General features: G+C 44.4%; 1 protein-coding gene across 2 annotated transcripts; it reads right to left on the bottom strand.

Annotated features, from left to right (window-relative positions):
- Positions 1–46,715: 46,715 nt before the first annotated feature.
- Positions 46,716–93,896, bottom strand: Ndfip1 (Nedd4 family interacting protein 1). Of its 2 annotated transcripts, none has more exons than XM_042264478.2 (8): positions 93,595–93,896; positions 70,869–70,956; positions 64,960–65,090; positions 61,627–61,714; positions 60,622–60,746; positions 55,519–55,585; positions 52,211–52,316; positions 46,716–47,655 (listed from the first exon to the last, which is right to left on the bottom strand). In XM_042264478.2, the coding sequence occupies exons 1-7, from the start codon at positions 93,655–93,657 to the stop codon at positions 52,213–52,215; spliced, it is 666 nt and encodes a 221-aa protein (XP_042120412.1). In that variant the 5' UTR covers positions 93,658–93,896; the 3' UTR covers positions 46,716–47,655; positions 52,211–52,212. The 2 variants fall into 2 exon arrangements, with proteins under 2 accessions (XP_042120412.1, XP_042120413.1); XM_042264479.2 differs by having other exon boundaries at positions 46,716–47,671; positions 93,595–93,887.
- Positions 93,897–144,179: the final 50,283 nt, after the last annotated feature.

The raw sequence follows: 144,179 nt of genomic DNA, 5'->3' as shown, positions 1-144,179 counted from the left end.
CCTCTCAGCGGGAAGGAGCTGGGCGCTGTTTTTACCCTTATAGGCGGAAGTGTGGAAGCCACACTCCCTCTGCTCATCTGAGAAATTCTGAACAAAATCCCGTGGCCCTGTTACCAACTTGCGGGATATTGCTTTCTATGAAATCATGATGCTCAGGACAGAACACAGTGAGGTAGCCTAGCTACAGAATGAAACAGAGCAGCCCAGGAATAAACCATTACATCTATAAATAGTGAATTGCTTATTTTAATAGGATGTTTTTATTCTGGAACACATTGTCAGGGGATGGGTCAGTGGCTTCCCAGTGCCAGGTGGATGGGGTATCCTAAGAAGAAACACCAGGATCAAAAGCAAGCTGAGGAGGAGAGGGTTTATTCGGCTTACTCTGCCACACTGTAGTCCATCCCTGAAGGAAGTTGGGACAGGCACCTGGAAGCAGGAGCTGATGCAGAGGCCATGGAGAGGTGCTGCTCACTAGCTTGTTCCTTGAGGCTTGCTCAGCCTGCTTTCCCAGGACCACCAGCCCAGGGACGGTACCACCCACCATGAGCTGGGCCCTATCCCATCAATCACTAATTGAGAAAACGCGTTATAGCTGGATCTTCTGGAGACATTTTCTCAATTGAGGTTCCCTCCTTTCAGGTAACTCTAGCTTGTGTCAAGTTGGCATAAAACTGGCTGCCACAGTGGCGTTGGTTTTCCTTAGACACGACTGTCAGGGCATTGAAACCAGGAAGTCCTGGGTAGGATTTTTTTTTCTGCTACACCCCAACTTGTGAACTTGCTATCTCTGAAGCCAAGTGCTGTACCTTACACTAGGGCTTGGGTGTTACTGACAGGGCTCTTGGGAGAGCAGAGCTTAGGAAGCCACCACTACAAGCCCTGGCTTTGGCTTCCGGACACAACAGTGACCAGCTTGCTTGTCAGTATGTCCAGACTGCTACCACTACCTCCCCCGCTCCCTTCTTTCTGCTGCACTGTGAGACACGTGACTGCAGAGTGAATTTTATTAAAAAAAACAAAAAAGTAACCAAGTAGAACTTCTGTGTCTAAGGTCACCTTCACAGTGCCAGCCCCACACTGTTCCGAGTGACAGGCGGCCCCAGGGCAGTCCTGTGCTCCTTGGGGAGCTGCGCTCTTGCTTTGCCAGCCTGGATCCCTAGAGCCCAGCTCGAGGCCTGGAACACAAGGCTGTTCCGTGAGCTCCTCCCCTGAGCTCTGCGAGTCTTCCCCGTGGCACCTCATTTTTGTTCTTGGGGCTTCAGATTCAGAGCCACCAGCTCTGGCACAGCTTTGGTGGGTGATGAGTCTTCAACTTTATTTTTGGAAACAGGCATTTGGAACCTAGATAGCAAAAAAAAAAAAAAAAAAAAAAAAAAAAAAAAAAAAAAAAAAACAGAGCCAAAGAGAACATGTCAAATAATGCTGAGACCATTTTTGGTCAAAACTACTAGGAGCAGATCAGGCTCTGTGAATGGAGGAGTCTGGCGAGTGTGAACACCAAGTGTATATAATCCCTTTGAACTTGTGACTACACCAGCTGACAGAGATGCTTCCCTAACACCAGGGGCCTTTTAGTCACTATAGTAAAAAGAGAGTAATCATTTTCTTTTTAAAAATATTTTTCTGTGTGGGGGTGTTTTGCTTGTAAGCCTAGTGCCCTCAGGAACATTGAATCCCCTAGGACTGGAGTTACAGACAGTTGTGTGCTAGGAATTGAACCCTGGTCCTCTGGAAGAACAGCCAATGACCTTACCCACAGAGTCATCTCTCCAGCCCCTTAATAATTTTCTTTTAAATAACAAAAGAAGAAACAATGATTAAATGCTGTGTACGTTGTGCAGGGTTTTGTGTGAATAGCTGTGGGCTTTCAGATGCAGGAAAGGGCCTCTTCAGGCGAAACTGGGGTATGGATTTATAGCATTTTGTGTCTTTCACATTGCTGTGGGATGTTCTGTATGCTGTGAATGTACTGCTCTGACTGGGTGATAAATAAAATGCTGATTGGCTAGTAGCCAGGCAGGAAGTATAGGCGGGATAAACAGACAAGGAGAATTCTGGGAAGAGGAAGGCTGAGTCAGGAGACACCAGAGACTGTCCAGAGAGAAGCATGTAATGGCACACAGGTAAAGCCACAGAACATGTGGCAACATATAGATGGACAGAAATGGGCTGAGTGTAAATGTAAGAGCTGGTCAGTGGTAGGCCTGAGCTAATGACCTAGCAGTTTTAATTAATATAAGTCTCTGTTGTGTTTACTTGGGTCCAGGTGGCTGCAGCACTGGCGGGTGAGAGAGATTTGTCCTGACTGCAGGTCGGGTGGGACACAAAAAAACTTCAGCTACATCACATTTTGACTTACTTTGGTACTATAACCTATTAAATTATTAACAGCAACAACACGGGAAAAGCAGGAGGAAGCAGCAGCATTCCTTTCCTGTATAATAAATATTTAACCTGAGTTTTCACTTAAAAAAAAAAAAAAGGAGTAAGCCATAAAAGGATTAGCAGCAGGTTAATGATCCCATTGAGCCTATTAGCACATTCAGGGCTGTTCCCCAGCCTGGCAAGAAGGCACATTTTGTATCCCCCAAATTATATAGGTTTGAGGTTGATGAAAATATGTACCCTCATGGATCATTTGCCATACTTTGGGTTTTTTGTTTGTTTGTTTGTTTGTTTGTTTGTTTTGTTTTTTAAAGATTTTTATTTACTTATTATGTATACAGGGTTCTGCCTGCATGCCGGAAGAGGGCACAAGATCTCATTACAGATGAGCCAGCATGTGGTTGCTGGGAATTGAACTCGGGACCTCTGGAAGAGCATCTCTCCAGTCCCCCACCCCACCCCTGCAATACTTTGTTTTACAAATATTATAATAATTCTGGAAATTGAATTTCTGAAGGAATCCCTCCGTGTTAGCTGGTGCCAGTCTCCTCCCCTCCTCGATTGCCTGGCCGCCATTCAGACACCCCCCCTTAATGCCAGCAGAGATGAAGAGGCATGTTCACCAAGGAGGAGCCAGGGGCAGCCATTTTGTCTGTGGCGTCCCTCCCTAGAGTCCATCCTCTGCCTTTAGGAAAGGGCTCCCAGGTCCTTTCTGCTTCCTCTCAAGTGAAGCTCCAAAACGGAGTTTCGGGATGTGATGGGGCGCGCGCGCGCAGGGGTGGGTGGGGGTGGCGGGGTGGGGGTGGCAGGAGGCGCATCCTGTTTAAGCCTGTCGTGTGTCAGATTCCCAGGCTATTCAGCTTGAACAGGGAAGGAAAAGGGAACCAGCGGGTCACGGAGACATGTTCCAGCAAACAGATCTAGAACCAGGCATTCTCCTTAGTCAGACTCAAGCCAGAGAAGAAGGGATTGGGGTGCCACAGGGCGCTGGGTGAGGGGACTGAAGAGGGGAGTCCTGTGCTGACCAGGGGTTCCTGAAGGTCCCGAGTCCACTCACTCCCTTCTCCACTCCAGACAACCTGACATGTGAGACAATGATGTCACCTTAAGCCGGAGTGTGTAATGGCTTTACTCTATCTTATAACCAGAGTAGTCCCTGTTTAAGGTAGGTGTGATTTCAAACACTTGTAGTCCCAGCACTTGGGAGGCTGAGGCAGGGGGATTGCAAGTTTGAGCCAGTCTGATCTAGATTATATAATGAGACATCGTGTGTGTGTGTGTGTGTGTGTGTGTGTGTGTGTGTGTGTGTGTGACACACACACACACACACACACACACACACACACCCCGTCCCAACCCCCGTCCCCAGAAGATCTTGACTGATGTGTTCGTGTGGGAGGTCTAGGATGCTGAGGCTTGGACTCTGCTTTCAGAGGGACCTGACCTCAGCCAGTGAGCATCTGAATTAAGCCCTAGGCAGTTCCACCTCACTAGGGCCTGCATCTTCTCACTGCCCTTCTCTTGGGGAAGCAGGATTAGGAGATGGGAAAACCTGACATGGGTAGGAAATAGCAGCTTGTCTCCCCAGTCTTCCTACCATGTGCCTGTACCTTCCTTACAAGGCTTTCCTAGTCCAGCCCTGGCCTCACAGGGCCAAGCTGCCTCACAATTCCAAGAAAGCACAGAATCTTCTCTGGTTGGGAATTTCAGGGCACCGGGGACAAACATGCCTGTGTAAGTGAGTAAGGAGCCAGGGACAGAGGTGGCTCAATGATTTGCTCATCATACTCGGAAACTGAGGCAGGTCACGATAGCCGAACTGTCTGCAGAGGCCCTGAATTGAGGGATATTTTCATCCTCTCTAACTAAGCCCCACCCCTACACACACACACACACACACACACACACACACACACACACACACACACACACTCATCTTGTTCCTTGGATGGCACAGGAAATGTATGGACTAACTAACCCACAGATTGAATTCTCCATGTGAAGAATAATAAATCATATAAAAAAGACGCTCCAACACTACCATAGTGACAGGGTATAACTATTCATCTATCAGATTGACAAAGATGGAAACACCTGGAAATGTCCAACCCTGGTAACAGCGCGGAAGAAGGAACACACTTGGATCTGTCCTATGTAAGCAGCACATGTGACCATAGCTTTGTAGAAGGCAGTTGGGCAGTGGCTGGCTGGTTCTCAACATGCATACCTTAGTGCCAATGAGTTGCTTTGAGGAATTCGCCTACAAAGCCATTCCCATCTAGTTACAGGGGTATATGAAGAACAGGGCCAGCCACCATACACATACATTTATGGATTTGTGGCATCTAGCCTCACAGCCAGCCCCCAGGCATTCACCCCTCCCCGCTCCCACACATGCTGCCCCTCATCTCAAGAGACAGAGCTGGAATCCCAGTCCCTGAGTCTGGTCTGGACTTGCAACTGGCTTTGATCACAGGCTATGGCAGGGCTTACATTCTGGAACCTAGTCCCTTTCCATGAGAAATCCAAGCCACACGGAGAGATGTGAGTGGTCTCTCTCGGTGACAGAGCCACCCAGCTACCAACCACCAGCTATGTGAGTAAGGACATTTTGGAGCTATATAAGGACACTCTCATCAACATCACAGGACAGAGGAACCACTCAGGCAATCCATGGAAATACAAGAACTAAGAAGTTGCTGCTTGGGGTTGGGGATTTAGCTCAGTGGTTAAGCACTTGCCTAGGAAAGGACAAGGCTCTGGGTTTGGTTTCAGCACTCTCTCTCTCTCTTTTTTTTTTTTCTTTTGTTTTTTGAGACAGGGTTTCTCTGTGTAACAGCCCTAACTGTCCTGGAACTTGCTTTGTAGACCAGGCTGGCCTGGAACTCACAGATATCCCCTGCCTCTACCTCCACACTGTTGGAATTAAAGATGTGCATCAACACTGCCTGGTGAGAAAACGATTTCTTAGATTTGTTTATATTATATGTACGAAGATTCTGTCTGCATGTATGTACATGCACCACATGTGTGCTTTTGGTTCTCTCTCTCTCTCTCTCTCTCTCTCTCTCACACACACACACACACACACACACACACACACACACACACACACACACAGAGTATTGATGTTGAGCCCAGACCCTTGTGTATGCTGGACAGATGCTTTATTACTGGTCCACACTCAAACTTTACATTTCAATTTCTTTTTTTAAAGATTTATTTATTTGTTTGTTTATTTATTTATATGTATGAGTGTTCTGTCTTCCTGTACATCTTCATGACAGAAGAGGGCATCAGATCCCCTTGTAAATGGTTCTAAGCCACCACGTGGTTGCTGGGAATTGAACTCAGGACCATCTGGAAGAGCAACCAGTGCTCTTAACCACTGAGCCATCTTTCCAGCCCCACCCCACCCACTCCTTTTTTTTTTTGTTTCTTGAGACAGGGTTTCTCTGTGTAGCTTTGTGCCTTTCCTGGATCTTGCTCTGTAGACCAGGCTGGCCTTGATCTCACAAAGATCTGCCTGCCTCTACCTCCTGAGTGCTGGGATTAAAGGTGTGTGCCACCACTGCCCAGCTTCAATTTCTTTTTATTTATTTACTTATTGAGACAGGATCTTGCCATGTAGCCCTGGCTGGGCTGGAATTTATTATGTAGACCAAGCTAGCTTCAAAATTACATCTATCCTCATGTCTCTGCCTCCTGAGTTGCTGGGCTTATGTCTGCCACCATGCCTGGTTTATATGTGGTGATATTGTGTTCCCCAAAATATTGTGCACCCTAATAAACTTATCTGGGGTCAGAAAACAGAACAGCCACTAGATACAGAGGCCAGAAAGTGGTGGCATACACACCTTTAATCCTAGCATTCCGAAGGCAGAGATCCATCTGGATCTGAGTTCAAAGCCACACTGGAAACAGCCAGGCATGATGACTCACGCCTTTAATCCCAGGAAGTGATGGCAGGAAGCAGAAAGGTATATAAGGCGTGAGGACCAGGAACTAGGCTGGTTAAGCTTTCAGGCTTTAGAGAAGCAGTTCAGCTGAGACCCATTCTGGATGAGAACTCAGAGGCTTCCAGTCTGAGGAAACAGGATCAGCTGAGGAATTGGCAAGGTGAAGTGGCTGTGGCTTGTTCTGCTTCTCTGATCTTCCAGAGTTCACTCCAATACCTGGCTCTGAGTTTGTTTTTATTAATAAGACCCTTCAAGATTCATGCTACACTTGTACTGATTTTTCCTTTTTTAGACAGAATCTCACTGTTTAGGCCAGACTGACCTTGAACTCACAGAGAGCTATGCCTCTGCTTCCCAAGTGCTAAGATTAAAGGTGTGTGCCACAACATTCCACCTTGCACTGGTTTGTAAAAAAATGTTACAGATAGCTTCTAGGTACTTCTGTGTCAACTTGTCTATGAGCTATGGTCTCATTACGTATCCCTTGAATGGCTCAAAACTCTGTATGTAAGCTGGCCTCCTGTCTTTGCCTCTAGAGTGCTGGAATTACACTTACACACACACACACACACACACACACACACACACACACACACACACACACACACACACACACAAACCTGGCCTACATTTTGACATCAGCCCCACTCTGTTTCTGAACTTTTTAATCTAATGAAAGATGGAGGATGGATCCTAAGCCTTTTCATTCTGGGCCCTGACTTCCTGAGAGCACAGAACAGGTAGGTTTAAGCAAGCCTTCCACCAATGGACCCTTGGATAAACTGCGCGCTCCATGGACTGTTTCTAATCCTCACAACAACCTAGCCAAGTGGGCATTATTTTTTCCTATTTTAGAAATGTGACCATTTAGGTTCAGAGTGGATTAATAACTTTCCAAGTATCACACATCTGAGCAGTGGAAGCAGTGTTTGAATGCGGTCGGCCATCCTCAATAACCCCACCTGGTCCCCCACCCCCCATCCCCCATGGGGAAGGAATTAGCACACAGACAAGGAAGTGCTGAGTGCAGCATCTGCTGACCAGGTGTGCTGCCCCAGAAAAAAGACAGCATCCTGTCTCATTCGGCCACTGAACAAGCCTAAGGACCAGGTGTTGTCAGTGCTGCGTCTCCAGTCCCTTGAGAAGAAAATCCCTGCTTCCTTGGAGTTCATGCTATAAAGCCAGGGGCCAAATATGAAACAACTAATGACCACATGATGTGAGTGCAGAGATGAAGGCTAAGGAAAAGGAACACAGGAGGCCGGGGTGTGGCTGGGTTGGGTGCACAATGACGACCAGTAACTGGGGATGATGTGCTAACCCAGTCTGCACAAGCTGAAATAACAGATTTGTAAAGGGTGCCCAACAAACATCAGCTACAAAATGTAGCTAAGAGACCACCAGTTGGGCCAGAACAATCAATCAAGAAGACTTCCTTGGGGACATATCCGGAGCCTCACTGGAAGCTGGAACAAGTCCTCACCCTGCCCTGAAGGCTCCGCAGTGTCCCCACACCAGACAGAGGTACTGCCAAGCTCTTACTAATGTGGTTAGCTGGGCCTTATCTCAGAGAGGAGTTGGGCCTTGATGCATGGCGGAGTTGGGCTGACCACAGAGAAAGCAGTCCAGCAAGCTGGCTGCTGCCCCCAGCAGGAGGGTGGATGGTGGCCCGGGTTTCATAGGAAAGCCACAGAGTGGGTTATTTGTTACGGGGTGAGGAGGAAGCTGTAAGCGGTCCTCTGTCCTCCATTAACAGCAGGCTGGAGTCAGGCTGGAGCCGCAGGCTTCCCAGTCAGCCTGGTTTTTAAACACACATGGCCAGCCCAGGCCTTTTAACCCGAAACACCCTAGGGTTCCCACAGGAAGAAAACAGTAGTCTTTGGTCTACAAACCTCACAGCATCTCTTTTCAGCTCAGAAACAAAAAGAAGATAAGAATATTGTGATTAAAAGGAAGTATACTTTTTTAAATGGATTATTCCAAGTCAGGGACTCTGGCTACGTATAATTCAGTTTCCTCTGTACTCCTTGTACATACACAAAGCTAAGAGCATATAAAAATAGATTAGTCGCCTCTGCAGAGAAATACAAATTATTTATTTCTGCCCCATACCCCTTTGTATCATTTTCCCCCTCCTCCCCATGCCCTCCTCATCACCCAAAGGTTCTTGAAGGTTAGAGCCTGTGACCTGTGTACAAGACCACAGAACCTGTTCTTTGAACGATGTGTACCCCACAACACAGGTTCTTCTTGAAAAACCCACTGATCTGTGGGTTTTTAAGCAATTCTCAGTCTATGATTGGTTTGATCCCATCTAGAACAAGAGAAAAATTCCCAGGGGAGTGCCAGGCTGGAAATCAGCACACTAAGACCAGTCTCCTGCCACTGGGGGATGAAGAGTTTTGAGCATCTGGAGCAGCGCTCTGACTCTCCTCTCTGACAGGGATATACAGTGGGGTCTCTATGGCCCAGCAAGAGCCATTATCTTAAATGTACCCACAGACAGGTGAAGGCCGCTAACATGCTCTTTAGGGAACATAGTCCAAGGCTAGTCAACTTCCAGACTCCCCCGGGGGTCTGCAGGGCCTGTCAATTAGCAGCGGCAGCAGGGCTGAGAGGCTAGTTCAGCTGGGTCAGTGGCCCTCAAATCTTAGAGAAAGGAAATACATGTTTCTGAGGGGGGTTTAGTTCCCAGAGTCTTTAGTGCCTTACCAAAGGGGAGTTCTGTGCTACCATCTCCCAGCCTTCCTCATGCTATAAAAACCCTCTCAAACCCTGCAGAGAGGTTGAGGCAGGAGGATAAGAACCCACAGCGGTCAGTCAGGCTCAGTGGGACTGGCCAACTTCTAAATGTAAGCCCGACTGCAAACAGACAGTCCCAACCCTACACACAGTCCACGTGCATAAACTGGAAGGAAAAAAAAAAGTCAATTTACGTATGAAACAGGAAAGAGTGCTAGACACACACTGTACACAAACTCACACACTCTTCTGGTTAGCATGAGGAAGTGTGAGAGCCAAATTTACATTTTAAGTTTTAATTACTGTGCCTAAGGAATCCATAAAACGAAATGCCTCTGATCTGCAAGCCTCTTGCCCAAAGACAGACAGTTCCTGAAATGCTGGAGACTATTGTTTATGGGAGATAACCAGCCACATGTTTTCATTCCCCTGAACAAGTTTGTTTGACCCACCTGCACCGGATGGGCTTGATCACATGGGTGAGAGGATCACAGGCAGGAAATACGTCAGTATATATGCTTGCCCCTGATTGGATGTAGACTGGTGGTACATCAGGATGTAAGCTTGTCCTTGATTGGACCTGATGGAAAATGCAATGAATTATGGGTTTTCCTTCTCAAGCTGCTGCAAACCATGACTCTGGGCCATTTCCTGGGAATCTGAGTCTGGACCTGGCCAGAGTCCATCCACTTGGCCAGTATTTAATTAAAGCTTGTTTCAGATTTGGCTTTAAACTGTGGTAGTGATCTTATTCTTGATTGGTGGGATTAACTTTCTGGAGGCCCCAGTGAGATTCAGACCACCCACTCAGATTTTAAAGCTGGACCTTCACTCTGGAACTCTGGGGCTGAGGAACGGCTTCAGGAGACACATGCCTTGAGATGTTCCAAGGCTCTGAGGCTACCTTCAGTTTGTGGCCTATCAGAGTGAACTGCCATGCTGAAAAAAGCAGCCAGCATCTGCGGAGGCCTCCTGGTGAGTCATAGCCTGGCTCTGTTTTGTGGGATCCCTATCTGGAACATGGAGGTGATTCAACAGGACCCCAATATTCTCCTTTCCAGGGAATATAGTAAAACATTGCCTGCCTGTCTGGTTCTGGTGGGAAAGTTTTGTTTCTCAGGGAAAGTTTTGCTTGTCTTGTTGGAAAGTTTTGTCTCTCTGTGTTTTCTGGTGTGTCTGTAAGTTTTGTTGCAAGCATGGAGCTGAGACAGAAAATGGGTGGGATATTTTTGCTGTCTCTGATGCTGACAGCAGCCAGTCACCACCACTGCCCATGGCTGCATTTATGGTTGGGGCTCAGAGTTTATTTATGAGCTCTCTGGTCACTGGATTTAGGTTAGTAGGAGTTCAGATGTCTTTTTGGTGTGGATATATTAAAGTTGTTTTGTTTTGTTTTTCGAGACAGGGTTTCTCTGTGTAGCTTTGCGCCTTTCCTGGATCTCGCTCTGTAGACCAGGCTGGCCTCGAACTCACAGAGATCCGCCTGCCTCTGCCTCCCAAGTGCTGTATTAAAGTTGTTTTATACTATTCTATTTTATTTGAAAGCTGGCTCTAGAGTTGGTTTATGGCTCCCCCTTTGATAGATCCAAACATATTTAGAAGTCTCCTGTTTGGTTGGATATGGTTAAAAATCTGTAAAATCTGAAAAATAAAAGTTAAAACTAGTGACTTAATTAAAAATTAAAAATCTGTGCATGTGTGATTTTAAAGGAATAATGGGCATGATTCCATTTTGGATTGCCACCGTCTTTAGGCAGCCACATGGCTAGCAGCCACCTTTGGCTAGGGTTAGAGAAGATGGATGTCATGTGATTTCACTGCCATATTGATTAAAGGTGACCACGGGGAGTGGGCCTACCAAGGAGGCAATAACAGGTCTCCAAGGTATTTTGAATTAGGATGGATTTTTGTGTGATAATTTCTGTCCTGTCTAGAAAACAAGGTTTATGAAAGGTAGCATTTAAAAACAATGTTTATTTAATAAGGTATTAAAGCTGCCCCTCAATGCTTTTATAGGCAAGACTGTACCTTGCTCTGGGAGCTAAACGTTGTAATTTAATGTCACCCAGGTGAAAATGGTTTTAAAGACATGAAGGGATTGTCGGGAACAGCTGAGGTTTGCAGACGTGTAGCAGGGCTAGAGTTCCTAAAGAGAGTCCAGTCGCAATGGTGGACCTTAGCAGTTTTGGAAATGCTGGTGCCATGTGGTAGTCACCAGAAGCACCAGCCACAATGAAATGGAGCAGGCTGAGATCTAGAAGGTAGGCTATGAATGTGCTGCCGAGGGTGAGGCCAGAGAGGTGATCCAAGCCTCCTGAGAATACCAAAAGGATTGTGAATGAATCCCAAATATTGAGCTTTGGATAGTTTGCACTATTGGAGTTTGGTTTTGCTGTATAGATTGTGGTTATGCCCTGTTTTCTCCCTCTTGAAGTAAAGAGAGGGTACTTTATTTTTGATATTGCAGAAACATGCAGTTGAGAGATTTTAAACTTTTTTTAAGAGGACATTTTAGAATTTTACAGAAAATTTAAAAATTGGATTTTTTTTTTTTTTTTTTTTTTTTTTTTTTTTTTGGTTTTTCGAGACAGGGTTTCTCTGTGTAGCTTTGCACCTTTCCTGGAACTCACTTGGTAGCCCAGGCTGGTGGCCTCGAACTCACAGAGATCCACCTGACTCTGCCTCCCGAGTGCTGGGATTAAAGGCGTGCGCCACCACTGCCCGGCGGGTTTTTTTTTTTTTTTTTTTTTTTTTTTTTTTTTTTTTTTTTTTTTTGGTTTTTTGAGACAGGGTTTCTCTGCGTAGCTTTGTGCCTTTCCTGGAGCTCACTTGGTAGCCCAGGCTGGCCTCGAACTTACAGAGATCCGCCTGGCTCCGCCTCCCGAGTGCTGGGATTAAAGGCGTGCGCCACCAACGCCCGGCATGTTTTTTTTTTTTTAAGTAACAGTTTTTAAAATATTTAAATGTATAAAGCTATGGAACATTTTAAGTTTCTAAAATGTTTTACATTATTAATATTTGAACTTAAAAGTAAATAAAAGGCTAAAAATTAAGGCCACAGCTATGAGCACCAAATACTAAACACCAGAAATTGGGATGTTGCTGTCTTATGATGCAGCAAGACAATGACCTAAGCAGTCTGGCAAAGACTTGGAGCAGCTTCTCAACCTGTAAGTCTAGACTCTTTGGGGGCTGAAAGACATTTTTGCAGGGGTAGCCTAGGACCACCTGCATGTCGAGTGTTTGCACTGAGATTCATAACAGCAACAAAATTGCAGTTGCGAAATAGCAATCAAAATGATTTGGGGGCAGGGGAGTCACCCAACATGGGGAACTGTATTGAAGGGCTGAAGCATTGGGAAAGTTGAGAACCACTGGCTCTGCTGTGGGATGTTCTGTATGGCAAATGTGTTATAAATAAAACACTGATTGGCCAATAGCCAGACAGGAAGTATAGGCAGGACTAACAGAAAAGAGAATTGAGGGAACAGGAAGGGAAGGGGGAGATTGCCTGCAGCCGCCGCCAGGACAAAAAAGATGTAAGGTACCAGTAAGCCATGAGCCACATGGCAAAGCATAGATTAATAGAAATGGGCTAAATACAAGAGTAAGAGCTAGACAATGATAGGCCTCAGCTAATGGCCAAGCAGTTTAAATAATATAAGCATCTGTGTGTTTATTTTATAAGTGGCTAAGGGACTGCCAGGGTTTGGTGGGACCCAGAGAGAAAACTCTCTAGCTACAGGCTCAGAGAATGTATCTCCTTACCCAAGGTCCATTCAAGCTTAAGAATGTATGTCTAGCCTCCTTGTCCTTTCTAACTTTGTTAAGCTTAAGCTATTTTGATAAACTGAGTCATATAAGACACTGTTATATTCTGTAATGGTGTACTATAAAAGGATCAGGAAATTTTCCAATCTCTCTGTGGACTGTGTTTATGAGTTAAAAGGTTTGTTTTGATACTAAAGGAGCTTCAATTCAGAAATTGTTTTTTAAGGCTCGAACTTAACAGAGATAAAGCTATAAAGTCCTTTCCCGAGGTCGGGCATTTAGACAAAAGCCCCCATTTCCTCAGGGGATGGAAGAAAGTTCCAGCTTGCTAAGAAGGGAGTCAAAAGGAACTTGTGGCCCTTCTGTTAACATAGAGCTGTGGTACCTATTAACTTGTCAAGGGCATTGCTAGCCTCTAGGTTCCCCTAATCCCTGCTCACAAGCCCTATCCCAGCAAGCCCTAGTCTTATGAAGGCTAATAAGTTATTGTAAACCGTAAAGGATAATTAAGAACAATCTGACTATATTTGGTGTCTAACATGTGGCACAACTACATGGATGGAGAAGTCATGCCTCTCGGGACTGCTGCAGTCAACATCTGGGCCTCGCTGCCACAGCAGGCTGCCATTCTCAGGGACTCTGGAAAGTGGGCTCAACAACTTTTCAGAGCTGGGGTGGTAAATGCGGCTCCTGCCAGTACCCACCAGCATGAGGCAAGATTCTCAGGGTACCAAGGGGGTCAGATCCAGCCACCAGAGCCATGCAGCAGAGAGTCTGGCCACTGCCTTTACAGTCAGAGAACACTACAGACTTGGGGGGAGAGGGAAGCCAGGTTCAGGTTGAGAAAACCTGAACAGGTTACTCCGTGTTTAAAAATGTGTTTAGGTACTAAAGAAAGAGAGAAAAAAATGGGTGTAGACAGTCATAAAAATAAATAAATGGTTTAAAAATAATAAGTAAAGTCTTTAAAGAAAGACAAAAGTAATATAAAAAAATTAAGCCTCGTAAGGATGGGAAAGACACAGGGCACCTGGATCATGTGTGTTGCTTTGCTGACTTTGAATTTTTTAAATGACAGCTGCTACAAGACATGATTGTAGAAGGAACTGCTGAATTAAACCAGCCTATATACTTTAGGGATGTGGTGGCTTCAGAATGGAAGCTGGGAAATGTGTTGTGTATTAATAAAGATCAGATTTGACCAGGGAAGACCTCCTGTGGACCTTGACACAGATGTGAGGGAGGAATCCAAGAAGGGCTACAGGACAATTGATGTGTATGCTGATCCCTGAGATGGGAACAGCTCTGACACTGGATGAGACATAATAAATCTTGTTGGCTACAGGGTCCTCATAACAGTTTGGTTATACAGTCCAGATAGACTTATAAAGTTGACAGATGTCTTTTACCTGCTCAAATATAAAACAAATCATCTTTAGCTGACTAGTGCACATTGCACATTTCATACTTGCATTAATACAGATATGTATGTTATCTTTAAAAGTTTGTATGTTTTCACAACAAAAGAATCAGACATGAATAAAGACAAGTAGCCCAAATGATCCTGCCTCTCAGAATGCCTCGGTTACACTTTCCTCAAAGCTGCTAGCTAAAATGGTCCAGCCTCACAGACTGCTCCATCCAAGACTTCAGATAAACGCTATACTTTTCTATCACACAGAGTCTAAACAAAAAATAATACAGCTAGCTCTCCCAGGACTTGACCATTATCCCAATTTTCTAAGGGTCCCCTAAAGATGCCATTGCCCCCAGACAACAGGAAGCAGTCTAGAGATCACACACCCACATTCTCAAGACATGGGGTGGTTTGTTTTTGGTCATTTGGTGGTTGTTCGTTATTGTTTGCGGGGTATTGGTTGCAAGTTATTGGTCATGGACAGGGAGGAAACTATACAAATGAGATTAGATTCAGGCATCTTTTTTCAAAAAAGGGGGTGGATTATTGAATCTACTTTTAAAATAAAAAAAACTACTAATCTCAAATATTTCACATTGGTATGGATTTTTGTATATTGATACAATTTTAAAGTTATTTTTGTTATACTGTATATATGTTTCTACTCTTTTTTACAGTATTGTACCTATGCATCCCATTTAAAAATATAATGTATAATTAAGAAATACAGGTGAGTAGTTAGTCATCTATAATCAAACTTGTAGTCATGTTAGGTATGTTTTTGAGGTTAAGAGTCTAGGTTTGTTTAGCTCAGATATACTTAATAGATAATGGTCCTCAAACTTGTCAGAGATCTGATGAATACGGCATTTAAAATGTTTAATGGAAAAAGTTTACTATGACAGACAGAGACTCCATGCTCCTAGCAGTGACCCCCAATAAGATGATGGGTCACTACAATGACTTCGCCTGGACTGTGGTAACGCTAATCTCTGGATAAGACTGCCCCAATGCCACATCTGCTGCCAGGACCCTGCCCAAACTGTGGACAAGCAGGATACTGGAGAATTGATTGTCCCACTTTGCCTAGACAAAGTAAGATCAGTCTCTTCTATGTTCCTCCTCCACAAAAAAAAAAAAAAAAACCCTCTCATCTTATGGGCCTGGAAGTTGAAGACTGATACTGTCCTGATACCTCTGCCCCCAACACCATGGAGACCACAGGAGCCTGGGATGACTGTCTAGGTAATGGACTAGCCTCTGTCATTTTAACTGATACACAGGCCATTTGTTACATTTTCTGCTATACTTTATCCTTCTCAGATCTCCGGTGTTATTGGTGGGTAGGCTAACTACAGCTTTGTCAGTTTAGCAGCAGCAGGCAGTCAGATGTTCCTCAAGGCAGCAGCCAGCTTGTTAGCTTATTTCATATGTACAAATTAGGCCTTGCTTTTTCTAGAGCTACTAGATATCTTGTAAAGAAAAGGTAGACAGGTTTGCCTGGCTAACAGGCTTCATATTAAAAGATAAACAGGTTTCAGATGTAACTTTCCACTAACGGAACATGATTTGAAATGACTTTTCTCAGTAATAACTGTTATCTCTGGTAACATGATTAGATGGAAAGAAAAAATGTTAGAGTATATGTAAGTTTTGAGGGTCTAAGAAAATGTCTAAGGTATATAAAGGTCTAGGGACATGAGAATCTATGTGAGTTCTGAGGGTTTAAGATATATAAAGATCAGAGGATAGAAAAGATTAAGGAAGTTCTGAGGGTCTCAGAAAATGAATTAAGATATATAAATGCAAGTTGTGAAGGTATAAGTGACTTAAAGTATATGAGAATGGTGATGTTTCAGACTTCTTTCCCCTTCTATGTTGTTGTTACACTAAGATTTTAAAAATTCAGAGTTTAACAATGATCAATGGAGTTTTGATAAGCTGATAGAGCATTGACTACTTACTATTTAGTCACAAGCTCAAGATTTTAAGTTTCCTTTGGTTGTCTTCTAAATATAGACATAAAGGAGCGTCTCATCAGACCAAAGACATCTCTATCCAATCTATATCTAGTTCCCTGGGCAGAGGAAATGTGTTCATGCTTTTTAACCCAGATCTATAGCTTCTGCTACAACTCAAAGGTGTGAGTCTATGGTAATGCTAATAATATCTAAAACGTTTATGTCTTTTTGTAAACTAAAAATTCATGTAAGCTTCAGAGAATTGAGGAAGTCATAAGACTTAGATCCATCTTTCACAGGTCAAAAGGATTCCAGATAACTACAGTGTTAAGTTCCCCCACCTGTCTATTCTTGAGGCTGGGATCTCTCTTTTTCTCTCCTGGTCTTGTGGCTCCTCCCTTCCCCCAACTACTCAGACTAATGGGTCTGAAAGTTCCAAATGTAAGGTTTTCCTTTAAGTTGATAAATTTTAACTTCTGTCCCTAGTATCTATCTGTCTCAGCAGGTTTCCACTTGGCTGACAGACACATCTAAGCATCAGCTGCTGAGTACAACCTGCTCCAGACTTGCTGAAAGCTGACGTAGACCAGTCCAGCTGATGTGAATGCTCCCTGTCTCTTCTGCTGGGCCAGTGAACCAGATGCTTCTGATGAATGCTCCATTGTCTGAATTCCTTCCTTGCCTTTGGCTAGCATTCCAGCCTTCCTAAGCCCTGACAACAATGTCCTAGTCTTCAACAGGAAGTAGTTACAGAAGAGAGTACGTCACCCCTTGTCCCCCAACAGGCTGTAATGTTATATCAAAAGGAAACTCTCTGCCAATGGGGACAAAATAGCTCCCTATAGTGCCTGTTGGCATACCAGGAAAGGTTCTTGCTAAAACCAAATAGACCCAGATCTATCAACAGGTAGATTCATTAGCTGAAATAGTTCTACAATATGATAGGGCCCCCAACCTCTTCTATGTAAAACAGAGAGAGGTTATTGTATAGCCTTAAGAGGAAATTGTTATTTTTATAGAAACCACTCAGGAATCATTAGAAATAATCTAGTTGTATTTGAAAAAAAATTATTACAAAAAAAAAGGGGACTTGAGATGAAGTAAGTACCTGGTCCCCGTTCTCATTTCCAGGTTCCTTCTAGATAGGAACTCTGATGTCAGTCATTACAGGGCCTTTAGCCCTTCTGCTTCTGCTGATTGCAGTTGGCTCTTGTATCACTGATGCCTTAACTAAATGTTAATTCCTGTCTGGGTACCATTAAGCTGATGTTTATTAGATCCTAATATAAACAGGTACCCAAAGTCAAGGATTTGACTCAGGATACAATTCAAGGGGGGAATGTGAGAGTCATAGTTACATTTTATGTTTTAATTACTATGCCTAAGAGATCCATAAAACAAAATTGTCTCTGATCTGCAAGCCTCTTGCCCAAGGACAGACAGCTCCTAAAATGTTGGAGGCTATTGTCTATGGGAGATAACAAGCCACATGTTTTTTGGTCCCCTAAATAAGTTAGTTTGACCCACCTGCACCAGATAGGCTTGATCACATGTGGGTGGGAGGTTCACAGGCAGGAAATATGTCAGGATATGTGTTTGTTCCTGACTGGACGTAGGCTGGAGGTACATCAGGATGTATGCTTGCCCTGATTGGACTTGATGGGAAATGCAATGAATTATGGGTTTTCCTTCTTAAGCTGCCGTGACTCTGGGCCATTTCCCATGAACCTGAGTCTGGACCTGGCCAGAGCCCATCCACCTGGCCAGTATTTAATTAAAACTTGCTTCAGATTTGACTTTAACTGTGGAAGTGGTTTTATTGTCAATCCATGGGCAAAGCACTGAGTGGCTTAATTCCTGCCACTCCAGGGCTGGGCCTTTATGGTAATGGCCTTGCTGGTAGAGAAAACACAGAAGGGAGGTATTTATTTAATTCCACTTAATTTTAGAAGTTGTGCATGTGGCATTTATATATGAGCAGGTGGGAGTCCGAAGAGTACATGTCTACCTCGACTCTTCTTCACTTTAATTGCTGAGAGTGAAGTGCAGCCTTTTGGGCCACACTGTCATCTTTCTAACAAGCTCCCAGCATGTGCCAGTCTCTGCCTTCCAGATTAGGGTGACAGGCACACGTGACAGCAGCCATGCTATGGATTTGTACTCAAGTCTCTTCCTTTTTTTTTTCTTTTCTTTTTTTTTTTTTTTTTTTTTTTGAGACAGGGTTTCTCTGCGTAGTTTTGGTGCCTGTCCTGGATCTTGCTCTGTAGACCAGGCTGGCCTCAGACTCACAGAGATCCACTTGGCTCTGCCTCCATAGTGCTGGGACTAAAGGCGTGCACCACCACCGCCAGGCAAATCTCTTGCTTTCACACAAGGTTCCTCCCCCAAGCCATCTCCTCAGCTCCACATGGAGGGAGTTTTTAAGCCTTACTAACTGAAATAATCTTTAAAGGGATGGGAAGAAGACTGGAGACAAGGGAAGAGGAAAATGGGGAGGGGAGGGAAGGGGAAGGGCATGACTTTCAAAGCCTGACAGAGATGGGTTCCACTCCCAGCCCTCTGGATTAACTGTCCTGTTACTGTGTACTCACACTCTGATCTCATTTTCCTAGTCTGTGGAAGGAGATGGTGTGGCCTGGACAAGGTTGTTGTCAAGATTAAGAGAGAAAAGAGATAATACATGAAAGGGGATGATTCGCCCCTGCCCACAAGCTTCCAGAAGTGGTGGCCACTCCCTGCCACTGTTAAATTAGCTTCCTTCTTACCTAGTTTCCTCTTTAACATGTGTGAGGTAGTCATTTCCTCTAGGGAAACATAAGGCAATGAGCTTTCTCCTGATCATACTGATTTCAGAGTATGGGGCGGAGAGGAAGTAGTCACTGCCCTTCCCACCTGACCCACCCTACCATGTTAGCTGAGAGTGAAATGTGGCACCTTAGATGGGAGAGTTCAGCCACGGCCCTCCAGGGAAATAAGGACCTCCCACGACTCCTGTCCCCACGTTCTCCCTGCCCAATACTCCTGAACGGCATTTGACGCTATCTTAACTGGCTGCTAAGACAGTCAGTGACACAGGTCCGGGTAGCCACTTGGCCAAGTCTGTGTGAGGGCAAGTGGGAAAAACAAACAAACAAAACAAAACAAAAAAAAACAAACCAGGACTAATTTTTTCTAAGGCAAAAATAAGCCATTTTAGAGATTGCTGTTATGACCCTGAAAGTGCTCTTCAAATCTCATTTAAACAGCTAGTGCATAGCACCGTGGGAGAACATAGTAGGTACGCAATAGATATCTGTTTAGTGCCTGAAGGGACAGACATGAGCAAGCCCACCCAATGGGTACTCTCAGCACTTACACGGAGAAGAAAGAGACTCAAATGAATCTTTCTCCCTGCTACAAAGTTCCCAGCCATGGGATCCAAAACAAGTAGTTTAATGGTGTATAGTAGAACAGGCCCATAGGGTCAAGGAAATTGGCTCAGACCAGTTGCCAAGGCATGCACATCACATACTCCTTAAGAGCCAACCTGGAGTCTGCCTGAGGGCCTAGCAAGAGGAGCTGTCAGAGTTCCTGGTCATGCCCAGCCAATGAGGGGCGACCACGCAATGCCACCAGATTGTGACACAGACTGGGTGCTGGGAGGAGGGAATATAAGGCCTTCCCCATTATTAAATAGACAAGTTCGTTGTTTGCCTCCAACCGACTCCCGGTGTCTATGCAGTTGACGCCTCGCCCCCTCGCCCCCTCGCCCCCTCGCCCTTTCCCAACAACAATGGCGACCTCCAGAAACATTTCTATCTTACACAATTCATTTAGAAAAGACGTCTTTTGTTTGGTCCTCTTCACCTCTTCATCTATCTACACATTCTTCCTAAGTCAGTGGCCTCAGTGCCGGACACACTGCAGGCTGTAATAAATGAGTGTGGAATAAAAGGTGATCAATAATCGCATTTACTGATGCCATTGTCTAAAGGTGACTGTGCGGCCCGAGCCAGGCAGCTGTGTGTGTTTCCTTCCACCCGCTGCCTGCCCCGGATAGCAATCTTCCTAAATGGGACCATGAGAACAGACCTGGCCTGAGATCATGGTGTACTGGTCACTCCAGGGACTTGAAGGAGTTCAGCAGTATAATGATAGGTCCAATAATGGACGCTCAGCATTTATATGGCCGACACCAAGCTGGCTGACTTAACATCTGCTACAGCTTTTTAAGGGGACCAAGGTTTTGCTGTGTCACCCGAACTGGACTCAAGCCCCAGGCTCAAGCACTTCTTCCGTCTCTGCCTCTGGAGTAGTTTGAAGGACAGTGTGGACAGTCTTTAACGTTCACAGTTCTATAGTGTGGGTTATATTACTCACATTGTACAAAAAACACGGCTGGCCGGGCGGCGGCGGCGCACGCCTTTAGCCAGGCAGATCTCTGTGAGTTCGAGGCCAGCCTGGGTTACCAAGTGAGCTCCAGGAAAGGTGCAAAGCTACACAGAGAAACCCTGTCTCAAAAAACCAAAACCAAAACCAAACAAACAACAAACAAACAAAAAACACAGCTGAGAGACACGAGACGACATGCTTGAGGTCACATGGCCTCTCCACTCCAGAGGGCTTGTCCCCTCTGTGCTGCCAACCCAGCCCCTGTCCCACCCTCAGGCATCCGCTGGGTGCTTTCCTTGGGCCCCCTTGTAAAGGCCCCCTTGGCCTTCAAAGCTTTGTCCAAGGGCTGCCCCTTTCTGGAGTCTCCCACCGTCCTCACGGCCAAGGGTAGAATCATCTCCAGTTCAGGACACCAGGCCACAAGCCTACCACACTCCTGGGCAGGAATCAGGACTTGTCACCGGATCTTCAGCAGCTCGCCGAGTGACCAGCCTGACACCTGACGGGACCTGTGATTAGGGCTCCCGGCAAAACAGGAAGGAGGAAGCCCCCTGTCCCAGCATATAGCCATGCGGGCCCTGTCTGCTCGCTGGGAAGCAGCTGATGGGCAGGATGGGATGGAAACCCAAGGAAGAGAATCAGGGAGACTTCAGACAGCCCTGGGCAGGAAGGCACCCGAGCAATTCAAAGCCACCAGTCCTGGGTGGGCTGGGCCCTCACTCCACAGACAGGCCAGGCAGCACCATCTCTACCTAACATTCCTTTGTTGGTCCCTCACGCTCACTGGCTTCTTTGCCTGTGTATCTGAGAGGCCACCACAGATAGTAGAATTTTTCTCTCAAGGGAGGCAGGAGAAGGTGCTTGCCTTCCAGCCCCACGGGCCTCCTGGCAGTGGGAACAGGAACTCGTTTCTCCATCAAGCCAGCTAGCTGCTCCTGTCTTCCCATCTCTCATCAGAGGCTTTGAGCAAAGTGGGGAGGCAGATAGATGAAGGGTAAATCTTACCACTGAAATGGCACACAACTGCCCTGGCTTGGACTAAAGCAGGTGCCAGTGTCCCGTCCCTCCCCCCCCCCAGCAGAGCGGGGCGGGGGGGGGGGGCTGCTTATTCAGAGACAAAACAGAAAAAAGCTTCTAGAAGGCCCCCTGAGCCCCCCAGGTTCCAAGATATTTCTGGAGACAGATCACAGGTGCCTACAGGCAGGGGTGGCTGTCATTTACTGTTCAGACAGGGATCCTTGTCAAATGAAAGCAGATCCTGGGCCTGCCCCAGGCCAACTGGGAAGTCGGATCCTTGCACCTGTGGAGTTGAGGCCAGAGGACCCTCCCTAAAAGCCGGGATTACATAGAGCTGAGATTCCTAGCCAGGGCTGCTGTTCAAACTTTCCCAGAAGAAACGGTCGCTTCCCTCAGAGTTTGGCAGCCTGCTTCCCTGAGTCACAGCAAGAGATACGTGATGTCATAACAGTGGGTGAGTTTTGCCTGACGCGCTCTGCTGTCTGCTTCGGGCGGTCTGCACAGGGCACATGCCACGGGACGCTTTCTGGGTAAGGCAGCTGCTAAGTGGAGAAGCAGGGGATGGCACAAAACCCTGAGTCTGCAGACTGGCTCTAAGGGCGCTGCTCCCGAGACACCTTTAACTGTCTCTTCCCAGGTGGGACTGGGCAGGTGTCTTACCACTGGCCCCTGACCTCTGGAGTAGAGTCCCTCTGTGTAGCATCCTCTAGGGAGACAGGGGTAAAGAATGCGTCCTCAGGCTAGAGAGTAGGTTCAGGGCAGCAGGACTCAGGAACAGCCCACCTCCACCCGGCACGGAGTCAACTGAGTAGACTGCTCCCCTGTGTAGACTGAGAAACTGTACTGGAGTGATGGTTCAGAAATCTTCTACTGTATCATTTCTGCAACTCCCTGCAACCTGCAATACCAGGGGTAAGGGGTCACTGGTGACCAAAACCCTTTACCTGACAGGTTATTGCAGAGGACAGAGAGAAAAAGGGGGAGATAGATGAGAGAGAAAGAGAGAGAGAGATCAGAGGACTGCATGAGTCTCCGGGGAGAATGGCTTCCTCCATTTTTCAGCTTCACCAGGCCTGGGTACCACACTGTCTGTCAACCCAAGTCCTTTTAAAAAGAACTATTGGAGGAGCACACGTGCATGAGACCTGAAGCCAATGCCTCTCTTGAACCCCCTCTATGTTATTTTCTGAAACAGGGTCTTTCCCTGAACTAGAAGCTCACTTCACTGACTGTCCAGATGGCCTGACCACCACGTCCCCTGGATCCACACGTCTTCCCTAGCGCCGAGATTACAGATGCATGCTGCATCAGCATTTCCACAGGTGCTGGGGATCCGAACTCGGATCCTCACGCCTGCATCACAGGCACGTTACCCACCATGCCATAGTTCCAGTACCTAAGTCCTTTTTAAACATAAGGACATGGTTTTAATCTTAAACCAAAAGGAAACAATCTGGGAAATAATTGATTTTTATGACACAGGAAAGAGACACATTTAATAGATGTGCATGTGGGGACTTTAAGCATGACAAAAAAAAAGCCCTTCACTTTCTGGGGAACCAGGTGTGAGGGTACAGTGGCACAGTTGGGCGCCTCGGGAGAGAGGAGAGGGAGCAGGATGAGGCTGGGGTGTCTCCTGCTCTTTCCTTCACAATCCCCTTAGGCTGCCCCTCCAGTCAGAGCCACGGGGCCTGCCAGACACCATCCCCACACAGCACCCTAATGGACCTGCTCTCACTCCCTCCTTGGGTGGGCTCTGGGTCCCCCCAGGAGCTGCCATGTCCCTGTTCTTTATTCGACTCCTTTACAAACTACTGTTTACAAAGTGCACATCTCAGAACGCACAGTGACAGCCAAGGCCCCACACAAGCAAAGGCCAAGGCTCAGGAAAGGCAATCCAAGCTGTAAACAAACGGAGCCAAACCCAAGCTCCTTGATAATCAACGATCATCCATGAAGCCCGGTCAGGGCCACACTCCGCCTAGTCAGGAGCAGAGGGCAGCACTCAAGCCCAGAGGACACCCAGCACTGACGAGACCTTGGTCTCCTCCTGACGGTCTAGTCCTTCCAGAGAGAAACTCAGCAACACATGTCCAAGCTCGGGTCTGGAATTTTCATCAGGAACTCGCAAGAGGTTCAGAAGAAAATTCCATACAGAATCTCATTTTCTCCTTTTTTTTTTTTTTTTGTTTTGTTTTTGGATTTTTTTGCTGTTGTTTTGCAAGACAGGGTTTCTCTGTGTAGCCCTGGCTGTCCTGGAACTCACTCTGTAGACCAGGCTGACCGCGAACTCGGAGACCTGACTGCCTCTGCCTCCTGAGTGCCGGAATTAAAGGTGTGCGCCATGTCCACCCAACTCACTTTAAAAAAAAAAAAATAACAAAAATATAAACCTATCTAGATGAGAACTAGGAGAGTTACACTGGCTAAGTAAATAGTACTTTATCCACTGGGTGGAGTAGCATCCAGTCCGTAACACTGAAAATATAAAGGCTTCATAAAATATTTATAATGCATATAAAGTCAAACAAGAAAGCATGAAACATCCTCTGTGCTGATCAGTACTACACAGGAATACCAACGCCTAGGGGCAAAGATCTGAGGGAGATATTTAAAAATAAAAGCACTTATTAAATTAAGGTGTTGTGGTTATAAGGCATATTTTTTCCTACAAAGATTTTCTTTACTATGCAATATATTTAATACATAGTTAACACAATATTGTTTCAATAGTTACATGCAAAATGGGGGAGGGGAATCCCAAAGTAACAAATGCCTTGTGTATAGTAACCATGGCAGCCTCATTTCCCTCCTGTTTCATAGAACACATGGTAATAGAACAGTATGGTATGCTAGATGGAACACAGGTGTGGTTCAGACAGAGCCTGGATTTAAGATCTAGCTGGCTCTGGGAAAGCTGTACTTTCTGCATCTAAAATATAGGATGATTCTATCCATTTCCCAGACGCCTTTAGGATAAGGGATCAATATTTGCCAGGAGACGGATAAGTGATTAGGGTTTGTTTCCACACATCCAGTTGGGCTGACGTCTTCCACTCCATTACCAACATGCACATAGCAGTTATCCCAAACTGAACAGTAGGCTCCTTCAGGTCGCTTCCTCTGTGGTTAGCTGGGTAATAAACTGAACCCACAGACGATGCTTTGTTACCATGAGGTGAATGTTGGACAGATAACCCTTTGGCCTGTTGTTATTCAAGGCAAAGCAAAGATGGAAAACACGCGGCCGTTTGGAAAGAATCTGATGAGAGCTTGTCCTTTCATAGACAAGGCCAGGGTGAAGAACCCTGGCATGAGAGTTCTACTCCAAAGATCCTCTCCATCCATTCCAGAAGAACGAAGACCCCTAGTGTTTGGGGAGGGAGGGAACCATGTTTAACATAGGTCCTTTCTGCGTGGGCGGAAACTCCAGGGGCCTGCTGCTGCCGCCAGTCACAGATGGGTGCACTCACGAACTTGCAAGGACTTGAGGGCACGGACACATGTGTGGGCCTCTGGCTGGTTTCCAAAAAGTTAGGTATCTCAGGGGAAAGAGGAGGAATGAAGTTTCCTTCAGAGAACCTCAACCTCTCAGTCACATCCAGTCTTCAACCTCCTAAAGACCTGAGTTTCCCTGGCTTCTTCCTTGGAAAATCAGAACTCAGCCTTTATCCCAACTTGCTCGGAGGAACTTTCAGGGTAGTGGGAGGGGGCCAGTCTTCTTTACAGATTCAAGATTACAGCATAGAAGAGCCAACAATTAGGAGGTCACCTTTGTGACGCCCCCAGTGAAATAGATGATTCCCGGAGGGATAAGAAAGGACTCCAACGCTATTGGCCAAATCTTGTCTTTGGTGAACCGGTGAACCGGATAGTCACGTCGCCCCCTGCACTGTATGCTGATTGCGAGTCCAACAAATGACAAAGGTAATTTAACACTGATTGGATCTCCTTATCTAGACCAGTTTCTGTCCCGGACACAGTCTGAATCACAGGGACAAACAAGATAGTCCTCTTGATGGGAGGCTAGAGGAAGGGTGGGTGTGACGTGCCAGAATGTAATCAAGCCTGCAACCCTAACTTCCGGCCTCCCAGCACGTAGGTGACAGATGAGGAGGAGTCAACCCTGCTCCCAGGAGACAATCAGACCCACCCCACAGGAGCAGGCAATTTGCCCAGCTTCTTAACAAGGCAGCGTCTGATACCATATAGAAGGAGGGAAAGGGGCCAGGAATGTTCTAGAATAAAAGTATCTTAAAAGCCATAACCACCAGGCATGATATTTGGTCCTGATGTGAATTAAGTAGGATATATTCTGGGGACAACTAAAGAATGCAGATGTAGATTTGTTTCTAATGGTATTAAAGGCATTTATACATTGTGATACAGCACTGAGTCATTGAGAAACATGTACACATGTAGACAAAATGTTCAGGGAAACTGCACATCACATCGCTTGTAACATACTTGGCTTTAAAAAAAAAAAAGATCCCGCCGGTTGGCAAAGGCACACACCTTTAATCCCAGCACTCAGGAGGCAGAGCCAGGCAGATCTCTCTGAGTTCCGAGGCCAGCCTGGTCTACAGAGAGAGAGAGATCCAGGACAGGGACCAAGACAGAGAAACCTTGTCTCAGGAAATAAAAAGGTTCCAGCAAACATGACCAAGTATAACTGATTCCAGCGGTGAATGTGAAAATGTGGTACCTAAGGTATCCCAGGCAAAGTACTAGGAACAGAAAACTGAATAGAGGCTGGCCATGGTGGCACTGGTCAGTCACCCTAACAGGAGGTAGAATTGGGAGAATCAGATCCCTGGAAATCACATAAAGGAGACAGGAGAGAACAGGCTTCCAAAAGTCGCCCTGTGAACTCCACACTCAGGCTTTCGCACACGTTCACACCGTGTTTCGCAAGGCTTCCCAGTGTTCGTTCAGAGGGCTGCAGGGATGGCTCCGGGGTTGCGAGCACTCGCTGCACAACCATGAGGACCTGAGTTCAGGTCCCAGCACCCATGTGACAAGCTGGAAGTGGTCTTGCATGGGCCTGTAACTCCAGGTCTGTGGGGAGTGGAGACAGGAGGATTGCTGTGAATATCTAGCTGTCGGCCTAGCTGGGAAAATGCAAGCTTCAGGTTCAGGGAGAGACTTCTGTGACACCCAATGCCCTCCTCTGGCCTCTGGGTCTCTACAGACAACACTATAATACGGCAAAAATAAAATAAGGTGGAGGGCAACTGAGAGAGATACCCATCATTTACTTCTGCCTTACGAGCGCATGTACATGTGCATGTACACAGACACACACACACACACCCCTTACCTTGTGTATTATATTTTGAGGACTGATCCCTTTCCTGGATTTCTCTTTATTTTAGTTTATGTGTACGTATGTATGTCTGTGTGAGTGTCTGTCACATGTATGTAGTGCCTGGGGAGGCCAGAAGAGGGTGGTGGATCTTAGATGCCCTGGAGCTTGAGTTACAGGCAGTTGTGAACTGTGAAGTGAGCTCCGGGAACTGAGCTCAGGTCCTCTGGGAGAGCAGTAAATGCTCTTAATACTGAGCCATCTCTCTAGCCTCCCTTTCCTGGATGTCTATAGTATCTTGCAGAATGGAGAAGGGGGTTCTGGGAAGAGCCAGACTGGAGAGAAGAAGTCTGACCTCTCTGGCCCTGAGTAGGCAGGCGCATACTGTGAGCACATTATAAAGTAGAAGCTCTTCAGCTCTTTGGAGGTCGGCACTGTTACCCACCCTTAAGATTAGAGAAGCAGACCAGAGAGGGCAAGTTACTGTCCACGGGTGGCTCAGCCGATGGGTGGTTGCTTTCGGACAACTCTCCGTGAAGACAGAACTTCAGTTAACCAGTCCTTGAAAATGAAGTTTTTCTGCGCTGTCTTTAAAGGTCTTTGAGGCTATAATCTTCAAAATATATTGTCCCCCCCCCTCCCCAATCTGGCCACGGGATTCAAGGCTAGCTTGAAAGTCAGTTTAAAAGCACCAGTTGCCATTGACCATAGATTCTGAATCCTGTAAGACTTGTTGGGAGACAGAGACCAAAACCACATTTCTGGCTTCAAAGTGCTCACCACCCCTTGTGAAAAACCTAACAGAGTCACTCACTAGAGGCGCCACCCTAGCTGCAGGCTGTGGTCACTAAGGCTTCTAGAACTTCAGCTGCTACACTCACCCGGGGGCCAATGGGGTTCTTTTCCTCTCAGGAACACACAACCCACAGCTCAGCTTAGGAGCTCCTCCATTGTGTTGGGAGATACTGAATTTGTGGTATACAGATTCCCCCCAACACACACCCCTTCTCTGAGTGGGACTTGAAGACCCATCATGTAGTGGTCCCGTTCCCCTCGCCGTCCTTCGCACACTCCAATCACACTTGAGTGGTGTGCACTAAATGAATTGTGTCCCCTAAAATTCCTACGTGAAAGCTGTAGCCACCTAGGGTGACTGCATTTGGAGACAGCGCCAGAGAGGAGGGAATGGGTTTAATGGTGTACACACTGAGTGCCACCTTTCTAAAGAGAAGAAGCTCTCTCACTGCCAGGCGAGGACCCGCCATTGACAAGCAAGAAGGGAAGTCCTCACCAGGGACCAGCCGAACACCCAGAATTTCCCAGCTTCCTGAGCTGTGAGAAAATGACTCGTATTGCTTAAGCCACGCTGGCCAGGTATGTTGCAACCGCCCGAACGGGTAATAAAACAGCGCAGCGCGGTCTCAGAGTTTGAAGAAACACTTTCCCACGCGAGTGTGCTTGTGCTTCTGGCTATCTGCACATGCAAGCACTGAGAAGACTGGAGGCAGGTTCCCCCGGCCCCGGGGCAGTCTGCAGGGGGTCCTCGCTGCGGAAGGAGGGGTGGATCTGCCGTCCCAGGTCAGCCCTGGAAGGCTGGTTTCACCTCTACCTTTGCCCCCTTGCCTAGTCTAGTCGGGTTAGACGGTAAAGCGCCGGCTGGGGGGAGGGAGGGGGGCAGGCAGAGGCAGAGGCGGGAATGCTGCTCCCCTTGTCGCTGTCCCAGAGCTAGCACGGGCCGGGCGGGAGTCGCCTTCCAACACGTCCCAACATGTGTTTCCAGTAACGCGGTTTGTGGCCGCTTTCTTGTTCTTATCGCTCCTCCCGTGACCTTTGCTGGTTACAGACTTACTGACTGGAGCCAGGTGGATTTGTTTGATTTCTGTTGATGGTTATTAGGAAGAGGAAGTGCCAGAAGGGATTACCTCAAGTTTAAACCTATTTCCAGCAGAGTCCCGGGGCCTTTAATTACACATCTTGGGTCTGTTTGGTAAAGAAGTGGTCAAAGATGTGCTTTTTATCTCCCTCGGGATCTCCTGCGACTGGCAGCATTCCACGTGTGCCTGGCGCGCCTGCGGACTCCAGCCGGGCTGGCAGGGAGGAGGGGAAGCGGGCGGGCGCTGTTCAGAGCTGCCGCGGAAGGAGCCTTCTGAAAACCAGGGCTGGGGAGTCCTTGGCCAGACCACGACATCGAGAGGTGGAGACAGTCGAGGAAGACTAGAAAGTGCACCCGAAGAGACCTGGGAAATTTTGTTCGGAGGAGTTGGGGGTAGATGATGAATGGAGGGGGGTGGGGGTAAGCATACTGGTCAGTTACTGCTGAACCACAAGTATAAATGCGAGCCAGGTCCAGCACCCCCCCTTTAATCGTTTAATATGTAAAATGCAGCTTTATTTGGGGGTTGGGGGGGGTGGCTCATAATCACCGTTATCATTTTGATGAGGAATGTGGCCCACAGACTCATGTGTTTGACATTAGGGCCCCAGCTGGTGGCCTCTTCCGGGAGGTTGTACACCCTCTAGGACTGTAGCCTAGCTGAATGGGTTGCTGGGAGTGGGTCTGGAGGGTGACATCATCTTCAGGTTCAGGTCGGAGATCTTGATCCCCAACCCCTGGCTGCCTACGGCAATGCAATGCGTGCTCTGCCCTGGACTGTCGCTGTGCGCGGAAACCGTTTCTCCTTTGGTTATTCTGTCACGGTGAGGAGAAAGTCATGCAGGGCCTTTGCACATTTTGGAACAGTGAAGGCAGGGAATTAGGAATTGTTCTCTCCCTGTTTGTATTAAAGACAGCTGGGCAGGTAAAATGTGCCTACAGTTTCAGATAACAGGGCTCTAAATTTCCCTTTAGTTTTTGCCTAAGTGAGGATAGGGTTTAGTTAGGAAGGAGTACAGGGTAAGAATGGGAACGGAACAGGGGAATTTAGCCAGAGGTTCCTTTCATCCTAGGCGGGACCCCTTTTCGCTTTTTGTCTGCATTCCACCCCGGGCAAGACTACTCTCCCTTACCCACCACCCGACCCAAGAATCCAGCGATGTCCCTAGGCTGGAACACACAGCTAAAGCACCAAGAGTCTTGCTGGTTTCTGGAATTAAGTTTTTCTCTTTTGTCCCATTGCCTCATTAGAGTAATTTAAGCAGGTCCTGAAAGACAGAGGCATCGTCTCCCTCAGAAGAGGTACATCTGTGGGGTCAACCCAGTCACTGGTGAGGCTCTGGGTATCACCACCACACCCCTAGCTACTTCTGATGAGAGATACTGCCTGGGGTAGGTGGTGTGAAGGTGATTTTAATTTGCCCTTATCGATATAGACACAGCCTTTTTCTTTCCTTTTTTCTTTCTCTCTTTTTGTTTGTTTGTTTGAGACAGAGTTTCTCTGTGTAGCCCTGGCTGTCCTGGATCTCACTCTGTAGACCAGGCTGGCCTTGAACTCACAGAAATCCACCTGCCTCTGCCTCCCAAGAGCTGGAATTAAAGTTGTGTGCCACCACCACCACCACCACTCTGCTAGACATAGTCTTTAAATCTTGTACCGTGTTTCTCCAAGGCTAATACCAACACAGTGCTAGAGTGCTGGGCTGTCCTCACAGGGTAATACCAACACAGTGCTGGATTGCTGGGGGTGTCCTCACAGGTAATACTAACTCGGTGATGGCATGCTAAAAGATGTTTTCATGGTATTACAGTAACATAGTGTTTGTGTGCTAAAGGATGTTCTCATTTTAAAGTTTAAGCACATCAGTGGCTAGCTCATGGATATTATTTAGGATGAGGCTGACCTAAATAGGATTAAATTAATTAGGATGAGGCTAATGATATTATTTAGGATGACCAATTGAATTAGATAATTTAAGTAATAAGCTAACGGTACAATGATATACAAGTACCACAAAATTCAGGAAACAGGAATGTTCCCTCCCCACTGTGTGCCAGCTAGGTAGTTTAACCAGTGTGCATGAAAACACAAGGGTCTAGAGATGGCCTCCCCCACCCCCCCACCTCACCCCACCCCCCACCCCTCCACCCCCGCCCCCGCCAGCTGTGAGTTTAGAACATCCAGGTTCAGGGCTGGCTATTGTAGCTCATGTCTGTAATCTCAGCACCAAGAATGCTTTGGCAAATGATCAAGAGTTTGAGGCTAGACCGGCAAGACTCTGTCTCAAACCAAAGCAAACCAAACCAAATGAAATGTACCAGAAAAGATGCAGACCCTAGAGGTATTGTTTACCTTGCTCTATGACCCAGGGCAAATCATCTCTCTGTGTCTCTCTGTGCAAGCTCTCATGTACCCCAGGCTAGCCACAAACCCTCTCTAGCTGAAGCTGACCTTGAACTCTGATCCTCCCGTCTCTATCTCCCAAGTGCTGGGATTTCAGCTAAGTCACAACTCTTTAGGATTCAGCTTCTTTATCTGTAAGACAGAATTGACAAATTCCACCCCAGAAGATAGAGAATTAAGTAATACTTATGAGGCTATTAGCAGCAACTGGCATATATTAAGGGCTTGGAAAGCAGGGGGACTTAAAAGTGTAAAAACTAATACTGCCTTTGGTTTTAGTCAAAAGGCTGAGGCCAGGGGCCTGGGAGACGGCTCAGTGGTTAAGAGCGCTTGTTCTTTCAGAGGACTGGGGTTCAGTTCCCAGCACCAACATAGTACTTCACAATCATCTGTAACCCCAGTTCTAGAGGATCTGATGCCCTCTTCTGACCTCTGCAGACACTGGGCATGCACAAGATGCACTTACATGAAGGCAGGCAAACATTTACACACGTAAAAATAAAATAAATAAATCTAAAAGACGTTCAAACAAATGCAAAGAACACTTGTCTGTTTTAAGAACTTTTTATTTTAAAAATTGACTATGTGTTTGTGTGCGTGTGTGTGTGTGTGTGCACGTGCACACGTGTGGTATATGTGTCTCAGTGGGCAGGGTGGACAGACATGGATGTCAGAAGACAATTCCTGTGAGTCACTTCTTTCCTTCCATCAGCGGAGCCCAGGTATTGAACTCAGGTCCTCAGGCTTGGCAGCATGCTGAGTCATGTCACTAGTGTGGCTTTTTCTTTTGTTTTGTTGTTTGTTTTGATTTTTCAAGACAGGCTCTCACTATGTAGCCCAAGCTGGCCCCCAGACTCACAGAGAACCTTTTGCTTCTGCTTCTTGAGGGGTGGGGCTACAGGCCTCTGACACCAGGTCTGCCCTCACAGGACTCATTTCTAAAATGGGCTAATATCCCCTCTCTCTACCCGGAGATAAGTGTCCAGGAAGATATAACCCATACTGTCCAGGACCATCTTTGCCAAAGAACTGTTCCTGAGAAATAAGCACAGAGATATCTTCAAGTGTTTCCCATCACTGAGAGCTCAGAAACCTCCAGCTCTACTTAGTACCCTCTTTAGCCTATACCACAGACCTGGTGAACAAGGGCCATCTCCATCTACTTCCCCACTCCTAAGGCTTGGAGTCGCCTTGCCTCTAGGTGCACTCCTGATCAGACTCCAGTTGCCCCTGGGACCCTTAGCACCCAGGCCATGCCACCTGCAGTGTCCACACGGGTAGAAGGCCTGCTGTGTCTGCTCTCTGTCAGTACAGTAGGGCCTGCCCATGCACTGAAGGGGTTGATACATTCAGATGATGGGTGAGTCTAGAGGGAAAAATGTGGGCCGGATGAGCTGCTGATGGGGTGGGCCTGGGCTCCTGATGTTTCTGTTTAAACACCGAGAGACCCTCGAGCAAGCAGAAGGCCTTCTGTGTTCTAAGCATCCACAGCGGCCATCTGGGGTCCAATCTGGACAAGTCGTGGCTCCCGGTGGTGAAGCATGGTGAGAAAAAGGCAGGGTTTCCTACATCTTATCAGATAAACATATACAGCGAAGACCGAGCTATCGTTAGCCCTGGGGGCTCCACATCTATCACTTCACAGATTCTCAACTATCAACATTTAGAAAAAGTTTTCTAAAAATTCTCTATGGAGTATCCAAGCAGGACATGTGGCCAGTTCAAACCATGGCCTTTCCTCTATCACCTTGGAAAGAGAGATTTCACTCAGCCCACAGGAGAGGTGTGTGTTGGAGGGCGGGGAGAGGTCCTTCAGGACCTGGGGAGTTTACCTGCTCTTCCTTCCTAGATCAAGCCGAGAAACACTCCTTTGGAATCAGAATACCTCAGATAGGGTTTATGTGAGTTTTTTTGTTTTTGTTGTTTTCTACAACCACTAAATACTTACAGCTCTGTAAAGCTATGTGTCCCCATGTGACTCTCTCTTGACTATCACTGTAGGTTAGAGTTCGATTCTGCCACCCTGGGCAATCTGGGCTTCCTGGGGGCCTTCTGGTTAAGACAGAGAGTCACAGCTGCAGACTCACTATGCCCAGGCTATTCCCAGCAAGTTCACACTCTTACCAGACCCAGGCTATTCCCACCAAGTTCACAGTCTCACCAGACCCAGGCTATTCCCACCAAGTTCACAGTCTCACCAGACCCAGGCTATTCACACCAAGTTCACAGTTTTACCAGGCCCAGGTTATTCCCACTAAGTTCACAGTCTCACCAGGCCCAGGCTATTCCCACCAAGTTCACAGTCTCACCAGGCACAGGCTATTCCCACCAAGTTCATGTCAGGAAGCACAGGACTGGGCATTCGTGAAACTGATGGGAGATTAGTAAAATAGAGCAAGAGGTGTGGATTGGTGCCTTACATTTTTGCTGTCGATCTCTACTTATATATTGACTTTAAAATAAAAAGGGTTCAAGCCAGGCGTGGTATCACACACCTTTAATCCCAGGAGACAAAGGTAGGCTGATCTCTGTGAGTTCGAGGCCAGCCTGGTCCAGAGAACGAGTTCCAAGACAGACAGACAGAGCTACACACAGAGACCCTGTCTCAAAGGGGAAAAAAAAAGTTCAACATGGAGGAGGCTAATAACCATCATGAGCTCTCTAAATGTAAATGAATTCGTTCCTGTAAATATCTCAGTGTATCTGAGTCATTTCAGCAGCTTCAGTCTTCTCTGAAGACTTGAGGAGCCTCAGAGGTCTGAAGACTGTGTGTTCTTCACATGAAGAGTCTTCCTGAATACATTAGCGTGGCAGCCACTTTGAGACATTAAATCAGCTTATAATAAAGTGCTTGCAGGTATGAGGTGTGAGTTTGCACCACACAGCCCAAGTCGATGGTGTCACACACTCGCAGCTACAACACTGGGGAGGGAAGATGGCAGATTCCTGGGCCTTGCTGACTACCCAGCCTAGCCTACTTGGTGAGCTCCAGGCTAGTGAGAAACAGTCTCAAAACAAACAGGTAGCTCAGGCTGATGGCTGGCTCTGCAAAGGGCATTTGTGACCTGAAGATGCAAGCCTGACAACGTCGAGTTCAATACTGGGAACCCACATACAGGTGGAAGGAGAGAACTCTACAAACTCGTTCTTACCTCCATACATGGGCGTGGCATGCAACACCCCTACACCTATCTTGCGCACACACACACCCCCACACACAAATACACATCTCACACACATATACATATGTATGTATGCACACCTCATATACATACACTATACAATAACGACGAATAAAAATTGTAAAAATTAAAAAAAGCAAGAGTGGATAGCGTCTAAATGACACAGACAGGGCTGGGGTATAGTTCAGTGGGAGAGCACTTGCACGAGGTCCTGGGTTTGAACCCTGCGATGACTAAAGGAAATGAAGCCCAGGAAGAATGGAACCGAGTGCTGAGACCATAGTAAATAATGGAACTCACTTGTCAGCATGACAGGTGTCTGTGACAGTCATTACATACTTAATGCTTCACATGGAGTCATTTGTGTGCATTTCTGATCAACAGAGAAACTGGGTCTCTGTACACTGTATGGCGGAAGACCTAAACCCTACAAAGATTATCAATGACCAATGTTGTCACGTTAAATGGCTTCAGGGGCGTTGCAGATTCAGCCTCTAGAACTCAGCAATGAGTGCTTCTCAAACTTAGGAGTGTTTTGAGGGGACTGAGTGTTGACAGTTATTTGTTGGGGACAGGGGCTTTGCTTGCTTGGTGGTAAAGAATGCACAATAATCCCGTTTCTAGTAATCTTCGGGGATCGAGCACACATGCACAGGCGTTCCCACACAAATACTTGACGGCGGTCCTGGAAAAGCAGCGCGCCGCATACTCTCTCATCCGGGCTGCGGGAACGTGGGAGGGAAAGACTGGCTTGATTAATCAGGGATAGCCTAATGACACCTTCAGGACTGCAGGGGGTGTGTGTGTATGAAACTGTAGTCCTGAGAAGGAAACGAACACCTAGGTTTGGATGACAGCTTCAGGCTGTTAGTGTCCTGTCTCTGAATTTGAGGCTGGAGCTGGCTGGAGCCCTGCAAAGAGCAGTACTATGGACATGGCATCTTAACCTACTTTATTATTATTTTTTTTCAAGACAGAGTTTCTCTGTAGCCCTGGCTGTCCTGGAGCTAGCTCTGTAGACCAGGAGGGCCTTGAACTCTTGAGATTCGCCTGCCTCTGCTTCCCCAAGTGCTGGATCAAAGGCGTGCACCACCACTGTCCAGTTCCTATCTTATCTTCTTAAAGTTTTTTTCCCCAAATACGTGTCTGTGTATGAATATATGCATGTATGTGCAGATACCCATGGAGGCCAGAGAAGATGCTGGATCCCCTGGAGCTGGAGTCACAGGTTGTGAGCCATATGACATGGGTGCTGGGAACTGAACTGTGGTCCTCTGGAAGAGCAGCAAGTGCTCTTAATTGCTGAGCCATCTCTCCAGACTTTACCTACATTATCTTTATTTAGAACTAAAAGAGCCCTGGGCTGAGGATGGAGCTCAGTTGGCTCAGCACACAAAGCCCCAGGTTCAATCCCCAAGACCTCATAAACCCAGTGTGGTATTATATGCCTGTAATCTGAGAATTTAGGTGGAGGCAGGAGAATCAGAAGTTCAAAGTCATCCTCTGCCATAGAGTGAGTTTGCAGTCAGACAAGGCTGCATGAGACCCTGTCTCAAAAAAAAAAAAAAACAACTAAATAGAAACAGCCCAAAAGAAAATGTTAGTTAGCATACAGACAGGAACACCAAAGTGTAGGCAGGATGAGCAAATGAGCTGGCTGGCAGGGGGCAGCAGGGTCGAACCTGAGGCCAACAACTTCCCTCTGCAGCTAATTCAAAGACGCAGGCTCACAGTCCTGGCTTGTTTCCCTCTGTATCCTTCTAGGCCCCCTATGGGGTAGCCTTTTCAGTGAGCAGTCACCTTTCCCTCTTTTGAAGCATTTAGCTTTACGAAGAACTTTGGTAGACTTCTAGACAATGAATAAATAAACAAATAAAATAAATTAGCAGATGATAATCACAGCTTGAAAGGTGAAAATGCTTCCAGTGCCACTCAAAGTCTTAGTTACTCTCCTGTTGCTGTCATAAAGTGTCCTGACAAGAGCCACGGGAAGGGTTTATTTGTGCTCCTAGTCCAAGGCACAGTCCGCCAAAGCCGGGAAAGTTGAGGCAGCAGTCACAGCAAGAAGAGCATCATTAATGCTTCTGTGCAGTTCACCTTTTATACAGTCCAGGACTGTACCCTAGGGAATGGTGCCACCCACAGTGGAGGAATCTTCCATCTTAACTAGCCTAATCAATATACACCCCCACCCCCCACCCCTGAAGGCATCTCCAGAGACCATTTCCCAGCTGATCTTATCAACAGTTGGGATTAACCATTATATCAAGGCAGAGGAACTTTGTGTGAATTGTAAAAACAGTGTTTACTGGGCTCGAGGTATAGCTCCTAAGAATGGCTGCCTGGTAACATGGAAGGCCATGGGGCTGATTTTCAGTATCACATACCCACAATTGTACAGAGTTAGTATTTATCAAATAGAACCCAAACAATGCTACAAGAAACCATGTACAGCCAGGCCTGGTGCCTTAGGCTTGCAATCCCAGCACTAAGGAGGCTGAAGCAGGAAGACTGCTCAGTTTGAGGCCATGGCTTGGGCAACACAGTAAGTTCCAAAGGCGTGAGATGCTATTTTAAGCAAGCAAATGGCTTTAGTTCATTTTGTTTGTTTGAACAAAACAAAACAAACTTGAGAAATATGGAAATGAATTAAAAAAAAAAATCTCTGCTGGCTGAGGTGATGCTTCTCTTTGATCCCAGTACTCAGGAGACAGGGACAGAAGAGTCTCTGTGAATTCTAGGCCAGCTAGGGATACATACATAGCGACACCTTGTCTCAAAGCAACAACAAAGCCAAAGTGCAACTATGTATAATAATATATAGAAACTGTTTGTTTGGCTTTGGTTTTCTCAATGTGTAGCCCTGGCTGTCCTGGAACTCACTTTGTAGACCAGGCTGGCCTCAAACTCAGAGATCTGCCTACCTCTGCCTCTTGAGTGCTGGGATTAAAGGTGTGCACCACCACAGCCTGACCTGAATTTTTTAAAAGTAGAACTTGGGGCCCACAGGTTAAGAGCACTTGCTGTTCTTGCAGAGGACCCAGGTTCCATCCCTGGCACCCACATAGTGGCTCACAATTTGGAACTCTGACACCCTCTCCTGGCCTACACAGGCACTGCATGAACTCAGTACACTTACATACATGCAGGTAAAACACTCAGACACATTTTTTTTTTTTTTTGTGATATATATTTTTTATTTTATAATACCATTCAGTTCTACATGTCAGCCATGGGTTCCCCTATTCTCCCCCCCTCCCACGCCCTCCCCTTACCCCCAGCCCACCCTCCATTCCCACCTCCTCCAGGACAAGTCCTCCCCCGAGGACTGTGATCGACTTGGTAAACTCAGTCCAGGGAGGTCCAGTCCCTTCCTCTCAGACTGAGCCAAGTGTCCCTGCATAAGTTCCTGGTTTCAAAGAGCCAACTCATGGAATGAGCACAGGACTTGGTCCCACTGCCTAGATGCCTCCCAAACTGATCAAGCCAATCAACTCACCTATTCAGAGGGCCTGATCCAGCTGGGAGCCCCTCAGTCTTTGGTTCATAGTTCATGTGTTTCCATTCATTTGGCTATTTTTTTTTCAATAATTGAGTAAAACTGAAATTTATTATATGCCACAGTCATCCTAGGGACCTCCATGCTATATATATAGCCTCTATGGTTCTATGGGTTGTGGTCTGATTGTTCATTTTATATCTAGAATCCACCAATGAGCAGACACATTTTTTTTTAAAAAAGGTCTTTTCAAAAGTGCTTGCTGCTCTCCTCCAAGAGCTGATTGGTTCCCAGCACCCATGTCAGCAGCTCACAAACACCTGTAACTCAAGCTCCGGGGCTTTTCTGGCCTCCATGGGCACCTGTACTCACATGGCCAACACCCACTCAGGGACACACACATACACAAATAAATCATTAAAAAACAAAACCAAAACAATATAGAACTTGGTCCCTGCTCACACAAGAGAATACCCAACTCTCATTTTTATTGTTTCTGAGGAGGATAAAAGGCCATATATGGAGAGGATGCTTCAGTGGCTTGGAGTCTGAAAATGTAGGCAACATTTCTTGGCTTCTTTTCAGCTGTCTGATGTCACCCAAGTGCCCCAGAGAGAAGACTTGGATAAACTTATGACCTCTGTCTGGCCCTGGATCCTAAAACTTTTATGGGAAGGTCACTAATAAACTAAGTGTGTAAATGCTCCGCCATCCAGTTAAAAACTAACAGCTACCGGTGCTTACACTACATATTATTTTTGCAAACATTTATTTACCTTTAATAAAATACACTCGCTGATACATAAAAGGCAGTAAAAATATCTACAGCCTGCTATTAAACTTGATGTTTTCACCAACAAGTCTTAATGTACTGTTTTTGGATGGATTGGGCATCACTTGAAAACAAGCACCCAATGAGGACGTGACTGAGATTAGTGCCGAGGCACAAGCTCAGTCATTTGTCCAAGTGCAACGTCTGTCCCGAGAGTTTCAGTGTCTCCATCTAAAAGATCAGATTGCCTGTTAAAATGGCCAATATACTTCTAGCAATGGGTCACTTGTGTAAAAATGCCACCATAAAACACATTAGACTTCTGGGGGTTTTGTTTTGTTTGTTTATTTAACTTTAAACTGCAGTCTGGCAAGTTTAATTCATCACATTCTCACGAAATTACTGAGGGGCAGCAAGGGAGAACCTCCAGGTAGGCATCCAGCCACTTCCTGGAGACAGATGCACATGTAAAGAAAAATGACCCGAGAAAAGGACTTTTTAAAAATCCTTAGTCTTAGCCGGGCGTTGGTGGCGCACGCCTTTAATCCCAGCACTCGGGAGGCAGAGCCAGGCGGATCTCTGTGAGTTCGAAGCCAGCCTGGGCTACCAAGTGAGCTCCAGGAAAGGCGCAAAGCTACACAGAGAAACCCTGTCTCGAAAAACCAAAAAAAAAAAAAAAAAAATCCTTAGTCTTTAACTTAGGCCAACTTCCTCTTACAGGGGCCAGGGAGCTCCTGAGATCATCTGGCAGTGTACACAGGGGGTCTGGATGATCATAGTGCAACAAAAACCAGAAAGTGTTCATCTGCTGCCCCCTCCTCCCAGTCCTTTCCTTTATCACCGCAGCAGGCTTCATTTCCCAGGGCATCGTCCTTACCAGGATCTCTCATCTTCTCTACCTACAATCTCTTAGTGGAAGTATTCTAATGGTAACATTAGAATGGCCCATCAATAAAATTCCTTCAGAATCACCACGTTTGAAAATAGCTTAAGATCTAGACAGTGATTTTCTTTGTTTCCTTATGTAAGAATTCTGGATAAAGGGCTGGTGAGAGGTGAGAACGCTTCAGTGTGTAAAGATGCTTGTCCTGAAAACCTAATGACCTGAGTTTAGTCCCTGGATCCCAAGACAGAGAAAACCAATTCCCTAAAGTTCTCTGACTTTGTGCAGCCATACTCCCACACATACACTTCTCACACAAAAATAAATAAAAATCCTGGGCAGATCAAACCTTTCTGAATCACTGGAGCTTTAAAGATGAAGTAGCAATAGGAATAAGCTAACCCAGAGTTTATCAGGAGCATCAATCATTCACTCATTTCCCGCTTGCAAGATGACCTAGCACAACACAGAAGGTCCATCAAAGAAAGCACAGGCTGGGGCTGCAGAGATGGCTCAGCAGTTAAGAGCACTGGATGCTCTTCCAGAGGTCCTGAGTTCAATTTCCAGCAACCACATGGTGGCTCACAACCATCTGTAGTGAGATATGATGCCCTCTTCTGGCCTGTAAGCATTCATGCAGAGAGAACACTGTATACATAATAAATAAATCTTAAAAAAGAAAAGAAAGCACAGGCTGAGAGCAGCAGAGAGGATATCTGTTGGACATACTGTCACCGACATAGGCCCTTAAAAACCTCCAGAACTCAGAGGTCTTGAAGAAGCTTCTGATTCCTCACCCTTGAACCATTCCAAATATAGGAGGATCTACCATGATTTTGTTTTTATTACATTTTATTTATTGTGTGTGTGCCCTTCCGTGTGTACACATGCAAATAAAGTGGGATGCTCCCTCAAGGGTGACTCGTGTAACAATCAACAGGAGTGGGTGGAATGCCAAGGGTGCTGGGCTGGCTGTAACTAGTCCTTTCCACTTGGTTCTGGGAGCCTGCCGCCCATAGAGGGAGCGATTCTTAGTAGGGTCACACACGCGAGCACAACCCCACACTGAAAGCCGCACCGCTCTATTCAGGCCAGGCTGCATTTCTTTTTTTTCTTTTGAGACAGGGTCTCAGTGTGTATGTAGCTCTGGATGACCTGGAACTCACTATGTAGACAGACTGGCCTTGAACCCACAGAGATCCACCAAAGCACCCCCGCCCCCAGCCACATGGTACTGGGATTTATTTCGGGGGGAAAAAAAGAATTTTTATACAATAAAAACAGGTTCCTCTCTCCCAAGTCCTCCCAGAGCCTCCTTCCCAAACCCTACACCCTTCGTTTTCTCTTTCTTTATAAAGCCAACAGGCAGACAAATAAACAAACCCAGGATTAAAAAAAAATAAAATAAAATAAAGCATATTGAAACACACACACACACACAGGCATACACATAAACACCCCAAACAATGCCCCCCCCAAAACAACCAAAAACTGGAAACCATAATATACAAGCAAAAGACTAACAAAAAAAAAAAAAAAAAAAAAAAAAAACGCCCCAAAAAGCAATATGAGACATAAAGTCTAACAAACACCAGGGAGTTTTGTGTTGAGCATCTAATGCTGGGTATAGGGTCTAACCCAATCGTGGTTAATACAGCCAGTGAAACTCCATAGCAGAAAACTAATTTTTCCTTTGAAAGCTGGTGAAAGTTGGAGATAGCTTCTAGTTTAGGGTTGGGAATTCATATCCACTTCTCCTCTCAGCCCTGGGACCCTGTGTGGCTTGAACCTGTGCAAGGCCTACGTGTGCAAGGGGACCCCCCCGTTCCTCTGTTTAACAGTCCTTGTGGTCCTGGAACTCCATTTGTAGACCAGGCTGGCCTTGAACTTACAGAATTCGTCTATCTCTGCCTGAGTGCTGGGATTAAAGGCGTGCGCCACCACTGTCCAGCAGGCTGCACTTCTTAACCAAAAAGTAACATTTGGATTCTGCTTGTTCTAATAATGCTGTATCAGGGGATTTTTTTTTTAAAAGATTTCTTTAGATTTTATTCTATTTTCTTTTCTTCCCCCCAGGCTGTATCATTCTTCAGATGTGACAGTTGATCTTCTTTGTCACCTTGGCTGGATTTAGAATCCCCTAGGAGACACACCTTTGGACATGCCTATAAGGCTGTTTCCAGGCCAGGTTCATGTGAGGGAAGTCCTATCCTGAATGAGGGTGGCAGGCACCCTGGCATGGCCTGGGTACTGGACTCCACACTAAAGGAAAAGGCAGAAAGCAGGGGGGCACCGGCTCCCTCTTCTCTGCCCCCTGCTCAGTGCCGTGGACCAGGCTGCTCCCACCACCATGCCTTCCCCTCCATGTTGCTCTGTCTCCCTGCTTAAGCCCGGAGCCAAAGGAAATCCTCCTTCCCTTTGGTCACAGCAATGATAAAATTAACTAATACTCCAGACAACTAAACCAAAACAACGCACACTGTCTTCTTCCTAGACCTCCAGGACACATGTTCTAAGATTTCAAGGAAACCACTCTCCTCAGTTTGGATATTTATCAGCACATGATCACTAACAGATGGGAAGTATCTTTTCATTTCCCACATAAATGACTGGGCTATGCTTATGGTGCTGAGTAGTGGTCGCCAGGCTTTGCAAATACTAAGCACATGCTCTACCACTGAGCTGTACCCCAGCCCTCAAGTGATCTTAATTAATTGCTTTTGGAGAAGGATGAACGATACACAAAGCAAGTTGGGTGGTGTGGATTTCACACAACTCCCATGCCAGCTTCCAACCTGTGCAAGCGTCTGTGCAAATGCATGGCTACCCTTCCTCCATTGAGTCAGTGGTTGACAGTACATGCTGTTCCTCCTGGAGTTTGGTTCTTAGCACCCACGTCAGGCAGCTCACAACTGCCTGCAGCTCACAACTGCCTGCAGCTCACAACTGCCTGCAGCTCCATAGGCACCTGTACTCACACTCAACATACCCACACAGAGCAACATACATGTGCACATAGTTAAAAAAAATAGTAAAAAGCGAGGCATGCCTTTAATTCCAGCACTTGGGAAGCAGAGGCAAGTGGATCTCTGAGATGGAGGCAAGTTTCAGGTTGGTTGGAGTTAAGTGGTAAGGCCATCTCAAAAGCCAATAAACAAAAACAAATCCTGAAAGATTTACACTGAAATTACTAGTTTCTTTAAAAAAACAAACAAACATGTGTGTTTGTGTATGTGTGTGTGCGCGCGCGCTGGTACATGTATGCTACAGAATGCATGATGTCTGGAGGTCAGAGGACCTTCTTGCCTTCTACTTTGAGTCGGGGTTTCTTGGTTGTTTGTTTGTTTTTGTTTTCCCATTCATAATGACAAACAATTGGCTCCTAGAGCATCAGGGGGTGCTCCTGTCTCTACCCACCTTCCTGTTAGACGCACCAGTCAGACACCCACTATCGCATCCCACTAACATGGGTCCCGCGGACTTGAACTCAGGCCTTCAAGCTTGCACAGCAAGTGGTAAGCCCACTGAGCCATCTCCCCAGCCCCACCTGACTTTCGGCTGCTGGTCGGGGGAAGCAGGGGCTGTGCTGGAGATATGCCCAGATCCCCGGGGATGCTACCCAGGTACTCTACACCCCATCCCCGCTACTTTGCTAACTGATGAATTTAGGATTAAAACTCACAATCAGAAGACAATGCCTTTTGGAAAAAGAAGAAACGAAAACAAAACCGTTCTTTTAAGTAAGATTCGGGATCAAATTAAACTGGAACCTCCTAGTAATACACTTACCCTTCAAGCAGCAAATTGTGGCAAGGATGCACGAGGGGATTAAACACTATGCAGTAGGGCTGAGTGTGGTGGTACAGGTTTGTACAGAGACAGGCAAAACTATGAGTTCAAGGTCAGCCTGGTCTACATAGCCTGGGCTACAAGGTGAGAGCCTGCTTCAAAATATGAAACAAAATGAAAACATTATCTTACCAACAGGGAAATCAGCCCTCTCTGTATTTTACACAAAAGCAACTCTTTCATAGCCATGAAGTTGTAGGTGATACACTGGGCTGGCTATAAAACAGCCTCTTGCTGGAATGGGTATGAGGTTGGGTGTGCTGGCAAACACATGTAATCTTGGGAGCCTAAGGCAGAAAGATGCTGTTGAGTCTGAAGCCAACTTAGGCATACAGTAAATTCTAGCCAAGCAGAGAAAAAGCAATTTTGTCTCAAACAAACAAATAGGGCTGGAGAGTGTTTGCTCCCCAATAAAGGGGCCCTGAGTTCAAATCCCAACAGTTCACAATCACCGACTGGTACCTCAGCTCCGAGGGTTCTAATACCTTCTTTTGGTTTCCATGGGTACCTCCACACTAGCACAAACACTCAGAGGGACACACACACACATATAAATAAAACCAATCTTCAACAAAGAATGGGGATGGTAAAATAACAGATTCATAACTATCTTTTCTTCCTCTTTTCCTCTCAATCTAAACTTCCTTTTCCCTTTAGAAACTCCTGGTGAGTTTTTCCGGAGATGTCTTTCCCCTAGTGGCTTATGAATCCCCAGAGCCTTCCTGTTGCAAAGAACTTCGTGTGGGTGATTTCAGTGAGAACTACTGTGCCACACTTCTCGGGTGCACACCCAAACTGAATCCTTCAGTCCTGGTTTGGTAAACGATCCCTGCCAATCCATCTTACCAACTGCAGTAGATGCAAATACTATATAAGCTCCAAAATAGGCAAAACAAAACTAAATGACCACCACCCACAAAAAAATGGAAACACATTTTACCCTTTGCATCTTGTGACACCCCCATTATTCCCCAAATCATCTTTACTGAGAGGTATCTTCCAACTAGCTGAAAACAGGCCACCAGCAGAGGGGACAAATCATTAAGCTACACTTACCAGTCCCGTGTCTACTATTTCTTTTTTAAACGATGTATTTATTCCATATACACTGGTGTTTTGTCATTATGTATGTCTGTGTGTGGTTGTCAGAACCTATGAAACAGGAGTTATGGACAGCTGTCAGCTGCTATGCAGGTGCTGGGGTTAGAACCCAGGTGCTCTGGAATAGCAGTCAGTGCTTTTAACCGCTGAGCCATCTCTCCAACCCTGTATTTACTATTTCTTAATAAGGAATTTTATCAATGCCTTTTGTTGCCACATAAATAATTTCAATCTTTCTAGAAAAAGAAACGACAATTACAGAATCCTTTATGCATAAGCATGCCTACTTCAAATGGCAATTAGACACAGAGCTCTGTGGCCCTGAATGATCCCTGGTGTTGATTCAAGCCAACTTATTCTAAACCTTCAGCAAATACTGCTTCCTTCCTATCTTCTCCCAAAATAATTTATTCCAAATCTCTACCCTTTATTCTATTTCACTCTGTTCTGCAAGACAATTTTAATAGTTCTCCTGCATTTCTCTATTTATTCAGGTTGTTTTCATTCAGGAATTTAGACATAAGAGGTCATAAAAACATCTAAAGTCTACTGTTGGTGTAATCTAGTGGCGGGGGATTTCAGAGATAACCTTAACCTTTAAACAAGCACACACAGCTGGACGTGGTGGTAGACACGTCTATGAGGCTTCAGCAGGAGGACCGAGAATTCAATGCTAGCCTGGGCTCTACAGGAAGCCCCCAAACAAAACAGAACAAGAAGAAAACAGCATTAACAACCAATAACCTGGTTGCAATTATTGACTTGTCAATCTAGGCAGGTTACAGTGATACACACCCCTAATGCCAGCAACTCAGGAGGCTTGAGAGCTGATACAAGTTCAAGGCCTACTTGGTCTACACTAAATTTTAGGCCAGTCAAAGCTACACAGTGAGCATCTGTCTCAAAAAAAAAACAAAAAAAAACAAAAAAAAACAAAAAAAAAAAAACAAACAAAAAAAAAAAAACACCTAAGTAAAAAAACACAACATACACACATACATAACAAAACAATTCCAGAAGGCTCTGATGTTTCTGTGCGTTGTATATTGACACTCCAAAGACTTCTATGTTGTTCCCAGGCAGCAAATGAGCACTTAAAAATTTATAACCATCTACATGCTAGTGCTGTTTATGAGGTAGTTTGACAACCTTGTGGCAATATTTTTCTTCACATTTCATCTAAATATAGAATACGGGAGGGGGGGGATCAAATGGTTGATATAACCCCCACTAGTCTCTAAACTCAATACGAGCGAACAGGAATAAAGATGTGGAGGAATGAAGGCCCTTTCGACTCAGGTAGGACTTAAGTCACAGGTTGTGTTGAATGGAGAAAAGAGCCAATGGTCCACGCAGGCTTACTATGGTTGTGGCTCCAGAATGAAGCCTCCTGGGAATTCCACGGCAGCTTCTGCAGGCTCTCCACGTTCTTCCTCCTTTGGTCCACTGTCTTTTGTAGGGGCAGTGTTCACATATTTGTAGGAAGGTACTGAGTGGATATGAAAGAGGAGACTTCTACTCCAGTTTGTGAGTGTACAAAAGAACTGTGTGCAGAAGTACAATCATGGTGTGTTGGATAGTTTTCCGTCAGCCTGACACAAGCTAGAGTTAGGAAGGAGTCTCAATGAAGAAGATATCCGCCCCCCTCCCCTTCCACCAGACTGGCTTGTATGCAAGTCTGTAGTGAATTTTCGTGACTGATAATGGATGCGGGAGGGCACAGATCACTGCAGGTGGTGCCAAGTCTGGGCAGGTGGTCCTGAGAGGTAGAATATAGCAAGCTGTGAGAAACCAACCAGTAAGCAGCACTTCCCCATGGCCTCTCCTCCAGTTCCCGCCTCGAGTTCCCACCCTGACTTCCCTCAGTGATAGACTCGGCTGTGGAACTATAAACTGAAATAAACCCTTTCCTCCCCAAGTTGCTTTTGGTCACAGTGCTTTTTTGACAGGTTTTCTCTGTGTAGCCCTGGCTATCTTGGAACTCACTCTGTAGACCAGGCTGGCCTTGAACTCACGAGCTCCACCTGCCTCTGCCTCCGGAGAGCTGGGATTAAAGCCACCATACCTGGCTTGGCCGTGGTGTTTTTTTCACAGCAGTAAAACCATAACTAAGACACAAAGTTTTAATTGTTAGAATATATTCTGTATTACTGTGTAAGATTAGAAAATGTAGTCACAACAACTTTCAACTCCAAAATTAAACACTGATTACAGTAAAAGGTGCTACACAAGAGACATTTATTAATGTTCTATTGTATTTACAGTTTAATATAGCAACCAAAGTGAGCTAGCACTTGGGCAGCAAGCACATCATCCTACACTTATAACAGTTGTAAAAGCAAGGAGTACAGAATGTTAGGGATCCTCTCAAAAGTTCCACACTAATTCTTGGTTCCTGACCCTCTGGGATTCTAGCCACAGTTTTCAGAGTAATATTTAGTATTTAATCTGAATCTGTCTTTGCCCTTTCCATTTTATATAATGACAAACACCTTTAGAATTCTTTTGTACACAGAACTACAGAATGAAAAGGTAATTTCTGAATATAGACTATGAAAAATTAATGCTTATTTACCAATTGAGAACATTTTTTGTTAACACTACAATGAACTTTGCACTATGGTTTTGCTTCCAGATGTTCACACACAGTACAATTAAACATATTTCTAGATTAATTTGAACAGGAAATATGGATTATATGCAGAAATGCAGTCATAACCAAAGTTTTGACTTTTGAGAAAACCCCTTTTCAAACAGCCAGCCTTATGCATAGCTTACACTAATCTGTAATTTCAAATCTGCTTTGAGATGGAGAAGGAAAAAAGCAAGATTGCCCCCTACTGACTACAGGGACATGGCTCATGCTATTTAAAATGACTACAAACAATATATAAGGCATTATTAATAATACATCACAGACTTGATTGCAAGAGCTTTTTCAAACATTAACCACTAATGATTCGATGATTACAGAATTCTGCATTAACTATGAACATTTTACACCTAGGAACAAATAGAGAGAAATGATCTTTTTCAACAGTACTTTATTTTTTTAAAGCAGGTGACTGTTCCTCCATTCCGATGGTGATTCACTTCCTGCAGGTGTTCTTTCGCTTCTCGAAGGACTTCATCAGTGCAGGAAGGCCTTTGCCAGAAATCATCTGCCAGAGAGGGATACTGCGTAGTCAATCTCTAGTTAGCCTGTTATTCTGGCTAAGAGCAGGATGTAGTCACAGAAGACAAGAGGTTGTATTTCAACATAATTTGAAGATGACCATACATGGACATCGTAGTAGCCAATGAACAGTCAACTTTCAGTTCTTAACATTAGGCCCTCCACACACCCCTCTAAAGATCTGACACTCTCCAAATAACTGACACTCTCTCAAGATGTACTTTATGTGTGTGGGTGTTTTGTCTGCATGTATATCTGTGCACCACATGTGTGCAGTGCCTCAGAGATCAGAAGAGGTACTGTATCCTCTGGAACTGGAGTTAAAGATGGTTTTGACCACCATGTGGGCACTGAGGATTGAACCCTGGTCCTCAGGAAGAGCAGTGAGTGCTCTTTAACCGCTGAGCCAACTCTCCAGTCCCCGTATGTTCTCTCTTAAAAACACTCTTCTCTCTTCTGTTCTAACACAAGCACAAAACAGAAGTGGTGATTCCTCATCCTACAATTACTCTCTTTAGGAGAGACTAAAACAGGACCATTTCCTAAAACACCTGCTGTTACCATTCACTTGACAATTCTGTCAGATCTCACACAGGAAAACTCCCGTGAGGATATTAGTGATGTTACTCTCTATGTAAACTGTGCCAAAGTTAAAAAGTGAACGTAAACCCACCTGTCCTATCCCACAAATATGCTGTAGAAAATTTCAAGAACCATTATGTTCGGGAAGCATGTTTTTCAGAATATATGCAATTCCTAACCAACTTTTAAAAAGTAATAGGATAGAAATGTGTATTTTTAAGGTGATGTCTGTGTCTATGTGTGTCTTTGCCCTCCTCTCCTGCTCTGGGAACTGAACTCAGGGCCTTGAATGCTAAGCAGAGATGTGTCACTGAGCCATGTTCCCAGTCCTGTACATACATACTGGTTTAGTTCTTGTGGAAGCAGTGTGGGGAAAAATGTCAAGTACTCCTCATTGTAATGCCCAAAGAAGGAGCACTAACGAGGCACACCAGCTACTTTAACAAGTACCAGGAATTACTTTTTGGCACCCAATACTGGGTGACAACCAGATAGGCCCATCTAGAAGTCTTTTAGTGTCCTTTTTCCATCTCTCCAGATTATGGTAAATAGCACACAGAACCTTGCTGTTTGTTTTGTTTTGTCTCCCCTTAGACTGTATTAAAATTTTTTTTTAAAGATTTATTTATTTATTATGTCTACAGTGCTCTGTCTGCATGTATGCCTGAAGGCCAGAAGAGGGCGCCAGATCTCATTACAAGATGGTTGGGAGCCACCACATGGTTGCTGGGAATTGAACTCCAGACCTCTACAAGAACAGCCAGTGCTCTCAACCGCTGAGCCATCTCTCCAGCCCAGAATGTATAAATTTAAAAGGCACCAACATGCAAAGAAGATCCAGCAGTGGGGAAATGAACATATTCTTTTACAACTGTCAACATTTCCCACGACTCTAAATTCAGCTGTGTCTGGTAGACCACTGATATGACTGATGCGAGTGCATCTGTCTTTTACACCAAGAAGACAAAGTGACAGATAGACTACAGCTCACTATCGACACCACAGAGGACTGTCAGAACTGGAAAAGTGAGCAGGAAAGGAAAGCTTATTGCTACAGCCCGGAGGCTGTTCTAATGAGGCTTAACAAAGTCAGGTCATTTCACCTTTATCAGCTTTGATTAACAGATGAACCAATAGTCAATGACTACTAAGTCAAAGTACTGGACACACTGGGGTACAGCTAACTTCCCTAGCCATTTAGTTCATGCTGCTTTATAAACAGCTTTAACAGGGTTCACAAAGTTGAAACCTGACACTCAGCCGTCATTGAAAATCCTGCTGGAAGACCCAGACTGAAGAAGAAAGGAGAGCGAGCTGGACAGCAGCACTCTTGCATCCCCGCTTCTCAAATGCAGGGTGCAGTGTGACCAGTTGGCTCAGGTCATGCTCCCATACCTTCCCCACCACTGTCTCCTCAAACCGTGTGTGAGCCACGGTGCGCCCCTTCCTCTGCAAGTTGCTTGTTGGGTGTTTGGACACAGTCAAGTAACCACCGCAGCGGGTTTGGTGGCATGCCTGTGATCACAGTGGCACTCGAATTGAGTAAGGAGGAGTTCAAGGCCAGTCTGAGTTATCTGTGTAGACAAAGTCTTTAAAAATTAAAAAACCGCTGGTGGTTGGTGGCGCACACCTTTAATATCGGCACTCAGGAGGCAGAGGCAGGTGGATCTCAGTGAGTTTAAGGCCAGCCTGGTCTAAGAGTTCCAGGACAGCCAGCAACCAAAACCCAGTCCTCTGAAAGAGCAAGTGCGCTTAACTGCAGAGCCATTGCTCCAGTCCCCACAGATGAGTCTACCGGGATCACTTTGTAGGTATTTTTGTTTGTCCTATACCTTGGATAGCCTAAAGAAGTCTCTATTCTTTCTGTGTTTTTAGACAGAGTCTCTCTACATAGACTAGGCTGGCCCCAAATTGACAGAGATCTGCCGGATTCCCAGCACAGCCAGTAAGAGAAGTCTCTATTCTAACACCCTCTCCTGTAAGCACCAAGTTGAGTTCAGAATGAAAGGTGTGGTACTTTCTGCCATGGAGTTACTTCTGGAACCTGTGTCTTTCTGGCACAGGTAAGCCCACAGCTAGCTTTCAATGAAGGGTATCACCACCAAAAAAGTCAGACGCAATGAAGTAATGGCATAATACTTCACACAATGAGGTTTTACTATAACTTCTAACCAAAATGTCTGTCAACTAAAGAAAGCAAGTGTTCTACATGTGGATCTGGACAGAGATTTTAGTCTTTTCAATAAACAAGGATCACTCATACCTACAGAACCTTACCATTTCCCTCCAAGGATTCTCTAAGAGCTAATTGGTAGGGAAGCAATCAAAACTGTAAGCACTGCTTTCAAATCCCATTCCTTCACCTGGCACTCTAGACTCTCTGGGCACATCTGAGTGATGTCACACCAACCAGTACACCGACACTGTCTGGTGCCCTCAGACAGGGCCTCTCATTTACCTGTGTGCAGGTTTTTGTTTTGTTTTGTTTTTTCTTTTTTCAGACTACCTCTAAAGCACACTGCAGCAGCCCTGCTCTAACCAGTTCCTGAGCAGCTCCCAGAGCACTGTCCTAAAGACTGGTGCTGCAAATCATGGCCCAGCAGATTCATAACTTTCAATCTAGACAACTCGGAAATATCCCAAAATTTTTAAAATCAAAGCTGCAGAATAACACAATCCCATCAAAATCCCTAACATAGGAAAACGCAGTGTTAGGCATTCCCTTGTCCTCATTACTATCTGTTCTGCATTAGAAGATGAAGAAAGTACGAAATCCCAGAGCATACTCAAACCTTCTCTGTTTTTCCCTTTCCTCCCTTCCCTTTTCAAGGGGGAATCAAACCCCAAGCCTGTCAAATGTCCTTGAAAATGAGAAATGAAGACAAGAAGAGATAGTGGGGCGATCTCAGTTACACAGGGAAATTCAGTTATCACCCCATTCCCCAGGATAGGTAAGTCCGTCCCATTAGGTTGCTGTGGTTAGCAGTGATGCTTTGGAGGGATACTAGGTGACTTCAGCACTGATTACAAAGAGAGCCCACAGCCATCCTGAAAGTCTGAGCTGAGCTGAAGTCTGTTTCTGCTCTTCACTATGGCTCAGGAGACTGAAGTTCTCTCCCACATGAGCCACAAGTTGAACTCTACCTATCATTTAAGATTTGTGACAAGTGCTACACACAGGTATCACAAGGCCTTTTCTGGGCCTTCCTTCCATCAGGTGCTTAAGACTTCATTCTATCCAACACACAAATCCCCAAAGCCCAGGAGGCAAAGACTCCAGCTCACAGAGGCACTGCCTGCCTGTCCAGAGGGCCCTCTGCTATCTTCTTTCTAAGCTATCTCCCCTTCAGGTAGCTGCTGGTCAAAGATGGGAGTCAGCCATTGGGGAGACTGTGTGTGAATCAAACACAGTGCAGGGTTTAGGTCTGTTCCAGGTAAAGGACAGGGCTCCGCACTTCCCTTGGATTTGAGCTTCCTCTCCATCAGAGTGGTAAAATCTGGGTACGACCCTGGAAACAGGCAGCAAAAAAGGCTCATGGACTAATTTCAAGAGATGGATGATTTAGTGGGCTTGTCAACAGCTCAAGCAAAAGGACTGCTTCAAATGTGCCTGTCAACATCCCTGGAGCATCCTGTGCAGGGAATTCTGGGCTCTGTGAGATTAGGGAAGAGGGAGGGGGCCTGATGGGCTCAGTCACGATCATCACTACCCTACTTGTTCCCTCTGCTACTGTGCCCCTTGCCTTTATGTTACCAAAAGGTTTCTCTCCCCTTTCCCTCCTCCACAGCTCTCTGCAGAGGCCAGCCCTCCAATCAAGAAGGGAAAGGCAAGGACTTTTTATGCCCTCCTTACCATTTATAGTACCCCACCACCGAGTCTCACTCCAAACTGACTGGAATCCTGCAATGTATCACATGATCACAATGGAACTACAAACACCTCCCCATCCCTCTAATACCTTTAATAAATAAAGAGAACTCTGGTCCTCGGGAGATTTGAGAACGTTTCTGGCATCTTCCGAACTTTTGCATAATTGATAAATCCTCTGAGAAACAGGAGAAAGCCTAATTGAAAAAGAAAAGTCAAGAGTGAACTTCTAATTTCTACATTAACTCCTTCCCCAGAACCATCCCCCTGCAACAGGAACGGGTCATTTTCCTGCTGAAGCCTATTAACATGGTCATCGCCAAGGGGCTTTCCTATCAAATTATCTACTTTTCAATGGGAAGACATAATCTCAAGTGCATAATCTCTTTTGCATAGGATCTAATTGGTCTCAAAAGGAATATAAAACAGGACCAAACATTTACATGTGGAGGTCTCACTGGGAAGCCTACAGAATCTCCCTGCCTAGTTCCCAAACAGCATCCACACAATTAACTCCAAAAGGAGAGATTACAGATGGGTTTTGTTGTTTAGTTTTATGAAATATGTTCTCAGTACACAGGCTAGTCTCCAACTTGCTATGTGAGCAAGGCTGGTCTTGAACTCCTAATTTTCCTGCCTCCATCTCTGGAGTGTTCTGGGATTACAGGAACACATAACAACTTTACTTTTCTCAAGCGTAATTCTAATCTTCTCTGTTATTTCTTTTTCTGCAACAGTACATAATACTGTCCACTAGGTGTCAGCATCCACTTAGGTCAACTCCAGTTTCCGACTCTCAAAGGTGGTTTGACAGCACCAGACTTTGACACATTCACCCCTCAGGTGATGATGTGCCCTCCAAAGAAAACACATTCTTGACCTTTCTTCAGAGAACTATGAACAAGACATCTGTTGAACAAGATTTCGATACTTTTATTGAGATACAATTGCATGTTATAAAGTTCACTGAATACAATACACTGGGTTTTAATGTATTTACTGACTTGTACAACACAATCTAATTTTTTTGTTGTTGTTTTTGTTTTGTTTTTCAACACAGGGTTTCTCTGTTTAACAGTCGTCCTAGCTGTCCTAGAAGTCTGTAGACTGGACCGGTCTCAAACTCACAGAGATCTACCTGCCTCTGCCTTCCGAGGGCTGGGATTAAAGGCCTGTGCCACCAATGCCCCTCCAAAGTCCCCTTTTCTGCTTATAATACATTAATAAAAGATAGCAAGAATAATCAATAGTAAAATATCAACCTGTCTTCCATGAAACACTAATACAGAGATCAATCCTTTAAATTATATTGCAAACAACCCATCTGAAAATGTTTCCGGTCGCTCCTTTGATCCAGAGGTCCTAGGCCGCTGAGCTGAGCATCCTCCCTAGCCTTTCAGGGTCCATCTGAGAGAATAAATAAGCCAGGAACTGACCCCTCCTGAGCTACTCTCTTGCCACTCACTGTACTAAACCTGTGGAACTCGAAGGAGGAGCCAATTCACCCTTTCCCTTTCTGGAGTCATTAGATTCCAGGGAGCAGGAGTAGACAATGGAAGGGCACCATGGACGACTTGAGTTTTCTAAGTAAGCTGCAGGATCAAATGCAAGGATCTGTTGGCTAAGAAAGGCAGGTCTCAACTCAAGTTCCTGCTGGGCTTAGGTGTTAGGCTGAGCAGCCAGAGTCATGAGCAACAGTACACCTACAGCTTTAACAGAGGATTCAAGGTGTGTAATGCAGGAACTAGACATGGTGGTGGACACATGGGAGGCAGAGGCAGGAAGATCAAAGCAAGTTCAAGGACATTCTGATCTACACGGTGAGTGCTAGGCCAGCCATAGGGAACACAGCAAGACCTTGTCTCAAAAAAGACAGTCAAATTATGAATCTGAATACCAGGCATGGTGGTGCATTCATATAATCCAGTACTTGAGAGATATAGGCAGGAAGATCAGTAGTTTAGTCATCCTCAGCTACATAGCAAGTTCAAGAACAGCCTGACTTACATTGGGACTCTAAAAAAAAGCCCACAAAGAAGGCTAGGTGTAGCTGCACAAGCCTTTAATCCCAACATTTGGGAGGCAGAGGCAGGAGGATCTCTGAATTCGAGGTCAGCCTGGTCTATAAAGTGAGTTCCAGGACAGCTAGGGCTACACAGAGAAATCTTGTGATGATGAATCAAACTCGGGTCCTCTGCAAAAACACTAATACCTCTTAACCACTGAGCCATCTCTCCAGCCCCATCATTTTTAAAAGCTCCTAGGTGGCTATTGCTCTGCAGACACAACAGTAATGAGGGTGGTTTCTGTTATTGTATCACATATATTTCTTTATAGATAACAAGGCTACATGAAAAGAAATTCACCCCAATACTAATTTCTTTGCTTTAATGATTTAGGAAGAAAATAATTTAAAATAAACAAGCAAAGTAGTAATTATAATTTGGAGACTAGCAGCCAGACTGCCTTCATGTGTGCATGCACACACACATATGTAAGTGTATGTAAGTGTGTGTGTGTGCGTGTATGAGTATGTATGCGTATAGTTTCCTTTCTTTCTAATTTTTTTGTTTTGTTTCTTGGTTTTTGAGAAAACCAAGAAAACAGGGTTTCTTTGGTAGCCCTGGCTTTTCTGTAACTTACTTGGTAGCCCAGGCTGGTCTCAAACTCACAGAGCTCCACCTGCCTCTGCCTCCTGAGTGCTGGGATTAAAGGCCTGCACCTCACCGCCCCACTTTCTGTGTGTGTATACAAATAGTTTTAAGACTTCCTTTCACTATAAAGTAAGTCTTTTTATCAATGGTGAACTACAGAATTCTGGAAACCCCATAATTTCAGAAGTTATAATGTTACTATACATTTTCTGTGGTCTACTGACAGGTCTAACTAAAGATGGCTCACAAATGGACATGAATTAATTCAATTGGTTACAATACACTTGTATTAACTTGGGGTTAAGTTGGCAAACCTTCTGTGAAAACAACTCATAAGTAGAAAAAAACCACACTGTATTGTCATTAGTCTGCCCCATTGATCACAATAAGCTGGAAAAGCACTTCACAGACTTGTTTTAACATGCATGCCACTTTACAGGTGGAGACTACCTAAGCTTTAAGGAAGAAACATCTAAAAACGGCATTTTAAATTGATGGTAAATACAATACAGTAAGATGAGGCTTTACTGAAGTAATCTTGGCTGTCTAATTTAAGACATTTTTGTTTTGTTGTTGTTTTGTTTTTTCGAGACAGGGTTTTCTCTGTGTAGCTTTGACCTCCCAAGTGCTGGTATTAAAGGCATGTGCCACCACGGCCCTGCTCAAGACATTTTTTTTTTTTTCTAATTTAAGATTTTTTTTTTTTTTTTTTTAAACTTCATTTTCTTTTGTTAAAAGCACTTACCTAAAACCAAGAACACCCACCAGAGCCAGTACTGGCCATCAAAGTATCCAGGGAAATAGGTGGAAAACTGGAAGAAGAAGAAGAAAAAAAGGCAAAGACTTTATCACAGGCTAACAGAGCAATTTCATTTACTAATTTTGGGGCACACAAAATCCAACTGTCAGCCGAGCGGTGGTGGCGCATGTCTTTAATCCCAGCACTCAGGAGGCAGAGCCAGGCAGATCTCTGTGAGTTCGAGGCCATCCTGGTCTACAGAGCAAGACCTAGGACAGGAACCAAAACTACACAGAGAAACTGTCTTGAAAAACCAAACCAAACCAAACTAAACCCAAAACACACAACTGTCACTTAGACCATGTATATATTTATTAAATTTATTTATTTAATGTGCATATTTTGCCTGTATTGTTGTATGTGCATCACATGCATCAAGCTTGGTGCCTGAAGAATTTGGAAGAGAGCATCAGATCCCCTGGAACTAGAGTTACGAAAAGTTGTGAGCTACCATGTGGGTGCTGGAAATAAGGTCTATTTACATCTATTTTGAAATTGTTTCAACAAATGCAAATAGACTTCTTCAATGGAAGAAACCTATAAAGTTCTCTTACGAACTCCTATTTTGCAAGTACACCAAAGATAGGTTTTGCTTGTGTTGAGGATGAATTTGGTATATAGCTCAGGCAGGTTTAGTCACACTCCTTCCCTTCGGCCTCCTAAGCACTGGGATAACCCACTTGTGCCACCACATTCAACTCTTCATTGTTAGAAAACCTTTAAAATCTCTGGCATGGTGGTGCACGCCTGTAATCCTGGCAATGTTCCACAAAGCACTTTCCTCCTAAGCATGCGTCTAGTTTCACTATATATACTCAGAACTAGAGCTGATTATTTGGTTGGCATCACTGTCTCCTTGGCCAGTGAGGTCCAAATTGTTCTTAGCCTTGAATTCTGAACTTTGTATCATGTACTGCATGGTAATCCTATACCTTTTCGAGGAACTGGCACAGGGTATTCTTTTGGCAAGTAAGAACCAAAGGTCTCTTAAGAGAGAAAAAGAATACAGATGGTCCCTAACAATAGTAACTAATTTTATGACACAACAAAGAGCAATATGCACTCAGTAAAAACCATCTTTTGCATTTGAGTCTTCTCCTAGCCTTGTGATAGACAGGATGAAACAAAGTCTCTCAGGATGCTGGGAAGTAGGCAGCTGCAGCTCTCTGTCAGCCTTGAGATCATGGGGTAAACAGCCAGTGCACTAGCATACTATGATACCACGCTGTACGATTGGGCAGAGTAAATATATTAAATGCATGTGCAGTTCACGCTCTTCTGTGAAGTACTGCTGTGTTTTAGAGCGATACCTGAACCACCAGCCTTTAACCCTGAAGGGAGCAAGAACTACAGCAACAACTGAGATTCCAGCTCTCCCTGCCAATGCTGACTGCTGATCTAATGAACCTCTACGGCAAGACCTGTTCTTGTGAGGAATGAAAACTTCCTCTATTTTTTGACTTGCTAACTTATTTTGACCTTGGTTTTCATTTAGATTCCAAAGATACCTAATATTATAAATTCAGTCTATTTAATAGTCTACATTGTTTTGGGCTAGTTAAAAATTTTGTGTTTTAATAGATCTGTACTAATGTTACTTCTCTTTGGAGGCTCCCTGTCCAAAGTCTGAGAATTAAAATGTCATATTCCCTCTTTGTCTATGGGAGATTGATATGGGATATCCTTCTGTATGCTTTGATTATGTGTTGCTTTTATTGGTTGATGAATAAAGCTGCTTTGGCCTACAGCAAAGCAGAATATAGCTACGTGGGAAAGCCAAACTGAATACTGGGAGAAAGAAGGGCGAAGTCAAGCAGATACCATCCTGCAGCAAGATGCCAGCAGACTGGTAATGCCATGGCCACATGACAAAATATAGAATAATAGAAATGGCTAATTTAAGTTGTAAGAGCTAGTTAGTAATAAGCCTGAGCAATAGGCCAAATATTTATAATTAATATGAGCCTCTGAGTGATTATTTTATAAGCAGCTGCAGGACCGGGTGGGACGCAGAAGAGCCTCCAGCCACAGGAGATAGCTTCCAAGACCCTTATGAATGCTTTAAATGGCAGACAGTTCCAAAGCCTATGCATATGGTCTTTCCATACATATGGACCTTTGATAAAGTTTGATTATGACCTGAGTACAATAAGAGATTAATGATAAGGGCCACTGAAGTAACTAACAATATACTGTGATAAGTTATATAAACATGGTTCATCAAAAAAAAAAAAAATCTTGCTTGCTGCCATAAAGATCTTAGAAACCTCAATATAAATTTTTTTCTTTCATTATTGTATGAAAACTTTCACTTTTCACTAAAAGCATGTAGCTTCTCTTTGGCATATCAAAACTACTAGCATCACTATGTCGGCAATTTGGGACCATCACCATTTAAAATAAGGATTATCAACCACAAGTACTGTGATACCAAGATGGTCTGATAACCAGGATGGCTCCCAAGCAAGGTAATTTTTGAACAGGGTGGCTTGAGAATTTATTCTGTTCTGTATGGTATGCTATTTAAAACTCATGAACTGGGGCCAGGCATGGTGGCGCACGCCTTTGATCCCAGCACTCAGAAGGTAGAAGCAGACAGATCTCTGTGAGGTCAAAGTCAGTCTGGTCTACACAGCAAGTCCCAGTCCAGCCAAAGCTAAATAATGAGACACTGTTGTAGCTGGATTTTTTTCTGTGAACCGCCCGGTCCTGCAGCTGCTCAGACCCAAGTAAACATACAGAGAGAGGCTTATTATTTTCAAACTATGGCCATGACAAGCTTCTTGCTAGCTAGCTTTTATATCTTAAATTAACCCATTTCTATAAATCTACCTTGCCACATGACTTGTGGCTTACCAGTACCTTTACATCTTGCTTCTCCTGGCGGTAGCTAGCAGCGTCTCCTCTGCTCTGTCTTTTTCCTTCCCCTTCCTCTAGTTAGAATGTCCAGCGTAACCTTATTTTGCCTCATCACTAGCCAAACAGCTTTATTTATTAACCAATCAGAGTAACACATATTCATAGCATACAGAAGGGCATTACCCATCACATTGTCTTGAAACAAACAAAACCAAACCTTATCAATTGTTTCTGAAAAATTCAGAAGCTGAGCAGCAGAGACACAGGAGGCTCTGTGCATGCATACTTTCTAGTGTGTGTGTGTGCGCGCGCGCACAGAGAAGAACCTCAGGTGCTGTTCCTAGCTTTCCACCTTGTTAAAAACAGGGTCTCCCCATGCTACATAGAGACACTAGCTGGCCTGCTCCCTTCCAGGGATTCTTCTTTGTCTCTCATCTCCCCACAGGAGTGCTGGTAATGCAAAGCATATACTACTGTATCTGGCTTTTACTTAGGTTTTAGGAATCCAAAATCAGAACATCATGCTTTTGTGGGTAAGCACTTTCCCACTGAGCCATCTCCCCAGCTCCTAATGTGTTATTTCTTAATAAAACAACAATTAAAATCTATAAAAGAAATGACAACTTCTCTTGGACTTGGGCCTTACAGTCCATTGGTTTTGACTGTTTCTTTGTTCTTCCTAAAGTTAATGCTTCTAGATGAATATAAATGAACTATCCAGGGGGGGAAACACCTACAATTACCTAATTTCAAAGGATTTTAGATTCCTAAAATCGCCAATGAGTTCTTTAGAATTGCTTTGAAAATCTGCAAGGGCCAATTAACATCCATTAGTTATATGTGTTGTTTATGTGTGGTGTGCATGCATGGTGCAAACATGCACCAGTGTGCATGGACACACACAGAATCCAGTGTGTGTCTTCAGGTGTCTTCCTCTATCACTCTTCATTTCCTCAAGACAAAGTCACTGATTCAGAAGCTTGCCTTTTGACTGGGCAGTGAGCTCTGGGATCTGCCTAACTCTATTCGCCAATGCTTGGGGGTTATAGACACGTGTAACTATGCCCACCTTTGATGTGAGTGGGGACTCAAAACCAGGGTCCTCATGCTTGAGAGCAAGTGCTCACACCCACTGAACCATCTCCCAGCCACAGTAAACCAGTGCAAAATATCCTGGTTTCCTCTGCCAGGCTGACAATAGCAACAAACTCATCTGAAAACTCACTGTTTTGTTTGTTTGCTGTTTGTAGACAGGATCTCCCTGTATGGTCCTGGCAGGCTTAGAACCCATAGAGATCTACCCATCTCTGCTGGGATTAAAGGTGTGTCCCCATGCACGGCACCAAAGTATACTTTAGAAATGTATTGAACCCACTGGTGAATCTGATTCAACACCCAGGTTTTTCAAGTATACTTTGTAGCAGATCCTGACATGCACAGCAGCTCCATCAGGATCATCAGGCATATCATCAAGGAGTATTTAGAGAACACTGGAGGTGGCCAGAGCCCTGAGTTCCAAGAGACTGAGCATAAGCACATCCTGGGCTACTGAAGAATTTCTAGAATCCTAGGCCAAGCATCTTGTGGGCCTAGGCTCCATCTTTGAAACCATTTCTATACAGTTATGTGGCTTTGAACAAATTAGAGCTATTTTTTAAAAGTGTCTATATGTTCTACAATTTAAACTATTTTATGCAACATCAACTGGGAACTCACATATCACAAAAAACACGCATTGCTATAATTTTATCAAAAGAAATTCCCTAATGGAGCAGTGGACACTTCTGCATAATCAGTCCTAGAAGGAAAAATTAGGGAAGGGTAGACAATGTTGTGAAATTAAAATTTCACGAGAATTAACAAAAACAATGCCTGCCTTTTCTGAGTCAGCAAAGAGCTGATACCCTCTGTATCACATAAACTCCAGGTGTCCACACTCATCAGCACTTCATACACATCAAAACCACCTGTAATACAGATCATCTCCTAGATCTGAACATGGAACAAGGAGACAGGAATTGTATGCAACTGACTTTAGCTCACTTTATCATGGAATCAGAACAAAGACAAACCAGATTATCACTTTAAATATCGAGATAACAAAAAATGAAAATGGAAAATCCAATATTCAAAATCCTTCTAAGTACTGCCTCTCTCTCTATGATCTATGTTCTCTGCTATGCAACTTACCCTGACGATAAGGATCCACTTAATTAGAGAGAGACCAAATCCTGAGATGGCCCCATACCTTCCTGCAGCCGAGGTGGTCAGGCAAAAAGACAAGAAAAACCCAATCCAGTTGAAGAGGAATGCCACTGTAAGAGTGGAAGCAGAAGACATGTTAGCCAAGGGACAGGAGTGTTCTCTGCAGCAGCCTCTGCTGACATGGCTTTCCCAAGGATATAAGACAGCCGTCCTTGACAAAGCATCTCTGCCTCCCCACAAGTGACCCTTCTTCAATCTCCCTCCAAAGCAAGGAAGGACTTTGTGAATCTCAGGTTGCATCCTGTGTGCTGCCGTCCGTGCCCACCCACCAACCTGCTCCTGTCTTTGCTACGACATGGGTTAGTAAGTAAACTAAACACTGGAAAGTAAACTGGAGCCTCCAGATAAAGGAGATTCAAGTTACTCGTCCTCCTGCTCTGTGTCTTCTGACAGTTCACAGCCATCACTTCTGCACTGCGCTTTGTGTTTTTAATAGAGTAAATAAAATAGGTGCTCATTGGTAAGGGAGGTGCATAAAAAGATGAATATAAAACAATATTAAGAGAAGAAAGTCAGACTGACTTTGATCTATCAGAAAAATAGAAATTTACAGAACAAAATCCATCAGACAAAGTTTTTGCATTCCTACTCTGCCGCCTGGGTCTAAGCAGCAGTAACAGCAATGGGCCTGGTGGGCCTGGAAGACAGACGTGGCATGTGTTAAAAACGAAGCATCTTGCTGGGCGGTGGTGGCGCACACCTTTAATCCCAGCACTCAGGAGACAGAGGCAGGAGGATCTCTGTGAGTTCGAGGCCAGCCTGGTCTACAAAGCGAGTTCCAGGAAAGGCGCAAAGCTACACAGAGAAACCCTGTCTCAAAAAAAAACAAACAAACAAAAAAGAAGCATCTTAATTCCTTTAATCATACTTTCCATTGATGAATTCAGAGCACTTGTGTTTGTAGGAAGTGACTGCTGTGTATATACTTACTGAAAAAAGTTAACATAAAAATCCCATCGTTTCCTATCCTCAGCTGGTCAGTATCATCAAAATCATCCCGACCCACAAAATCTTCATCCTAAATGAAGGAAAAAGCATAAGACAAAGTCACGATGAATTATTTCTAGACAAAGGAATGACATCAGGAAAATACAAGGAGCGAATACAAGTATCTGGGAGTGCATTTATTACTGTGGTTGAATTCAGAACTTTAAAGGTTCAGCATCTTAGTAACTCCAGCTTTCCAAACTATTTTTTATTTATAGTCCAAGTTACTATTCTTATTATTAGTTATTATTTGTGGGGGAACTGAACCTAGGATCTCGCAAATGCTAAGCAGGAACTCAACCATAAGCTACATTTCTAGCCCCGTACCAAATCCTTTCAAGAAAATCCCTCAGCTGGGCATGGTGGCACACACCTTTAACCCTAGCACTCAGGAGGCAGAGGCGGGTAGATCTCTAACTTCCAAGCTAGCCTGGTCTACATAGCAAGTTCTAGCCCACTAAGGAGTACATAGCAAGACCCTACCTCAAAAGGAAAAAAGTTATCTACACATGTGACTTAAACTCTAGAGTACCAGCTACCCAGCATCTGTTAGGGGCTTATAATATCTAGAGCCCACTGAAGAGGTAACACTGGCAGCTCAAGTGCACCCCTACTGACAGATGGGATCTGTCCATCCTAATCTGAAAAGACAGTTATCACAGCCTAGAAGGAACATGTTCTTGGCCAACGTATGTGGCCTACCTTTTCAAATGATGTAGACTATGTATTGAGTAATTTGAAAGAAACTGGATATGTCACACCTTTAATCTCAGCACTCAGGAGGCAGAGACAGGCAGATCTCTGTGAGTTCAAGGCCAACCTGGATCATCTAGTAAAAAGACACAGTTCTTGATGTCCACAGCTCTTGTATAGTATAGATACAAGTATTTGGAAGCCTTTTACAACTAAGCTGGATGTTAGGCTCCATGTACTGATGCAAAAAAATCTTCTTACCCACTGCAAAATATCTCTATTTTATACCTTAAAAAGTACCTCTACATATCTACCTTTAAGAATTTCCTAAGAATGTACAGCTGTCTAAGAATTTTAAGTGTTCTGTTATTAATCAGAGCTAATTTCTACACTGGTCTAGTCCAACAGGTCTGCCGAGTATAGTACATGGACCGAGTACATGAAATACATAAAGGAGACCCACCTCTCACTGGAACACTGGGCAGGAATCAAGAACTCTTTTTTTTTTTTTTTAATTTATTTTTTGAGGCATGAGTGTTCTGTCTGCATGTATGTCTGCATTTATGCTTGCATGCCAAAAGAGGGCATCAGATCCCATTATAGATGGTTATGAGCTGGGTATCGAACTCAGGACCTCTTGAAGAGCAGCCAGTGCTCTTAATTGCTGGGCCATCTCTCCAGCCCCAAGTTAAGTATTATTAAAAGGGCTACTCCAGAGAGGGAGCACTTCTTCTTCTGGTGGCCTCAAGATACATGACCAGCATAAACAGAACCCTCCCCCTGCATGAAAGATCTGCTGTACTTGGTGCAAACACCCCTTCACTCACTATTGGGTGCTTGCTAACTTGGCTAGGAGACTCACTCTTTGTTGCCTCCTCGGTGCTGCAATGTTAGACCCAATAAAGGATTCTCATGTGGTCTTTACTTGCCTACTTTCTTTTCTTTTTATTTTTTATTTTCCAAGACAGGGTTTTTCCATGTAGCCCTGGCTGTCCTGAAACTCACTTTGTAGACCACACTGGCCTCAAACTCAAAGATTACCTGTTTCTGCCTCCCAAGTGTTGGGATTAAAGGCATGTACCATCACTCCCAGCTTTCTTGCTTTCTTTTAAGTAGGGCTAGGGGATCCAAGGCTGCACAAGAGCTAGCACACCAGAAGGCTATAGCTGCTGCTGCCACTTTGCTGAATGTTTGCTTATTTTTGATTCCTTCCTTCCAGCATCTCATGTTATCCCAGGCTGGTTATGAACTCAGTGTGCAGCTGAGGATGACCTTGAACTTCTGATCCTCCTGCTTCCTCATCCTGAGTGGTAGGATTACAAGTATGTGCCATCACATTTGGTGTATGCTGTGCTGCAGACTGAACCCAGGGCTTTGGTAGGCAAGCACTCTACCAAATGAGCTACACTCCTATTCCAATATGCATCAATCTAAAATCTCTGCTAAAACTGCAACCCACTCCCATCTCCAGTAAGCTAGATGAGATCTGAACTTACAAATGGCATGATCTGGGATATTGGAGGCACAAGGTTTACCTAAGATGATGCTAGGTCTCTTATGAGTTTAATTATGTCATTTGTATTTCTTCTCTCCACAGGCATCCCTTATAGCTATGAGCTAATACCAAAATATTAAGTATGCAAATCAAGGCAAAGTCAGTGTATTTTCTAAGTCCTCTCCTTCCACCCCTGGAGTCTTGCGGGCCGCAAGAATTTATTATAGAGATTCAGCTGTGTATTAAAGCTATACTTTGACTGGCCAAAGGTCCATCAAATGGGAAGCCATTTATCACGGAATATTTGGTGTTATACAGCCTTAGTATTTCAGCTGTCTTCTGCTACGCAATTCTTGCGTGCCCAAATACTCACAGACTGTATTGGCAAACAGCTAAGCTTCTCAGATGCTGATCCACTAGATAGCTAACACCCTTAACAAGGCCTAGAAGACTAGCAAGCGGCAGATACATAGCTTTGTTTCTTGTGCAAAAGAAGCTCATACCATGCCCTGCCTTCAAGCCTAGGAGCATTCCAGAGCAATTGACTGAGAACAATAGGGCTTTCTGCATAACCAGGTGCAGTAGGGACGAGAGTGGAATTCCAGAGACTGAAAAAGAACAGCCTGGCCAGAGAGAGGAGAGGAAGACAGAGATTCTGTAGAGGGTAAGGCAGATCTCTTGTAGAGTTTATCAGGGCCAGGGGTAAGAAGCCAGGAAGGCTAGATGGAGGATGAAGGAACAGAGGACGAAGATGAGGTCAAAAGCATAGGAGCTTACTAAAACTATGAGGACAGGAAAACTGGGCACAGAGAGGAGCTGAATGTGAGGACGGAGCTGAAGCTGTCTAGATAGAGTTTTGTCACTGAGGAATAAAGTTAACGGACAAAAGAGCGTAGTGTATGTAGATTCCCTTCCCTCAGATACTCCACGCCCTATTTAGTGTCTTTCCATGCTTAAAATCAGCTGTAACCAAGACAACTCAACACTGGATAATGAAAGTAACTTAATTCCAAGTAAGTAGCCCCAAAACAACATAGATAAAACAAAAGCAAAAGCAAGCAAACAAACCAACAAAACAAACTGCTTACTCTTCCAGGAACCAATGGGATCGTGGCTTCAGTCTTGGTTCTCTCAGCCTCATCATAACTGGGCAGTGTTGTAGCCACGTTGTAAGATGGGGGCTTTGGAAACCCAGATTCGTCTTTGTAGTCAAAATATGCTGCAGGAAAAAAAGGAAGTAACAAAATCCATCTGAAGCAACAGACATTTATAAATGAATGTGACACTTGGGATGATTTTTAAGTGTATATTTAAAAACCTGATTCACCACACCTTTAGTCCTAGCACTCAGGAGGCAAAGGCAGGTGGATATCTGTGAGTTCAAGGTCAACCCGTTCTACATAGCAAGTTCAATTCAGCTAAGGCTATGTCGTGAAACCCTGCCTCAAAATACACACATACATAAATTAGGCGGATCTCTGTGAGTTTGAGCCCAGCCTGGGCGACCAAGTAAGTTCCAGGAAAGGCGCAAAGCTACACAGAGAAACCCTGTCTCGGGAAAAACAAAAAAATTAATTAATTAATTAATTAAAAACTCACTGTATATCCTTCTTTCCAATTGTTTGGACCACTCTGAATCTAATAGACATTTATTCTGTGGTACTGGGGATCAAATCCAGGGCCTTGTGTGCAAGCACTCTATCATCGAGCTGCATCTCCAACCCTTTCTACTTTTTATTTTGCCCAGGCTGCCCTTGAACTTAGATAGAATCTTCCTGTCCCAGACTTATTAAGTGCCCACCAGACCTGGTAATTTAAAAAGTCATGAAAACCACTTAGGCTAACACTTGACATGAGCCAGGCATGGTGGCGCGTGCCTGTGATCTCAGATACTTAGGAGATGGTGTTATAGGGTCACAAGCTTGAGCCCAGCCTAGGAAACACAGCAAGATCTCCTGTCAAAGGATTTAAAAAAAGCCTTCACATGTGCATTAAGATCTATACTGTGATTTCCTCTTATTAAAAAAAAGGTGAAAAATCAACCTTAAGAAAAAGGAAAAGGCTTAATACTCATGTGTTCCTGTACTTGGACTCATGTTTTTTCAAATGATACCACCTACTTAGAAGGTTTGATTTTTCTGACTTCAAGCCTACATGCTAGCTTTCTGTTACATAAAGCAATTCATGATGAAGAAAAAAACTGCAAGCCTGTCAATGCTTGAACACCTTTAACAGGAATTAACAACTACAAGAGAAAAACCTTCATGTAAAATTGTTCATTTAAAGAGTTGTTTTACTTGTAATTATTTGATGTCACTGAGTGTTTGTGGTAGTGTGTGACTGTGCATTCTGGTTGCTGAGAATGTTAGACACTTAGATTTTGTAGCAGGAATTACAGGAGTTTGTCAAAAATCAGACTGTGGTGCTGGAAATGAAGAGTTCTTAACTGCCCAAATGTCTCTAGTGCTGTAAATGTTTTGAAACCTACTTATATCATTTTGAATTTATGGAATAGGAATAAACTCATAGAAGAGAAAAACCCTATTCATGTTACCAGTTTGATAAAGACTTTATACATCAGAGTTATCTTCAGCTTTGAGGAAAAAAAAATCACATTTCATTGATTTTTCATAATATCCTTGAAGTAAGTAAATTACCATGTTCACTCAACACTGATGGTGGAGATCAATGCATTGTGGTTTCTATTTTGAAACATTTCAGGTAGATACTCAAGTGTGCTATATGAGTGGCAAATTTATTTAGTGAAGTTTATTTTGTTGTCTTTATATTCCTTCCGTGGCTTTTGTTCATCTTCTATTGTGCTTTTACTTAGTGATAGGTATTTTTCTGCTGTGATGTACAGAACTGGATCTGCATCATCTAAGTGGTCCATTGTTTATTTAAATATCAGGCAGTGTGTGATCATGCTTTTCAAGTAAGGGTGTCTGTGAAAGGGTGATGGGTTGTTGTTCCTGGTTTTGTTTTTCATGTTTTCACATATTCTCTTGAGATGTTTGTTGTTGTTATTCATCCTGACTTGAATATCAGTCATTCAGGGATACATATGAACTCATGATCCTCATGTGACTGCCTCCTGAATACAAGTCCAACAATAGATGATGTACTTCCAATGTGTGTATTTTGTCAACACAATTTAACAATGTTAATGTTAAAATGCTTAACAGAAGAGAACATAAGGAACATTAAATGCCTCATTAATGAGGGAGGGGGGAAGAAAAAAAAGAAAAGGCTTAATACTCATGTGTTCCTGTACTTGGTTGGACTCATGCTTTTACTTCATACTGTTTTCTGATGAGCTGAGGTAACTAATTTGGTTATAAAAATAATTCTCTAAGAAATCTTTCATCCCCCCCCCCCCCCCCCCCCGCGCCTTTTTTTTTTGGTTTTTCGAGACAGGGTTTCTCTGTATAGTTTTTGGTGCCTGTCCTGGATCTTGATTTGTAGACCAGGCTGGCCTCCAACTCAGAGAGATCCTCCTGGCTCTGCCTCCAAAGCAGTGGGATTAAAGGCACAGCCACTGCCACCTGACTCCTTCCCTCTTTTGAACACTGTATTTCATGCTCACTGGCTTCTATTACAAAAGAAGTAGCATAACAGAAAACTTCTAAGCATTTTTTAAGTTTTGAAAAAAGAAAATTCTACAGTTCATCTAATATTTGTCTTACTTTTATTCTCTAGTTATAAATTAACTTCTCCATAAATTATTTTGTTGCAGGATGGAGAGATGGCTCAGAGGTTAAGAGCACTGACTGCTCTTCCAGAGGTCCTGAGTTCAACTCCCAGCAAACACGTAGTGGCTCACAACCATCTGTAATGAGATCTGGTGCCCTCTTCCGGTGTGCAGGCAAACATGCAGGCAGGACACTGTATACATAATAAGTAAATCTATTTTAAAAAAACTCTGTTGCTGTGTAGCCCCGGCTGGCCTGAAACTACCACTGCCCTGTCTTGACCTCCAGGGTACTGATATTAGAAGTGTGAACTATTATGCCAGCTAACTTTAACATTTTTACTATAATCCATTACTGAAATTGTCAATCATCAATGCTCCTCATTAACAGAAAACAAAAAGAGAATAATAATTTCCCTCTTTCTTCTCCTTGCCCTCCTCCTCTTCTGTAATAGGGTCTAGCCATATAAAACTCAGTCTGGGGGACCAGAGAGATGGCTCCGTGGTTAAGAGCACTGAGTTCAATTCCCAGCAACGACATGGCAGCTCATAACCACCTATGATGGGATCTGATGCCCTTTTCTGTCTGATGTCTTCTTCTGTCATGCAGGCATACATGCAAATACAGCACTCATATACATAAATACATCAATAATCTTTAAAACATTATATACTCAGTCTGTACTCAAACTGTCTCCAGTCTCAGCATGAGCCAGCATGCCCAGCCTATAATACTAACACTTTTCTGGTAAAACCAGGAGTTCAAGGTCACTCTTCCAATACAAAGTATTTAAGGACAACCTGGTCTATGGAGATACTTTCTCAAAACAAAGGTATGAAAATTCAATACCCATTTTAAAAAAAGGAAAATACAAAAACGTCCTTAATTTGGTCACGACTGTCTAGAAAACACTCACTAGTGTGACTTGGGCTAAAACACCGCACTGGCAAAGCACCTGCCTCATGTCTCCAGTAATGCAAACAAACAAACACCCAAAGAAAACATGGTCATCGGTAAATTATGGAAAGCTTTCTTCCTCAAGATTAGAGAACAAAGGGCTGGAGAGACAGCTCAGCAGTTCTAAGTGCTCGCTGCCACTCCAGAACCCTGAGTGTAGTTCCCAGAACCCCCTTATAAAGTTCACAACCCCCTATTAACTCCAGCTCCAGGGATCCCATGCCCTCTTCTGGCTTCTGCTGGCACCAACACAAACATTGCATACATATACAAAAACATGAATATATAAACTATAAAAAAAAAGTTAAAACAAGCAAATAAATAAATAAATATTAGGGGCTGGAGAAATGGTTAAGAGCACTGGCTGTTCTTGCAGAACAGAGTTCAATTCCCAGTAACCACATGGTGGCTCTCAACCATCTGTAATGAGATCTGACACCCTCTTCTGGCATGTAGGCAGAACACTGTATACATAATAAATAAATCTTAAAAAAGAAAGAAAGAAAGAAAGAAAGAAAGAAAGAAAGAAAGAAAGAAAGAAAGAAAGAAAGAAAGAAAGAAAGGAAGATAGGTAGATAGATAGATAGATAGATAGATAGATAGACAGACAGATAGCTAGATAGATAGATAGATAGATTAGAGAACAAGATGAAAATGTCTACCATCACCACCTCTAGCCAAATCTCTCAGAAATCTTAGTTGGTGCAATACAATAAGAATATGGAGAAAAAAAAAAAAAGAAAAAAAAAGAACCAGAAAGCAACATTTAATGGTAACTGGCAATCACAGATGATACTGCATACACAGAAAATCCAAAAGAATCCAAAGGCTAGTCAAGTGCATGAACAGCAATGTTTCTGGATATAATATAAGCCATATGTGTACCTGCATATACCAACAACAAACAAAATCTCAATAAGTAGGAAAGCCGTGAATTGTGTGATTTCTTTTCCAAATTTTGGTGTTCTAATCTTTAAAAAACTGTATTGCCTACAGGACTGGGGAACAAATCCAGGGCCTCACACATGCCAGGCAAGTTCTCTACCACTGAACTACACTCCCATCTCTTGGTGTTCCACACAATTAAAATGGTGGCTTCAGAGTCCCAGAATACCAAAGGAATCAATCTCACATCAACTGTCAACAGCTTCCCAAAGTGCCATAATAAAAGGATGCTAAGTCTGTCAAGGCTTTACACGGATGAATGTCTTCAATTTTCCTATGATAAAATGGAGGCTGGGGTTCAGAGTGGCACATGGCTCTCTATTCGCCACTCTGCCACAATCCTGCTTTATAGAATATGGAAGTAGCTCTATCAAACCGGTGAACTGAGGCTGTAGAAATGAATGGCTCAGTGGCTAAGAGCACTTGTTGCTCTTGCAGAGGACCTGGGTTCGATTCCCAGCACCCACATGGTGGTTCACAACCATCTGTAGCTCCGGTTCCAGTAATCCTATGGCCTCCATGCAAGCAAAACACTATGACATAAAATAAAATATATAAATCTAACTTAATAACAAAACTGGTGAACTTTTAAGAACTATAAAGAAATGATTATTAGAAACTCTAGTTATCAAAAGTCCTCTAGACATTGTTTCTTCTCTCCTACACAGGAGGAGGCTCTTCTATAACGAAGAAACTATGAAAACGAAACAGTCGCTAAGTTCCTCAATCCTTCATTCCTTTCTCCTTGTGTCCTTGTTTGTTTTGGTTTTGGAGACAAGGTCTCACGCAGTCTAGGCTGCCCTCCAACATGCTAAGCACTTCTCCAGTGCTGAGGCTGCAGGCATGTGACACTACATCAAGCCTGTTCCTCAGTTTCCCCTTCCTTTCTGAGTCAGCTGGAATGAAACTGAGCCCTTTAAGTGGGTTTGGGCACTTTGGCTTCTAGAGTCTGCCTTCTGCTGTGCAGAGGGTCACCCTCTCTATGTGCCTTACAGTGTGTGTCCATTTCCTCACCACTAATGAAAGCCCTCTTTTTTTTTCCGGAGCTGAGGACCGAACCCAGGGCCACTGAGCTAAATCCCCAACCCTGTTTTCCTTTTCTGGTTTTTGGTTTTTTTGTTTGTTTGTTTGTTTTTGGAGCTGAAGATCGAACCCAGGGCCTTGCGCTTGCACTGAGCTAAATCCCCAACCTGAAAGTCCTTCTTTACCAGCTGGGGGAAAAAAAAGGGGGGGGGGGTGTTAATATGGTTTTTGAAGTCAGGTAACAACTTGAGTATTCACCTTGGGTTACAAGTGAAAACTCAAGCCAAAGACAACTTAGGGAGAGCTGAGGAGAGACAAGCGCAAACAGCATCTCCTGGACAAGTCTATGTGTAAGGGTTGGCTCTGGCCTCAGTACCCACCTGCACTCTCTGCAGAAATGCTGCTGTATGGTGGAGGAGCATCACCTGCAGTCTGCTGGGGTTCCCCGGGCTCCTCTTCATTCTGCAACTGAATAAAAACATCAGATATTAACACACGCATAAAACAAAATCAAAAGAGGCAAACCTAAAAACCAGAGTAGCCTTTCTGGAAGGCTATCTGGCATTGTGCTTATTTCCAAAGTCTTAAAGTGTGCGATCCCTTTTTAAAGGTATTATATTCCCAGGAAGTTATTTTATGGAAATAATGAGACAAAAAGAAAAAGTTACATAAGAATCATATTCCACCGGGCGGTGGGGCGGCGGCGGCGGCGGCGGCGGCGGCGGCGGCGGCGGCGGCGGCGGCGGCGGCGGCGCACGCCTTTAATCCCAGCACTCGGGAGGCAGAGGCAGGTGGATCTCTGTGAGTTGGAGGCCAGCCTGGTCTCCAAAGCAAGTTTCAGGAAAGGCGCAAAGCTACACAGAGAAACCCTGTCTCGGGGGTGGGGGGTGGGGGGGGGAATCATATTCCAAGTACACATGGGGTGTATATATATATATATATATTTTTTTTTTCCCCTGTGGTCCCAGCACTTGAGAAGCTGAAGCAGGAAACCAAGAGTTGTGACAAGCCTGGGCTACATAAAATATGAGGCCTGTCTAAAAAGAAAACAGAAAAAGCCAAATGTACCTACCCCAAGCCTGCCTCACTTCCCACCTCTACTTCCCAAGTGTTAGGATTTCCGGCATACACCACCATGCCCAGTTATCAAAACATAAGGTTAAGAAAAGGAAAAAAAAAAAAAAAAAAGAAAGAAAAATCAGGATTGGGGATTTAGCTCAGTGGTAGTGTGCTTGAGTGCAAGGCCCTGGGTTCGGTCCTCAGCTGGGGGGGCGGGGGGGGGGGGGGGGGGGGAGGAAAAAGAAAAAAAATCAAAAATACAAAGAAAAATTGACAACTTGGATATTCATAGAACTATTACATGAAAAAAGTCTGATTTTTGTCAAATGCATTGTGTAATTTTGTTTGTAAAAAGATAATTATATAACAGAAAGAAGCGCTAGAATGATAGGTATCTACAATCAGCACTATCTCTAGGTAATCAAAGTATAAAGGATTTCTCCTTGTTTACACTGAACTCTAATTTTGGGACTGAACATTCATTGCTTGTATAATTTCTTCAAAGTTAGAAAAGCAATCTGGTAGGACAAAGACTTAAAGTGTTTTATTTTATTTAGTGTATGCACAGAAATTGAACATTAAGCAACTAAGATAGCCATGAAAACATAAACTTCTAACCTCTCTCGGCGCTGTCCTTCCCTATCTCAGCCTTGTTCTAGGTGGCTAAATCTTTAGTTATCTGATAGTGCTTCAAAGCTGGGAACCAAAGCCTGGGTTTTGAGAATCCCAGGCAAATGTTCTAGAGCAGAGCTGACTCCAGCTCCTCCAGTTATTTTAAATATCTCACACTAAATGTGTGTTTGTCTGCCTATTGCTGCTGCCATGGATGGCTCACCCAGGTCACTGTCATGAAACAAAAATGTCTCAATAGATTGTACTTTTTAAATGAGCTGGTCTACACTGGCGTTAAACTATAAAGGGAATTTGCTGATGTAAGCAATAAGGGTCTGATCCTATTTTCAGTATTACCACACAGGAAGTCAACTGAGGTGCTTGTAAAACACACCAGCTCCTAAGCACACTTGACAAACAAGTCCATGGTAAGTTGAGACAGAACATGGGGTTCTGACATGAAGCAGAGCTTGCATCAATCTCCAATGCTGTACCATCTACTAGATTACTACAAACACAGATTTATCTATAAATTAGGTAGCCAGATTACTACAAAGAATTCAATTTGACATGGGTTCTTGGGCCATAATCTTAGCAGCATCTACCATCTAGACCCTTTTTGTCTCCCAGTGCTGGGTATGAAACCTAGTACAAACTTTTTACCACTGACTTTCATCTCTGGGCCTTGATTATTTCGAGACAGGATTTTCATGTGTACCTTGGGCTGGCCTGGAACCTCTAATCTCCTTGTCTCAAATACTGGGATTACAGGCACATTTTTAAGTTTTAACAATCTAAACTTAAACTTAAGGCACTCCCAAAATAATCATATTATAACCTAGGGCAATTTTTCCTTGGAAAAGAAAGCATACAGGCAAAATAGCTATAGGAAAGCAAATGTTCCAGGAACATCAAACAGTGACTTATTTAAAGAACTTTAGGGAGCAGGGGTCTCCTCAATCAATGATCTCAACATTATCTGAAGCCTTAAGAAGGATATTCTTAGCCTCCTCGTGACTAATCACCATTGTATGAGAAGACAGCAGAGAGAGAGAGAGAGAGAGAGAGAGAGAGAGAGAGAGAGAGAGAGAGAGAGGAAAATGGTTATTCAAGAATGCAGTGCTATCTGTAGCAGCTGGTACCATTCTGTATTTCAACCGAGCTTGGCATTTCTAACCTGCTTTATAATTCTGGAGTCTGGTCAAAGCAAGCATGTTTTCTCTACACAATCTGGTTTCAGACAGGAAGCCTGCAGTTCTAAGAAACATAGACATTCAAAAAAAAATCAGAAGGTAAAAAGGTCTGCCATGCCAGTAGCTGTAAGATAGGTTGCCTGTCTCCTAGCAACCTAGAAATGTGAAATGTGATCACTCCCCAGCACAGTAACAGATAACAGCAGAGAAATTCCAGCCTTCTCAGAAACGCTATCTTTTTGGTGAAGAAAAGAGAAACATTACCAGGTCAAGATTTTTCTCCCTTAAAATTCAGTATTTTAGAACCATACATTTCCAACTAAAAAGAGGAAAAAACAAAAGCAACCCCCCCCCAAAAAAAAAACCATTACAACTGTGGAGGCTCCTTCCACATGTTGGGCTGAGCCCCCAACTCACTGTTCTGACAGCCTCCTCCTCACATAGAAACCTAATTACCTCTACACTGCTGGCTTATGATAAGGTTGGGCTCAGAAAGCTGCTCTAAAACACTCTGGGGAGAGGGAACAAAGGTAATCACATTCCAAAGGCCATATATGCTGACTACCATCTATGTTAGTAATGACCTGCTGAACAACAGTGGGGCCTCAGGCCCACCGTCACCAATGAAGGAGTGAGATCCACGCACCACAACTAGAGTGCAGACTGCTGAGGATACAATTCACTTGGTCCCATGATTAGTTTTGCACGTTTTCCTTGTTATGTCCCTGAGAACCTTTCTGGTGCAGCCTACCCAGCCATGTCCCTTCAACCTGGAGATCCTTCTCCGGGTGCTCACAGAGAGCGAGCATGTTACTTCTGGGTCAACACTAGAAAGGCTCTCACTCTTCCATCAGCTGGGTCAAGCGAGCCCAGATCCAGCTTAACTGTCACAGTATGGGCCTCAATGTAGCAGGTCCTTGATGCAGGTCTAAAAGAGGGAACTTGCCTCGGAGCACACACAGTGTAACTGAGGAGGGAGGGAATAGTCTCTGATGGTGACTCTGGAGACTAATTAATACTACTGGAGCTAGATTTTTCACCCCATTACTTTTGTTGATTTTTGGACCAATTTTATCTTTACTGTGATCAACACAATGGCATTTAAAAATGTTTTGTTGTTGTTGTTTACAAATAGAATTATAAAATTACTCACAAATGACATAGAAAAAGCCAGGTGTAGTGGCTCACACTTGTAACCTCAATACTTGGGAGGCTGAAGCTGGAACATTAAGGCAAGTTCCCGGCCAGCCTGGGTTGCTACACAGTGAGACCCTGCCTGCCCACCAGAGAAGCCATACACAGTGCTGAGTTTAATACAGAAAAACTTCATATGTCTCTACCAAGATGAAATACGCCAATAATCCAACAGTCTGAATTTTCAAGTGGTGTTTTGCTTTGTCACACTCTTACACTGCGTCCTGACTTTTTTTCCCATATTCCCACTTGGTGTATGATCCCAATCTGCCATAATACTCCTTGGCCTAATAACTTTGGATTTTAAAAATATGTGTCTTATGGGCTGGAGAGATAGCTTGGCGGTTAAGAGCACTAACTGCTCTCCCAGAAGACCCAGGTTCAATACCCAGCACTCACGTGGTGGCTCACAACCATTTGTTAACTATGCATGTGGTATAGCAACATATATGCTAGCTAAACGCACATACACATAAAATTAAAAAAAAATTTTTTTTAATATGTATCTTGGGACTAGAGGCAGCTCAGTAGTTAGGAATGCTTGCTCTTCTTCAGAGGACTTGAGTTCAGTTTCCAGTACTCATGGTCAAATGCCTCACAACTACCTATAATAACTCCAGCTTCAAGAGCTCCAACGCCCTCTTTTGGCCTCCTCAGGTACCTGCATACACCTGGCATACATACATACAGACACACATAGACATATAAAGAAAAATGATCAAAAACCTATAAAAATAAATCTTAAACCAGGCGGTGGTGGTACACACCTTTAATCCCAGCACTCGAGAAGCAGAGGCAGGAAGAACTCTGTAAGCCACCCTGGTCTACAAAGCAAGTTCCAGGATAGCCAGGGCTACAAAAAGAAATCCTGTCTCAAGAAACCAAAAATAAACAAAAAAATCTTTAAAAAGGTGCTATTGTTTTGTTTTTAAGGTTAAGGCTATAAAATATAGTACATCTAGAACAAAGGGATCACCCTCCTTTGAATCTAAGTATTGTGCCTATTAGAAATAAATACAGCATTTAAAATTAAAATCTGCAAGAGCCAGGTACAATGATATTCACTGGTAGTCCCAACTTGTGGGGAAACTGAGACAAAAGAATCACTTAAGCCAATGGAGATTGAGAGCCCAATATGGCCAGCTTTGGCAAGCATTAATGTAAGCCTAGGAATTGTAGCCATGAAATTGGATTCTCTAGAAGAGCTGCCAGCTAAAGTCATGCTGGAATCAAGAAAAACGGGCCTTGGCGGTTCGTGTTCCTGGAGTTGTATCCATGCCAGTGTATGTCCACACAATCCAGAAGAGAATTTGACATTGCTGCTGCCGCTGTTGCTGTTATAACAATGGCGCACACCGATGCTACTGTTTCTGGGATTACCATTTCATAATTGCTTACCACAGCTAGCACAGTGGAGACCCTGGCAACAAAAGTAGCTACGACAGGTAGTTAATCTTTCATTCTATTGGGCATGATAAATTTAATTCAGTAGTTATATACATCTCGATTGGCTTTGAAAATTATAAATTTATAAACTCAAGTTCCAGTTGCTTTTGGGATACTATCTTACAAGGACTCCAACGTACAATATGGCTCATTAAGGAAGGGAATGGCTCAGTTGCCTTTAGCCTACTGGCTATGGGTGAGATAGGACCTCTGTTGGTCTTTTCTGTATCGAACACACAGATTGCAAGCCCAGTGCCACTTTGAGATCTTTGGCAGCAATTAACTATGCAGCTCACACACAACTGAGCTGGTATGATGAGTATTCAGAGATGGGCAATGCCTGGGGGGGGGGGCAATCACCAACCTAAGACAAAGCACCTGTGTGGCCTGGGTAGGCGTCTCCATGACGGGTAAAGTGACCTGCTGACGTCCCACGCAACCCAAGTCAGAAGCTCATTTTTTAATAAAAGGGGGACCTGTAGGGCCCTGGCCTCCGTTTTGGGTAACTGTTGCCTTGCTTGCGGACCTTGACCTTGATATCCTCCCTATGCTAATTCCCTGCCAGGTTCCACCCTCCTGAATGTTTAAGGGAAGTTTCTTGTCTGTGTATCCAGAATAATGGGCATTAACAGCTTAGATGCAAGATTGTAAAACATCAGTAGCGAACTTCTGCCCTCCGGGGTCCTCCCATTGTGTTGTAAGCCTGTATTTAAGACCTCCTACCCCCTTCAAGAAATGACATTCGACATTTAAAATTAATATATATATATGTATGTATATATATATATATACATATATATATTATAATATATATAATTGAATGAATACTGTGAATGTAATCTATGAATACCACAAATGTGATTAATATCATGAGTGTAATTAATGAATATCATGAGTGTAATTTAAAAAAATTAAAAATAAATTAAAAAAAAAAGAATCACTTAAGCCTAGTTGACTTGGTCAAGCTGGGGAACATGGAAACCAAGCATATTCCTATCTTTAAAAAAAGAAAAAAAAAAAACTACTAGGTATGGATGGCAGCACAAGTCTCCAAATCTTGGGAGATTGAAATGGGAGAATCAGGAATCCAAGTTCATCCCTGGTTGCACATAGTAAGTAGAAGCCAGAAATCCTCACTACAGAAATCATACAGTTTTTTTGTTTTGTTTTGTTTTTTGAGACAAGGTTTCTCTGGGTGTCCTGGCTGTCCTGAATCTCACTTTGTAAATCAGGTTAGCCTCAAACTCACCGAGATCTAGCTACTTCTGTCTTCTGAGTGCTGAGGTCAAAGGTGTGCACCACCATCACCCAGTGATACTTAGTTCTAAGAGAAGCAACTTTGAATTTAACTAGTTTAAAGACACTTAGGCGACTGGAGAGACAGGTGCTTGCCACAAACCTGACAACCAGGGTAAGGTCCAGCAATCCTACAGTGATATTGGAAACTCTTGGGCCATATAGTCTAGAGTGTGTCAAGCAGCAGAAATTAAGAAAGGGCCTTATTAAAAAACAAGGTATAAGAAGAGAACCTCCACAGGCACTCCACATCATGTAAGTACCAATATTCACATACACACACATACACACACACACACACACACACACACACACACACACCTCTTCAGTTGTGTTCTGAGGAATAGCAAAGCAGAGCTAAGATGGGTCTCACTAAGAGACATTTAATCTTACAATAAGTGGTACTGGCCACAGGCATTTACTTTCTCTAAAGACTGACAAAAAGTGAAAAAAATCCTACTGCATAAAGTAGGTGTGGTGATGCACACCTGTAGGGCCAACCCTCAGGAGGCAAAAGCAGGGATCTCCACAAGCTCAGCACCCTAATCTACATCTGAGTTCTGGGCTATCCAGGCTACATAGAGAGACTCAGTCTCCACCAAACCAAACCAAACCAAACTCACAAATCTTTACACCCAAGGAGCTATGACGTCAATATCGACCTCTCACAAATACAAAAAATACATGATAAATAATGCCAAACTAGTCAAGAAATCCCTAACGTTACAAATATTCACACTACTTAATCTGTTGTTGGGTCCTATTTAATTTTACTTTATTTATTTATTTTGGTATTTTGAGACAGGTTTTCTTTGCGTAGCCTTGGCTATCCTAGAACTAGCTCTGTACTAGATGGCCTCAAACTCGGAGATCTACCTCTGACTCTGCCTAGGATAAAAGATCCAGCCAGAGAGTAAGAACTGTACATTTTCTATTACATCTAATGCAATTACTGTGACACTTTAACCTCATCAAATACTTTACTTTCTTTAAAAAAGTGTTTTTTAACTTGTGTTTGTACAAATGTATGGTGTGGGGGGTATGTACACACCCACTTTGAGGCTAGAAGGGGAGCTCAAGTTACAGGCAGTTGTGAGCCACCTGACACAGTCCCTGGGAACTGGACTTGGAAGATTAGCAAGTGTCCTTAAGCACTGAGCATCCATCTTTCCAGCTCCAAATTCTTTACTTGCAAGAAGAATTCTCCGCTAACTTGCTATTAATGTATTAGGTATATTTTAAGTCATTCTGACAAGGTACAAGAGACTCAACTATAAGAAAAGAAACCTGTTCTAACAATGAGCAAAGGCTGGAGAGTCTACTCAATGAGTAAAGTGCTTGCCATGCAAGCACAGAGTAGTGAGTTCAGACCCCAGAACTGCAGGCCTGCAACCCTAGCAATGGGGCACAGACAGAAGGATGCCTTGGGCTTGCTGGCCAGTCAGTGTAGCCCTAATGGCAAGGTCCAGCTCCAAGTTCAGGGAAACCTATCTCAAAAACTAAAGTAGCAACTAAGAAAGGCAGCCTGATGTCAATCAACCTCAGGCCACTACACATGCCTGTATGGGCAAGTGCACCTGCACACATGTATGCACACTCAAACCACACCCCCACACACACCTCCCCCGCCCACACACACACAAGCAGGAGTTGAACAAACATTTTTCCAAAGACAGTATGCAAACAGCCAGTAGACACAAAATGTTCAACACTGTTAGGTCAGCAGAGAAAACCATGAGCTAATACTTCATATCCACTAAAAAGACAGTAAACAGGTTCTTATGCATGTGAAAAAACTAGAACTCTAACAAACTACTAGTGGGAATGGAAAGTGTGTTTCTCAAATAGTTAAGACATATGTCCACACAAAATTTGATGGTATAGCAATACTTCAACATAAAAACAGATACAAGATCTGTGGTTTATCCATACAATGAAACACTATTCAGCAAGAAAAAAGGATAGGGAGCTGGAGAGATGGCTCAGCGGTTAAGAGCACTGACAACTCTTCCAGAGGTCCTGAGTTCAATTCTCAACAACCACATGTAATGAGATCTGGTGCCCTCTTTTGGCCTGCAAGGACACATGCAGACGGAATACTGTATACATAATAAATAAACCTTTAAAAAAAAAAAAAAAGAAAGAAAGAAAGAAAGATAAATTGCTGCAGCATAAATGAGCTTTGAAAGCATTATACTAAGAATAAAGCCACTAACAAAATACCATATGCTGTATGCTTCCTTATAGAAAAATGCTCCCTTTTGGAGTACCAATTTCATAGAGAAAGATTAATGGTTGTTGGTAACTAGGATAAAGGGGGAGAATAGCAGCTTACTGTTGCTATGCCTGAGGTTCTTGTAGGATCAGGGATAGTGATAAAAAATGTTTAAAATTTAGATGGGGATAATGGTTATATAGCATAATGGAAATAGGTTTTTTAATTACTCTATACTTTAAAAGAATACACTTGGGCTGGAGAGATGGCTTGGAGGTTAAGAGCACTTGCTGCTCTTTCAGAGAACCTGGGTTCAATTTCATGCACCCACGTGGTGGTTCATAACCATCCATAATTCCGGTTCTAAGGGATCTGAACCCTCTTCTGACATCCAAAGTACCAGACACACACATGGTGAGTGTACAAACATATAGACAAAACATTCACACATGTAAACATAAAAATAAATAAATCTAAAAAGATTTTTAAAGGAATAAATTTTAATCTCAAAAGAATAGAGTAATAGTGTTTTCTATTTCTGAAGAGCCAAATCTGTACTGTATAATTTTACTTAAATAAAATTTCATATTAACTATCCTATATCACTGTTCCCTTATTAAGTCAGTATCTGTTGCCTTCAATGAAAAGGATCCCATGAATAGGATCCACAAATCACCACAGAACATGTCTATGAATGGGTGAAAATTAAAAGCACTGGCTAATCTCCCAGACAACCTGGGGTTCAATTTCCAGCACCCATACTGCACTTCAGAGCCATCTGTGTGTGTGTGTGTGTGTGTGTGTGTGTGTGTGTGTGTGTGTGTGTGTACACACACATATATATCGCACAACTGCAGCATTTAGAATATCCAAGACTATCAGAAGTAAAAAATAATGTAAGTGTGTAAATCTTCTAATACCAAAATGAAAACATAAAAATGCACCAAAGCAAGGAAATTTAAGTGATGAGAACAATGACTTACAAGTGCCTAACAGACAGAATGCTTACTCTTAGAAAGGCCATGGTCATAAAGCTTATGGTTAAAGACTTGTGTGGCTGTCTCTGGCTGGTAACATAAATACAACAGATGAACACTTGTTTTTTTGTTTGTTTGTTTGTTTGTTTTTGAGACAGGGTTTCTCTGTGTAGTTCTGGAGCCTGTCCTGGATCTCGCTCTGTAGATCAGGCTGGCCTTGAACTCACAGAGATCTGCCTGCCTCTGCCTCCTGAGTGCTGGGATTAAAGGTGTGTGCCACCACTGCCCAACTAACACTTGGTTTTACAGGGGGAAATACCAGCATTCTCTATAGAAGTCCTTAGAAATGAGAGCAAATACTGCCACTTGAGATCACCAACTTGCATTTCCTTCAACTTCCTGTTGTCCATATTAGGTCACACTGACAAGAGATACAAGGTGGACACACAGTAGGCACTCATCTCTAATTCAACTCCCCTGAAAAGCCAAACTCTCAGCAAAGTCACTGCTCATCTGCAACTATGGTGCCAGCACTTTGTCATCAGCCTACTGACCTACGGAATCATTTCCAGAACTGATGGCTCTACCAAGACACTTAAGTAAGTAAATGGTACCCGGCTTCAGTAAAAACTGAAGCCAAGGAGAGTCTTCCAGGCTATCGCTTACCCTCAGTGGGCTAGGATCTCACAAAGACAGAAGATGTGTCAGGTCTAAAGGAAACTCCATTTCCCCAAATTCCAAAATGCAGAAGAGACAAATGGCTCCCTGTGGTGCCTGCTGGCATACCAAAGCACAAGCTGGCCTGGTATCACAAGTACCTGTTACACATTTCAAAGTCCATGCTAGCATCTAGCTCTCACCTTCCCACCTCCCCTAAACTCCTTCAACTCACGGGCTCCCCTCCCCAGGTACTCATTCTCCATATAACCCTGCTATTTCTTTCTCTCTCTCCCTCTGCTCTGCTCCTGCTTCTCTCATGGCCAGGTCCAGTGTGCTGACCATGTTCAGTCTACTATTTTCCTCTCTCAGCTCTAGACTCTTGCAGATGCCTCTGCTTACTCTCTCATATCTACAATAAACACTTGCCCCATTAACCATACCATGGAGCAGTTGTGAGGACAATTCCCACAGAGCTACCCCTGGCTCAGCTCCAGAGTGCTAGCACCTATCCTTAACCCACCCTTTGCTTCTCTTGTTACCCTCTAGGTGAATCTTCCCGAGAGTTTCTAAGGGTGCAAAGCCTATGCAGACCTGGCAGCAACAATCCAGAAAACTGTGATATTCCTTAATTGAGAATTTGCATTTGGCATTGTCCCTTGGGAAATCTTAGATAAGAGGTGTTGAAGATAAAGATGAACTTGCTAAAAGGTGTAAATTGGAGAATAACAAAAGGACCCTTTGCTAAGTTACAGTGGACCAGTCAGTAGAGACACAAAATTCCCCTCATCCTCAGGGTGCCTCGGCCTCTTGATTCCAGTGGACCCGTGTTAACCCACACCCACACGGGTATACAACAGCAGTCATGTCATCAGTTTATACAGTAAGAGGGACAACTGCCCAAACTTAGATAGTTAACACCAGACCTCAATGCTACATAGTGAGACCCTATCGTGCGCAAAAAAAAAAAATCCATATAAGGATGCTCAAAGCAACTGTTCATAGCATGATAAATTACAGGGGCTAGGGGGAGAGCTCAGTAAGTGAAGTGCTACCGCACAAGTGTGAGGGCTCCCCTCCCCACCCACATAGACAAGCTAGGGCTTCCCATGCAGCTCATTGATAGAACACCTGCTTAACACACAGGTTCTGGGTTCAATTCCCAGCACTGCAAAAAAAGGTGTTTAGTGGGTGTGTGGTGCACACCTTTAATTGCAGCACCCAGGAAGTAGAGGCAGTCAGTCAGATCTCTTTGAGTTTGAGGCCAATCTGGTCTACATAGTGAACACCAAGCCAGCCAGTGTTACACAATAAAACCCTATCTCAAAAAAAACTTTATTAAAATTTAATGAAGACAGGCAGTACTCTGTCCCTTGCAATATTCAATAACTTTCCTTTAAAAAAAAAAAAAAAGGTAATTGAAAAAATTGAGCTACTTATAGATGAATGCTACAACCAAAGAAAGGACAATGACAATGGCTCCAGGAGTGATCTGTAGGCAGGGAGTCTCCCCATCACTACTGTCCATGGAAATAAATGTGTTAGAAACAGACAGACAGACAGACAGACACTAAGGAAAAGAGCCGGGGTTGGGGATTTAGCTCAGTGGTAGAGTGCTTGCCTAGCAAGCACAAGGCCCTGGGTTCGGTCCTCAGCTCCAGAAAGAAAAAAAAAAAAAAAAAAGAAAAAAAAAAAGGAAAAGAGCCTTATGAAGTACGGAAGGCTCACCGTTACCATGTAATGTAAAAGCAAATTTGTTTGAAAAACAAATGTTAAAAAAAATAAAACTATGCCCTAGAATATAAAGCCACTAGTGCTTGATTTATCATCACTCTTCCTAGGGACAGAGATATACACATCTCTCTCTCTCTCTCTCTCTCACACACACACACACACACACACACACATATACATACACACACTTATCATATGTTCCTTTCCTGTGTATCAAATTAGTAACATAAGGGAAGAGATGGTAGTCATATAATTAATGACTTTAAAAAGAAATGGCAACAAAAAAATAGAAACAGAAAAAAGAAAGATAGCTAAGTCTTTTCTCCTAAAAAAAAAAAAAAACATTGAATGGGGATGACAGGATGGTAGGATGGCTCTGACCCTTAGAACCCAAATTCAATCCCAGGAACCCACATGGTGGAAGGACAGAAAAGACAGAATGGAGTCCTGTAAGTCCTGTCTTCTAACCTCCAATGTGTAACTATTGTGTGAACACACACATGCAGGTGCAAGTGTGTGCACGGCACACACGCACTAAATACATGTTTTGTTTTGTTTTTTAAAGAAAGAAACCTTGGATGTTCATTAGTCAATCTGTAACACATACTATAGCCTGGTGAATACAAGTAAGTATTTAATAGATGCTTGTGGTACACATAAAGAAAAATTTGGTATTTTTACACATTGTAATTCTTAAAATGTTTTTCCTTCTAAAAACAACCAACTAGCATATTTACTAAATGCAATATTCTCCATTGTCAAGACAGCACAATTAGATGTACAGGCTGAAAGTCAACAGAAATGCTGTGACGTACATTACATTGGTAAACACTGTGTGCTGTTTGAGCATACTGAGAAGCTGGCTCTGGAAATGGGGTTGCTCCCCTCCCCTTCAGAATCAGGCATGTTTATCTCAAAACGTCCTTCAGGGTTCCTTGTCTAGGGATGGGCTGATCCTCCTCCCTGCTAATTGTAACAGGGACAAAAGGAAACAGCAAAACAGCTCAAGAGTAGAAACGTTGTGTCCTTGAGAACAACTAGAAGGTGAACCATTTTCAACAGAGGCTATTATTTATGCCAAAATATAAAAATGCATGGGAACCCATCCATGAAGCGAAAACTCAATCAAGAACTCCAGCCGACTGCCTCAACTTCCCCAGCAGGTTTCTGCTGGGTGCTGTAAGTGTCAGGTTTGATGATGATATATATCTGTCTGTGCTATTTGTTCTTTTGCTTGGGGCCTCACTGGAGGGGACACTCTGCTCTGCCTAGGTGGCTCTCAATCCGGAACTCCAGCTGGCTGCCTCAACTGGTTTTCCTAGTTACTTCTGGTCAATGTTTATAAGCCATCAATTTGATGGTGTTTTGCTATCTGTATTACTTGATATTTATTCTTTTACTTTTGCTGGCTGTATACTCATAAAAAAAAAAAAGAACAAACAAACAAAAAAACAGGCATGGTGCACACACCTTGGGAGACAGAGGCAGATGAGTTCCATGATGGCCTGGTCTATACACTGAGTTCTAGGCCAGCCAGGGCTACAAATCGAGATCCTAACAAAAAAAAAACAAATGAACCAGGGCTGGAGACATGCCTCGGTGGTTAAGAGTTGCTCTTCCAAAGGACCTGGGTTCAATTCCGAAGAACCTACATGACAGCTCACAACTATCTATAATTCCAATTCAAAGAGATCCAACACCCACACACAGACACATACGCAGGCAAAACACCACTGCACATAAAATAAAAACCCCAAAACCAGAAAAACCTATAAAGCCAAGCAAGAAGACAGAAAGTAACAAAACCCTGACAGCTACAAGTGAGATTAACAAGGGGACTGGTTCAGTAGACCGGAAGGCTGAATCCTAAACCAGAACACAAAACAAGCTACCTATTTTACACACCCCAAAAGCTCAGAAATTGGTGACACCGGGTACTGATAAACTGAGTAAAAAAAGATTTAAAGACCGAAAGGAAAGTTGCAGAACAGTTAAACACGCAGCTCTCCCAGATCTCCTTTGGAAGGCTCACCTAGCATGCATGAGGCCACAGGTTCAATCCCCAGTACAAAAAAAAAAAAAAAGCTATGCTTGGGAGAGTAATTAAGACAAGGAGGGAGCACTGGGGAGGTATCATTGTCTTGGTTTTTGGTTTGTTTGTTTTGAGACAGAGTTTCTCTGTGCAGCCCTGGCTGTCCTGGAACTCAGAGAGGTTCAACTTCAAATCTGCCTGCCTCTGCCTCCTCAGTGCTGGGATTAAAGGTGTACACCACTACCACCCAGATAAGACATCAGTTTAAGGAAATGGGTGAAATAGAAAAAAACTGGTAGAAAGATTTGTATACCAAACGCTGAGCTCTCCCAACCTCTTCCCCCAATCACTTCTGAGGATACTAGCAGACAGTGGCCAGACCAAAAGACAAGACTCAAAAATAATGACACTCAAAACAAGTAAAAATACCAAACCAGCCCTCAAGACTGGCTTAGCAAGTAACAGCATTTTCTACTATGTCTGATGATCTGAGTTTTACTCCCTGGAGCCCAGGAGCAGTCCTTGGACCTTCACACACACACATATACATCAGAAAATCAAGATGTATCTGATGCAGAACTGAATTCATTCAGCATTTCTAAGTTTCCCATTAACAAACACTGAGTACAGGCTATCTGTTGTATATCAGAACACAATTCTTGGCATGCTACAGCAACATGGAGTAACCCTGTCTTGGAAAACTAAAAAAAAAAAAAAAAGGAGGAAACCACCTCTCATAAGAGGGTGGGGACAAAGATGCCATTTTAGTTAACTCTAGAACCTAGTAGTTGACAACTGTGCATGTGCCCTATCTTCTGGAGAATAAGACAGTTTCCCATATGAATATGAGTTAATAATTCTGGGACCACTTTATATATGCATACAAAAGCTGAAGAATTAAGTAAACAGATGCTATATGGTAGGAGCCAAATTTCTCACTGTTGAAGTGGGAGTTTATAGATTAGGGGAGTAAGCTAGCGTGATGCACATGCTTGAATGAAAGTTAGAGACACTGTGTGAACTTGGCTTTGGATCATTTATGTATACAAATACTCTTCATGGGGCTGAGGGTGTAACTGAGTGCTAAAGCATACTTGCAGCACATGGAAGAGTTTAGGTTCAATGCTCAGCACTTAAAGAAACAACAAGCACACAGGGATTTATTTCCTGGCTTTGCCACCTTAGAAGGCCAAAAACTAACAACACCCAGGACAAGGACACAGAGCTGGTTTCTGGTAAGATGGTGTAAGAAATGTGCTAGATGAGACTAGTCCAAAAAGAAGTGCTCTAAAACAAAACAAAGATGTAGGTGTGCCAAAGGGAACCAGGTATAAGACACAGGACCAACTAAAAGTTCCCAATGGTCAAAGGCAGCACTAACAGCGGTACTGGAGTTATATTCCCAAGTAATTATAAATATTTTTGAGTCCAGAGATAAATGACTAAATAAGTTAATAGAGAAGAAATGTATGTTCCACATATAAAAATGGCACATAATGTATGTCAATCCCTGCTTGCAGTATTAGTGTCACCCCCTTTCACATAAGCTGTGAGTCCCACTCTTCTCACACAGCACAGCCTGCAGGAGGGAAGAGACCTTTACACAGAGAACCTGACAAACACTGCCCACAGCCATAAGCAGTAAGTCGCGCTGACAATATATGTTTTACGTGCATGTATGAGCAGATGTGCTCAGCCATGTGTAGAGGCCAAGGGTGGATTGAGGGTGTCTTCTTCCTCTATCATTTTCAATTCGTCATTTCACTTTTTGAGACAGCATCTCTCACGGAACCTGGAGCTCATTGATTAAGCAAGGGTGATTGGCCAGGAAGCCCTAGGGATCCTCATCCTCTTGTCTCCACACCCAACTCTGGAGTTAAAGCCATATACATACTACCAGCCTGCACTTCACGTGGGTGCTGGCAATCAGAACTCAGGTCCTCATGACTGCAGGTGCTTTTACTGAACCATACTTCCAAATTGTTGGTGGAATAAGAAATCAACACAAAGTCTGGTGCACACCTTTAATCCCAGCACTCGAGACCGGTGGATTCTAAGAGTCAGAAGCCAGATTGGTCTATATACTAGGTTCCAGGGAAGCCAGGACTACATAGAGGAGACTCTGTCTCAACAAACAAAAAAGAAATTATGTACTCAGAAAACTGAGTGAGAGCTTAATTTACAGGCAGGGTGTATGTACTAGGTGATATCACACTTGTTTTAACACTACATTTGAAATTACTAATAGAAACTGTTCTACCTGCCAGCCACCAGAAGCAACTGTACTTAAAATGTTTGCAAAGCACAATAAATTTGATACACGTTTACTACTTGTCTAGTTTACTGGCAACAATTACTTGAAAGGGAAAAAAAGATCTTCAACCTTATTTTCAGCATTAATCTGCAATTAAAGTAAATTTCTTCATCTAGATAGGTATGGCCTTCTACAAGAATATGCTCCTCACTAAGCAATTGTACTTATCAAAAAAAAAAAAAAAACATCAAAATAAAGAAATGCAAGTAATTATTTTAAAGCTTTTATAATCCCAGCACTGTGAAAGCTGAAACACAAGGGTCCCAAGTTCAAAGCCAGTCTGTGCTACACAGTGAAACCTCATCTAAAACAAAACATAACAAGCCAGGCAGTAGTGGCGCACTCCTTTAATCCCAGCACTTGGGAGGCAGAGGCAGGTGGATCTCTGTGAGTTTGAGGCCAGCTTGGTCTACAGAGGGAGATCCAGGACAGGCACCAAAGCTACACAGAGAAACCGTCTCAAAAAACCAAAAAACCAAAACAAACAAACAAAAACAAAAAAAAAAAAAAAACATTTTCACGGTAAAATTTATTTTTATAACTTAATATAGTATAGTGTATTGTGACTAATTTTTTAAACAAACATGTATGTACAAGCCAGTAGTGACCAGTCCTTAGAACAGGATTCCCTAGGCAGCTCAATTGAGTCTTGGTTTCTATCCAAACCGGGAAGTATTGCTCTGTTTACAGAGCACAGAGTGATGAAGCCAATAAATCTCCCCTAACAAGTGATGACCAGTAGACACAGCCAGAAAGCAAGAATGAATCAAGAATCTACCAGTGCCACCAAAAATGACACAGAGAACAAGGCTTGCCAAGAGCAAGCCAATTCAAAAACAAAGGACAGTCACAGCTCTGTGTTCCTGACATTTATAAATCCTATTTCCATATTTCTAACAGATTCAAAGAGAGCTCTCAAGGCTGGCAAGATGGCTCATCGTGTAGAAGGCACTAGTCACCAAGCCTGACAACCTAAATCCATCTCCAAGAACTGCACAGGAGGAGAAAACCAGATCCTGAACATTGTCCTCTGACCTCTACTCACACTCACAAATAAAAAAATAAAACATAATAAAAGTTTTTTTAACGCTCTCATGATACTGACCTCATGTGACAATACCCACTTGAAGTATCATTCTTTTCTCTATTTCACATTAAAATATTTGTAAATGAAATTATAGGATTACAGCCAGGCATAGTGGTATATATCTGTAACCCCAGCACTTTGGAGACTAAGTAAGGCAGGAGGATTGTTGCAAGTTCAAGGCTAGCCTGAGCTACAGAGAGTTCCAGGTCAGCCCGAGTTACAGTGTAATATTCTATTGTCTCCAAACATTAAAATAAACAGATAGATAGATAGATAATAGCAAAAGAGAATTTTGGATCCAAGAAAATAAATAAGATTGGCTATTGATAGGTATTTACTGAATGCAGGTGATGGCTTCCATAAGGTTTATCATACTATCCTATTTGGTATGTATTTGAAAAAAGTTGAACCAAGCATGGTAGTATACTCCTTTTAATCCTAGCGCTCAGGAGGCAGAAGCAGGCAGGTCTGTCTCTATGAGTCCAACGCCAGTATGGTCTACATAGCAAGTTCCAGGACAGAGCTACATACTGAGACTTTGTCTCAGAAAAGAAAAGAAAAAAGAAAAGGGGAGGGGAGGGGAGGGGAGAAAAGAAGAGAAAAGAAAAGAAAAGGGGGGAAAAATCTGAAAATATAAAACCATTAAGAAATAATTACAGGGGTCTGGAGAGATGGCTCAGTGGTTAAGAGCACAGGCTGTTCTTCCAAAGGACCTGGATTCAATTCCCAGCACCCACAAGGCAGCTCACACCTGTCTCCAACTCCAGTTCTAGGGCATCTGACACCCTCACACATACACACATGCAGGCAAAACGCTAACGCACATAAAATTTTTTAAAAAATCTAAAAGTAATAATAATTACAGGCTAGGTGTGATGATATACACCTTTAATCCTTATTTATAGGTGGCAGAGTCAGTCAGAGCTCTGTAAGTTCAAAGCTAACTGGATCTTCATAGAGAGTTCTAAGCTAGTCTGTCTCAAATAACAATTATAATAATAGCCATCTCTCCAAAGACAATATACAAACAGGCAATGCAATGAAAAACATAACTAATCATTTAGGAAACAGGAATCAATACTCTAAGGAGATGCCTTCACAACCAATGAACAGATGTCTACTATAAGAAACCAGAATAGGGCCAGTGTTGAACTCAAGTGGGTAGTGATTGCCAGCCATGAACAAAGCCTGGCTACTATCCCTAGCACCGTAAAAAACAAAACAACAACAACAACAAAAACCTGTTGTTGAGAATATGGAGAAACTGGAATCTTTGTACAATGTTGGCAACAATTCAAGATGGTGTGGCTGCTATAGGTACAGAAAGGTAGTTCTAAGAAAACTTAAAAATAGAATTGCCAAACCATCCAGGAATCCCACTTCTGGGTAGAGTCTCATAAAACTCAAAAGGATGGACCAAGAGATAGGTGTACACCCATGTTCTCAATGCATTATGCACAAAGACCAAATGTCCATCAGCAAATGAATTTATTCTTTAATGTAATGTAGCACAGGCAGGCCTGGTGCCATTAGGAGGATAAGAAGTTCAAGCTAAGCCTCAGTATACATACACACACACACACACACACACACACACACACACACACACACACACACACACACGGTGAGGTCACGCCTTGATACAAGAGACCCCCATTTCAAAACAAACAAACAAACAAGAAAGTATAAACAAACATAAAATAAAACAGCCTTAAGAAAGAAATTCTGACACCTACTATATGGATGACCCTTGGCCACATGCCACATGAAAAAAGACAGTTACAAAAGGATAAACAGCTGATTGAACTTACACTGGTATCTAGTTGACACAGGCTGGAATAAATAAAGGTGAAGTATTATTTCATGGGTAATAGACACGGGACTGGTTTCATACATACGTGAATGCACTTAATGCTGGCAGACTTTGTACTTAAAAATGCAAAAAACAACCACGTGGGCACTACCTAGATCTCCAATATCCTAACTTTACCAAATACATGGCTTCACCTGTATCTGTCAAATGCCCTTCCAGACTACTCGGAACTTAACCCGAAAACCTATCACCCCATGCCTGCTTTATGGTGTCATCTGAGCGCTATACAAACTTACTGGTGAGGACACGGACAGGCAGCTTCCTCAGCAGGCAGTGACTTATGTCTAAGGGCACAGCCTGTGGTTTATTTCTAATGTATACTGCAGCACCGTCCATTTACATGGGACCCAAACCCAAACCTTTTTGTTTGTTTTTGTTGACAGGATTTTTCTGTGTAACCACCCTGGCTGCCTTTGAACTCATAGAGGTCTGCCTGCCTCTACCTCCTGAGCACTGGGATCGAGGGTGTGCACCACCACTGCCAGGCTCAAATCCAAGTATCTGAAAACATCTGGCACGAGGTAGCAAAATTCATGATAGAGAGGCAAAGATCTATTACAATAAAGAAAATGGATGACCAGCAATTAATGTCCTCTTTGAGCTAGCCACAGCTGGGTGTGAGCCCACATAAACCTTTCTGAAACACTGCTCCATATATTTGGGTACAGTCTGTTTTAAAACTGCAAAAAATGGGGGGTGGGGGTGGGGGGAGGTGGGACCATATTACAGGGAAACTGAGCCCAGACTGTCTATAAATTGTCACTATACTAAATTCAAGTTGTGCACAAATGTGCACACGTTAATAAAAAACCTATAAAAGCAAAGGAAACCAGCAGTGTTAGCATTTCTGAATGAATCATAAAGCTTCCATTACAGTCACTGAGCTGGAGGACCACCTCGGTTAGACTAACCAGATCAAAAGAGTAGCATGTTCCTATCAAGTGGCCTGGACTATTCACCAGCATTCTATAATTCAAAAGCCTTTTAAATATGTATAGTCTCTGATCACACACTACAAAGGAACAGTTTGTGGAAAACAAACTCAACGAATGAAAAAAATTATAAACATTTTTAGGGACTACCAGTAGATAATTAGGTTATAGCTCAGCCATGCAATTACATGCCACACGGGCATTAAAAATGTCTGATAAAGAGGCTAGAGATATAGTTCACACACATGAACGTGAATGCACATGATTGAGACCATGGACACATCCAAGTGTGATTAGGAGCCCGTGGAAGTACATGAATGTATAAAGATGTGCCTGTATAGACTTTCATGAGCATGTAATATACATGTACACATACATACGTATCTGCTAATGGATACAGCCTGTCTTTGGGCCATAAGCCTTTTAGGTAGGCAAATATATAAATTCTCTTGTAATCACAATTTAGCAGCTTTGTGAACTTGAGCAAGTCACTGAGACCCTTAGAGACTTGACATCTATAAAATGAGAACAAACTTTGACTCATAAAGACGTTGTAGGGTTCAATGAAGATGGATTTAAACTGAGTCTGCTGTGACTGGTACACAGTAAATCAGCACTAGCACTCCTTACCTATGCACATGCGCACTGACTACACTTTTGTATTATCTACATAGTTCTAGTCCATAAAAATATGTACCCATGCATTAACTTTGCTTATCTATATGGGGACAGATTGGTGTTTGCCGAGACTTTTTTTTTTTTTTGCTTTCATATTTTATAATTTTTTTTCCTGAAAGATTTTTTTTTTGTTTGTTTTATTGAAGATTATTTCTTCAAATGTATTTTGTTAAGGCAGGATCTTCCTGTACCTCTGGCAGCTTGCAACTAATTTGACAGTTCAGGCTGGCCTTAAACTTTTGATTTTCCTGCCTCAGCATCCCAACTGCTAGGAGCCACCATGTCCAGCAAAATAATTACTTTTAGAATAATGATAAAAAGATGGCCTATCTCTAACATACCTAAATTCTGCATAATCAAAAAGCTACTAATAAACACGTAAGCCAACAAAAGCATAATTTTAATACTCTGACAAATCCTCTCTCTTCTAGCCACTAACCAGCATTACCCCATAGCTCAGTAAGATGGCAGTACAAAGAAATTCCCCAGCTCTTCTGCTTGTTTGCCTATCCAAGTCCGGATGAAAAGATTGACACTCTGAGGTTCCGGGGATTTGTAAACAGGTTGATCAAAGTCTATGACTTGAATTTATTAAAGCAGGGAAGCACCCGGAGTCTCATCCAAGGTCACAGAATAAAGGCTGTGAAGACTTAAAAGATTGGGCTGCACGGCCACAATTTTGGTTGTTTATGAAACCAAGAGGCTAAATCCTTAACTAGTCATTTCAGGAGTCCGGGCGGGGGCGGGAAGGAGGGCGGATTACAACACACCGCTCAAGACAGCAAAACAAACCAGTAACTGACCGCGCAGGGTTAATCTGTAACACGCTTTAATCGTACTGGTTTTATTTCTACCACGTAGTAAACGTAGATCACTTAAATCACGCCATTTTATATATGGAAAAATCAGGACTGACATTTTTGCATGCAAGTTATACTGAAAATTGACAAAACAGAAGCAGTTGCTCGCGGTTCAGTCAACAACTCTCCACAATTACGGGATGTTTTAGGTTAATATCTTTAATCCCACCCTACCCCACCCCCGCCCCAAAGTCTCTAAATTCCCAAGGAAACACAGCCACAGATTGGGAGGGGGGGGGAGAATCTCTTTTCCCTGGGGCCTCAATTTACAGAATCACACAGCAGATAATAATCCAATCATCTGGTTATATTTCCTCCCTAGATATGCTATTAGATCTCTTAAAACGTCATTTCCAAGCGTGCAAAATACACCCGGGCACACGCCCTGCAGCCTCACCGTAGCCCTACATTTTGGGGCCTCGCTCCAGCCAAACATCGCCTCTTGCAAATCGATGGAAAGCTGAGGGCTCGTCTCTCGCTTCATTTATTGACTCGAGTCTTAAAAGGGAACTGAGGGGGATGGGTTTGGACAGAACCGAGGCTCTGAAACCCTGAGTAATCGCACCTCGCTGCGGACAGCCGCCCGCGGCAGCACAAGCGATTATGATCTTTGCTTCTGAACCCATTTCCTTTACCTTTTTGGCTCAAAAAAAATTTTTTTTCTCTCTCCCCCTGATTTTCCAATGACATCAAACCAACTCTGAGAAAATGAAAAAACAAAAAACAAAAAACGGATGCCTCCAGGTCGGAGCCCCCAGAGCGCCACGAGTTCGGCCTCCGGGCCCCGCCCGACCTGGGAACCAGAGTCAACGAGGTCCCCGCCCGGCTGGCCCGGAGCCGAGCCGCGACAGGCCCAAGCCCCGGGGTCCGGCCCAGGCCCGGCGAGGCCTGCAAAGCCCCGGCGTCGAGTGGCCGGCGGAGAGCGGGGCGGGCCCAGGGCAGCTCACCTGCTGGTACCCGCTGCCGCAGGCCGGCTCCACGGCCGCCAGCGCCGCCAACGCCAAGGCCATGGCGCAGCGGGTCTCAGGGAAGGAGGACGAACGAGCGAGCTGAAGGGGCGCGGACGCCGCGGCCGAGGGGTCGCCGAGAGGTACGCGCGGCGCGGCGTGCGAAGGGCCGCTGCTGGCGCTGGGACGCTCTCCTCCGGCACTGAGCGCCGCCGCCGAGGCTCCGCCGCGGCCCCTGGGGAGGAGGCGGGGACGACGACGACGACGACGCTGCTGCGCCGCCGCCCCGCCCCCTCCGCGCCCCGCCCCGCCCCGCCCCGCCCCGCCCCGCCGGGCCGCGCCCCTGGCCCCAGCCCCGGGAAGTCGCCTTTCTGCAGGGTTCCCTTCCTAACTGCCATCCTCAGACGTCAGACGTCAACCAGCCTTAGAGCAGGGGTCTCATCCCGCCAGTCGAGAGCCTCAGGATGTATGTAAATTCGAGGGTATATGTAAATTCATATGTAAATATCCTCGAATAAAGTTTTATTGTAACACGGCCTCTTTCCCCGTCGAGTGTGGCTTGCAAACTCTAAAGAATGTACTGCCTGACCCTTTATAGACATACATACATACATACATACATACATACATACATACATACATACATACATACATAAATAAATAAAAATGCTGACCCTAAATCTTAGACTGGGTTATTTATAATAGAGCCTAATGTATGTGACCCTTTGATAGATCTTCTGTTGATACAGAAACCGTATTGTCTGAGACAGAACTCTCTGAGGAAGTGGTATAAAAGTCAAAACTTGAAGGATTTTATCCAGATAGCCGGAACACGTGCTGAGGCCATGATAAGACAGAGAGCCAGCCTTGCAGAACTGAAACGCTCTCAGCACTTGGGTAGAGGAGTTACTGTGAGCAGTGGTTCACAGAGGAGGAAATCGGGTGTAAGGATTCAGTGTTTACCCACTGACCCTGGGCTGATGAAAGGAAAAGCTGGAAGGCAAGCCCATGAAGCCAGCTTTCTTAACCATTATCATGCAGTTTAAATTATAAGCTTTGTGAAGAGTGTCTCTCAGGCGTGAAAGACAGTTATGTTTTAAGTCTTAATTACTGTGTCTAAGAGATCTATGAGACAAAAATGCCTCTGATCTGCAAGCCCCTTGCCCAAGGACGGAGAGTTCCTGAATTGCTGTAGGCTATTGTTTATGGAAGATAACAAGTCACATGTTTTCACTCCCCTAAACAAGTTTGTTTGACCCACATGCCCCGGATGGGCTTGATCACATGTGGGTAGGAAGTTCATGGGCAGGAAATACGTCAGGATGTACGCTTGCCCTTGATTGGACCTCATGGAAAACACTTTAAGACCTGCAAAGTGTGACCTGGGGGCCATTTTCTGGGAAGCCAGAGATGGACCTAGCCAGAGAGTCCATCCACCTGGCCAGTATTTATTAAAGCTTGCTTCCAATTTGACTTTGAACTGTGGTAGTGGTCTTATTCTCGACCGGTGGGATTAACACAGGCCTTCCATTTTCTACAGCAAATGAACAGTAAGTATGCCTGCAGAGCAGACTGTTCAGGGGCTGTTTCTTTTTATCACATCAGCTGTCTAGAATTACATCTAAGCACATGTCTAACATGGAAGAGGGATGGGGAGAATCCTTCACTCCTTAAAGCATGCTGCAATTCATGTTTTTGTTTGTTTGTTTTTTTAGAAAAGGTTTCTCTGTGTAGCTCTGTCTTGGAACTGGCTCTGTAGGCCAGGCTGGCCTAGAACTCAGAGATCTGCCTGCCTCTGCCTCCAGAGTGCTGGGATTAAAGGCGTGCACCATTGCCACCTGGATCCTGTATCTTTTTTACTGTCTTTCTAAGTCAGTACTCTGCAGGTGGTTATAATAGTAGGGCTTTCTCAGCTTCTAATTTTGAAGTTCAGATATTATCTTTGTGTCGGCTGTATTTTAAAAACATAGCTGTTTTGAACTACCCTAAGATTTCCATAAATAGGAGTGCATTATAATCAAATAAAAATTCATGGGGTAGTGGTAGCTTGCTCCTTTAATCCCAGCACTCTGCCAGAGGCAGGCAGATCTCTGAGTCTGAGGCCAGCCTGGTCTACAGAGCCAGTTCCAGGACAGGCAGGGCTACACAGAGAAACCTTGTCTCAAAAAAAAAAAAAAAATCTATAGAGAGGGAGAGATGGCTCAGTCGTTAAGAGCACTGTCTGCTCTTTCAGGGAACCCGGATTCAATCCCTGCACCCACATGGTAGAAACATCTGTAACAGCAGTTCCAGGCGACCTGACTCCTCTTTTAGCCTCTAAGGGCACTGCAGACACGTGGTGCACAGACATACATGCAAGGAAAACACCCATACACACAAAATAATTTTTAAATTACATTTGAATAATAATATCTAGATGTGCATATTTTTCACTCTGCCTCTTTCCATATCCAAGCCCCTATATAACTCCCTATTTCTAAGTATTTGTGTTGGATATTTATTTACGTGCTGAGAGAGGAGATACCTAGCAATGTGCTAAGCTGGGAGGTCCACTAAGCTGCTTGTACCCTTTCTCTTTTATTTTTCCTTTTCCTCTTCAGGGCTGGGAACTGAAGCCAGGGCCTTGAGCACACAAGCATTCTACCTCTGAGCAGCATGTCAAATCCAGAAAGACAAACTTTGGATGTTATGTGCTACAGTGACCCAGACAAACACAATGTCCTTCCATGTGGTCTTATATAAGGAAGGGGGAAAGACTGATTTGAAATTTAAAAGCATATATCATCAGTGGAAAATAGAAATCAGGCCACTTTGTCTAAATTTGTAAGTAAGGAGGAATAAAAAAGCATATGTCTGTCCTGTCACATATGGCTAGTGCAGCAACTGCCATCATCTCGAAGGCTTCCTCTGGAGGAGGAGTTGCTGTTCTTCACTCTTATTTCTCCCTTAATATCTACATACCGCTTGCATGGGAACCTAGATAATAGCATACTATAAACAACAGCCTTTCGCACAGGAATCGCTCTCAAAAGCCAAAGAAAATCGATCTCTCCCTTCTAATGCCCCCTCCCCACTTTTTTTTTTGATACCCTCAGCCATAGTGTTTTGAGTAACAAATATTTTGTGCTCTCTCTCTCTCTCTCTCTCTCTCTCTCTCTCTCTCTCTCTCTCTGTTTTTCAAGACAGGGTTTCTCTGTATAACAGTTCTGTCTGTTCTGGAACTTGCTCTGTAGACCAGGCTGGCCGCGAACTCACAGAGATCCACCTCCCTCTGGCTCCTAAGTGCTGGGATTAAAGGCGTGCGCCACCACCACTCAACTATCCCTAAGCTTTTAATACACAAGTCAAGATTTTTTTTTGTCTTGATTCAATGAGTGTCTAAATTGAAAATTGAAAAACATTCCAATGACATCCAACAAACCCTGAGAAAAAGAACAGACACCTCCAGGTCAGAGCCCCCAGAGTACCCCAAGTCACTGCTGTAAGAGATCTCCAGTTGATGAGCAGATTGCAGGAGGAAGGAGGAGGCTGTGTGGCTTGCCGGGTGGATCCGTGCCTGGTACATGCCAAGCAAACAGGGAGGGTAATTCAAGGCGGTGAAAACTGCACCAGGCTTCATCTCCAGATGTTGTCAAAAAGAACTTCCCTAAGAAAGTTATTAATTTCAGATTGCTGCACTTAGAAACTTATTTCCCCAGAGAGCCATAGTCAGACATTCCATGCGCAACCCTCTTTATGGGACTTGCTGACGCATCCATCCTAGGAGAGAAAGGAGACATTATGGAGCAGTGGGAGCGTAGCTCGTGTCTGTACAGCTCTCCTCCTCAAACTTAGATAAAAAATCTCTGGAATAAATGTGGTCTTCTGTCTTCCATATGCACAGGATGCTTGGCCTAGGCAGCGCTCAGGTCCCTAAGCAGTCAAGTGTCTGTTCAGTTTGTTCAATGCCTGGTTAGCCTAGCATCTCGTCTGAGGCATTAGCTGCAGCAGCTAGTCTTACAGGGCTCCTCCTGAATCATGCAGTTTCATTTCTCCTGACTGAGTGTTTTCTTTTAGTCACACTGCCACGCCATGAGTTTTCTTAAGGGCAAGGATAATTTCTTCATATTTCAAATAAAGAGGTCAGCTGCTGGTGACCAACGCTGGTGTTAGAGCGCTTCCTGGGTCTCGGAAGCTAGCATACGCCATCGCTCTAATCCTCATAACAAATGCACTCGTCAGATGACGAGATTCAAGAAGTTCATGGCATTTGTTCAGCTAGGGATGGATAGGGCCAAAGTGAAGATTCAGGTCTGCCTGACTTAAAGACATGACCACTGCTCAGTGCATACAAAGAAATACTGGACATTGAAGGACCAACCTTTGGGTCTTTACGGAGAAAGAGAGTAGATAGTAAGCACACTTTTTCGTTTTTGTTTTTGTTTTTGTTTTTTTGACACTGGGTTTCTCTGTGTGACCCTGTGTATCCCTGGCTGTCCTGGAACTCACTTTGTAAACTAGGCTGTCCTCGAACTCACAGAGATCTACGTGCCTCTGCTGCCTAAGTGCTGGGATTAAAGCATGTACACCACTGCCCGGCTTAGTAAGCACACATTTACGATTATTTTTAATGTAAAATTTCCAAGTTGAAGCTAAGGCAACAGCTCAGTAATAGAGTGCTTGTGTGGCATGAGCAAGGGTTTAATACCCGGCAGCACGCGCGCGCACACACACACACACACACACACACACACACACTCACACATACACACACATACACACACACACTCACACACATACACACACACTCACACATACACACACACTCACACACACACATACACTCACACACACACATACACACATACACACACACACACTCACACATACACACACACATACACACACACACTCACACACATACACACACACTCACACATACACACACACTCACACACACACATACACTCACACACACACATACACACACATACACACATACACACACACACACACACACACACACACACACACACACACAGAGTACTACTTAATTGCAGTCCTGTTGAGCTGAGGAATAGTGGAGGAAATGATGCGAGCAGGTGGGATAATTAAGTAAGGACTGGAAAGAAAGCGTTTTAAATGAGAAACAGGCTTTGCTGTGGCTTGGAAGAGGAGAGCATACCAAATCATGAGTGTGCTTGCCCAGCTTAGCACACTTGACCCTTTATGGAAAGGGACAAACAGGAAATACTTCCGGCTCTGTGGACCATAAACTGGCTATCACAGATATTCTGCCATCATTGGATTACAAACGCCGCCATGGATGTTACCAAACAAACAGGCATGGCTGTTGCTATGGTTTGAACGTTGACCAAAAGTCATTCCCAGCGCAGCTGTATGGATACAGGCATGATGTAATCCCAGAACTTGAAGAGCTGAAGCAAAGGATGGCCACTCCAAAGACAGTGCAAGCTACCTAACCAAAGCCTGTCTCAAAAACCACACAAAAGGTTATAAATGTTACAAATACACCATAGGTTTGACATAGAGTCAGCTAGGTTAGAGGCCTGGTTGATACATCGTTAATAATGACCCTGAGATGAATGAAGTTAAGAGATAACACCAAGACCAATGGAAAAATTTCTTCCACTGATGATCACTAGCATTCAATTACAAATTAAAAAAAAGGGGGGGGGGAACTATTATTAATATGCTAGAACTAATCCTTTATCTGAAACAAAGCATATGCCTTAGATTTGTCTATTTTAGGTTTATGAGTGTTTTGCTCACATGTATGTCTGGGCACTACATGGGTGCCTGGTGTCCAGGGAGATCAGAAGAGTGCATCAAATCTCCTGGAACTGGAAATATAGACTGTGGCTCTAAGCCAACATGTGGTTTCTAGAAATCTAATCCAGGTCCTCTGCAAGAACAAGTGCAAGCTGGGTGTGGTGGTGTATGCCTTTTATTCCAGCACTTGGGAGGCAGAGAGAAAGAGGCAGGTGGATCTCAGTGAGTTCGAGGCTAGCCTGATCTACAAAGTGAGTTCCAGGACAGCCAGGACTGTTAAACAGAGAAACCCTGTCTCGAAATCAGAAAACAAAAAACGAGAGAGAGAGAGAGAGAGAGAGAGAGAGAGAGAGAGAGAGAGAGAGAGAGAGAGAGAGAGAGAAACAAGTGCTCTTAAGCACTGAACCATCTCTGCAGCCCACCAAGTTTGGGTGATCCTTCATCCCAGGAATGATGCTACAATCGGACCATATGAGTTGCCACATTTGACTGTACAAATGTGCACTGCCCATCTCCATTGACAGACATTACATGTATTCAAATGATATGTCCAACTCTGTATTTGGACAGAATATAACCCGTGCAGTCAAAGGAGCTTGCCCCATAAAATGTTTGAGTAATTCTTCCTCCTCTTCTCCCTCCTTCTTCTCTTCCTCCTCTTTTTATTCTTTTTTGCTTGGTTAGTTTTTGGTGCTTTTTTGGTTTTGGTTTTGGTTTTGAGCTGGCATCTTGCTGTGTCAAATTTGTCTGATCTGGAAATTCACTGTGTAGCCCAGGCTGGCTTTGAACTCACAGAATTCCTCCTGCCTCCACTCCGAGGTGCTGACATTACAGATATGCACCACCACACCTGGCTCTGAGTGATCCCTCTCCTAGAAAAATGGCTCACTAGTTATTTTATAGCTAAGGGTTTAAAGAGACCAAAATATGCCACCTCAAAATATGCTTCTTTATGTTTTTATTTTGTTTTGTTCTCTGAAGGTATGCATGTGTGTGTGTGTGTGTGTGTGTGTGTGTGTGTGTGTGATGGGATATTAGTTTAAGATGTGTTACATTTATGCTGTGGAATATTTGTTTAATGATGCAAAGATGTGTTGCATTCTTTCATGTTGCATTTGTTTAACTCTGTGAAGCTGTGTTACTGTGCCTGTCTAAAACACCTGGCTGGTCTAATAAAGAGCTGGTCTAATAAATGGCCAATAGCAAGGCAGGAGAGAGAAATAGGTGGGGCTGACATGAAGAGAGAATAAATAGAAGAGGAGAAGAGGGGGGAGTGAGAAAAGGAGAAGGAGAGAGGACACTAGGGGTCAGCCACACAGCCAGCTACAGAGTAAGAAGTAAAGAAAGGTAGATAGAATAAGAGAAAGGTAAAAGCCCAGAGGCAAAAGGTAGATGGGATAATTTAAGTTAGAAAAGCTGGATAGAAATAAGCCAAGCTTAGGCCAGGCATTCATAAAAAAGAATGAATCTCCATGTATTTATTTGTAACCTGGATGGCGGGCCCCTAAAGAGCAAAGAGGCAAAGAGTAAAAAAGAAAACCGTGTGTGTGTGTGTGTGTGTGTGTGTGTGTGTGTGTGTGTGTGTATGTGTGTGTGTGTATGTGTGTGTGTGTGTGTGTGTGTGCTCGCCCAAACTTGAACTTGCCTCTGTGCATATGGAGGCCAGAGGTTGCCTTCAGGTGTCTTCTTCCACTGTTCTTCACCATGCTTTTTGAGACAGAATCTTTCACCGAACCTTGCTATTTTGGCTAGATTGACTGGCCAGCAAGCCATAGGGATACCCCTGCCTCCACGTACCATCCTTGCCAGTGCAAGGGTTACAGATGCACACCTCCCCACCCAGCCTTTACACAGGTGCTGGGGATCTGAATCCAGATCTTCAGGCTTGCTCTGCAAGCATCTTACCATCCGAACAATGTCCCCAGCCCCAAATGTGACTCTTGAAGGGAGGATTGTATGGGGATCAGGCTTCGCTCTGCCCAAAGATATTCTGTATTGTATAAAACAGCGATTTTTTTTTCCAAACTGCGCCTTGCCCTGAGAGATTCCATTTTACAAGCAGCAGTTGACTCTATTTTGAAGGTGTGGGATGACTAACCCCCGAGTGGACATGTGAACGGCACCATCTGTCTGGCACCACCCACATGGCAGAGACCAATAAATGACTTATTCCTGGGAGTAGAATGTTCTCTATAAACTTCTCTGTGTGAGATGAGATTTTAGGGACAAATGTGTGTATTAAAATATCAGGAGAACCAATCCCAAGAACTTAGTGTACACACCAGACTGAGGGACGCGTGTGACCCTCTCATCCGGACCCAGTAAAGAGGTGAACAAACAGCACTGGTGGCGAGGGCACCCCCCTCACCTGCCATCTGACCACCCCGTGTGTGCCTGCATCAAGGGACAGACAGGCAGGGAACTCTCAGCTCTCTCAGGAGCTTCCGCTGGACCCGGACCCCACCTCTGATGTGGCCTACTCAGATTGCTGTGCGTCCATCTGGACCTTCTACCCATCTGCACACTTGTTCATCTAGACCTGGCTCTGCTCTTGGCTTCGCTTTGCTCCTGCAGCTCAACTCTGACCCGAACGCCTAACCTTATGGCCAGCAGCTAACAGCTTCTCAGCTCCTGATGCTGCTCAACTGGGTTCATTATCTTATCGAAACTCCGGCATCCCTATCAGTTGCCAAGCCTTGGCCTCATCTGCCGTTTCGAAGCTCCTTGCCTCCTTAACCCTTTTTGTAACCTATCTACAGATAGATAGGAAATAGATAGATAGATAGATAGATAGATAGATAGATAGATAGACAGATAGACAGATAGACAGATAACTTACTGTGTGACATGATTTATGATCTGGGAGTTACTATTAGGAATTAAGATTGGAACCAAAGGGGTCAGCGAGATGGCTCAGCAAGTAAAAGCACTTGCTGCCAAGCCTGATGACCTGAGTTCAATCCCTGGGACCTACAAGGCAGAAGGAGAGCATCAACTCCTGCAAGATTCCTGCTGACCTACAAGCATCTGTGGGCAAGTGTACAGGCACAAGTGTGAGTGCACACACACAATAAATAAGTAAACGAGATGTCGTGAGAATTGTTTAAAATATTGGAATAAAAGAATCTGTTTTCTGGGGTTGGGGATTTAGCTCAGTGGTAGAGCGCTTGCCTAGCTAAGTGCAAGGCCCTGGGTTTGGTCCTCAGCTCCAGAAGAAAAATAAAATAAAATAAAATAAAATAAAATAAAATAAAATAAAATAAAATAAAATAAAATAAATAAAATAAAATAAAATAAAATAAAATAAAATAAAATAAAATAAAATAAAATAAAAAAGAATCTGTTTTCTCCGGGCGGTGGTAGTGCACGCCTTTAATCCCAGCACTCGGGAGGCAGAGGCAAGCTGATCTTTGTGAGTTTGGGGCCAGCCTGGCCTACAGAGTGAGGTCCAGGAAAGGCACAAAGCTACACAGAGAAACCCTGTCTCGGAAAACCAAAAAAAAAAAAAGGAATCTATGTTCATGTTATTCAGGGCTATTGAAGAAAGTGGGACTATCTGGCAAATTACTGTCATTGAAACCACCATACCTTGTTACTTTATTGTTAATCAATAAATTCTGATATTGTATAAAGACGCAAACATGTTCTTCTGTGCTCCTGACATGGTGCTCACTGTTACTCCAAACTGATTATTTCATGAACTAGCAGACGTGAGCTGCCATGAAAGCAGAAGCGACTCTTTTGTAAGGGGAAATTGCATCTATAGCTGTGGAAATCTGGCTGTGTTTTGCTCTAAGTTACCCCTCACTGCAGAGATCAGAAGCTGCCAGGCTAGACCTCGCCCTCACTGACTCCCTTTTGAAAAGCAGTGCAGTTGGGAAGCAGAGTGGCTGTGCATGTAGTTGGTGCGTGTGAACAATCACCGTCTGCCCACACAAACCATGATACACAGACTCATTGATGCCGAGGAAACATCACCACCTTAATGATACACAGACTCATTGATGCCGAGGAACCCACCCACTTAAATCGGGCACACATGGACACAACAGGAACCAGGTCGGAAGAAGCAAGGTTACTAGACTAACAAATAATGCAACACCCTGACACGGGTCATGTAAAAGGAAAAGTGCCTAACACAGTAAGGCACATTGCCTCACCACACAACAGGTGTGCCATTTGGTGCGTGCGTCATGGGAGCCACGGGTCACAAACTTCCAACCTAGTCTCTGAGGCTTCAGCTGAGCCTCTCATTGCCCACCGGAACTGTCATTTGTGTAGACCTACTGTGCTTTGACAGCCCTTCCCCTGAAGCGTATGTGACTGGGTTCATTATGTTGATGGCCAACCTCATGCAGTAACTCTCCCTTTACAGCTACCTCGGCTCTCTGCTACCTTCAGTGAGGCTCCTTTAGACCCTGCAGCCAGGTTAACCCCTTCTCAACCATTCTGTAATGTACACATCATGGTGCGACATGTAATGTAGGAACTGAGAGCTAATACTCAAAATCAAGATTAGAACAGAATGAAAGAACCCATGTTTGCCAGTAGTCACAAGTGCCCCGTGAAATTAAAGACATGGACTTAAAGATAATGGAATCAGCATAGCTTATGAATGTATTGTTTTTAATAAATCTGGACACATGATTGACACAGCTCCCTTGAGACAAAATGAAATCTCTATTTGTACATGTGTCTTCCTTCCCCTGCCAGGAAAAATAGCTCTAAATCTCAAAAGACTCTATCAGTGAAGGCTCCAATTTAAATCTATAATAATATGGTGCTCACTTTTCCTAATTTACCTACTGTTTTAGGTACTGTTTTATTGTTATGAGGAGACACCATGACCAAGCCAACTTTTAAAAGAAAGCATCTAACTGAGGGCTGGCTTACAGTTTCAGAAGTTTAGTCCATTATCATTATGATGGGTGGGGAGGATGGCAGCACACGGGCAGACATGGTGCTGGAAAAGGAGCTGAGAGCTCTTTATCTGGATCTGCAGGCAGCAGGGAGAGAGAGAGAGAGAGAGAGAGAGAGAGAGAGAGAGAGAGAGAGAGAGAGAGAGAGAGAGAGAGGCTGGACCTGGCATGGGCTTTTGAAACCTTAAAGCCCACCTCCAGTGATACACCTCCTCCAACAAGGCCACACCTCCTCATCCTTCCCAAACAGTTCTACTAACTGGGGAACACAGGAGCCTATGGGGGACATTCTCATGCAGACCACCTCATCTGCTAAACTACTACCTCATCTGCTTTTTAAACTCTGATTTAGCTGAGAATGTTATTTCAAGCTGAACTCCAAGCCATCTCTATGAAAATTCCTCATTCCCTGCGATCTCCCATGTTTGCATGACATATGCGTGCTAGCCACCTGTCCTTTGTTCCTCTGCCCTTTGATCTGTCTTTTGTTACAGGAGTTTCAGCCATGAACCTGGAACAGTATGGGGTAAATTATTCCCGGATCCCTACAAGTTGCTGTGGATGACCAAGAAGTGAGGGAGAACAAAATGCCCAGGCTTGAGGAAGTCAAGGCTGAGCCCCCATCTTTGGATACAATGTTGCAAGCGGCTGAATTTCAAGTACCTTGAAACAGGAACAAAAAGAGGAGGAGGAGGATGCTTGGCTCCTCCAAGCCCCCAGGCTGCCTGGGAGAGTCAAATAATGGCTCCTCACATTTCCCAGGATGGTAGTTTGCTTGCGGTGTTTAGGGAGTCATCATAGGAAACACAATTACTCGAGGGAAATCACTAAAGCTTGGAGCTCTTGTGTTCCCTGAGATGTGTCGGGGGAGAAGCGGTATGTGCTCAGTATGACCCAGGAGTGGAACCACCCGCCAGGCTCCGGCAGGAAAAAGTCCACGTTGGCTGTGTTTGGACTGCAGCTTGGCGCCATACAGGCTAGTTGCTACAGGTGTCCTTCAGATAATTCCAAGGCTGTAAATGATGCCTTGGTTTTTAAAATAGGGTCGAGGTTTTGGCTAAGTAACTCACGACTTCCTTTTTAACATTATCCCTGGGAAGGCAACATCTTCAATAACCAAAACCCAGGGACAGGAACAAAAATAAGCCCCTTCCATTTCTCCTTTGGAGTGAGCAATGAATAATAGGCAGGGCTGTGCTGTTATTTGGACCTTAAGTGGCCTCCATACACCCATGTGGTAAGGCTTGTCATTGGATGTGTTACAAAGTAGTGGAACCTTTCAAGGCAGAGAAAAAAATAAATTAATTAAATAAGTTTTTTAAAAAGTCAGGCACCTACTAGGCGGTGAGGGTGCACGCCTTTAAAACCAGCACTCTGGAGGCAGAGGCAGGCAGATCTCTGAGTTTGAGGCCAGCCTGGTCTACAGAGTGAGTTCTAGGATAGCCAGAGCTACACAGAGAAACGCTGTTTCAGAAAAAGGAGAACAAGGAGGAGGACGAGGAGGACGAAGAGGAGGAGGAGGAGGAGGAAAAGAAGAAGAAGAAGAAAAAGAAGAAGGAGAAGGAGAAGGAGAAGGAGAAGGAGAAGGAGAAGGAGAAGAAGAAGAAGAAGAAGAAGAAGAAGAAGAAGAAGAAGAAGAAGAAGAAGAAGAAGAAGAAGAAGAAGAAAACCTAATGGAAGTTATTAGGTCACTGGGCTGTGTCCTCAAAGGGAATTGTGGAATATGTGTTTCTTCCTCTTTCTGGAGTCCCAGCCACAAGGTTAGGAAAATCACCACGTGTACCCAACCACGGTGTGCCACCTTGCCACACACTCGGAGGCAATGGCGCTAAGCAACTTCAGGCTAAGCCCACTGAAGCTGTAAGTCAAAAATCAACATCTTCTTATCCTAAGTTGATTATCTCGGTATCTATTACCATAGAGAGAGTCAGCTAACATGTGGCATAGACTCCTGGAAATGAGGCATTTCTAGAGTAAATTATAATACAACAAGCCATAAACCCTCCGAGTTCATCTCCAGATGGTATGATGGACACATGCTCAGAGGCTGAGTTGAGGCTGTGTTACTGGCTCTTGAAACACTAATGTTACCATCTCTGATGCTGACCTTGAGCCCCTGCCAACCCAGAAGCAACACCGTCAGAAGACTGGCCTACGGCTCCTTCGGAACGTTAGATTCCCTCCCACTAAACAGCCCACCGTATGAAACTTTCAGACACAGTTTTTATTGTTCACTGCTCGAACAAAGGTGTCTCTGATGCCACTGGCCCCAAGAACTCCGCTTTAGTAATACCAGCATAAAATACTTACTTTATTTCAGGGACTATGCTGGGCAATGTACGTTTATCTTTTCTACCATTCACGGTAAACACAAAGAGCAGGGTCTATTTCTATTTCATTCTGTGAATGAGGAAACAGGAAGTATAGAAATTAATTATCCAGTGGAGTGGAGTGGAGTGTGTGTGTGTGTGTGTGTGTGTGTGTGTGTGTGTGTCCCCGCCCGCGTGCGTGTACACGCACACATGTTGGAAGATTAGGACCATTGCATATAAGTATAGTATAGACCTATAATCCTATCACTTAAAAGGCAGAGGAGGAGGGCTATGGCCATAAAGGACTTTAGAAATGATTTAATTATTTAGTTTCAGTTTTTACTTCTTACAGATGAGAAACCCGAGAGACAGTGTCACATGCCTGCCATCGTAGGGTCAGGAAGTGGCTCTGAGTTAACATACATCCCTGAAACCTCCCGTTCTCTTTGAGTCTGAGCTTTTCATGATCTGAAGATGTGTGCTATTCTCAGGTATCCTGGGACAGACAAATACGACTTTAAAGTTTTTCGTAAAAGGTGTGTTCTGTCTGCATCAGACTGGTAAGGTCAAATACTGGCTTCACAGGCTCGGGACACCTGCCAAGCGCTTAGTTACCTTTGCAGTTCTCAATTGATTTCAGAAAACACAGCTAAATAAAGGCTCATCAACAACTCTCCCAGAAGAGGCTTGCAACCCCAAAATGTTACTCCTTTCTCCTTTCAGAAACACAGCTCTCCCTACCTGCCTGGGGACTATGCGAGGCTCTTCCCTTCTTGCCAGAGGAGAGGACTTCCTTCTTGGGTAGGGGAGAAGAGTGTCTCTCTCCAGGCAGGACAGCCCTTTCCTAGGAACCAGAACAAGCACTGCTTTCTCTAAAGCAGGATGACATCAAGGACGAGGGAGTGGGTCTCCCGGTGCCCTTACATTCTGAACATGAACTAAACGGAACAATGTATAAAATCCCCAGAGCTATCACACACCTCCCTGGGCCATTTCCTGCTTCTTCAAAATGATATCAAGTGGGCTGGGGATGTGGTTCAGCAGTAGGGTACTCGCCTAGTAAGCATAAGGCTCTGTGTTCAGTCCCCAACACCTGCACATGCACACACACACACACACACACACACACACACACACACACACACACACTCCCAGTGAGTGGGAGATGCCACTCGTAATACCACTAGTGACATAGATTTTTCCAGACACAAAACGCAGGGAGTTTCCCCGGCCCTGCCCTCTTGGTATGTAACTCTTTGTAAGTTGAGCTTAGAGCCACTGCCAGCTAAGCTGGACTTTGAAGCAGACCATAGTACTTCTAAGAACTGGGGGACAGGGAAAGAACTGCATTTACCGTGGGAGGCTTCTGCATCCTGCAAGCCTGGTCTTGACATAAAGACTGGCCTGTTGGCTCCTTGCCAAAACCATGAAGCATTTAAGCTCCATAGATGATTCTTATCTTAGAGGTGTTTTCGGTCTTTTTAAAGGTGTATTTGTGTGTTCAATCATTCAAGAAAAAAATATATAATTCTTACTCCACAGGCAGGTTTCTCTGTTTAAAATCCTCATTTTAAGGACTAGGTTAGTGGTTGGAGCACGTGCTTAGCAAGCCCAGGCCTTGGATCATTCTCCTGGACCCCTCTAGAACGATACCATTAAAAAAAAAGAGCACAGTGGTCTCTTGAAAATAGTACTTTTCAAAAGCAAAATGGTTCCCGGGAACAGAAAACATCCCCAAAGAGACCTGCGATTTTGATCGGGAGCAGAGACGGTGGCAGTGCATGCATGACAGAATAGACACATCTGTGCTCCGTGTGTGAGTTTGCCTTCAGCCTTCATGCATGGTGTGATGGCATGGACATAGTACTCATGAGTGCCCTTGTTCTAACTGCACGCTGTATTCCTGGGGAAACATAAAAGTCACTGCAGCATGAATACACACCTCTAAACAGAACAAGATCTGTACTACTTGCTTCCTTGGAAAAAGCAAGCACACGCACAAACAGAAGTACAAGGCGTAGGTGCCGACGTTTTTTCAAGACTTACGCCGTAAGGGTAGACACAGGAAGTGCTGCCGTCTAAACCACACAGGGAGCACGTGCAATTCTCCTTTTCAACCAGAACAGACGATAGCTATCCATCGCGGCACCCCCATCAAGGTCAGAGGCGGCTGGAGGCCTCCCCAACACTGTGTTCTGTTTCACTCGGTGAGGAGTCACTCGCTGCTGGTTGTCTGGAGGTGGCGGGTAAAATGTAGTCAACCGGGTAACCTCCTCTTTCCATCTGCGTGGTTTTGATAGAGTTCTACAGAACTTGATGAAAGGGTGGACCGGCCATAGGTGTCGAAGCGGCTGTGAAAGAAGCCACGGAGGAGGGCAGTTTTAGCTGGCTCCTGATGGACTGGTCACACTTGGGGGAGGGGGTAAATAGAGCTCAGAGGCTTTGCTGTGGAGAAAGCAACTCACTCACTGAAAGTAGATGCTCTTCAAAAGCCTTGTTTTTTTTCTGTTCCATTAAAAAATTATTTCTGTCTGTCACTCATTTAATATACTTATTATGCAGATTTTAAAGCCATTACAGACAGTTATGTATAATGTTCAGGTAGAAAGTACCCAACTGAAGAGTAAGCAGATTCTAGTTTGGATCTCAGTCCAAACCATGGGCTGTGGTGCAGTCCCTGTAACACTGAAGGCCCATGAAGGGAAAGCTGTTACCTCCTAATCAAAAGAACGGGATCTACATATCAGTGGAGACCGTCAGTGTCTCTTCCCTTCACAGTTAAATCCAGCTGGGTGGGTGAACGGCCTGTCTTAAGGGCAGATTCATCTAACATCATGCTAAAGAGGTAGACATAATAATTATTCTTTTTTAAATAATCTTTTATTTTTTGAGATTATAATATAATTACATTGTTTTCCCTTCCTTTTCCTCCCTCCAAATCCTCCCACATATTTCTTCATTCTCTCTTTCAAATCCACCCCACATAGTTCAAGAAAGTTTCTTTTCTTTCTCTCTTTCTCTCTTCTTCTCTTCCTCTCTTCCTCTCTCTCTGTCTCTGTCTCTCTGTCTCTGTCTCTCTCTCTCTCTCTCAAAGATGGTCTCATATAGCCCAGACTGGCCTTAAACTCATGATGTGGCCAAGGATGACCTTGAACCTCTGATCCTTCTTGCCTCCACCTCTCAGTTCTAGGATTACTGTTTATGCCACCACACCCAGTTTGTGCAATGCTGGGCACTGAACCCAGACTTTCTTCATGGACACTGGCCCTGGTCTCCTTGAGAGTCACTGGTTCTCACACGGAAATGTGATTCATGTCAGACAAGGGACTGGGAGAGGAAATCTGCTTATTGGGAAAATATCTTAACACCTCGTTTCATGGTTGCTGTTTTTCCCCCAACAGGGTCTCATATAATCTAAATTGGCCTCCCACTCATTCTTCTGCAGCCAAGGCTGGCCTTGAACTCCTGATTCTCCTGGCTTTACTTTCCAAGTGCTGTGGTTACAGGTGGGGATCACCATGCCCAGGACCTGTACATGCTAGGCAAGTGCTCTACAAGCCCCTCCCTTACTAGATTCTCTGGCCGCACTCCAAATTAAATAGACATAAGACATATTAACAGGCAACTTTAAAACATCTTAATGACCTGCATGCACATAAAAGTTCCCATAAACATGGGCTCCAGGAAGGTCAGACGATGAAGGTTTATATAGCAACCCTGATCTACAGAGAGGGCTGGGGCTGCCGGCCTGTAATTCCAGCATGTGAGAGACGGGCAGGAGAATTGCAGTCATTGCCTGTCGGAGCCTGGGGCTTCTGAGGTGTAGCAGAAGTTATGGGAGAGTGAGGAGAGGAAATCGGTGGTAAGTTTGCCTTGTGCAGATAAGGCGGTAGTTGTCTGAGAACAGGCTTTAGAACTGGTGACTAGGCCAGTAGTCAACTTCTTGTTTCCTCTCTTGTGACTCAGTTGATCTTTTCTGGTTTATGAGATTCCCGGGCAGGAGACTCATGGCAACTGAGTGCCTTTTGGAGGACTTCTCTTTAAATACACAGAGAGAACTCAGAGAGAGCCTGCAAGCAGCTCAAGTGTCTCAAATACAAAGCAATAAGCTTTAAAAGGATTGCCGGGCAGTGGTGGCGCACGCCTTTAATCCCAGCACTCGGGAGGCAGAGCCAGGCGGATCTCTGTGAGTTCGAGGCCAGCCTGGGCTACCAAGTGAGTTCCAAGAAAGGCGCAAAGCTACACAGAGAAACCCTGTCTCGAAAAAAACCAAAAACAAACAAACAAAAAAGGAACATACTTTAGATAGCATTTTCTGAGCTCTTTCACTACTTTCCTCCTCCTCTTCCTCTTCCTTCTTCTTCCTCTCCCTCCCCCTCCCCGTGTGTGTGTGTGTGTGTGTGTGTGTGTGTGTGTGTGTGTGTGTGTGTGTGTGTTGTGTATATTCAAAAGTATGCATGTTGGGTAAGGGCTGTACCACTGAGCTACATTCCCAGCCTGAAGTTAGCCATTTTAAAACATACAATTCAGTGGCTTTTTTTAAAAAAGGATTTCTCTGTTTTTATTTCATGTGCATTGGTGTTTTGCCTACATGCATGTCTATGCACTAAGTGCATGCAGTACCTGATTGAGCCAAAAGAAGGCATCAGATGCCCTGGAAATGAAATTACAACAGGTTGTTAACCTCCATGTGGGTGCTGGGAATTGAACACAAGTCCTCTGGAAGAGCAGTTAGTGTTCTTAAACACTGAGCCGTCTCTCCAGCCCCTAGTGGCATTTTCTGTCTTCTTTATGTTGCAAAACCATTACCTCTATCTAGTTCCAAAACATTTCATTAACACAAAAGGTAACTAATTAGACAGTCATTGTTCACAGCATTCTTTCAGCCCCTGCTACACTAATCAACTTTCCATCTCAATGTCACTTTGTGACTGGCTTCTCTTTTTTTAGCATACTGCTTTTGAAGTTCATCCGTGGTACAGCATGCATCTGCACTGCGCTGTCCTCTGTTGTCAAGTATTCCATGGTGCAGATGCTGTAGTCGGTGTGTTGATGCGTCAGCTGATGGACATCTTGGCCATTTCCACTTCTTCCTTAGGAACAATGCTGCTATGAATATTCATGAGCAAGTTTCTGTGCGAGCCATACATTTCTTTTCACAGAAGCATTAGCTTTTATCTGAACCCATACACTTTATACAACTACCGGTTCTCTGAGCCATCTTTTCAGGATAATTAGAAAGTCTGTTTGCTCACAGCCCCCTTTCATGAAAGCCCAAAGCAATTTTAATGTGAAGGTCTAAATTCTATCAGTCTGTGCTATTTATATTGCCAGTAAGAACATAAAATTAAGAAATGACTTAAGGTGGGTATGGTGACACTCGCCTTTAATACCAGCACTTGGCAAATGGAGGCAGGTGGATCTCTGTGAGTTCTGGATCAGCCTGGTGTACAAACCAAGTTCTAGGCTTGCCAGTGATACACAGTGAGATCCTCTCCCCCAACTCCTACCCCCAAAAATTACAGGATTGGGTTGATGGCTCAGTGATTCCAGAGGACCCAGATTCAATCTCCAGCACCCACATGGCAGCTCATAACTGCCGGCTGTAGCTCCAGTCCCAGGGGACCCAACTCCCTCTTCTGGCTTCCAAGGGCACTGCCAACACATGGTGTACAGAAATTCATGTTAACAAAACACCCATACATAAAATAATTAAAATTTTTTAAAGTTTTAAATATTTGCTAAAGGGGTTAGGAATGTAGCTCAGTCAGTAGTACATTATACGTCCCAGGACCATCTGCCCAGGGTGGCACTGCCCACAATGAACGGTGCCCCTCTCACATCAATCTTTAACATGCCACAGAGACATGTCCACAAGACAATCTGATAGAGGCATTTTCTCAATTGAGGTTCCATCTTTCCAGATGACTTCGGCTGATGTCAAATTGACAAAAAACAAAAAACAGACAAACAAACAAAAACTAATTAGGGCAGGAGGTCTAGAAAACATGAAGCTCAGAGAAAGGGATTCAACTCAGTGGTAGAGTATACGCATGTGTGTGCTGTGGAACAATCCTTTCCTACACTATGAATATGTATTACTCTCATTGGTTAATAAAAAGCTGACAAGGCTTTGTAGTTGGGTGGTTGATACATCATAAATATACTGTACTTGTTAAATAAAAGAATGAGAGAAGATGCATGTAGGATGAGACTTTTCTAGCTTTTGCCGGCCCCCCTCACTTCTGAAGCACAGGATGGGTACTGTGTTGGAGTGGGAGAGCCACCACTTGAAAGGGTAGTGGCAGTCCTTTTGATCTATTGATACTCAGGCTTTGGCTGCTTTGAGCTTCTATTTTGATGAAACGATTGTGATTACCGCCTTGTCCCAGAACAGACAGGACTGCATCACATTTCCCAGCACTCACTGTTAATTTCATGCACCGTTAGGCTTCCGGTTCTTTCCCATTTCCATTAGATGCTGCTTCCCCCACTGGGATGCCGGGACACCACTGGGAACACAGTGTGATCTGATGGCATGCTTAGGTGGAGGAGGCCATAGGTGACTCCAGAGAGAACTCATCCCTTAGCAATTGCTACCCACGCCAAGTTTGCTCTCCTGAGAAGGAAAATCCACTCACTCCAGTGCCCACTGTCACCCATGGCATTATGGATGCATTCACCAGCCGCCACTAAGCACAAGATGGCCACTGTGTTCTTGATGCAGCATGCCAGCAGTAGCTGGTAGATTTTCATGTCACTGCTGGGCAATCTTACATGATTTATCACAGACATTATAAAAGGAAAGATGGTCTGTCCCCAAACTGGATTCGGTTACACTGCGGTTCAGATCCTTTCTATCATATGGAACCTCAAAAATATAGTGCTGTTCCCTTGTTTATCCCAAGAGAAGGAAAATCTCTACAAAGATACCTTCTAAAAATAAAATTTGGGTTGAGGAGATGGCTCAGCAGGTAAAGTACTTTCTGAGCAAGAGTGAGGATCCCCAGCATCCACAAACTTGCTGGGTGGGTATGGCAACCTGCCTGCAATCCCAACATGTGGGAGGGGAAACAGGAGAGCCTAGGATCAAGCTGGATAGCTAGATTAGCTGAAATGGCAAGCGTGAAAAGGACTCTGCCTCAACACATAATGTAGACAGTGATCTGAAAAGATACTCAATGTCAACCTTGCGTTTATACATATTCACATAGGTACATATACATGTGCACATGTATATGCACCCACATACAGTGAATATGAACACACACACACACACACACACACACACACACACACACACACACACAAATAAATGAAATCTGTCAGGTGTAGTGGTTCATGATTATACTTCCAGATTCAGTATGCTCAAGACTATCCTAGACTAGGCTAGGACAACCTGGGCTACACAGTGATACCCTATCTTTAAAACAACCTAACTAAATAAATGAGTAAATAAAATTTAAGTTCAGGGATTATCTCAGTGGTAGAATGTGTGCTTAATATGCACTAGGGCTTTCATTTAATGCTCAACACCAAAAAAGTTAAAATAAAAAATAATATTTAGGGCCAGGTAGTGGTGGCTCATGCCTTTAATCCTAATACTCAGGAGGCAGAGGTAGGTGGATATCTGTGAGTTTGAGGCCAGCCTGGGCTACAAAGTGAGTTCCAGGACAGCCAGGACTACACAGAGAAACCCTGTCTTGAAAAACCAAAATAATAATAATAATTAATAATAATAATAGTAGTAATAAATGTTTAGGGTTTTTGAAGCATGCAGGAGAGAACAAGACATTAAATGGTGCACATTCTCACTGCTCACGTGATTCTTATCATTAATAGATAACAATTATGATACTACATTAGTGATAATAAGCAGTTAGAAACCTTAAGCTTGCTGGGTATGTTGGCACACACCTTTAATCCCAGCACTCAAGAGGCAAAAGCAGGTGGATCTCTGAGTTTGAAGCCAGCCTGGTCTAAAGAGCAAGTTTCAGAGCTACACAGAGAAACCCTGTGTGAAAAAGAAGATGAAGAAGGAAGGGGGAGGAAGAGGAGGAGGAGGAAGAAGAAAGTTAAACTTGAGAGCATAGTGAGAGCTGACAGCTTCAATTTCTGCACTTTCTAATAGAAACACATAAGTAATTATTCTCAGTTTTCACGGGTTCCTCTAGACGTAAGTGCGTTAAGTGAAAACTACAGGAAGCCAGTGTTTTGGATGGGCTTCTGTGCTAGATCCCAACAGACTGGACTGAAAACCAAAATGGAGTTCCCTCTCTTGAGTTTTCACATTATGAAGTCAAAATTGAGCTGCCCAACCTTTTAGGAAACCAGAGGAAATGAGAGGGACAGCGAAACTGTCAAGACTGGCCACTTTCAACTGCGGGGTGAAGTTTACTTTGCCTTAGTCCTCACATACCAAAAGATAACCCCAAGTACCCTGATCTCAGCCAATCAGTTCTCTCTCCAGGGTTCGGTCCCTGGTCTCCTTCAGTAACTGTGACTGCTTTATGTAGGCCCTCTCTGTCTCTAAAACAGACCTCGGCCAATGAGACTTGGCTCATTGGAAGGCTTGTTTTATTCTTTGCAATGAAGTACTGCCCCATCTAGCTAAGAAAAAAAAAGACAAGTGAGATTAAAGTAAACTGCTTTACTTCTGACCTTTAATGGATCATATATATTCCTTTAAAAATTTTACCAAAATGAAGGGGATAAAGAGCCAAGCTTGATGGAAAAAGTTAAAAAAAAAAAAACAAACCAAGAACCTAGTTCAATGGTAGAGCACATGATTCGAGACTGAAGGAAAAGAAGGAGGAAGTGAAGGAGAGAGGAGACAGAGGAAGAAGGGGAGGAGGAAGAGGAGGAAAAGACACTCTACAACATGCTCTGTCTGGTTGGTTCTTTGCAACAGCGTCTCCCTGTGGAACCCTAACTGGCCTGGTACTCACTATGTAGCCTGTGGAGTGGCCCCAAAATAACTTGACTACACAGCAGCCATGACAGACTTAGAACCAGCAGGCTAAACCCAGATCCAGGAAAAGCCTTAAGCTAATACCACCCAGGGGTAAGGAAGTACCTGACATCCCAAACATTCCAACCATTAGATAAGGTGGCCAGATGTCCTTGAGTCTAGCACACACCTATTTTTTGTTTTACAGATACCCCTAGACAATTGTCAGCCAATCAGGGTCCTGGACCCTGGAAATCCCCTCACCCCAACCTCTGCTATGATAAAAACTGAGCCCCTGAGCTCAGGGCTCTCTGCTCTCACCACTGTGTCGGACAGACAGAGGGACCAAGCTCTGGAGCTAGAAATAAAGGCTCTTTGCTTTTGCATGCGAGATTCAGTCTCCGTGGTGGCCTTTTGGGGGTCCCTGTGATCTGGGCGTAGCCCAGATCTGGCTCCAAATTACAGCAATTCTGCTACCTCGGCCTCCTAAGTGCTGGCATGAGCCATCATACACAGCCTGGTTTATGTCCTCTCGGCTGAATAACACACTTTGGCATTCTTTTCTGCTGCCCCCCACTCCCTCATTCACACGGTTTTCTAACATATGTATGTGTCCTTATTAGTGCAACATACCTTTTAAAGAATCTGGTGGGCCCCTTGATCCCCTTGAAATACTGCTTATCAGTCAGCAGGAATCTAATGGCCACCCCACCCTGCAAGCATCTGACTGCTTCTAATCAGTGTTTCGTCCATTCACTCAAACTCCAGCAGTTTCACATCAGCCAGCAAATACCACCACCACAAGGCAGAACATCTGCGGAGCCGGAGCGGGAAGGAGGGGACCACGAGGATGAGGAATAAATGTTGCGATGCACCAGAGTGAAGGTCATTTGCAATGAGTCCTAGCCGGCTCTGTCACGTGATGGGGCTAGGCCATGACTCCGCCCATTAGGGCAGCATTGCTCTCTGCATAGGCTTCAGATGAATGGTGTTGTCCAAAACATTCCTTTATGACACTCATGGTGGACGTATTCATACACCTGCTGAGTCCACTGGGCCTCTGTCTTCCTCCAAGACACCTGGACAGTACGTGTATGTGTGTGTGTGTGTGTGTGTGTGTGTGTGTGTGTGTGTGTGTGTGTGTGCCGTTGTGTGCAGGTGCATGAGTGTGCCTCTGTCTGTGGAGACCAGAGAGGCCAATCTCAGCTATTATTTCTCGGGTGCCATCTGTCATGTAGTTATTTATTTATTGTTGTTGTTGTTTGGAGACAGGATCTTCCACTGGCCTGGAACTCACCCAGAAGCAGTCCTGACTGGCCAGCAAATCCCAGGGCTCTCCCTATCTCTCCTTTTCCAGTGTTTGACTTATAGTCAAGAGCCACCATGGTCAGTTTTTTTTTAATGTGAGTTCTGGGGAAGTTGGACTCAGGTGTCAGGCTTGTATGGCAAGTACTTTACCAGCTCTGCTATCGTCCCAGCTCAACAAACGTATTTTAAAAAGTTATCCAAGTGAAAGGACCCTGACTCTGTCAGATTCTATTCTGCCTGGAAATTGAGGTGATCCATTCAAAGAAAAATTGAAAGGTGCCTCATTGGGCTACTTGATAAATGCAAGTCCTGGAGCACAGACTTTAACCATCCTAAGTTCATCCAATGGAGATGATGATTCCTATTACACAGGTCCTTTGGGATCACGTCCTACCTAAAAAAAAAAAAAAAAAAACATAAATGGTACAGCCACACATAAATACATAAATCTACAAGTACATGTGTCTTAGTTAAAGTTCTATTGCTATGAGGAGACCCATGATCATGGCAACTCTTACGAGAGAAAACATTTAATTGGGGCTTGCTCACAGTTCAGAGATTTAGTCTATTATTATCATGGCAGAAAATTTGGTATCTTGCAGGCAGACATGGAGCTAGAGAGGTAGCGGAGAGTTCTACATCTGGATCTGCAGGCACAGGAAGAGAGAGTGACATTGGGATTGCCTTGAGCTTCTAAAACCTCAAAGCCCACCCCCAGTGACACACTTCCTCAATAAGGTCCCACCTCCTCCAACAAGGTCACCCTTACTAATAGCGCCACTCCCTGTGAGCCTATGGGGGCCATTTTCATTCAAACCACTCCAATATGTTTATCTGCAAAGAGATGTTTTAAAATATGTTCACTTAAATGTTAACCTTGGCTTTCTCTGGCAGTGAGATTTGTGGAAATTCTTCTGTTGTCATTGTTGTTATGTTTTGAGACAGAGTGTCACTATATAAACCCTGGCTAGCTTGGAATGCATAGGCGTCCACCTGCCTCAAAGGTATGCAACACCACACCTCGTGGTGGGACTTCTTATAATAGGACAAAGTGAAATCTTACATAAACCACAGTCGTCAGAATCCAATTGCATACAGTCCTGAGCGAACACACAACCTTTGAGTCCCTGTGAGGATTTAAGTGTGGTGATGGTTGTTCTTGTTTGGTTTGGTTTGGGTTTGAATGCTGGGGATTGAACCAGGAGCCTCTCAGATGTTAAGCATGGCTCCACCCTTGTGCTACCCCACCAGCCACAGTACTGATGTCTGTCCAGAGCCTGGAACATGGAGATAGCTAATTGTGAATTGATGAGTTTTCAGGTTTCCTCTTCATAAAGGGGAGTAAAACTTGACAGTGTGTCACAGAGTGTCAGCTAAAATAAAAACTTGGGCAATTTATTCTGAACGGCCACCTCAGAGAGCACCAGGAGCTGGGACAGACTGCATGCTGAGTCGTGAGCCAGAATAAGTCCTTCCCCCCTTAAGTCACTTCTTGATCACATCAAGAAGAAAAGTGGCAAGTAGACTCAGGCCCTTTGAGTAGCCAGCACCCCTTCTGAATAGGACAGCATGGAGGGGCAAAGTTGACATTTATGATAAGGACCAACGTATCTCACAAGACCCAGGGATGGCTGGGCAGTGGTGGCACACGCCTTTAATCCCAGCACTGGGGAGGGAGAGGCAAGCAGGTCTCCGTGAGTTTTTTTTTTAAAAAAGATTTATTTATTATGTATACAGTGTTCTGCCTGCATGTATCCCTTCAGGCCAGAAAAGGACACCAGATCTCATTACAGATGGTTGTGAGCCACCATGTGGTTGCTGGGAATTGAACTCAGGACCTCTGGAAGCACAGCCAGTGCTCTTAACCTCTGAGCCATCTCTCCAACCCCCATCTCTGTGAGTTTGCAGCCAGACTGGTCTACAGAGCAAGTTCCAGGACAGCCAGGGTTGTACAGAGAAATGCTGTCTTAAAAAGACAAAAAAAAAAAAAAAAAAAAAAAAAAAAATAGCCGGGCGGTGGTGGCGCACGCCTTTAATCCCAGCACTAGGGAGGCAGAGGCAGGCGGATCTCTGTGAGTTCGAGGCCAGCCTGGGCTACCAAGTGAGTTCCAGGAAAGGCGCAAAGCTACACAGAGAAACCCTGTCTTGAAAAACCAAAAAAAAAAAAAAAAAAAAAAAAAAAATAGCCGGGCGGTGGTGGCGCACGCCTTTAGTCCCAGCACTAGGGAGGCAGAGGCAGGCGGATCTTTGTGAGTTCGAGGCCAGCCTGGGCTACCAAGTGAGTTCCAGGAAAGGTGCAAAGCTACACAGAGAAACCCTGTCTCGAAAAACAATAAAACAAAAAAAACAAAAAAACAAAAACAAAAAAAGAAAAGACAAAAAAAAAAATTAAAAAAAAAAAAAAAAAAAAGATCCAGAGATGAAACTTTAACTGGATCAAGTATGAATTGCAAGCAGAGATTCAAGCATCAGCAGGACTCTCCACCCTGTACTCTGCCTCTCTGAATCTCCACAGATGTCTTCTTGTCTTTCCCCCTCAAAGATCTGCTTCCTCAGCTGCCCAGAACTCCAAGCATCAAATTCCTCGTGAACATTTCCAGAGTAGTATGCTGATTGGCAGGCTTCAGTCACATGTCCAGCACATGGCAACTCTGAGACCAGTCTACCCAAGATCCGGAAAAAGTCAGTCACCTACAAAAGAGTACAAACCCGTTAGATGATACTCAAGATACTGGTCTCGTCTCTCAGCCTCTGGCTCTAGATGAGTCAACTCTAAAGGAAATACAACACAAGCCATATGTTTTATTTTAAATATTTGGGGGCTGGAGAGATGGCTCAGTGATAAAGAGCTCTTCCAGAGAACTGGAGTTTGCTTCACAGCACCCATGTCAGCTTGCTCACAACCGTTTATAACTCCAGCTCCAGGAGGTCACTAGCCTCTTTGGGCACTCCATACTCACATCCACACACCCACATCCACACACATACACACACAAAAAAAATCCTTAAAATTTCTGGCAAAGAAGTGCAAAGAAACAGTTAAGATTAATTTTAGCAATTTATCATATTAAATCCAGCACATGTGAAGTATAATGATTTAATGTGCACTCAATTAAAAAAGGAGATATTTCATATTTAGGTGTGAGAGGGGCAGAGTCTTCTTACATTGCCTAGATTGTCCTCAAACTCATAATCCTCCTGCCTCAGCCTCCCTGGGAACTAGGATTGCAGGCGTGTATCACTATACCATGGATATAAAATATTTTACATTCTTTACACTTTATTTCATTTCTGCACTATGTCTCAATTTGGACTAGTCACATTTCAAGTGCTCAGCAGTCACATGCGACAGGGGACTACCACAGTGAACCAACAGATCTAGATTTCTTGACTGAGATCAGCTTGCTCCTCTTCCTAGCATGCATCTAGGCAGCCCGGGTCTGTAGTGCTCCAACACAGCAATTCTCTTGCCCGATTCAGTTGTCATTATTGCATGTCTGCTCTTGGGCTCAGATAATTGTGCAGGATTAATCATCATTGGCTTTCACAGTGCACACAGCAGAAGCACATTGGTTGCCAAATTACAATTACAGCGTTCTTCCTTTGATGGAGTCAGAGTTAATGTCTTTGTGTTTCCTTTATTGCAGAAATGAAATTAAAGCCACACACACATGGCTCACAGAAAACCCACAGCTCCATCAGCAGATTGTTCAGGCTTGGAGGGAAGGTCATTAGACTGGTTCTCTATGAGGGCCAGAAAGCATTAGGAAAACAGATAAATGTCAGCGTGCTGATTGCTCAGCTGCAGTTCAGCTCTGCTTCCCAAAGGTAATAAATACATTGCTCTAAAGTGTGTCTACCTACAGTCTCTTCATTTGCTGTAGCCAGGTAAATGGTTGTAGAAAACATACTCCTTTCTTGCATGAAGAGGGTGGGGAAAATACACACACACACACACACACACACACACACACACACACACACACACACACACACTCAGATGTGATGACACATGCCTATAATCTTTGTGGGAGCCCACAAAGGTTTCCTAGTGAGATCTGAGCTTGCATTACACAGTAGGGCTGCATTAGGGGATGGCTTGACCACGTGCATGGTCACCAGGTGGTTGGGACGGTCTGCACTTGGCTGTCCTGGGGGGAGGTCTTTTGCTCCACCCCTTGGCATTCCTTTAACAGCCCTTTAGTAGGGACAGAAGGTGCTGGTGGGTTTTGACACAGGCTCTGCCGAGGCTATCCTATGTTTCTGTCTCTCTCCTCTATAGTTCTATCTATATATTCCTTATTTCTCCCTGCTCAGGTGTCCCTGGGGTAAATAAAAGAGGGAACATGTGTCCCTCATATCTTAGTACTTAGTGGGCAGAAGGAAGATCAGGAGTTCAAGATCATTCTCAGCTACATAGTGAGTTCTAGCTTGAAGGGCTGTGAAATCAACACAGGAGCCACATTGTTAAGGAGCCTAATTGTTACACATTGTTATTAAGTGTCCATACCTTACAAGAATAAGTTTCTGTTTCCTAAGCCTAATGTAGCCTTCAATGCATGTTTTTCAACCTACGCTGACCTTGTGACCCCCATGCCGTATGCTCATCCCTTTGCCTTGTTAAACTCCTGCACCTGTGATATATGATTGCCCTTTTGCCTTAGAAAATGTGTTTTACCAGATACCTTGATGACTGCCCTTCCACCTGATGTATTCTTCAACTTATCTACCCCACAGGCAGCCTTGAGCCCTGAGTCCCCCACTCTTCTGTTATCTCCATAGCTGTTTTCTGTCAACTCTCACCCTTCCCCATAAGCAGGACCTCAAAAGCCAATGAGCGGCTGCTCTCTGAGATGCCGACTTTGGGAGAGACAACCTGCTCGCCAGTTCTAAATACAGCTTGTTATGAATCAGACAGAAGTGAAATTGGTTTTTTCTTAGGTCTAATACCGCACGAGGACCTGTCTCAAAAACAAAACTAGGGGTTGGTGACATGGCTCAGAGGGTAACAACACTTACTATCTAGCCTGATGACCTGAGATTGACACCCCCAGGACCCACACTACGGCAGGTGACAACTGACTCCCACATGTTGTCCTCTAATCCACATGTGCACATACAAACTAAATAAATAAAATGTAAAAAAATTAAAACCCCACACCAATGTATATGTATACATTGTATATATGTTCCCCCTCCAAGCCTGGTAGTGTGGATGTTCACAAGTCAGACTTACCCACTGCATTTTAAGAACCTATATGTAGTAAGCATAGTAAAAAATGCCTTTTAGATGTGTAAAAACAGCTTAGTCAGGAACCCCACTACACTCAAGGCTGCATTTGATAACCAGAACTCAGCGACATCACTCAAGATAACACAGTCCTTGAACCCCATGACACCCACTGGACAGTATATAAGCAGAGACCAAGAAACAAAGCTCTGCTCCGCACATCTGGGGAGATTCCACCTTGATCTGCCCTGTGGCTAGAGAGTCTCCCCCGGGATCCTGACCCTCGAATCAGAGACTGTTAGAGACTGGACCTTCTGTTAGAAACTGGACCTAACCTTCAGCTAAGATACATCACACAGGTGAAAAGCCTTGGGGAGATAGGCTTAGGACTATAGTTAGGAATTCAGAGTGTGAACCTAGTGTCATGACCCTCGGCATAATTAAATATAACTTTTGTTATACTAATCATGCATATCTAACTTCTTGCTCTCCCAGGACTTGACAATTACCCCAATTTTTTTCTTTTCAAGATCCCCTAAAGATACCATCACCCCCAGACAGGAAGAAGTTATTTTAAGAACACAACACCCACATTCCCAAGAGGTAGGGTGGGTGGTTTTTGGTCGTTCAAAGGGTTATGGATATTTGTCATTGTTTAGGGGCATTGGTTACAAGTTGTTATTGGTAATGGTCAGGAAAAAAGCTGAACAAAGGAGATTAGATTCAGAGTTCTTGTTTTGAAAAAAGAAAGAAAAAGAGGGGATATAGAAATGGTAGGATAAAAGGATAGATTATTGAATCTACTCTGAGAAGAAAAAAGGGGGATATAGATATGATAGGATAAAAGGGTAGATTATTAAATCTATTTTTAAACAGCAACTACTTGCTTTAAATATTTTACATTGATATGGATCTTTGTATATAGGTACAAATTTAAGATTTTTTGTTAGAACATACTGTACATACATTTCTACTCTTGCTCAAGGTATTTTACCTATACAACTCATTTAACAATTTAATGCAAATTTTAGTCCTTGAAAGTTATTATTACCAACTATTTAGGATAATAAGGAAATGCAGGTTAGTAGTTAGTCATCCATAATAATCAAAATGTAGTCGTGTTAGTTATGTTTTCAAGGTCAAACAGAGATATATTTTAGGCACACAGGTGTTTCAAACACTTCAGAGAGATACAGAATATGGTATTTAAGATGTTTTAATAATATAGGTTCTTTTTTATGACAATGAAACATGTCTGCTCCTGGCAGTATCAACTACTTCAGAGAAGATGATGGGCATCGAAGAAACTCCATATGCAGTGTACTTTCTTTGTGGCAAAAATTAGTCACTGGGCCAGAAAATGCCCTTGCACTGACTGCTGACAGTATGCTGTCCAAATTGGACAAGCAGGGCATGAAAGTGACTGCTGAACTTTGGCAAGACAAGTAGGACAGCCCTTCAGAAAATCTTACTTCACAGATAAGTCTGTCAGATATGCAAGGCTGTAGGCAGAAGATGGATGCCCCAATGTTACAGAGGAAACTTGGGTGACTGTCCAGGCAGCCAGATGTTTCTGTCATTTCTCACATTTTTGGAAGTTGATTGCTTGCACGTCCTGCTTACTCAGGTCATATTACATCCTTCTGGAGTCTCTGATGGAGCTAAAGATTTTATAGTTATAGTTATAGCTTTCCTTGTTACCAGATTCAGAAAAGAAATTCACTAAAGAGGTATAAAGTGTATAGAGTTGAGAGACATTAAAAGATAATTTTGGTAATGCAAGTGAGAATAGAAAGTGAATTAGACAACCTTTTGGACTCACCAAAATAGGATAGATAGTGGAGTATTTTCTCTGAATTTGTCAAATGTTTATGGACTACACATTGTTGATGTAATTATTGCCTTATATATTGTACATAGTTGTTATACTTATTGTATATAGTTTTTCTTATATTAGTTATAACCTTCTTTTTTTAATTTTAGACAAAAAAGGGGAAATGTGATGATATTTTGTTTGTGCTCTAACTAATAAGGCTTTCCTGGAGATCAGAGTGCAGAGCCAGACACTACTTAACCATAGAGGCCAGGCAGTGGTGGCACACACCTTTAATCCCAGAACTTGTGAGGAAGAAACAGGAAATGATATGGCTGGGCAGAGAGAGGAACTGATAAGGCAGGGCGGAGACAGGAGCTCAGCCCTTTCAGTCTGAGGATTTCTAGAGGTAAGAAGTCTCTCTAGTAGCTGGCTCCTTTACTTCTCCGATCTTTCAGCATTTACCCCAATATCTGACTCTGGGTTTTAATTATTAAGACTAATTAGAATTCATACTACACATGACCATGAATGTGTAAGCAATGAAACCAAGATTTGAACCCAAGGCTTGTCTGATTCCAAAGCCTTACTTGCTGAAGTTTGCACGCAATATAAAATAATATCTGAAATAAAAGGCCATCAAACCTTGCCAACACTTCCTTTAGTGGGCTTTGGGGGAGGGGAGGTAGGGTATATGGGGGGAGAGGGGATGATCGGGCTGGAGAGTTGCAAAGTGGGGCTCCTCCGATGTCGGAGAATAAAAACAGATGTGTAAGTGCTGGGAAGCAACCGTCAGCCCTGGACTCCAGCTCGCTGTAAGCTTTGTCTGACCTCACTAAATGGCACTGAACAAGGCACTCGGCCTCCAGCACTGGAGAGGTAATGGCTCTGCTCAGCCTCCTGGAGGGATTATTTGGATTAACTAGTTAATGGTTATATACTAGTATGAATAAGCAAAAAGCCCATAAAATCTTCACATAGGCCTTGCCAGCACAGAACTAAGATCTTGTTGTTTATATGTGATTAAAGGAAGATCAAGCCCTCTTCTGTTTTATTGTTTTAATCAAATCATTTGGCAGTGCTTGGCCAGACAAGAAAATCATAGCATGCCACATTGGTTAGCCAACTTGACTCTGAGAGACAAAGCCAGTGATATTTTTAGAACCTGAATGCAATCTCAACAACCTCAGGCTGAGAGGGTAGGCATTAAATAAATATTTGTTGAATGATTAAGTACAAGAGAACTGATTCTTCCTCACAAACTTGCTATTAAACAGTGAGTTACAAATTTCAGGCTTTTCAAGAAAAAAATTATTTATGTGTATAGGTAGCTTGCCTACATGTATGTCTGTGTACCATTTGCAGGCCTTGCACCATGAGGCCAGAAGAGGAGTTACAGACAGTTGTGAACTGCCATGTGGGTGCTAGGAATTGAACCTGGGTCCTCTGGAAGGACAGCCTGTGTTCTTAATTACTAAACCATCTCCAGCCCTAAGTGTCAGGCATTAAAAGCCTCCTGTATGGTATCAATGGTTGGCCTAAGGACTGGGAATGTTCTCCCACAGTGTGAGGATGGGTTTCTTCATCAACAAGTATACATGAAGTAGGAAGGCCGACTCCCAAGTTACTGACCATCTCATAGCAACCATCAAGCAAACCTCACAGCAAAGGGTATGAAAGAGTCCACAACTGCTTTTGTGACAGGCTGACTATGGCAGAAAGAAATCTTCATTTGTTAAATACAGGGTAAAGTACAAACAGCAGAATCCAGGGATTATTTTGATAACAAATAGAAATAGTATGAAGAACATTTTCATCTTTAAAAGACACCAGTCTACTAAAATAAAGTTCCAGTTAAAGATCACAGTCCCCTTAAGCCTTAACTATTTGAAAAAGTGTGAAATATTGGGCTGAGAAGATGTCTCAGAGAATAAAGGAGCTTGTTTTGCAAACACAAGGACCTGGGTTCAAATCCCTAGAAGACCAGTAAAAAGCTTGGGGGTAGGGTAGAGACAGAAGGGTAACTGGGGCTTGATGGCCACCAGCCCATCTCCAGGTTCAGTGAAAGACCTTGTCTCAAGGGAATAAGGTAGAAAGTGATAGACACCTGATGTTCTTCTCTGGTCTCTGACCATCTGTACACGCTATGCACCCCCCATGTAGACAGACAGACAGACAGACAGACAGACAGACAGACAGACAGACACACACACACACACACACACACACACACACGCACACAGTGTGACACATGAAGATTTCCACAGAAATTTCCAGTTAATTGTTAAACTGGCTGGACCTTGCGAATTATTTAATGCCTAAGCCTACACATATTTCATACAATAAAGTCATTTATCCAAGCTACTATATGTCTGAAGCCATGATTCACCCATTTGATAATGATAGTCGATCTGTGTGCCATCCCTGTGAAGATCAGAGCTCTTAATTGCCTCATGAGAAATGTTCTCTAACAGTGGTTTTCTTTTAGCGGCAGAATCATTTGTGCCCAAGAAGACATGATACTCAGAAATCCAATCTGTTATAAAATGGAGCCGTCCTTGTTAAACCAGGAACCTGGAGTCTCATTCCCACCCCCTCCTTACCTCAGCATAGAACACTCAGCCAGAGAGATCGCAGCTTTGTGAGAGCATTGCTTTCCACATAACAAAGGCAGTGTTAGTCAGGGTTCTCTTGAGAAACAGGACTAACTGAATGAGCAGGGTGTGGTGGCACACATTTGGGAGGCAGAGGCAGGCAGATCTCCAAATTCAAGGTCAGCCTAGTCCACAGAGATAGTTCCAGGCCAGCTAGGGCTACCCAGAGGAAAAAAATTTTAATTGTTTATGCATATACATTTATATAAGTCGGAGTCCGGAAGAAGTAGGCTCTAATGCCAGTGAAGGAATGCATTTGCTACCGAAAGCAAGGGCAAACAGGCAGAGAACAACTGCTTCCTCTTTCATGTCCTTTATATAGGATGCCAGCAGGAGGCGTGGCCCAGATTCAAGGTGGATCTTCCCACCTCAAAAGACCCAGATTTAGGGTGGGTATTTCCACTTCACATAATTCAATAAAGAAAAAAACCCTCACAGGTGTATCCAATCACGTAGGTTTTAGTTCATTCCAGATGTAGTCAAGTTGACAACCAAGGATCACCATCATAGTCAACAAGGGACACGCTGTTCATACTGAATGGCGCATTAAGGAAGGGTGTTTGGCATCTCACATCTTACAGCTGCAGGAAGGCCAGAGGGGTCTGAAGAGGTCAGGTGGCAAACCTCAGCTCATGCTGGATGGTGATGATGAGGCCAGAACCGGGAGCCAGGGGTCCCCTCCTTTTGCCTAGGGCTAGGCTACAACTTGTTCCAGCTCTACAGAGCCTGGTATAGAGCTGAGGGGTCAGTTAAGTTTGGGGTCAGTAATTGCAAAGGAATAGGGAAAGCCCGCCCACCATGATGAAACTCTGCCTACCTCTAGCTTCCCCAGCATGCACGTCCAACCCTTCCTTTGTCCTTGACACATCAGAGAGCTACAGCTCACAGCAGCTCGGGGCTCCAGCACAGGCTTGGGTCTCCTAGTCACTCACTCCATGCCACTTGCAGAAGCGGTGACAACCCTCAAGTAATCCTATCCTTTTTTTTTTTTTTTTTTTTGCTCAGCTACCAGAAAGCCCGTCTTCAATGCTGGGACAGGAAGACAGCGGAGGGTTACATTGGATGTCTCGAGTAAGGCACTGTACAAACCTCAAGAACTCTGCTGCTCAGGTCATCCTTAACCTTGTCAGCGTTACCAGCATCACACCTGGCCTGGTTCTCATCCCTTCGGCCTCACAAAGACGCTACACCTCAGGCAGATAGTTGCTGCTTATTTGTTTTGAGACAGGTCTCACTTGCTCTGAAGCCTGGGTTTGCCAAGCTCCAACCCTCCTCCTGCCTCAGCTTCTTGAGTGCTGAGATTACAGAAGCAGGTCACCACGCCCAGTCTCTGAGAATTTTGGGTTTTCATTTGTTCTGTTTTGAGACAGGGTCTCATCCAGCCTGGTCTGACCTGGATCTTAGTGTGTAAACAAGGATGACCTTGAATTCCTGATCCTTCTGCCGCCACCTTCCAAGTACTGAGATTACAGGTGTGTGCCACCACATCTGTTTCATGTGGTGCTGGGGTTTGAACCCAGGACTCTGCATGCTAGTCAAGTGCTCTACCAACTGTCCTGATCCCCATCTAAGAACTTATTTATTTATTTTGGTTTTTAGAGACAGGGTTTCTCTGTGTAGCTTTGGAGCCTGTCCTAGAACTCACTCTATAGCCCAGGCTGGTCTCAAACTCAAAAGAGATCCGCCTGCCTCTGCTTCCTGAGTGCTGGGATTAAAGGCATGCACCACCACCACCACCACCACCACCACCACCACCGGCCAGCCTAAGAACATATTTAAAAACTAATTCAGCGTGAGTGTGTGTGTGTGTGTGTGTGTGTGTGTGTGTGTGTGTGTACATCATGGCACATATGTGGAAGCCAGAGGATAATTTCATGGAGTGAACAGTCTGCTTTCTCCTTCCACCTTTACGTGGGTTCCAGAGATCAAATTCAGGTCACTAGGATTGTTTACTGGGCAATCTCACCAGCTCTGAGAGAGCTTTTAATTCAGATCTTACCATGTCATCCTCACTTAAAACCCTTCAGGAGCTCCCCACTGTCTGCACTGGTATAAGTGGGAAGACCTCTTATGAAAAGTGTGCATGCACACATGGGCTACCTGTGCCCTCTCAGAGGAGAGTGGTTTGCAGTATTTAAACTGGAATGTGGCTTCCAGATGGGCTCCATCTTACAGCTAGGAGCATTTATTTCTTCATGTACATTTATTTAGGGTTTGGCTTATCCACAAAGGAACTGGTATGGCTGGGTATGTAACAGCTTGTTTCCTGAGCAGGCAACAACAGGAAGCTGTCTCAGCTACATTTCAGAAACATCAGTCCTATGATAGGAACCAACTACAAAGCAAAGTGATCATAAACTGTTATCCCATTCGTCCTAAAAGTCTTGGATGGGAAGCAAGATGAGATGCCTGCCAAGGAGCTCAGTGCAGCGGAAGGGGGATTCTGGGTCAGGGAAAGGGCATTCCCACACACTTCAGAAGAAACTGAGTCACTACTCGGGATGGCAATTTTGCTGTGGCTCTTCCTAGCAGTGGTTCTCAGACCCCCTTCTGTCAATCATGCCACAATTTACAGGGCCCTTTCTGACAATTTCTCCATGCTGGTCTATTTTTTTTTTTTAATTTTAAAATTACAGAGCTGGAGAGATGGCTCAACAGTTAAGACCACTCATACCTGCGCTCGGTTCCCAACACCCACATGGTGGCTCACAACCACCCAGAATTCCAATTCCAGGGGATCCAACTCCCTCTTCTAACCTCTGTTAGAAGGCACACATGTGGGGCCGGAGAGATGGCTCAGAGGTTAAGAACACAGCCTGCTCTTCCTGATGGACCTGAGTTCAATTCCCGGCAACCACATGGTGGCTCACAACCATCTGTAATGAGATCTGGTGCCCTCTTCTGGCGAGCGTGTACATAATAAATAAATAAATAAACATTAAAAAAAAAAGAAGGCACACATGAGGTATACATACATACATGCAGTCAAAACCATTATACACATAAAAGGAAAAAAACTAAAAAATTTAATTTTAAAGTCAACTTCTTTTGAAAATAACAAAAAATCTGGGCACATATTATAGGGACAAATTCCTATAATTCCAGCACTCAGGGGTGGAGGTCAAAGCCAGCCTAGGCACCATGAGACCTTGTCTCAGAATTAAAACAAGGGCCAGGGAAATGGCTCAGTGGGTAAAGGCAGCTGCCACCACATCTGGACAGCTGAGTTCAGTCCACAGGACCTATATGCTGGAAGGAGAAGGCTGACTCTCAGAAGCTGATTGGATTTCCACTTCCATGTGGAGACACACACACACACACACACACACACACACACACACACACTCAAATAAAAATATAACTTTAAAAACTTAAAGCAAAATATGAAAAAAAAAACTTATTTTGAATTAGAGAACACAAAACATTTCATGATTCCAAAGACACTAGAGCTAAAGGCTTTGGCCACCCATAGCCCTGTCCCAGTTAATACTTTCTCATAGTCTGTGCATCCACTGGGTCTACGTGCTTGTGGTTTTTAGTTTTATCCGTTGTGGAATCCCATTTACAATACCCTGTACCTGACATTCCCCAACACACACCTAGATTTTTCACTCAACAGTTGATTTCAAGGCCTGGCTTCATTACCTGTGACTGTAACGATGACTCCAGCAAGGCTGTGTGCCCTCCCTCCCCCAGAAAGGACTGAGGGATTTGGTTCTGGCTGAACTGAAGCTGCCTATCTGGGGCTACAGAGCCCACCCCAGATCTACAGGGCTGGGCAAACCTGGGGTCAGTCTGACACTTGCTTATTTAAAACATTTCTGATTCCACAGTCAATATGCATCTACATTCTTTTGTTGTTGTTTTGTTTTGCTTCTTTTGAAATAGGATTTTACCATGTAGCTCTGGCTGTTCTGGAACTCACTCTGTAGACCAGGCTGGCCTCACTCTCAGAGACCCACCTGCCTCTGCCTCCTGAGTGCTGGGATTAAAGGTGTGTGCCACCATGACCAGCCACCTATATTCTTTTTGAATATATATATTTTGTGTGTGTGCACATCACACACACACACACACACACACACCTGTGAAGGCCTGAAATGGGCACTGAATCCCCTGAAGTTGGAATTACAGGCAATTGTGAGCCGACTGACCTGAGTACTGGGATTCAAATTCAGGTCTAAAATAATTTAGTTGAAGTAACATCTATTTGAGTCCCTAAACACATACTGACTCTTGCTACCCAGAGCATGAACTAATTTGGTATTTGTGTGTTTGAACCTTTTATTTTATGTGTGTGTGTTTGGGGGTGGTGGTGTTGTTTTTCTACATGGGATCATATTCTAGTCTCTATAACTTACTGGAATTTCTTTTTCTTTTTTTTAAACAGGGTGTTGTTACGTCGCTCTGGCTAGCCCTCCTGATCCAGCCTTACACGTGCTTACAGGTATGTGCCATCGTCTCTGGCTGCACAATTTGCCTTTTTCTTTCTTTCTTTTTTTTTTTAAATTTTATTTATTTCATGTGCTTTGGTGTTTTGTCTGCATGTATATCTGTGTGAAGGTACTGGATCCCCTGGAACTGGAGTTATAGACAGGTGTGGGCTGCCATGTGGGTGCTGGGAATTGAACCTGGGTCCTCTGGCAGAGCAGTCAGTGCTCTTAACCACTGAGCCATCTCTCCAGCCCACAATTTGCCTTTTTCATTTAGCGCTTTGTCCCAGCTTTACTCTGGTCAATACACATAGGCCTACTTAGCTCACTGTAACCACTGTTCTGCTGTATAGACATGCTACAGCATACGGCTCTTCCTCATGTGTAGGAGATGGACATGTTCATGGTGTGCACACCTGTGTGGACATGTGCATGTGGAAGCCAGAGGTCTATGGCAGGTCCTGTGGTGGTTTGAATGAGACTGGCTAGGCAGAGCTGGTGGGGAGGGTGGCAGGGGGGCGGCGGCAGCGCACACCTTTAAACCTCAGAGAGGCAGAGGCAGGTGGATCTCTGTGAGTTCAAGGCCAGCCTGGTCTATATATAAATCGAGTTCCAGGACAGCCAGGGAAACTCTGGAGAGAGAAAGAGAGAGAGAAAGAGAGAGAGAGAGAGAGAGAGAGAGAGAGAGAGAGAGGATAGATAGATAGATAGATAGATAGATAGATAGATAGATAGATAGATAGATAGATAGACAGATAGACAGACAGAAAGAATGGCTCCATAGGCTCATAGTTTTGAAAGTCTGGTCACCAGAGAGTGGCACTATTAGAAGATGTGCCCTTGTTGAAGTAGATGTGGCCTTGGAGGGAGTGTGTCACTGGGGGTGGGCTTTAAGGCTTCAGAAGCTCCAGCCAGGCCCAGTATCTCTCTCATCCTGCTGCCTGCCCATGTAGATGTAGACTTCTCAGCTACCTCTCCAGCACCACGTCTGCCTGTGCACAGCCATACTTCTTGCCATAAGGTAATGGGCTTAACCTCTGAACCTGTAAGCCATCCCCAATGAAATGGTTTCCTGTGTAAGAGTTGCCGTGGTTGCCGGGTGGTGGTGGCGCACGCCTTTAATCCCAGCACTTGGGAGGCAGAGCCAGGAGGATCTCTGTGAGTTCGAGGCCAGCCTGGGCTACCAAGTGAGCTCCAGGAAAGGTGCAAAGCTACGCAGAGAAACCCTGTCTCGAAAAACAAACAAACAAACAAAAAGAGTTGCCATGGTCATGGTGTCTCCTCACAGCGATAGAACACAACCTCTTTCTACCTTATTTTTCTGAGTCAGGATGTCTTACTCACTCACCTAGGCTGGCTGCTAGCCAAGGAGATTCCATCCCCAGCCCACCATGCACACTGGATTACAGATGGTCATTGCTGTGCAGGATTTTTACAACAAGAGTATTAGGGGTCAAAACTTGGGTCCTGATGCTGTATGGCAGGAACGTTACCAACCAAGCCATCTCCTGAGTCACAGGATAGGATATTCCTCTTCATAAATACTAGGTTGTTCATATATATTTTTTGCTATGGGCAATGTTATATGTAAAAACTGTGCAAAGATAAAATAGTTTCTATAAAGTAGAGGAGGAATATCTGAGGTAAGAGGTACATATATTTAAATTTTTGTGAATAGATTTGTGTCTGTCTGTCTGTCTAGTTCCCTAGAGCTGGTGTGACTGATAGCAGTGAGCCTCTTGACATAGACTCGAGGAGCTGAACCCAGGTCCTCTGGAAGAGCAATATCTTCTCATTGAACCCCTCAGCCATCTCTCCAGCCTTGTATTTAATTTGTTTCTTCTCATTTTTCATCACGATTTTTCTAGAATATATTTTGACTGTGTTTTCCTCTTCGCTAACTCCCGTCAGATCCTCCCCATCTCCCTACCCTCCCTAATTTTTGCACCCCCACGCCCCCACTCCCACACCCCCACACACTCCCTCTGAGATACTTCTCAGTTATCCTCTAAAAAGCAAGTTCTGGAGTCTTTTCTAAACAGGAACAGAGGAGCTGATCCAGGACGACGCTTTTTTTTTTTTTTTTTTTTTGGTTTTTCGAGACAGGGTTTCTCTGTGTAGCTTTGCGCCTTTCCTGGAGCTCACTTGGTAGCCCAGGCTGGCCTCAAACTCACAGAGATCTGCCTGCCTCTGCCTCCCGAGTGCTGGGATTAAAGGCGTGAGCCACCACCGCCCGGCCAGGACTACGCTTTTGCCTTTAGACATGTGGCAAGAAACTGTTGTCAATGTTCACAAGCAAAATGCAGCCTTAGATCCGCAGGACAGTGGGACACCTCCCAGCAAACAGGGCACTAGCTACGCTGAAGGGTTGGGCAGAGAAGGGAGCCAGAGAGAGGTTTTGTCTTCATGCCGGCCTCCTGCAGGCTGGCTGCTCTGCCCTCCCAGGCTGCTTTAACAGCCATGAAGACACACAGCACAGAGACGGGAGGACTTGGGCTGAGGGACAGCACTGTGCACAATGACTGCTTGTTTCCCTAAAGACCGCGGGAGACTGCCATTGAAGGGCCCTTTGGGCCAACAGCTGATGGTTAATTGCATGACTCAGACAGGCTCATCCCCCAGAGCTGCTTTCTGAGGGCTCTGCTCCTGTTTGTGACGTAAGGAAGCCAGGAGTGACCTGGTTTTTTCACATCCGCCAGCCTGCAAGCACTAACTACCCTTTCTTTTCCTCTCCAAATGAGAGATTAAGCCCGATAGCATCCCAGAGTTTCAGTGAACTCCAGGGTGGCTGCTGCTATGTCCTAGTCACCTCCTGCCCCTACTTCCTGCTCTTGAATCTGTGATCAGCCTTTGTGTTCTCTCACTGTGCTCCTTCCATTATTGTCCTAGCTGCCTGTGGTTTTCCTGGGGTCTGTGGTAAGGAATGGGGTTATCACACTACCCAATCAGGCAACATTACAAGAAAAGTCAAACATCATCCTTTTGGAAAACTCTTCAGTCTCAAAACCCTGGAGGATCTGCTGGCTGAACTTAACCCCAGGCCTTGACAGTCTGCTGGATTACTGCCTGCGTTCCAAAAGTCCTCCGCCAACTTCCCAAGCCTCTTCCTGTTGCTTTAGTTGGTAGTGATTTAACTGTCTTAGAACTACAGAGCATTTAACAAACTCCGTGTTTAAATATTGGCTCTTCTGCTCACTGCCTACGTCACTAACCTTCAGTGAGTTACTTAACCTCTCACTCCAGTTTCTTATCAAACAACAGGATTTAAATTCAAATGTATTTAAAACAGTAGCATGGTGTCTGGGAACTTTGTAAGTGTTCTACATTCATAGGCCGTCTCCTTCTAACCTGGGAAATCACACATCAAGGTGTCTTCCTTCGCTGTGTATGGTGGCTCCTGCATGTTACCCCAGCACTCCAGAGGCTGAGGCAGAAGGATTGTCATGAGTGGAGACAAGCCGGAGGTACTCACAGAACGGTGATACCTGACACCACCTTAGGACAGCCAGGAGTTCACTTCTGTTCATGTGCTGTTAAGAAGCCTGTGAAATGCTTCGGCTGGCTAAGGTTGCCTGGTAAACATGAGGAGGCTCTTGGACAGCTTGAACTTGGAGTGTTTCTTGCAATCCAAAGCCAAGAGGTGGTATAACTGCTCCTGGGCCACCTTTGTGCACGCTCGAGCACAGGCCTTTCACAGATGGCTCTCTTGGATTGGACACTTTTGTGTAGCAGGTTTGCTTGGACCACCAGCCCCCAGATCATGACATGGAAACTTATGATTAATTATGAATTCTTAGCCTTATCTTGTGCTTGTCCCGCTAACTCTTGTAACTTAATTTAACCTGTGTCTCTTTATCTACATTTTGCCTCAGGGCTTTTTTTTACCTTTCTTTCATTCTGTTTGTCCTATTTTTCTGCTTCCACCGTGTCTGGCTGGCTGGCAGCTGCCTGGCTGGCTGGCCCTGGGTGTCTCCCTCTCTTTCTCCATCATCCTCTCTTCCCTCTCGAGCCTAGATTCCTCCTCCTACTTATTCTCTCTGCCTGCCAGCCCCGCCAATCTCTCCTCTGCCAATCAGGTGCCTTAGGCAAGCAAAACAACACATCTTTACACTGTTAAAGAAATGAAGCATAAGCCGGGCAGTGGCGGCGGCGGCAGCGCACACCTTTAATCCCAGCACTTAGGAGGCAGAGACAGGTAGATCTCTGTGAGTTCAAGGCCAGCCTGGGCTACCAAGTGAACTCCAGGAAAGACGCAAAGCTATGCAGAGAAACCCTGTCTCGAAAAACAACAACAACAAAAAAATGCAGCATAAACAAACGTAACACATCTTTACATCGTTAAAGTGATATTCCACACTTTTGAGTCACCCTTTCTCTTACTCTCCACCCTCAGTGCCCTAGGCCCCTTGCTGGGGTTCCCCGCAAATTCTCTGTCTCCATTTCTATTGCCCGGCCCTGGCCATCAGCTTTCAAGTGGGCTGCTGTAGCAGTCACCTAGTGTAATGGTCTTTCTACTCATCTCTTGCCTTCTTCTATGTGTACACTTGTGTACACATGCCACAGCATGTGTGTAGAGGTCAGAGGACAATCTTGGGTGCTGGTCTTGGCCTTCCATGTTGTTTAAAAATAGGGTCTCTGCTGCAAGCCGCAAGAAAATGTAATGGAATTCAGCTACTATCACAAAAGCTACTACTTGGAAAGGTAGCTTTTCTGAAGGTCAAGCCATGGCTTAAGAAGTCTTGGTGATATTTTAGCTTTTGTATATAACTTGGCCGATTCCTGCAATGATTTCCTTGTATGCTATGTATGCTTCCTAGAACTCCTAACAGTCTATTTTATCTGAAATACCTATCAAGCATCCAAGGCCAAACGATCTCCTGAATTAAGGAAATTAAGCTCGGACCCTCCTTTCTTATACAGTCTTAGTGGTATTTATACTAATATTGTAGACTCCTAACATTTACCTAACCACCTCTAGGAATGTAGTTTGAACACACAAATTCCCTTTGTCTAATATATTAACCGATTTTAGCTCTTAGTTGACCTCCTCCTTTACCACTCCCCTTTTGGGTTGTAAAAGAAAGCCTGACTGTCACTGCCTGAGGAAAACTCTTGTCTGCCTTTATGACCCTGTAAGAATTCAAGTCTGGTGACCTTGCTTTAGCTAGAGCACTGCTATTGCATGGGTGTAGAACTGTAAACCTCAGAGATTGAGAGAGGATTTCAACTGGAGAACTAGAAGAATGAGATGGAAGATGAGGAAGAGCCAGATGGAGAAGAACAAGATGAGAAAGACCAAGATGGGGCAGAACTAAGATGAGAAAATTAAGATAGAACTTAGAGGGGACAGCAGATAAATGTAGAGAGAAATCAGGCAAGAAAGGAGCTAGGCATGAGAAGAGAACTGTAGCTGTGTAGACAGGATTTTATCCCCGAGGAATAAAGTAGATGGACAATAGATCTTGGTGTACTTAGATTCTTTTCCCAAAAATAATTTTCGTTGTTCATAGCTTCTCTTCTGGACCCCTGGAAAGAAGATTATTAAGGCAAGACCAGAATAATATTCAAGAGGTCTCTTGTTTTCCCACTGTATACTAGGCCCATGAACATCTGGGATTCTCCTGTCTTCACCTCTGGTTTCTATGTGGGTTCTGGGCAGCTGAACTCAGGTTGTCAGGCTTGTGAAGCTAGCTTTTTAACTGTATGGAGTTCATTGAGATGTATAGATTTTGGGCCTGGTTAATTTTGGTGTATGACTTTTTTTTTTTTACAAATGTTTTATAATAAAGCTTATTAAAATAATAAATTTTGAAAATTTGAGGTTAGAGTATTACACAGTGGACAAGCAGATTCGGTCCCCAGAGCACATGCACACACACAAACACTGTACACACACACACTGTACACACATACACACATACCCATTTTTTTTTTCTGCTGCTTAAAAGCACTCATTGCTTCTATCGCCTTCAGAGCAACAGCATGGCAATGCTGTCCAGGCTTCTCCCACCCCTCCCTCGTGTGTCCAGGCTCCAACCTTTGCTGCCCTGGGTGTGCCTGCCTTTGCTTCTTGAAAATACCATGAAGGAGTCCGGCTTCTCCTCACACCTCTAGCTCTTTCTAGCCTCAGAAGGTACCTTGTCTGGCCGCCACTTCCAAAGCAGCTCACCTCTCCACTCCTCTGGGTCCTACCATTGAGAATGCATCTTCTTCAGCCTCTTTTTCTTCTCTTCTCCATAAACCATAACCTCTGTGAAGACGGAAGCCTCATTTATCTTGTCGCTGCTCTGGCCTGGCACTTTGCACCTCACATACCTTGAAGAAGTGAACAGACAAATGATTGATTGATTGATTAATCCCATAAGGAAAATGAAGCAGAATCCCCTAGGTGAACATATAGTCTGAGGAAATATGCCTAAGGTAGGGGTCTCCAGAGAGCTACCCCTCTGCAGAGGTACCAGGCTCCCTTCTGTGAGCCAGGTAAGATCTGAGACAGGCGTGAAGGCCCTGTGACAGCAGATGAAGACCTCCTTTGCTCTCACTCTGTTATAACTGCCGCATCCATGCCAGTGGAAGGGCAGAGCTGCAGCCCCCAGTGCTCATCTCCACCAGCTGCTGCCTCCTTCCACCCACCAGAGAGCCCACCAAGTTGCCATGGCAACAGATGACTGCTCCAGAGTCCAAATAGGGATGTTTGCATCTCTTGATACTTCTGGATGCGGAGGGAGGATGTGGGCAGCCCACAGCTATGTCCTTGCTCAACCCGCTTCTGGCCTGTCCTGGTCACTAAGCAAAGTGCTGTCTCCTCTCCCTCCACCTTCCCCTCACACCTTCCTGTGAAACTCCCTGGAAGTATCTGCTTCAGATTCCTCACCTGTCTCCCTTCTCCTGCTTGTGGCAGGAGAGAAGATGAGCTCACAGGCATCCTGTCTAGGACCAGGAATTAGGCAGAAGAACAAAGGCTTTGGAGTCTCTCGTGGCTCACATCTCTCTAAACAGCCCTGAGAATATTTTCTTTCTAAACACCACTTTGTTAATCTAACTGCTCTCTCGGACTTTTTAGTCTCACTGACAGCCTTTTTGGTACCCCTAAAAGGAGCAAAACCTGGCTTTTACTTCCCCAAAGCCCTTTGGTGAAACTGCTATTCTTTGTCAAAATCATGACCATAGTATCTGGACTCCCTAGGTCAATGTGAAACAATGTGAAACTTCTCGGTTCTTACCATCTCCCTGAAAAACTAGCATTAGAAATGCATTCTTTCTTCTAGCCAGGCATGGTGATACATGCTTTCAATCCTAGCACTTGGGAAGCAGAGGCAGTAGAATCTCTGTGAGTTGAGGTCAGACTAATCTACATAGAAGCTCCAGGTCAGCCAGGACGAGGTGGTTTGAAAGAAAATGGCCCCCAAAGGGAGTGGCACTATTAGGATGTGTAGCCTGGTTGGAGTAGGTGCGGTTTTACTGGGGGGAAGTGTGTTACTATGGAGGCGGACTTTGAAGCCACGCCCAGTGAGCGAGGCCACTTCCGTTTGCCTGCAAGTCAAGATGTAGGACATTCTGGCTCTGTCTCCAGCATCATGTCTGCCTGCATGTGCTTCCACCATGAAGATAATGGACTAAAGCTCTGAAAATGCAAGCCACCTCGATTAAATGTTTTCCCTTTATAAGAGTTGCTGTGGTCATGGTGTCTCTTCACAGCCATAGAAACCCGTACTAAGACACAGGGCTACACAGAGAAACCCTGTCTCAAGCAAACGAATACATTGTACTAGGAAAGGAAACTGAGGCATGATCATCATAGGCGCAGCTGTGATGGGAGTCCTGCGTGCTCATACTCTAAACCCACGCCTTGGCCACCACCCTCCAGAGAGGCACCAATAGTTCCATGAAACATATTTAGCTTCTCCATCTCCAACTCCAGCTGGTTTCCTGGGCCTTCCCGGGGCTCCCTCCCAGGCACAGAGGCCAGAGTTGTTGGCCCTGCCTGGGAGGAATAGCATCACCCCTGCAGGGATTCGATAGCAACTCACTCAAAGAGTGAGAACAAAGGAAGCATTTTTAGTCCCTTCTTTAGAAACCTTGACTCCTCGCCATAGGCGCAGCACCTCGGATTGGCTGTTACCATGGTGACTGGCTGCTGATCTCTGTCCAATTATGTCAGCCCTGAACTGCGGGGACCTCTGTGCCCATTTCTTGCACCCCCTCACCACCACCACAGCCCACGAGCCCCGCCCCTCTGACCCGCAGGCTGGCCTGAATGCCCATGCTTTCTAATTACAGCTTTCCCTGTTCCCTTCGGCAACCTCTGTGATCTGCATTGAACTTCTCGCAACAGCCCATTTATCATGCCCTGCCCCTGGCTCTTTATCTGTATCTTAAGAAGCACTGATTATGCATCCAGCCTGGCACTCAGCACATGCACATGCCCCACTGGGCGGACAGCTCGGACACACTCAGTGTCTGGTGTTGAGATGATTTTGAGGCAATCACAAGCCAGAATGAACCTTGATCTTCCCCCTGGAAATGAAAGTAAACAAGCACACAACCAAAACAAACGAATAAATATGGACTGCAATAAATACGGTGAGTGTATAAAAATGGGGGTTTCGGTGAGGACATGACTGCTCCAGGGTATGGTTGAGGGGAAGGTTTTTATTGCAGAGAGGAGAGTACAGTCAGAGGCATCTGGAAGAGCCCAGAGCAGAGAGAAAGTAGTAGACTTTATGACCAGCAGCATGGACTGGGCCACGAGAGAAGGGGCGGGACAGAGCGAGAGACGAAGGGAAGAACGTGAATGGACAGGAGGACATGACCAATCCTAGGTATGATCGAGGAGAAGGCTTTTATTGTAAATGTGAGGGAGAGAACGGCTAGAGGCATCTGGAAGGGTCCAGACTGAACCAGGCCATGAGGTGGCGGGTGGGGGTCGAGAGAGGAAGAGAAGAGGGGGCGAAGGAGGGAACCCGGAGCCAAGAGACCACGTGACCAAATGGTGTGTTTATATTAAAAAAGAGAGGCTGGGGGAAGAGTAGCGAAGCCCAGCCCCTGGGCTGGAGAGGTTTGGGGTAGGGGATGGGGTGAGAAGGGCTGGGAGGAGCCACAGGTACTGAGTGAGGCCTGTCCTCTTGTTTCTTTGGAACCTGACAGAAGGAAGGCCAAGAGGGAGGGGACCAAGAAGAACCAAGAGAGCAGCCAGCAGAAGTGGCAGGGTTGTAGGGGAATGAGAAGCTGGGGGAAAGGAAGCCCCTGAGCTGGAGAAATTCCGGGTAAGGGGCAGAGGCTGGGCGAGAAGAGCCAGGATGCCAGCAAGGACTCTTAACAGGTGCTTGTTGGGACACCGAGAGAGCCGAGATTTCAGCAGGTGCTTTGGTATGCTAATAGACACCACAGTTAGCCAATTGTCCCCAGTTCCTTTTGGACCTGCCAGCGAGGGGATAGGAGCTGGGGAGCCCCAACCTTTAACTCTATCTCTTTGGCATGGCCTAAGGTGAACCTGACTGCCTAGGGGTGGCTCCTTGGCCACCTTTAACTGGCAGAAGTCTTGCCTTTAACCTTATCTCGTTGCCTGCTTGCTGTCAACAGGATATACCCTATGAAGGGCGTGAGAAGGAGTTGCTTGGTGTCCCCTTGGGCACATTTAGATACGTGTGACAGAGACCAAACTGTCACCGACTTAGAGAAAAATGTGCCATGATGCAGCTGGAGCTCCTGGGCCTGAAAATCATCAGGGCTCCGTCGCTGTCTCATCTGGTTCTCTCCTTGGATGCCAGCATCCTCCCTCCCCTTCAGAAGGGCTTTTCCCACAGTACAGAAGTGTGTTGTGATTACTGGCAGACACTGTGACCTTCTCAGTCATGAGGGAGAGCTAACCTCAAAGACTTTCCATCCCAAGATCAAAACTTCAAGGGAGGAGAGACTCATCGGGCCAGGCGAGAGGTTCTCATGCCCGGACTAGTCAGTCAGCCAAGGCCAAGGCCAGGATCACAGAGTCCAGAAAAGGAGCTTCCCTAGTTTTCAGTTATCTCTGTGTGGTTGAGGAGGGCCAATGGTCCCAAGGTGTAAAACACACTGCAAAGTGAAACCCATCCTAGAGTGTGGCCTCTGACCTCTCACCTCCCTGGACCTCAACCCTGCTCCGACTTCCTCATTTTCACGGTCTTACTTCTGTTCTTGAGAGACAAAGTTGCAATCTGTGGCCCCCAGCTCAGCCCAGATTCTGAAGATCACCCCCTGGCTCACTTGACCTGTGTCACCGTCCTGGAAAGTCCCACACAGAGCCCAAGCCACCACCGACACTAGGCTGTCATGAACAGCAGTCATCGTCCCAATGAAGGCCCATTATTGGAGAACTCCGGGTCAAAAGAATAAAATCGCTCCCTGGGAATGAAGACAGAACATCACCGTTGGGATGGGTCAGTCACCTGGCCAAGGGGCCGCATCGAGGAAGGCAGGTTCACCGTAAGCCATGCCAAAGAGATCAGTGACTTTATTGATCAGGTCCTTTATTGAGATAAGCACAGTAGCTTACTGGACCACAGCCTTCCAACCTTGTAAGCATTTCTTCTGCGTTTTCTATCTCACGTCTAAGCACGCTTTCCTTAGCATCTTGGGTTGCCCCGGCACCCGGAGCATCTTTACCCTTTCTCTAAAGCCTCCTTCCCTCCCATGTGCCCACTTGCCCTCCAGGGTCGGACCTCCACGCTGGCTTAAATGGCATGGCTCCCCCCCCCCCATCTCCTCCATCCCCCCTGGGGAGTTTTCTCTTAAACTGTAGTAAAATTGTTCCAGAGCTTCCATTTGAGTCCATTCCTAAGTTCTTTATTAATGAGACTAAAAACTCCAAGAGGGGACCCTGATTTCCCTGTATCAGTCTGGGGGTGACGGATGGAGTGAATTCCGTATAGCTCACGGGAACAACGTTGGCTTTGCCCACAGAGCAATTCTCCCTGGCTTCTCCTGATAGTGCTCTGTTGGGATGTTGCAGCTGTTCCTTGACCTCTCCCCCAGAACTCCCAGCAGGCACCACGCCCCCCCACCAAGTTGTTATGCTTTCTAGCAAAGAAGAATTCAGCTGTCAGCCTCCACCCAAATCAAATTCCTGGGTTGATGTTTGCATACCCTAAAAACACAGTGGGGCACTTGGCTAAGCTAAACACTCTTCCTTGGGAGCTTCCAGAGAATGCTAGAAGCTTCTGGGGGCTGCTTATTTAACTTACTTCCTATCAGATTCCTAGCGGTCTCATTTCCAATGACCCGGGGCCAGGCCTGGGGTGGGTGTGGGTGGGAGGTGAGGTAGGGGGCAGGGAGGGTCAACCACAGAGTCTGATTTGGGCCAAGGATGAGCTACAGTCTCCCTCTGAGCTGAATGAATTCTCCCCAGGTTGATTAGGAAAGCTCCTATGTTATTCCCTGTTGTTTCCTTTGTGGTCAGAATGGGGTCACATTCAGAGTCCATACACTTCTTTTAAAAATCCTTGCCGGGCGGTGGTGGCACAAGCCTTTAATCCCAGCACTTGGGAGGCAGAGGCAGGCGGATCTCTATGAGTTTGAGGCCAGCCTGGTCTACGGAGTGAGCTCCAGGAAAGGCGCAAAGCTAGACAGAGAAACCCTGTCTTGAAAAACCAAAAAAAAAAAAAAAGTCCAATAAGCCCATACTAACCTAAGGCTGGGGTTACAGCTCAGTGGTAGGGTGTGTGTGCATAGTAAGTATGATGCTCTGAGTTCAATTTTATTGTTACAAAAGTAACAGGAAATCAGCCCAACCACTTAGTAACGACATAGGATGAATGGCCTCCTAACCATGGAGGTTGGTGACTTGTCAGCCAGAGAAGCCAGGCTCCCAGCAAGAAGAGGAAGGAGCGACTCTCTTGCCATTCTTTGTCTTTGCTCGCATCTCTAAGGTCTGCCCTTCTTATTCTCCGGATGTGGGGGGTCAGTGAGGGCTAAAATTCGAAATCTGCATGCTAGATGTTTAAGGATTTAAAGATGACAGCCACCTGAGAAGCTGTGCCCTTCCAGGCAGGGTTCCAGCTGCCTGAAGCAATTTCTAATGGATGATCATGGCCATTTTTTGTGGCCTCTGACGACCTGTGCAGGGTTGGATAGCTCAGGTGGGCACTCAACGCACAGGCCTGGGCTTTAACTGGGAGCCACCTGTTGACTTCCACGGGGGTGGGGGTGGCACTACGCAACATCCTGCTTCTCTCCTCCCTCTAAAATGCTAGGTGAAGAGATCACTCAGGATATTGCTGTTGTTCATTCCCTGAAAATCTCATTTCCCCTCTTCATCTGCCTTATTATTATCGCTGGGATCGAACCCAGGGTCTCAGGCTGGGCAAACACTCCACCACTGAACCATGTCACCAGCCCTACCTTCTTATTGACTCAGATTGCTTAGAGACCACAGCCTTCGATGGATGACCTTGAACTCCTGATCCTCTCATCTCCACCTCCCAAGTACAGGCGTTACACCGCACCTGGCTTATACTGTCATACCTTTTCAGTGCTGGCATTGAACCCAGGGCCTCATGCTTGCTAGGCAAGCTTTCCACTGAGTGGCACCTGTCACTAATCTCATACTTCTGTCACCTCAGTACATCACCTACACTGTTATATTTGCATTACTTTCTGAAAATAGATTTCTCTTTTTCTCTTGGCTTTGTGCTAAATACTGTATCTAGGAAAGCTCATATTTAATGTGTAACTTTACTTTTTCTACAATCCACTAAAACACACACACACACACACACACACACACACACACACTTGCACGTGTATATATTTATCTTATTAATCCTTATAGCTGAGACAAAGCTGAGTTCAATGCATGTGAGTTGCTTTTTGGGAAACTTGGAATTAGAGGATTACTTCAGCTTCTAAATGTCTTCACTTCTCCTGTGAATTCTAATACTGTCGACAAGGAGAAGCAATGGTTTCAGAAATATATACAAACATACCATTTCCTGAACCAACAGCTCGCATGACCCTTGGGACAAAATGGCTGTGCTCTGACAGCTTTTTCTCTTTCCTCTTCCATCACAGTGATAGAATCCCACTTCAGTTCCCCATGTCCTGAGCATAAAGAGGTCCTTCACACTGAGCTTTGCTGTGGAATAATCCTCCTGTACACTGTAAAGATTTGTCAGTTGAATTGGTTTAATAAAATGCTGATTGGCCAGTAGCCAGGAAGTACAG

The sequence above is a fragment of the Peromyscus maniculatus genome, chromosome 19 (assembly GCF_049852395.1).
Source record: "Peromyscus maniculatus bairdii isolate BWxNUB_F1_BW_parent chromosome 19, HU_Pman_BW_mat_3.1, whole genome shotgun sequence".
NCBI classification, from domain to species: Eukaryota; Metazoa; Chordata; class Mammalia; order Rodentia; family Cricetidae; genus Peromyscus; species Peromyscus maniculatus.
This window is presented reverse-complemented; position numbering and strand designations above follow the sequence as displayed.

Bases quoted from the DNA above. Each gene is read 5' to 3' on its own strand.
- Ndfip1 (XM_042264478.2), bottom strand. From the start codon at position 93,657: ATGGCCTTGGCGTTGGCGGCGCTGGCGGCCGTGGAGCCGGCCTGCGGC. The intron at 70,957-93,594 runs GTGAGCTGCCCT...GTTTTTATTCAG, and splicing joins GCGGCAGCGGGTACCAGCAG to TTGCAGAATGAAGAGGAGCC. The intron at 61,715-64,959 runs GTAAGCAGTTTG...TCCTTCATTTAG, and splicing joins TCCCATTGGTTCCTGGAAGA to GATGAAGATTTTGTGGGTCG.